The sequence below is a fragment of the Furipterus horrens genome, unplaced genomic scaffold (assembly GCF_987537825.1).
Source record: "Furipterus horrens unplaced genomic scaffold, mFurHor1.1.pri manual_scaffold_6, whole genome shotgun sequence".
Lineage (NCBI taxonomy): Eukaryota > Metazoa > Chordata > Mammalia > Chiroptera > Furipteridae > Furipterus > Furipterus horrens.
The window spans coordinates 24,013,538-24,157,716 of NW_028327176.1; the positions used below are offsets into that span (position 1 = coordinate 24,013,538).

At 36.3% G+C, this 144,179-nt stretch overlaps 1 protein-coding gene and 1 pseudogene across 3 annotated transcripts; one reads left to right on the forward strand and one right to left on the reverse strand.

Annotated features, from left to right (window-relative positions):
- Positions 1–5,848: 5,848 nt before the first annotated feature.
- Positions 5,849–109,794, reverse strand: SOS1 (SOS Ras/Rac guanine nucleotide exchange factor 1). Of its 3 annotated transcripts, XM_090281183.1 has the most exons (23): positions 109,440–109,785; positions 69,820–69,945; positions 63,876–64,007; positions 62,603–62,767; positions 60,629–60,838; positions 56,213–56,356; positions 54,382–54,492; positions 54,196–54,294; positions 45,485–45,612; positions 44,041–44,696; positions 34,517–34,598; positions 33,667–33,789; positions 33,261–33,364; positions 31,899–32,121; positions 30,679–30,798; positions 25,451–25,613; positions 24,296–24,413; positions 17,206–17,378; positions 16,898–17,014; positions 15,527–15,791; positions 10,165–10,209; positions 8,338–8,456; positions 5,849–7,409 (listed from the first exon to the last, which is right to left on the reverse strand). In XM_090281183.1, exons 1-23 carry the CDS (start codon positions 109,524–109,526, stop codon positions 6,918–6,920), a joined length of 4,002 nt encoding a protein of 1,333 aa, XP_090137309.1. In that variant the 5' UTR covers positions 109,527–109,785; the 3' UTR covers positions 5,849–6,917. The 3 variants fall into 3 exon arrangements, with proteins under 3 accessions (XP_090137309.1, XP_090137310.1, XP_090137308.1); XM_090281184.1 differs by lacking the exon at positions 10,165–10,209; XM_090281182.1 differs by lacking the exons at positions 5,849–7,409; positions 8,338–8,456; positions 10,165–10,209 and adding an exon at positions 11,824–12,004 and having other exon boundaries at positions 109,440–109,794.
- On the forward strand, positions 74,841–75,544 carry LOC150005858 (peptidyl-prolyl cis-trans isomerase H pseudogene; annotated as a pseudogene).
- Positions 109,795–144,179: the final 34,385 nt, after the last annotated feature.

Here is a 144,179-nt window from a genome sequence, read left to right on the forward strand (position 1 = left end):
CCAGACTCCAGGTCTGCATCTCCAACTGCCTGCTTGGCACCTCACATGTCTAATGTATTTTCTGAACTTACCATGCCCAAAGCTGCTTCAACTGTGAATTCTCCACCTCAGTTAATGGCAACTTTGTCCTTCCAAGGCCCCAAACCTTAACATCATCCTTGACAATTCTATTTCTTATAGCTCACAACTATTTTGCAGCAAGCTGGCTGTCTTCCAAATATGACCAGACTCCAACCTCTTCTCACTACCTCCATTGCTGTCACATTGGGCAAGCTGACTTCTTTGAGGCTAGCCTCCTTATTACCACTCTTAACCCCTAATTATTCCCACCGTGGCAGCCAGAGTGGTCTTGTTAAAATGTAAACCAGATGTCATGCCTCTGCTCAAACCCTCTAAGGGCTCTGTTTCTCTCAGACAGAAGCCGAAGTCATCACAATTGACCTGGACCCCTTTCAATCTCTAATGGCATCTCCTGTTTTCACCCACAGCCATTCCTCCAGATATAAGTAGCCTTGATATTTTTCAGATTTACCAAGTGTGCTCCTGCCTGTGAGCTTTTGAATTTAATTGCTGTTTCCTGGGACTTGGCATATTCTTCCCCCAGATACATGCATGTCTCATTCTTTCACCTCCTTCAAGTCTTTACTCATCCATCACCTTCTCCATGAGGCTGACTCTGACCATCTCATTTAAGTTTCACCTTCTTGTCCCCTACATTCCCAGCCACCTTGTTCTTGCTCATAGTAGTTACAGCATCCTACTGTATAAGATACCTATTTATTTTTATTACCTATTGTCTGCATCTTTACACGTTATTAATCCCACAATGATATAAATTTATGTTGGTTCTGTTCATTGCTTTATTCGTAACATCAAAACTATACCTGAAACAATAAATACTTCCTGAAAGTTGAATAGTCAGATGCGCCCTTATTAAATGCTTATAACTAAGGTTACTCAAAACCAATTTAAGCGGCAATAAACATCAAAGGAAGATGTAAAGACTCAAACTATGGGGACTTTCAGATGAACCATTAACCTGTTAAAATATATCTAAGAGCAGGCAAACTTTGAAAACATGTCTCTTTAACTTTAGTTACCATTTATTAAGCAGCTACTCTATAAAAGGTATTGGACTTTACAGAATTACAGCAGGTCCTTGAATAAGGGTCTTTTGTTCAGCGTTGTTTCATTATAACATTATGTCAATTAACCAGTGGCAAATTGGTTTCATTATATGTAATTTTGCTTAAAGTTGCAGAATCTATTGATTACTTTATTGAGGACTTACTGTACCTTTAAACCTCACAATAGTCCCCAGTAGTAGAGTAGATCTATTAATCTCATGTATTGATGAGGATCAGACACTAAATATTTAAATAACTTTGCCAAAGACACAGGTCTAGTAATAGAACCAGAATATGAACACAGACAAAGCACCTGCTTGTTGTATTCTTATACCACAATGATTCTTCCATTTCTTGATGAGTCATGAAGTAGAGAAACTAGCTTCTAAAAATGGCTGTAGTATTTTTTGCCTCCAGTGAGAATCAAGAGTCCTAAAATGTTAGAATGGGCACAAACTGCTCTTTTGGAATTGTACTCTACCATAAAGTCCTCCTTGCCTCTGGAGGGCACATGCATCTCTGTGCACAGAAGTGGGCTCAGTTGTTTGCTGTACTCTAGAGACTTAAGTGTCCTGAATCTGTGATGAGCTGACATTATTATAATAAATAGAAGTGCAGACCACCTGGTTAAAATTAAAAGGACATGATGTTTCAAGAGCCAATTCAGAATCAGGTTTGACTAATATCAGTATTAATGTTATTTTCCTATAGCTATTGATTACCTACAATATACTCAATAATACATAGTTGGATTGCACAATTGCCTACAAATGGAATTGAGTTTAAACCGGTGTCGGGGGTGGGGTGGGGGGGAGACACTCATAAATTTTAACTATTCCTGAAAGCAGTCCTCCAAATTCCAAGATTTAAAGTTGAGTCAGTGGTCTCAGTCATTAACTGCCACATGAGGCTGGCTGTCGTCTCACTGCTCCAGGTCTCACTTGCTTCAATTTTTAAACAAGGGTATTTGATCTCTAAGGATTCGTCAGTTTTGACATTATATAGTTCACCATGAATACCTGCACATTTGCATAATTCTTTACAGTGTGCAACTGTAAACTGTACCTCTCCATGCCTAGAAAGAATTGCTAAATGTCAGGCCGCCACATTCCAGCAAGTCTCAGCAAAACTTGCCTGTCAAGGCACTGTGATAGCATAAAACTTCTTTACTGGAATACAAATGCCTCAGCACTCTGAAACTTCATCCAGGTGACACCCAAGGTCACTAAAGTATTAATTTTCATCCCAAGTGCCTCCCACTAACTACAGTCATAGGGCCTGATACAGAAGGAAATACTGAACTTCTTTTATAATATTATGATACAGGAATAAGCATCTCCAAAGTAAGGCCATGATAAAGAGCAAACTATTTCTATGTGGAAAGTATGAGCTAAAATGAAAATCACTAATGACATTAAAAATATTGTCCTCAAAATAAATACATGCAAAAATAATACACTTGTGGGCTATGTAAGGCATTTTTATTTATTATTTTTCAGTTTATCTTAGTAATGCCAGAAAAATAACAGCCATTATTTTCACTTTAAATGCAAACCAAATACTGCTGCATATAGAGTACAAAGACTACCTATGAACATGGTCAGGTACAAAGGCCATATTAGATGTATAGACCACACTTTGTTTTTACATCAAAGTAAGACTAACAGAGCAATTTTTTTGACAATTATTCTAGCAAATACCGTGCTACTCAACAAAGGCAAATACACACATATATACACAAACATGTTTCAACTAAAGTTAAACATGTCACTTTGACAAACAAAGGCTTCTTCTCTGGTGGGTTTCACCAGATATTTGCACCCCAAAGTCCCCTGCCCTGATCCCACCCCCAAATGCTGACTTGATCTGAAGAAAAGAATTAGAGATGTTCTTAATTAAAGGCACGTTTGGCAGCTACTGAAAGTGGCATGCATCTGGCACAGGTGCGCTCTCCCTAAAGCCACACATGTGACTTCCATCCATTAAGCATCTTGTTTCTTTGAGTGGTAGGTAGTCCAATATGATCCACCTTTAGCTAACTTGCTTTGTAGTTTTGCAGCAATTAGCTACTTAATGCACTATTTTCATTAAAGGCAAAAGGGAAATTTACTCACAGTCGACAGAAAATGCACTTTATGGTGTCAAAAATGGAAAATAAGGCATGAAATTTACAAAACAAGTTACAAGTGCTTTCGTTGTTTAGATTTATATAGACTTCATGCTTAACTAGAGCTCAAAACATTTTATTGGCTCATGTATAAGAGATTGTGAAATGATTTTAAGTTAGTAATGAGATGTTTCAAAAGAAAAATATTGAATAAACTAAGTCATCACTTTCCCTTATAATTTTACTGCATATTTTTTAAGCCAAACTGATATTAACAGGACCTGCACTTGTATAACAGTCAAACAATATAGGTTAAAAGAATAAGTGAACCTACCCATAGCAGCAGAATACCAAGAAATAAGTGGTTAAATTTGTTTCTTTCTAAATCTGGAGGGGAAAAAAAAGGTTTTCTGCAATATGTACAACACTAATAAATTGGGACACACTTCCTTCCATGTCCATTGTTTTGCTGAGCCACTTAAAACTGAATTTAAGCTGTCATTAAAAGACAAGTACATAAGGAAAGTAAGCTAAACTTGAGAATTAAGAGCATGATCATTGATACCAACTTTTAATTCTTGATTTATGAAAAAACCTATTAAGAATTTAGAACCATAACATAGTATCCAACGGAAATAGTACTTGTTCACGCGACTGTTCTGTTCATTGTAGAGGAGTTATTGTGGCATGCTCTTTGCTAAATTCAGATCCAGTAAAATATTCTTGTTAGAGCACAACTTAATAAATACATAATTTGATACCCAACAAACTTTAATTAAGCAAACTTTTAATGTTTGCATATTTCCTGATAATTTATACTTTTAAATTCATTGAAGACTGGGAAGAGTAAAGAACCTTTGAATGAATTTAGAAATATATACTTATCTGTTCCTGCTTTGAAAAGTGCTTAGATATGTGAAAAGGCTCCCTTTTTATTATATTAGTTATCAGCCCACTTAAGTAAATTCAACCTGGAAATATTTTCATTGTGTGATCCAGATAACAAAACATCTAAGAACATTTCCATTTCTAAATGTTCCATATTTTGAAATTTGGTTTAGAAAAAGGCATGCTGCACTGACTGTCTTACAATGTCTTGGGTTCAAAAGCAGAATTTTGTGGTGATGCATTCATCTTCTCAACCACTTCTTGTCCCTGATTAAGTAATTTTAGTTACTACAAAGAATACATTTGTCAGCTAGTTAGTGTTCCACAAGTGAACGCAAGGATAGTTTTCTCACCTCCAATTAAGGGCATCCAATTGGAATTCTTCTAATTAGTTACCACTGCAGAAAATATTTTTACCCAGATGTTACACTTCAAAGTAAAAGTGTCCTCTAGCCATAATGCATACAAAGCTGATGCGCAGCGAAGTGGTCTCCTAGAACCACCGGCTGCAGAATGGTGCCCTTTGTAAAGTATGATTAGAGCTCCAAATCTTGAATTTTTCCTCTTTATACGATGAGACAGATTGAAAACCCTTACTGAAGGTGAACACACTGGCCAGAGATATTGAATGGGCTTTAATGTGACTTTTCTCAGGTTCTCATTTGGAGTGGGGATGCGGTAATGAATATGAGAGATGATCAATAAGACATTTAAAGGGAAATCCTAGGGACAACAAGGCTAGTCTAATAAAATGTCATGGGAGATTCTGGAAATGTGTATTGTTATTAATTGTAGCAGCACTAGTAAGTAGGCTTAGATACTTATTGAATGAATGGTCTTATGGACACTTTGCATATAAGAGTGGATTTGAAATTATTTTTTGGGAGACCTTTAAAAGGAGACGTTTTACAGAGAGAAAAATGGCTGTCTATAATAATAGGAATGGTACAGATATTAAACAAAGATTTAACTCAAATAAATAAGGATATGCTAGGATGGACTGCTTAATGATGATGCAATCAACATTCTGGTCTTAAAGGTGTATATACTGTACTATTGTGATATACATTTAATGCTCTAATAAATGTCACAGGAAATTATTAAAGTATTAGGTTTCAACCATGATGCAGCACTTCTAAAAATGTCTCTAATGGCATGGTTAACAGAATCCTGAAATGTTGCTTCATTATTCAGAGGACACATGCAGATACTGAGGCACTGATGACTCTCTAAGGATGGAATACTGCACATTTCAGACATTACAGTGGAGGTAATAAAAGTTTTTCTCTTCAACATGTTGCATGCATTTCAGTCACAGAATTTGTTAGACTCAGAAGATCAATACATAGGCTGAATGAATAATCCATATTATGATTTTAATGATGTAGGTAGATGTTCTCTTATGAATAGTTCTGACAGAGCAAAGACCTCAAGCAAGGTAGAATGATTAATATAAACTTTAACAAACTGTATACATGTTGCCTAGGAAATTAAAAAACGCACAAAGTTCTGCTTAAAAGATACCCATCCTATTCTAACCAAATATTATCCTACATGCCAAACTGCAACTTTATATCATTCTTTAAGATGAATACATACATCCAGAACTAGAAACCAAGGCGTACCACAATACGTGCTTTTATGCTTAGTGTTTGTGTGTGTTTCAACTGAAAGAAATAAGAACCAACCATTTTCTCCACATAATAATTTAATATATGCCAGTCAACAAGGTATTTGTATCTTTATTCAATTAAATTAAAACAGACCTGCCAGGTTTATTATATAACATTCACTATATATACATGATTTCGGCAATGCAAGGTAATTCCAGCTGTGCCGATTACTCAACTATTAGTAAAACGTGAACGGTGTCAGTGACGCCCAGCAAACGCTAAGTGCTCCTTTCATACTGGTGACTGCACTTCCACAGCATGGTCAGCCGTGCTATGGCAGTGGCATGGACGGCCAGTAAACTTTTGTGGGAGGAGGGGGAAGTGACAATCTAGCATAGATAACAGTCTCCTAAATGTAAATTGATACTTGACAGTTACAGTTTTAAAAAAAGTTTTCTGTCATGTAATGACACAAAATTCTCAACTGAAGGCAACACCGCCACGTTTTGTTTGTATAGGGAGGGTGGGTGGATGTGCTCTTAAAATTGGTATAATCTTTTTAAAAAAGTACCTCTTTGGTGAAGCCTTGGTACCCATTCAATTCATTCAATTCACTGTAATGATCTGTAAACAGGACTGTGGTACAGTGCTGGGCCTTGAGTCCGACAAGGGCAGGTACCACAGCCTTTCCTCACAGTCCTTTGAATGACTTTTAAGAAAATATTCTAAAGTCAGACGAGTAAAAGCAAAGGAAAACAAAGGAGGATGTGAAGATCCCTGTTTAAGATTTCTTTTTAAAAAGTGCATAATATTTTGAATTACAAAAACTGTCATCATGTGGGCCTGCTGGACACTAGACTGTGTTTTCCATCCCTTTAATGATAAAGATCAATTCACAAAAAGAGGCTCTGGCCCATTGGCTGGAAAAAGTCCCTTTAATTGAGTTTCAGATGAATCAGTTGTCCAATTTCTCTAGATCAGTCTTATCATATTCTAAATGAATACCATTATCATTATATAATTATACCTAGGTTAAAATTCATTGTCTTATACTGCATCTTGAAGTAGAGTCGTTAGTGTTTGGAGTTCTCATTTTAACTCCTCAGTGCTGGCACATTCAGTGCATCCATTGCCAGCAATGGATTTGGGGACAGGAAAATGTACATCTTGGTACAGAGGAACTCAGGAAGAGTGGGCATTCTGCAACAGTGGTGGTCCATCTCTGTGCATGGATGGATGTGTATGCTCCCTTTTGTAAGTTTTTGGAGGGAGTTTAGGGATATGCTGAGAAGTGCTTTGTCGTGGGGGAACAGGTGGCCCAGCCATGGAATGAAGGTCCACTTCTTGTGTTAATGGTGGTGATGGCAGATGCCTTCTTGTGCCATGAGGAGAAGGTGTTTGAGGAGCAGGTGGTGTAAAGGGGGAAGGGCTGTTTGGAAAGAAGGTATTGCCGTGATCACTTTTTTTGCCCAAAGGGGGAGGTTGGAGATGTAGTGGTGAGCTTGAGAAAACATCAGGCGTCCTCACAGGTTCTCGTGGTGGTAATAAGGGAGGGCTTTCAGGAGCGTCTGATACGGAGGTCCGGTCCGATATTGAGTATCGTGGTGAATAGGCTTTTGATGTGGGCTGCCTAGGAGGAATTGCTGGGGGGCTGTCCAAATGCTTAGACATAATCTAAGACAAATGAAAAAAAAAAAACATTTATTAATCATTTAATTTACGTATTCCCATGAATATATTAAGAATTAAGGTGGGGATTTCAAATATGCTATTGGAAGAACCCTAGGTGTGGATCAGAGAGATTTGCCATATGTTTTAAATGGGAGGTTATGCTAATCCATTAAAAAAAATTTTTTTTTCAATGTTAAGTTTTTACTTTATTTTTCTCAAAACTTTGTAGTTTGCTACTGCTTACCTATCAGTCAATCTAATATAAGAACTTTTCTCATTTAACATGTTACCTATTATTTTTACAATATTAAACTTAATAATATTTCACATTCTGCAAAGAATGTCTTGATTTATCCAGATGCTCTGCCATCTGGGTGCTTTGAGAACCATTGAATCACAATAACAGTTGGCAAAGAAAGAGGTTTAACTAGGTGGAAATAATAGTTATAAGAGCCTTTTGGACTCTTCTAACCTGGAATCTCCTTGAAAATCCCATTTAAAAGCACGTCAGATTCACTATTGAGAGGGCTCAGATAGATAACTTTTAGCATATGCTAAAATAAAGTCTCACTTAAAATGTGCTTCCATATAAAGTTTTGGTCCTCTTCCCTTCTTTCTTTCTCTCTGTGTTTTTGAAGAATGGCTTGAGATATTATTTTTATTTTATAGATTAACTTTGTTTTTTCCTTGATAGTAACCATGATTTAGATTTACAAGGGTTTTGAAAATATACAAAAGAACTACTTTTAGAAGAAGAGAAATAAACATTACCACTGCCTGGTAAATCTGTATTTAATCCTTGTTTAAACTCCATTAAGCCTAACTCAGTAAGTGTTAACCTAACCCAGTAAGGACTAATCTAGTCACAGCAATTGAGTATAATGTAACTGTAATGATTCCAGTTTCCAGGTAACAGGATTTCCTACTTTACCTTAGATGGTGAAGATTCTGTTGGGGCTGATTCTGGCCGTCTTCGTGGAGGAACAGGAGGGGGGACAGGCACTTCATCAGTGCCTTTGGTTAAACTCATAGATGATACTGAAGCAGATCCTATAGGATGTTGAAATTTTTAAAAGGTCACAGGAATTTTATTTCATACATTAATCCTGTAAAGGCTTAGCTGGAAACTGCTTATATTTATTAAAAGAAATGTACAGAAGTATCAAAGCAGTTCAATAAATCAATAACTAATAATATTCCTTTATTAAAGCGAACTGCTATAAAAAGCATGCAGAAATTTTTTAGCAGAATTTTCAGGAAAAAAAAAAAAGGTGCCTAACGTATTCTGTTATTTTGCTTCTTGAACAAAATAACATTTCCGCTGTTAATTTATAATTGGGCCTGACTGTCACATTTCTAGGAAAGACAGCCAACTATTAAAAACCTTTGGAATGATAATATTTGTTAAGTTTTTGTGATGGGCTCATTTTTTTCACCTCTGACCTTATTAGTATAGAATTTTCCTGCCCTTCCTGGATAGTCCTTGGAATTAGTTTCTTATCTTAACCACTCTCCCCCACATCTCTACCCATCAATTCTCTCCAAGGATGCCAGGGAGAGAGAGAATCTAATGCCTGCGGGAGGGGTCTCTGCTCATTTTGCTTTGATATAGGCTTTCCTTGGTGGGTAAACAAAATCAGGTTCATCATATTTTAATCCAAAAAATTTAATTGTGATGGAGCTATTCAAGATGAATGAAGCAGCCCTGATAATAAAAACAGATATTACACTAGAGCCTACTGAACTTGATTTAAGAATAAGTTGATGAACTGGCACACAAAAAAGTGAAGCTTCTGATTGGAACCTGTCTTACAGACATTTATGATGACAAGGGCATAATATAGGCATGTAAATAATTACACTTTGAAAGGCATCATTTATTAAGTTGTTAGCTCATTTATGAGCACTATAAAAAAAGATATGAAAAAATACTTAATCATTCAAAATCATACAGGCAGTTTCTTTTTTTCTTTAAGCATTTCGACAGCTTTTATTTTGTCAATTAAATATTATAACAATATAGAAATTAGAGTACTTTGTGTATTGACATTATTCAAACAAGCAACATTTTGATCACCTACCTTTTTTTCCCTTGGACTATGTTAATTTAGTTTATACTTAATATTTTTGTACATATTTTGAAATCATTTGTATGAAGAACAGCAAAAAACAGTAACCTGATAGCTTAAAATTTATGAAATAATTTGCTGATTGTTAGTTAACTTAAAAAGAAAGTAAATATCTACAATAGAACTTCATTTTGCTTGACGGTGATGAATATTTAGGACATATAAGCATATAAGTAGTCGCAATTATAAGATAGTTCTTCTGAAGTCAAATAACAGTTATTTGCCTACAATCTGTGCTGTCGCCAGGCTGAAGTGTATTTTGTGGTTTAGACACTGCATGTAGCTGCCAGCATTCCCATATGCGCATGCATGCTTCTGGCTTTATAAAAAATTGAGCATTAAATATACTTAACCTCTATAGTTGGAAAAGAGAAATGGTTAAATGTGGAAGCCACTTGTATAATACTGCTCTTTTAAGAGAGAAAAAGGTTTTATGAAAGCATGAAAAGTATATGTTTAAGCAAATCATTTATGATCAAAAGATAGCACAAGTGAAGGCCTCGCTTCTAAGATGCTGCAAGCAAGGTACCAGTACTGTCAGACTCAAAAGAGTTTCAGCAGGAAAGGTTACACTTGGTTTAATTTTTAAAGCCAAAGCGAGAATCGAGTCTTAAACCAAATATACTAACTTGGGCCATGGGACAGTGTAACTTGAATAAAGACGGTATCGCTGCCTGTGAAAGGAAACAAGAAAAAGTAGATTTTTTTTCTTTCACTGATATATTCAAGTCATTTGTAAAAAGTTAGTTAAGATAACAATGTTAATTTTGTCATCTAGTTTAAAGAATGGTATAATGGTCTTTAGTAAAAGCTCATTACTACTTACTTTTAAGAAAAATAAAGAATTAAATTGAGTTAATGTCATATTGGGAATTTTGAATATTCCTTTTAGATTCACTACTTTACGTCAATGATTAAATTAAAAGCATTCATGAGAAAATTAAAATATGCCATATTAGTGGTAGACTTAAAAAATGTAGAAATCCAATTTGAACAAAGAATTCAGCTGGACATACAGAAATATGTTATATACTAAGATTCTGAAAACTCAAGTCTGTGAAATAAGTAGTAAATAATGAATTTGTTATATAAATTATAAAATAAAAGGGATTTTCTTACTACTATTATTATTATATACCTTTGAAAATGTTCTTGGGGCATATATTCTCATCATAAAATAACTATAGTTTTAGATATTACCAAAGAAATTTGAAAGTGATATAGCCTTTTCCCTTTTATATTCTTGAACATTTTAAAAAAATCAAACATTTGGTGCTTAGACATTTTATAGAGGCAACTCACTGATAAATTTAGAATGTCTAATTTCAACAATGTTAATTCATTTAACAACAACAAAAAAGAAAATTATAAAAGCCAAAGCCCCACGGGCAGTAAAGTAGCAAAGCTGAGAGAAAAGGCTAATCAACACTGGTTTTAAATCAATATCGTCGTTTTATGTTACGCTGCCTCATATTATCAATAGATAATATCCAAGAGACTAAAATAATTCCTGTAACACTAGATGGAGCTTATTTTTTAAAATTCAAGTTTCTCTCTCGTTTATGTATATTAGGCAGTCACTCATAATTTGGACCACTTTTTTTTCCAGCTTTGGTCAGAAAAAGGATAATTTTACATTCCAGGTTCAGTTGGCAACACTATTAATTTGATTCCATCTGTAGTGGTATTTATTTGGAGGCCATGGTTACTAAAGGATAGCAATCCAACTAATTCTAATAAGTTCTCTCTCAGAAGATTAAAATTCATTTTTATGCTTTGATATTAAATGAAGCTGTTGCTCTGTCAAGGATTCTCTTCACTACTTATTAGGCACCTATGACATAACATTCCAGCTCTAGTGTTTACCTACTTCTGTATTTTCCACTGAGGAAATAAATTATGCCTCCTGGAGATAAGCCTCAAGAGCATGGTAGTACACTTAGTATAATATAGGAGTAAAATCAAAACACAAAGCTCCTGTCAGCTACAAACTGCAGGCTTTTAGAAAGAATGATTATACCTATGCATGCACACTTGAACACACAGACGAAGACTTGGCTTTGATCATACTGATATATATCACAGGCTTAGATTCATGCATTTGTTAAATTTGAGGCACTTTTTTCATTTGTCACTTTAATTGCTTGGTTTCATTGCCTGGAAAATGCTATTTAAAAAACAACTCTTAGAATTATACATGATCTAATCAAGAAATATATACTGGAAATTCTTGTTAGTTGGGTACTGACACATTTATTGATAAGGACTTAGGAATGAAAGACAATTAATTTAAAAATGTAGTATCAATTTATTCAGCACAAATCTTAAATAATAGATCAGTGGTTCTCAATCTTGGCTGCACGTTAGCTTCTCCAGAGGATTATAATATACAGCCATGGTTGAAACCACTGTTGAAGATCCTCTCCAATTTCTAAGTGAGTCATTCTTGAAATAGGAACAAGCATTTTCCTACAGAAAAAACATATATAAATCATGGATAACTTCTTAAATTCACAAAAGCCAGTTAAGTGCAATGTATTTCAGATTAGAAACTGATCACCTACTACAATGTCCTAGAAAGAAAATCAAGTATTCCATGAAATGCTTGGAATACATCTTTTCTTGTCAAAGCTTCCCCTAGAGGGATGGAGCTAAAGTTTATCTGTAGCACACAGATCAGGTCAGACCTTCCGCTCCCTTTTATGTCCAGGCAGTCTTCAGACAGGAAGGTACCAAGAGCACTCTATCCGCCTCTCCTCCTTGCTATAGCAGCAGAAACAAAGCAGTGAGCTGGGTGGCCTTTCCCTTTTTCCCAGCCACTGTCATCATCACCTCAGAGGTGGAGCTGGCCAGGGATCTGAATGTAACACACTCAACACGCGGCCAGCTTCCTTCCCTTCTGTGACCGTTCCTTGCCCATTCTGTTATCATCTTTGTGTAAACTTCTACAACATTTATGTCTTCACCACTCATTAGCATTTTGTTAAGCACTTAACACATCTTCTCTCGTAAAGCTTGCACTCTTACTGAAAGATGAAAAAATAAATCATAGTGCAAAGAGAACTATAGCATTTAACAATGGTTAAGCATTTAACCATTTCTTTGTACTAGGATTATTTTTTATCTCTCAGTAAGACTGTTAGCTTTACGAGAGAAACATGTAAGTGCTTGGCAGGAGTGAATTATAAATCAGATACTGGCCGAATAAGTTAATTACGGGGTTTAAAGTAAATTATTTTGGGAAAAAAAAAAAACTATAAGAAGCAAAAAGTATTATTATGACTAATCAAAATTCTAGTCAAACTTTGCCTTTTGAAAAACTTAAGCAGTGGTACTTTCTGCCACTTCGCACTGAGTGAGTGGAATATATTCAGATGACAGAATGTAGGTGCAGCAGCTCTTGGCTGCCGGGCCCTAGGAAACAAGGAAGTAGGTATTCACTCTGGTGGCAGCACAGTGGGTAGCAAGTTGGGTACTCTGGCGAATCCTGCCCCACCCAGTACCAGCAGACCTGTCAGGCAGAAGTGGGGTCTAAAGTGGATGAGGACCTCTAATGCACATATGCCACTGGTAAGTTTTAAGTAAGGGATTAACTGAACATACAGATGGTTTTACATTATGCTGGTTTATTTGATTTCAAAATCAGTTATTTTCAATTTTTACTAAGAGCAAAGGGAATAGTAATAGGGTTTTATCACAAAGAAAGAAATTGAGAAAACCCTCAAGGCTAAGATTACAAAGCTTAATTACTGGAACAAGGGTTTCTCCACTTGTCCAGCTATTTAAGTGAACATTGTCCCACTGCCACGTATGACAAAGCACTGATCCAGAGCACTGCATCCCGAAATGGTTCCATCTTCCATGCCTGACGGTCATTTACTGCCTTAGTACTAACAGGGAATATAATGTGCTCATCTATCTTTCCACCTTTTCCATTTTTAGCTACTTCTTAAACTAAGAGATGTGGATTTGCAATTGATGGCTTTCACGTGATTTCAATAATTTACCTATGTGGGAATCTTTATAATATAGACCTTAGCCATCTACCCTAGGGGAAAAACCCTGCGAACAGTTAAAATGGGTGAGAATAAATAATGATTTTAGGTCAGGTGTACTGCAAATAGAGCATATTTTATTTTATTACTTAATTTAGGGGGCTGGTGAATTGGGGGAAATTAATGGGATTTTTTAACCTGGTGTTTATTTGAACTTATCATCAAAAATATCTGACAGCTTACTATGTGAATAACATGACTCCACAATCCTCAGTAACCAAATAAAGCCAAGGTGTAGTAATTTTAAAAACAAATGCACTTGAGGTGGTATAAAGGCAAGACAAACTGTCTGGAAACTCAAATGTGTGTATAATTCAGGAATAAATAAATAGGATTCTGGACCAAGTCTCAAAATAATATACCTCCAAAGAATAATTTTAAGTCAATTTTTGTTAAAAACTTAGATCCTCTGAGGTGCAAGAAATCTTAAATCTAGTTTGAACCCCAGAAGGCTCAGAAAAAGCATTTTACCTAATATCAGAAAGCACACTAGCAGACTGGAATGGCAAGCCAGGATTCGTAACTCCCAGGCCAGCGCTTCTCAACCTTCTCCCCATAAAAATGTCATGCTGCTTCTGAGTACTGCATTCTGTTCTGTCAAATACGAGGGTGGTACTTAATCTGCACTTTGAGCTAAAAGAGCCAATGGGAAGAACATATGAAAGTGGTTGTGAGAAGGTGAAAGGTGATTAGGTTCAAGTTTTGATTTAATAATAAGTGAAAAAAGGCTGTGTGTTCTTAGTAGAGCTTTAAAACGCTGTATGAAATTTAGTAGAAAATTAATAGGAGCACCCATATATAAATAAAAGGTGGCTTCTCCAAAGGACTATAGCTGAGATATACAATTTGGTAGCCACTAGCCACATGTGATTGTTAAGCAATTGATTGTTGCTAATCCAAATTGAGGTGTGCTGTAAGTGTAAAATGCATACTGGATTTTGAAGACTTAGAACAAAAAGAGAATGTAGCCCTGGCTGGTGTGGCTCAGTAGGTTGAGTGCTGGCCTGTGAGCCAAAAGGTCACTGGTTTAATTCCCAGTCAGGGCACATGCCTGGGTTGCAGACCAGGTCCCCAGCTGGTGGCATGCAAGGGGCAACCACATATTGTTTCTCTCCCTCTCTCCCCCCCTTAACCCTCTCTCAAAAATAAATACATAAAATCTTTAAAAAAAATGTAAAATATCTCATTAATAAATATTTATATTGATTTCATATTGAAATGACAATATTTTACAGATACTGGGTTAAATAAAATATATTGAAATTAATTTCACCTAATTCTTTTTCCTTTTTTGAAACATGACTATAGAACATTCAAAAATTACACATGTGACTTGCATTAAATTTTATTGGATAGTACTGATCTAGAAATAAGAAAAGGGATGAACAATAGCATGCAGTCTATGAGATTTGTATGGCTAGGCGTAAAAGTACAGGCACTATGTACCATGCGCCTGATGATATAAAGGTTAAGTAGGAGTTGAATTCGATACAATGTGAATTAAAAACTACAGAGTTTGGTGGGAAGGGAATGATGCACTGAGTAGTATTCAGATATAATAATTTTGGAGGGAGCATTTAAAACCTTGGACTGCCATTCCTTGCAGATTTTAGGAGTTAGTTTTGTTTCCTCTGGATACAACAGATGCATTTTAAATTCACCAATTGAAAACAAATGTCCAAATGAAGTTGAAATTAGCAATTTCATCACCAGGTCTTTCAATCAAATATAGTAAATTTGTTTCAACAAATTTTTAAAAAAATTATAGATTGCTGGAGTTTACAATTTGTTTTATATTTTTATAATATCTTTTGAAATGGTATTTGTCTACAAATTTACCAAAAAAATAAAATAAAAAATTATGCAGGCTCTTTTTAACCTCTATCACATATAATACTAACAATTACTTTAAAGCACTTAAAATTTTAGCACCTACTTGAGTGAAAAGGGCTTGAATGATCAGAATCAAATACGCTGCAAACATCTGTGGCACTAGAAGCACCAGAAGCAGGAGGAGGTGTTAATGGTGTTCTTGGAGAATTTGGTGCAGATGCGGTACTTTCTGTTTCACTTTCAGGGATCCTACTATAACTAATTTTCCTTGGCTCCTGCTGCAGAGGTGTGGGATGTCTCATGGTACCTGGTCTTGGGTTTGATGGACGAACACCCGGAGATTTTAGGGGATAGCTATATTTTTTTGGCTGTAAACATAAAAAAACAAACAAACAAAAAACCCATAATACTTATAATACCATAATAGAAAGGAAAGTTTTTCTATATATGTCTGGTTAAATTCAAATAATACCTAGGAAAACCATATACCACCAATAAAGAAGTTACACATTGATTCAAATTAAACTGCTTGAGCTAAAGCATTAAAATCTCATTTTTATAAAGTCTTGGCTATTTAAGTTATTAGAGAATGAATTTCTTTAAATGATTGAATCTTAATCCTATAGATACCAGAGTATTTGTTATTTTAATATTTTTGGATGGAAATCTTTCTAAGATATGTTGTATATTTCTCAGGCTTTTTAAACAGACTATGTTGAACTTATTTAACCTTCTTGGAAAAGCCAGGATCATTATTATGAACTGTGATTATCTCACTATGCTGTAATAGTAAAGACATCAGGATCACTTGATATTTACAAATGCTTTAAATTGCCTCAGTTTTCATCTGTGTACTTATTTTAGTTTTATGGAATTTTCTTACAGAGTGATCACTTCTCAGTGATATCAGTATGCCTTGTTGGAGCAGACTGTATAAATATTTCCAATTTGCTGTTTTTAATCCACCTTTAAAAAAACTATTTCAGGCCTTGAAAAATATTCTTGTGACATAACTACATAAGCTTTAATTCATAGACATTTTGAGATCCATCTTGGTTACTTAGACTCCATTTATATTTACTTCTTGATTCTTGACTTTCTTATGAATAGGAGAGATTATATGATTATATTCAGATCAGTGAGGTGATGATACTGTACATAAATTTGGTCAGGCACTGGCAAGTACTAAAAAAGCAATGGGAACTTTATAATCTGCGCCCCCCAAATTATCTTTAGTCAAATCTTGTAAGTCATTACTTTAATACTCATTTATTTGGAACCAAGTGGGATATTCCTGAGCATATTTATTAAGCACTTATTCATTACTTTGTCCATCACCTCTGTACTTCATCCTGAATGCCTTTATAGAAGACTAATCTGTATAACACATATGGCAGTGACAGCATCACCAGATATAGATGACAACTGAAAAAATATATAAATGTAAAAGTGGTAGAAACATATGAATGCTTACAAATCTTGGGAGAGGCTTAGGGTTTCGTGGTTCTATTTCTAGGGATTTGTTGAAAAGATAATCTGTAAATTCTTTTTCCATGCTATTTCCCATTGGATTCAAGTTTTCAAAGAACCTCTAAAATAAATGTAAAGAAACAATTGTTAATGTTAAATATTTGAAATTCATGAAAACAATTTAAGAAAACATTAACATAAGAAAATTTGAATTATTATTTTTTCTTTTTTCTCCTCTAAAATTAACCTGCCTTTCATCAGGCAGTTTATAAACTTAATCAGAAATATGTATCCTCAAATAATTCAACTTACTTTGATATCTGATTCTACTCGTAAACAATAAGGCTGATTTTGGTACTGCTGGATCTCTCCTGTTATTTCTGCTACCTTTCTCCTTTTGCTAAAGTTTATAAGCTCTTTTCCATGTCTTTTTAGGACCTCAGGGTTGCCTTCTTCTGTTTTCAAGATATTAGTTAGATAAATTCCTAAAAGATATAATGAAATTATTTCAAGGATAAAGAAGGAAAAAGGTAGTTTTTCTTTCTTAGTAATTGTAGTAATTTTACATTGTACCATCTTGACCATCATAACCAAAGAATCAAGGCACAGGTTTCCATTCCATGAAAAACAAGCTAAGTAAATATCAAGAGAAAGATTTTTGTAAGTATCAAATTCTTCTGCAACAAACTGAAGTTTTATAAATACGCAAGAAAAGGGAGACAAAATTTAACAAAGTTAATTAATACATTTTTCCAGAGGAATAACCAATTTTCCATACCTGCCAAACTACGTTATCTGACGTAAGTCACGGTTTTGTAAAAGAAACTTTAAGAATAACCTGTCACTAACAACACGTATTTTTGGTAAAGAGGGTAATGTTAAATTCAGAGGATATTATTTGCTGCTTAATCAGGCCTTGAGGCCCCACAAGTTTGTTAGGATTTGTAATTCAGATATAGTACTGTTTGGATAGGCTTACCCATGTTAATATGGAAGGATCCACAAGCCTGTCAAGTACAAGACTGCACATCATTTATGTATATTTTGGTCTTCAGTACTTCTAGAATTAGTGGCAACCTGATAATTGAGCTCCTGTTTCCTCATCACTGCAGGCTGTGCACTGGATGAGGAGAATGACCAAAATAATGGGCACTTCAGTTCTATACACGGCCCTTTAGTGCCAGGATCACTTTAGTTCCTTTCTGTTCTAGCACAAAGGGTTTGGAGCCAACTCTGCTGTTTTCTACTTGTGTGATCTTGTGCCAAGTTGTTTAATCCCTCTGTGCCTTGGTTTTTTCATTGATAAAATGAGGATAGCAGGGTTGTTGTGAGAAATAAATGAGTAAATTCATACATAGGCTTACAATAGGGCCAGACAAAAGTAAATGTTTAATTAGCTATGGTTATGATTTTTGATGCCTTTGTTGCTAATCTTGCCCTATTCTTTTCTGCTTCTGCCTTTTCCCCTAAAGTACTGTCTGTGGTGCTTTAGGGGAAAAAAGAGGGTGTGTGAATATCTGAATTCATTCACTCAGTACATGTGTACTGAGCCTCTGCTGTATGCCAAACACTGCATTAGGTAATGCAGATCCAAAGAAAAACAGGACACACAGTCCATGACCTCAGAGTTCAGACCTTTGAATGTGGGCTACTACAGTACAATCTGGTAAGTTCTATATCAGTACTAATGCATAAGATGCTATGATAGTACAAAAGAAGTGTGCCTAACTTAGCCTGTAGAAAAGTATCACAGATGTGATGATGCTTAAAATAAGTCTCAAAAAGTGGATAAAAATGTAATACGTAGATTAAGATGGAAGGGCATGCTAAGCAAAGCAGTAGTGTGCACAGAGGCACTGGTTTGTAATGAAGCTTGGAAGGCATACTCAGAGATAGCATGCTGTTTCACGTGGCTAGACCATAAGAGCCTGATATGTGGGAAGGAGGAGGAGTGGCAGGGTAAGAGGATAGACATAGTAAGGGAGTAGGAATTCTAATCCCTTCTCCATCACTTCAGGTTGTGCACTGGATGAGGAGGAGAACAAACAAAATAACAGGCACTTTAGTTCCAGTCATATATTAGCGATTCTAAATGCTTTTGTGGTATGGCATCATTTTCAATACTAAAATTTTTAGCCACATTCTTTAAAAGATTAAATGACTCAAAATCAATAGTGAACAAGTCAGCAATAACGAATATGATAGACATCAATGCCCGTTTGATTCTAAAAAGTATCCCGTTATTAAGTGTACTGGTTACTTAGTCATTTCTAAGCACTCAGGCCACTCTTGATTTTACATTCATGACAAATATCCCATGTGTCCTAGTAAGCACAGGCTCTTTCATTTTCCATATCTGCGAGTTATATTCTCCTCTATATTAAACTGCATGATCGACTTAGCACAATGCTCAGTCAGACAAATATGTCCATGATAGTACATATTTAATGGCAGACAAAATCAACTTTCCATATTGGTCACAAATTGATGGCCTAAATGTGAAGAATTTGTGGGTTGTAACACCTAGCCTGGGTCATGAAGAACTTTTTTTACAAGAGCTTAACTTTTATCTAATAGGTAATAAGGAAACTGTTAGCATCTTTGCATTCTAGAAGGATTACTTAGCTGTACTTTGAAGCCAGATGGGTTAGAAGGAGTTAAGCCTAAAAGCAGGAAGATCAGTTAGCAGAATAGAAGTAGTCCTGGGGAGAAAATGAGGGCTATATTAGGGTCTACAGGGATAGAATGGAGTGCATCAATATTTAAGAAGTAGATGCCACAAGAACTGATTAAATGGTTTGGGCAGAGGGTGGGGACAGTGGGAAGGAAGACTCAGCTTTGTGCTTGAGTGACAGAATGGGTGGTAGCATAATGACTTAACCCTGAGAACGTGGGGAAATACTTTATGAGATGCTGGAAGCATTAAAAGTATACTTGAATGAAGGTGCAAAAATGGTTACAAATAGCCTTTTGGCAGAGCTCAGGATGAAATTTAGGAATAATTTTATGACAAATTAATGGCTAGTCAAAGGAGAAGAAATGATCAAAGAGGTGGTATCTAAACTTTGTTGATTGTATGCTATATTTCAGTAAAATATTTAAGCATGAATCCTCTATATAATTAAAATTTATATAATACACTGTTAAAGCTTAATTTTTAAAATGGATCATTTTATATACCCTGTGGAGACAGTTGTTTTAGGGAAAGGAAATACAGAGAACCATCACATAGATAATGGAGAAGGCTGAGGTTTCACCTTTTTGCTCATGTCTTGCCCAATCCTTCAGGAAGAAGTGGCTGCTCAGAGTTCTAGGTCCCATAGCAGTTTGTTCACACTTTGATTCATACAGCTCTACAATACAGTGTTGTATGTACTACATGGTACTGCAATTAATTTTTCTGCTCTTTCGAGGGGGCTTATCGGGGGTAAGACTATGTTTTATTTGCCTCTCTGTTCTAATGCCTAGCCTGGGGCCTGGTACATCACATGGAAGCACCTAACAAATTGTTTCTGAGGATGCAAGAGCCATACAGTCAATTCTAAAATGGCAGGGAAGCAAGAGTGGAGATGAAACAAACTGACAAGAGACAGAAGGAGGACACACAATTAGAGCTGTGTAAAAGGAAAGAACAAAGTCAATGCTACCGGCTTGGATGTTTGTGCAGAGAGGTGAGACTTGGTTGAGGGAGGAATCGACAACCTTTTACCTTAGAATAAATGTTAATTTGCATATACATGTATCTATTCTACCTATGAGTAGAATATTTTAGTGTATGGAGAAAAATTGGGAAATAGACCATAGTCTGGCAGAGCCTTGGAGAAGAAATTGCCTGTATATGGTGCAGTGCCAGTAAGACTTGAATAAAAATTCTGGTAAGGTTAAGACCAAGTAAAAGTGTTAGATACTACCCCTGGCCCTCCTACATAGGGGAAAAAAACAGCATACAGAATTAAGGATAAGAATCTCAAAGGAGTATAGTCAAGGTGGAATTAAGCAGCAGCAATAACATATGGTCTGCCTATTGGGTCAGAACCATGACAGGCTGCCTGCCTAACTCCAGGGACCGAAAACCGTTAGCTTTGAAATAGCAAAAATCTTCCCAGAGCAGCAGAACTGAATAGGGATAGTTCAGATAAACTGCCTTGAAAGAGCAGAGGCTCAACAACCAGGAAGACAAGCAGAAATGAGTAGGAAGGTTGGCAGGTAGGCTGTCTGTACCTATCAAACTACCTACACATCTGTATTCACTTACTAAACTATACAGCTCACCTTAAAACTCAGTGAATCATACTCTAACTACAGGTCTGAAACATCCTTTGTTTACTTGACATTTATGAATAATAGTTATGTTAGTTCATCTGAGAGAGAATACTCTGCAGCGTTAAGTTTGTGTGAAGAAATGCCCACCAATCAGGGTAATGGGGTAGCAAGGGCCAAATCATTAGTCCAGTGAACAGGCCCTGAGATTTCTCTTCACCTCTGTGTGCCAGAGGCTATAGAATATCATGGGTAGTAGCATGACTGACTATAAGCCCAGTAAGTGCTATGTATTTTTCACTTTTTCTAAGCACCTGATATACTTCTTGACATCAAGATATATTTGTCGACAGGTAATCAAGAAATATTTGTCAACAGATTGAATGAAATGAACCTACCGAGGTCCTTCCCAGGCTCCCTTGTATGAATTGGCGCTACAGCCACCACACATGAAAGTACATGCATAGACTTTAATGTTTTACCAGAAAAAGAAAATAAATGAACTCAATAGTCTTATCAATAATTTAGAGAGAGAAAGTCCTCAGGAAAACAGAAAAATGATAAAAAAAAATACATGACATGAAAGACATAAAATCAGAGAGAATAATTATATTTAAGATTTTATCTTTTTGAAGGAATAAAGCAAATGAAAGTAGAACAAGTACAAAAATAAACAACAAAGATAGATTGCAAATAGGAATAATTTACAAAATAAAATTTTTGTAGATATAACCGAATGCTAGTATTTTTTAAAAATAATGAAATGAAGCACTTGTGTAGCAGATAACTGAAATTTAAAAAATTAAGGGAGAAATGAAAATGTTATTAAAGAATTATATCCTACAAAAGACTATAGGTTCAGATGGTTTTTGTTAGAATATTTCAAAATTTAAAGGCTAGATCATTTCATGATATTCCAGAATAGAATAAATAAGATGAAAAGCTGCTTAACTAATGTTCCAAAGTAAATACAACCATAATAACAAATGTAAATATAGTACAAAAAGAAAAACCACAGACCAACCTTATTAGATGGATGCGAAAATCCTAAATAAAACAATAATAAATATAATTCATTTTTATATTTAAAAATATTACTCCATCATGAACAAATGAGTTAATATTAGTAAGTAGGAAGGTTCACTGTCAGCAAATCTATAATTTAATCTGCTAAGCAAGACAAATAATTTTTCTCATGAAGATGCAAAACTATTTACAAAAGTAAATATATACTGCCAACAAAAACAAAGGAGATAATTGTGAAAAGTAAGTTTCTTAACATAATAAAAAGCATCTAATCAAGAAAATAGCAAAATCATACCTAGTTCTGCTGAAACTGAGATTAAAACAAAGCTGCTTATTTTTATCATTACTGTTAAACCTTTGTTTGGAATTTATGACCAATGCCAGAAGGCATAGCACAGAAATAAAATCAAAGGAAGAGACACTATCATTATTGGTAGACATGACTAAATACTTAGAAAATCCAAGGAAATTTAAAAGACTTGGAATTAAGGGTAATAGACTATTAAAAAAAAATACCATTCACAACCAAAAACATCTAGGAAAAAGCTAGGTACCATAAATTTTCTTTCCAAATTAATTGATAGATTGTTTCAGCTGTATTATGGGAAACTAACCCCTTGCTCCATTATAAACTTTAATTGGAAAAATAAAGAGACAAAATTGGCAAAGAAAATACTGAAGAAACATTGAAAAACCAACGTCATCATATTTGAAAGCACTATAAAGCAGAGGGTCTTAGCCTTGGCACAAAAGGCCAGTTAGACTGGGTAATTTTTTGTTGTGGGGGGGCTGTCCTGTACATTGTAGGATGTTAGCAACATTTCTGTCCTCTGCCAAGTAGATGCCTCTAGTACCTTCCAATTAGAACAATAAAAAAATATCTCCAGACTGTGTTAAATGTTCTCTGGTATGCAAAAATCGCCCCAAGTTGAGAATCGCTGATTATAAAGTGACAATCATTAAAACTGGGGCACTAGTATAAGAACTTGATGGGAAACTATTTATTAAAAGGAGTTACTTTACTCAATACACTTGAGTCAATAAAAAAACAATTTGTTGGAGAAATAAATTTGAATATTTCATATGATATCTAAAATATTTCAACTTGATTAAAGAGTTAAATATAATTAAAAAATCAGCTCATAAAGCTAAAAGGAAATATCCCTGAATATTAAATCACTAGACTGGAAGAATTTTCTAAGGTTAGAACCAATAGCAATTATAGTGGGAAAAATGGACGTTACAGAATTTAAAAATACTGTATGTTAAGGAATAAAAACTAAAGGGAATAATGGTAAATATCTAGCTTAAAAAATATTCTCAAATACAGATAAAACATATAACTATAAAGATATCCATTATAAGGTTATTTAGGAAACCCCAAGACCTGCAAACAATGTATGTGTTCAATCATGGGGTAATAATAGTTAAAGAAACTACCTACCAACTTTATGGAATATCAGGCAGCCATTACAAATGATAATTATGCAGACTAATAAAACACAACAATATATTTAGAATATGGTGAGTGAAAAAAGTAAACAATAGTATGTACATGTCATATAATTACAACTATATACAATGTGCATAGAAAAAGATTAGAAGTAAATACAAAAGGAGGTAGTTATAAAGCCTGAAAAAAAAGTGGGAAAATATATGTTGATTGAAAAAAGGATATAACAATATCATGTGCAGTATAACTTAAAGCTATATAAAAATATATAGATACAGATAAGGAAATGGCTAGGAGAAAATATACCACATGCTAAAAAGACTAAACACCTGACATATAATAGAGATCATAATTTTTGTTAAGTATTCAGAGGAAGAATCATCAGAGTACATATACAGGCAGAGAAAAGAAAGCAGTGTGAAAGAGATAGCTTTATATCAAATGGCTGCCCAAGATGGAAATAAAAAGTAGAATATATATGTTAGGTCTGATCTTAAAAAATCCTAAATGAGAAAAATTCTAAGGGGATTCAGGTGCTAAATATGTGTCAAATAAGTATTTTCTGCTAGTATATTTCACATGTATAAACTCAATTATTTAATGAAATAAGAGTCTTGTTCTACCCAGAAAAAAAACAATAAAAATTCAACAGGAAATGCTCACCAAAGAAAGGCACACATGGTGGATTAATAGACCTGAGTTTTGCCAAATATTTCTTATAGTGATCTTCACTTAATTCATGAGCTTCTTCTAAAATTTTCTTTTGGCGACTTGGTATTTGCTACAATTAAAAAAAATATTTAGGAGTTTAAGTTTATAAAAGGAATCAAAAGTTTTCCCCCAAAATTCCAGGCCAAGAGTAAAGCCCAAACACAACTGTATCAGTTTAATTCTAAGAATAATAATACTTGCTCAAAGAGACTATCTTCATGGGTCCTAGTATAAACCTAAAGGGGTGTGTGTGCGTGCATGCGTGCATGTGTGTGAAATCTAGCTCCTCTTGCCATTCCCCACATAATTGTGTGAGTATAACTGTACATTACAAATTAAGTGCTGAAAGCATTTTCTTCTTCTAACTGTGAATGCATTTTAAGGAAAATGCCTTATTTAAAAAGAGCAACCAATTCAATTTGAAATTTAGATGATACCATCTTTTAAACTATTGGGTTGGCCAAAAGTTTTTTTTTTTTTTCCACAAGATGGCTCTAGTAATGCTTAGTTATCTTTTAACATAATTTGAAACAATTTTGTTAGATTGTATTATGCCAGCTGTCATATCAGCTGCATTAAAAAAAAAAAAGACTTACCAAAATTGGTGAATTTTTGTGTAGCCATTTTAATTCGGAAGATGGAAGAAAATAAGCAACACTTTCAGTATATTATGCTTTATTATTTCAAGAAAGGTAAAAACACAACTGAAATGGAATAAAAAGATTTGTGAAGTGCATGGAGAGGTGCTGTGACTAACTGAATGTGTCAAAAGTGGTTTGCAAAGTTTCATGCTGGAGATTTCTCACTACTGGTCAGGTAGACCACTTGAAGTCGATAGCAATCAAATCAGGACATTAATTAAGAAAAATCAATGTTATACCATGCAGGAGATAGCCGACATACTCAAATATCCAAATCAATAAGGTTATTGGTGAAAATGAAAAATGTGTCTTTTATTTTATGGAAAAAACTAAATGGACTTTTTGGCCAACCCGATATTACTGATAGATAAGGCACTTAAAAATTAAAGATCATATTTGTTAAAATCCTGATTCTTAGAACAGGATTTTTTAAGTTCTTTTAAAAAAGCAAACTATACAAACCTACCTCAAATGTGTGGTCTAGCCTGTAAACAGGTGATGAGTTCATAGCACTGACAACTTCAAGGACACCATTGAAGTTGTTCAGCTCTTGAAAGACTTGCAGAATCTCAATTATTCGGCTCACCACAGCTACTCTTTCTTCTAAGTTTTCAGTTTCTACAATACATCTGGGATTCAAAGACAAAAATGAATTGAAAAATTCAGAGTTTTCTTAACAAAGATATGAGTTAAAGAATTTAGTAAATAAAATAATGTAGAGTGTGGAGAGGCTATACATGTGACTGTAGAGATTCTATAATCAGAATGACAGGTACACAGGAGGAGGCTGGAAGATCAGCTGGTGCCTTGATAGTCAGGCATGCTGCTCTTCACTGTCCTCCAGACTGAACCCATCAACCAGCCAATCATATTCCTACTATATTTGGTGCATCCTCTTCAGCATTAGAATTAACTGATGGTCTAACATCTTACTGAATGTATGCTGTTTTGGAAGATGTGGGGTTGTCCTAGGGGAATTTATTCTAGAATCCAAGAATTCTGTGCTTCCTATTCTTCATCTAATTGCAAGATTTTAGTGATTAATCCTTAATTTCTTTATTTGAAATATAGAAATAATTAGCTACATTTCTAGGAACAGTTTTTAAATAGTAAGAATTTTAAGGTAAAAATGTCAATGAAAGTATTTTACCACAATTAAGAGTAAAAATTTTTGTATATTTTTATTTTTTATTATATTTTATTGCTTATGCTATTACAGTTGTCCCAATTTTCCCCAAGAATAAATATTTTTAATTACTTAGAAAAAGTCAATGAAAATAAAAGCACCTAAATATCAATAATCCTTGGAAAGTATACATGTATATATCCTGGTAACTCTAAAAGGAAGCATATTATGCTCAAAAAAAGAAAATTCCTCAGTGAACATTTACTCTCCACTTCTAATATTTGAGAGAATTTATTTACTAATCAATTATCAGTAAAGAAAGACATATTAAACTTGGTTTTCAATAATTAATATTAAACACCTTATAATCCAAGAAAAAAATATAGAAAACAAATGAAAAAAAAATAAATATAAATCAGCATTAAACATTTTTTAAGATGTAAATTTGCAGCCCCTAGTGGCTGGCTCAGTCAGTTGGAGCATTCTCCTGTACACCGATCCTGGGTTGGGGCGCCTACGGGAGGCAACTGAGCATGTTTCTCTCTTACATCAACGTTTCTTTTCTCTCTCTCTCTCTCTCTCTCTCTCTCTCAAATCAATTTTAAAAACCTCAAAAAAATGTAAAGTTGCAGATTACATTATTCTCTAATGAGGCTGGTCTGACATAAGGGAAAAAAATTGCAAAACTATCAAAATTAACTTGCCTTAAATCTAATTACACATAACATGTTTATGTGTTTAAAGCATTAGCTAGATCTCTACAAATACATCATATTCTGTATAGCTAGTTAGTTGGGCATTTAAAAAGGCGTAATTAAGTATAATGTGTTTACATCTTTATATAAGTATTTCAGTTGATATTAACTAGGTATACAAACTGAGATCACCTGTAGAGCTTTTGTAAAAACCAGGTAACTCTAGAGTAACTTGTCCATAGCTGACTCCCATAATGGCTAAGAACCACTGTGGCAAATGAACAATAACCTTGCACATTGAAAAGGCAGATATTGGAACCCTTGTACACTGTTAATGGTGGGAATGAAAATGGTGTAGCTGCTAGGGAAAACTGTGGAGGTTCCCCAAAACATTAAAAATAGAAGTACCATATGATTCAGCATCTCACTTCTGGGAATTTATCCAGAAGTATTGAAATTGGGGCTTCAAAGATTTATTAGCACTCCTATTGCAATGCTATTCACAATAGCTAAGACGTGCAAACAACCTAACCATCCATCTGTGGATGAATGGATAAAGAAAATGTGGTGTACACATGCAGCAAAATACGATTCAGTAGGGAATCCTGCAGCATGCAACAACATGAATGAACATTGAGGACATTATGCTTAGTGAAATAAGCCAGTCACAGGAGGACAAACACTGCATGTTTTATCTAAAATAGTCAAACTCATAGAAGCAAAGAACAGAATGGTGGTGGCCTGGGACTATGGGGAGTGGAAAATGAGGCATTGCTAATCAACGTGTATAAGATTTCAGTTCTGCAAGATGAATAAACTGTAGATATCCACTGTACAACATTATGCCTACAAATAACAATGCTGTGATGTACACTGAAATAATCTGTTGATAAGGTAAATCTCATGTTAAGTATTCTTAACACAATTTTTAAAAGAAGGAAAAAGCAGGAAATGGCCTTCTTTTCAGTAATCTATTAAAAAAATAGGACAGAAATGAAATGGTCTCCATGTTCGATCAGTTATATTACCTCTTTACATATGTAAGTTTTAATTATTATAAAGGAAATAATACTGAAGTGTATTTAACTTAATGAAGAAATCAGGAAGCAACATGTGGAAGGAAAATTCTAAAGTTTTACTTTTTTAGAGGTTGAGGAGTAATAAAATAAATAGAAGGAAGTCCTGACTTTCAGATTACTTGGATGCTTATTTTTCTTTAGGAATCTCTTTCAGGTTTTTATTCACATTCTAGCTCAGGTTCCAGTCACTAGTCTTTTGTTCTCATGGTTCCAATGTGAGCTGCAGAAACCTTATATCACCCTTATAAAATATTAATCAAATAATCACATTGTTTTTGCTCAGAAAAATCATGGCCAATGCATAAAACTCCAGTCTCTGGCCCCAACTATAAAATTGCATTGAGATTCTGGATATCTGACATGATAGGGTAAGGAGCTCTGCTTGCTTACTCCTCAGTGAAACTGGTGAAGTGTATTTATAGATATATATACATATTCACATACATATACATACTTACACAGAAATATTTAAACTCTCTGGAAATGGCCCTAAAGCAAATAGCAAGTGAAGAAACATCTATTCAGGAAAATCGACAAAAATTCAGTAAGAGAGATAGAGGCAAGAGTTTGCAGTATTTGAACCAAGATTGCTCTCTCCCTTCTTCCTGCCAGAGAACCTCTTGGGGGCAGGGGGCTGAGGGGTCTACTGCAGGTTGCTGCAGCCAAGAACTCAGGACTCTGTCCACCCAGCTCCTAGCTAGAGGGCTTTCTTTCCAGGAGGAGCAGGACTTCAGCATTTCTCATTCATCCTGCCCCACACTGTTGGTTGCTTAGGCCACGTTCCAGGTGAGGGCAGTTGAGAGGTTGGGTACTACTCCTTCCTCCTGAAATAGAGGCTCTACCTTGAATGTGGCACCCTGAAACTCCTGGGAAGATAGCCATTTCCTGGTTCCTGAGGTAGTGGTTCTGTGTCAAGAGAAGCAAGCCAAGAGGACCTCAGGCTACATTGTGTGTGCTTGCACCACCACCAAGCACTCAGCTCCTGAAGCAAGAATGTTACTCCAAGAGAAACTTGACATGGTCCCCAGCTTCAGAGTGTAGGTTCAAACTGATCACTTCTAGCTCTTGTCATTTACAGCAAAATGTGAAGAAGTTTAAATCTAAGGGTGCTCTCAAGAACAGTGAGGGTTGTGGTGAAGAGTAATTGAGAGATTTGTGGATTTAATGAAGATACAGACTAGATTTTTGGCTGACTAATTCACAGTAGAGAACTAGGGAATAAGGTAGCTGGGAGGTGCCCTCCTGGGGTCAGAACAAGTATCAAAATAGAGACCTCAGAAACCACTCCTTCAAAGGAGTCACAATATGATTGGATTAGTTTGCATAGCAATGTATGCCACCAGGGAATTTCTGTAAACAGTAGAGCAATCACCTGGCAATTAGTGGAGTTTAACAGCTGAGTGTGGTCAAGGAGGGAGTGAAAGAAAGCTCTACCTACAACACTGCCTTCTTAGGCTGACAGTGGGTTTACCCTAATCTGTACCTCCCAGAAGAGGAACATCTCAGTTTACCATCTCAGTGTGTGTTGGGGGGTAAGTGGGGGGAATAGCCTTCATTAAAATAATCCACTAGTCACTAAACAAATAAGCAAGCAATAACAAGCCCTGGGGATAGGAGGGGCAGTACTCAAAAGTTGCTACAATATATTATCTGAAATGTTAAGTTTCCAACAAAAAATTGTAAGGCATGCAAAGAAACAGGAAAGCATAACACTTTCACTGGGGGGAAAAAAAAGCAGGGAACAGTAACTGTGAGAGAGACCAGATGTCCCATTTAACAGAAAAAGATTTCAAAGTAGCCATTATGAACATGTTCATAGAACTCAAGGTAAACATGATTTAAAAAGTAAAGAATGGTATGATGACAGTGTGCATCAAATAGAGGGTATCACAAGAGACACATAATTATAAAAGGGACCAAATGATAATTCTGGAATTGAAAAGTACAACAATTAAAATAAACAATGTACCAGAGGGGCTCAATAGTATATTTGAATTTGCAGAAGAAATAATTAGTTAACTTGAAGACAGAGCTATTGTTCAGAAGTGAAGGCAAAATAAAGACTTTCCCAGACAGACAAAAAGGGAGAGAATTTGTTGCTAGCAGACCCACTGTACAGAAGTTCTTCAGGCTGAATACAAGTGACCCCAGATGGTAATATGAACCCACACAAAGAAAGAGCACCAGTAAAGGTAATTATGTGGCTATAAAAGATATTAAAATGCATATTTTTTTCTGAATTGCTTCTTTTAAGTGATTTAAAAAGCTGCTGTAAAAAATAAGATTTACGTAATGTATTGTTGAGCCTAAAACAAATAGAAATGTGATTATGTGTAATATATGGACAAGAACTTCACAAAGGAGCTGGGTGAGAGTAAAGCTGTAACAGGCTAAGAAATGATGGCAAATGGTAAAGCAATAATTATAATGCATTGTTAGATTTGCATCATTATTTATATGTAATGTGTATTACAATAATACCACAAAAAAGAGGGAAAGGAAATAGAGCTACATAGGAGTAACATTTCTATGTATCATGGAAATTAAGCTAATATAAATATGAAGCTGATTCTGATAAGATGTATATGGTAAACTTTAAAGCAATCACTACAAAACCCTAAAAATATAATGAAAAAAATTAATGAAATTAAAATGCTACATTAGGAAATTATTCGCTTAGTGAAAAAAGAAAGGAGAAAGAAGAACAAAACATGAGACATATAGAAACAGAATTGCAATGAAATTTATAACATATCTGACTGTTATGAAATGTAAGAATGCCAGTAATACTTACTTTTCAAACCACAGAGTGAGATTAGTGGTGTGCCGGATCATTTTCAGAAGATTAGGAGAATTAATTTCTTTGTCTTCTTTTGTCCACACACTTCCAACTAATTCTGATGGCTGTACAGCTCTAAAATCATCAAGACATAATTCTACATGATACTTTCCCTCTAGTATACTGTTTTATTAAGTAAATGAGATAAGTAAAATGAAACTCTCATATAAACTTGTCCCTTACACTAACAGCAAGATTTATGACAAGGTATAACAAAAATTATACATATGCATCTTTTTCTATATATTAAAAATATTTTATGCATGTACCTGTGTACTTTTATTATTGCTTTACAGTAGCATTTCATTTGGGCAAGGTTGGGATTTCTTCATAATATCTTTTCCAGCACTTACAAATATTATTTAACATATTAGGGTGACAAAGTAGTTTGGGCTAGTTCTCTTAAATAATGATGTATCTGTCATAATAATCAGCTCAGTGAGGTTATAGTAATCACTGCAATTCATAACTTTTTTTTTCTCTCAAGGAAGAGGGGAAACCCAACCACAAAATGGCCCTGGGAAATAAGTAAAATAGATTCTAACACTAATTTTTGAGAATAGTGATGATCTTTGATGGGAGGAGATCTATAAATTTAATTCCTTTTTTCACTTAGTTGTTAAAAAGTTTTAATTTCTAAATAGTCCCTGATTAAAACTAGAAACATACATTCTTTGAGATAGTAGTTATTAATATGTGGAAAAACTAAAAGGGCTGTAACTGGCCATGACTTATATTCATAACTGCAATAGCAGGAGATAACTTATTGAGCTCTTACTTTGTGCTAAGCACTGTACTATTGACTATTTTAAACCTCACAACAATCCCAGGAGTAAGTAATATCATTAGCTCCATTTTACTCTTGAGGAAACCAATAAGCAGAGGCAGAAAGTTACAAAAGAAGCTTAAAGTTCCTCTGGAATACCACGCCAGCAAATGGTAAAGCCAGGATTTGAACTTAGCTTTACCAACGAGGGGTGACTGCAGACAGAGAAGCTTTAAATCCAGACAAAGCAAGGGGGATCAGAGTGAAAGAGGAGCCTTCTGTACACCAGACACTTCACATCCTATCTCATTTATGTCTTATAGCAATCTTATAAGGCAGAAACCAGTATTTCATTAAAAAAATTAACTCCTTTAAAGTGGTTTTTCAGCTTGAATGTCAAATTACATACCGATATAGATCTGATTCAAGTAAAGTGAGTTGCCGAGCAATTTCTATTGGGTGTAAGGTGAGCAGGTCAAAAGTCTCTATGTGCCCAGGTCTGCTTATATGCCACTCAACTGTGGGAGGTGAACTCTGAAATGTAATATTATGACCGGGTCCACTGTCTCTTGCCAATTTTTTCCTTTGGATTATTTTAGTGATGGACTCAACCCATTTTCTCATTGCTTTACCTGAAATACATTTTAAATAACATTCGAATAATTTTTACTCAATATCTTATTTTTTAAAATAGTATAAAATCATACAAGTGATATCTGAATATATCTTTATTATAAAAAGTTCAAATGATCTAAATTTTAAAAATTAAAGTTCCCTTTTACTATTTCCCTGCTCCCTATTCCAATCTCATTCTTCTTCACATGGGTAACCACTATTAATAATTTGGTTTACATTCTTCCATATCCTTTTAAAATAAAATTAGAAAGTAATTTATTTGTAGAAATTTTTTACCTGTATTCTGAACTTCAGTTCAAAATATTTTATAATCTTCTAAAAAATTATATCTTACACAAATGAAATTTACAAGAATAGACTATACACATCCACTGTTAATCTAATGAGCATTGCATTTTATAAACCAAACAGTGCCAGAGGATCGAGTCCTTCATTTTAGTATGAGTTTTTGATGAAGCTTTGTTTTGTACTCTGCATGAAAGTATGGGTATCGAACACTTTATTTTTTGATTCTCATTTAGCATGTATGATGGAAATGTAAATAAGTTTATCTAAGACATACTTATACCTATACCATCACAGAATCTTTAAAACTAGAAGAACTTTAGAGATCATTAAACCTAGGTCCATGTTACTAATGAAGAAACTGAAGTGTCAAGAATCAAAATAATTTTGCCCAGAGTCATGAATCTGATGATCGGCAGTGTCAGGAATAAAACTTGTTTCAGACTCTCTTTTCACTGCTCTACGGCCTCTCTGATGTATGCGTTATTCCCCTAACTGTGGCTCAGTAACTCCATCAGCGGTGTTATAATGGCACAACAAGTCCTAATTGTCCTTGGTACATGCACTGTCAGATAAGTGTAAAGACAGCAAAATTGAGCCTTTTTCTATCCAATTCCAAAATAAACAGCAAATCAATTTACTAAATGAAAATACATTGGTTCAATAGGGTGATTACGGAGCAATTTGTAGATCAAAAATGTTTAATGAAAAATTAAAAAAATTTCCAATTGTTATGCTGGTACTACTATATACATCTCTTAGCAACAATGAGCAGTAAGGACAGCAATCCATAGTCACCACATAGGTACTTTTATTACACATAAAACTAGGCACTTAAAAAAAACCATACCTCTTACTGTTCCAATGAATTCCTCCATTCGCCGCAAAAGATCTGCATCTCTTTCAAAGTCATAGAAGTGGTGCTCTACCCAGTGCCGACAGACATTTAATACTCTATAGCATTAACACAGAAGAATAACTGAATTACATGGGAGTTCGAACATAAATGCTTATCACAATGAATGCTATAAATGGAAACAGAGTGTAACTGTCACCAAATTAAATAATCTTATAAGTGGCTTACCACTTTCAAAATTCCATGTTAATTAAGACTTATACAATAATTTTTGATAATTGCTTTTCACTCATTTTACTCATTACCTCCTCCTTGCTTGGAAAAGATCATTATTTACATCAGCTCTGAAACAAAAGTTCAATAAAGACTTATTTACTTCGGTTATTTATTTAATGCTTACCGTAGTTGTACAGGCTGTATATATTCTTTTCTAAACCTTTTTAGTTCTGCACTCAAGGGTTGATCTCCATTCTCTATAGCTATGCGATCAGCTTCTGTTGGCTCAGGTTCTGGAATTTCAAACCTAACATAAAGTAGAATAAACTAATGAAAATATTAATTATGTCAAATTATATAAACAGGAAACTACAAACCTTTTCACTAGTCAGCACAATCAAGAGAGCACTGCAAAAAATTAGTAAGGACAAATACATCAGTGAAAACAAGGCTTCTATAATGTAAAGGTTAATGATCTTATAGGTAAAGCTAACTAGAAATACAATAATACAAGCAAAGTCTAAAAATAAATGTGATTATAAAGTTATTGGACTGATGCTCATTTTTGGCATGTGTAATTATTGTAAGTCAACTAAAATAATACTTTTTAAGGGTAAAGCTTGAAAAGTTGACTGCTCTTTGGGAGGATGAAACACTTTTCTTGATTATAGAATTTGTTCACTGATAAGCTCCATTTTCCTCAACTTGTAGTATATTTGAAAAATTGTTTAGAACAATCTAAATCATCAAAATTTGAATTTCCTGAGTCTAAATTATGCACTTTATACAGTTCTTTAGCTAGGTTAATTCATAAATTTGAAGTGCCATATAGTGAGTATCCATGTAAAAAAAGGTCTATTTTTGTATTTAAATAATCAAAGCTAACATAAAATAAATGATCTTCTAAGAGATTTTATTTCTTAAAAAAGGTGTTCATGAACTACAATTTAAAGCTCATTCAATACAGTTCCAAGAATACGATATCTTAGCTCAATTTCTTTAAAAAAAGAATTAAACATTTAAAATTAACAGACCTTTCAATTATAAGACTCAGTAGTTCTTGAGGTTTACAAAAGGATCTGTATGTTGTAAGAAATGTCCGAACAAAATTGGGATCTAAGGAAAAAAGAGGAAAAATCTTATTAAAATCTTTGATTCAGAATGATGAAACTAGTATTTACATTTTCAAAAGATCAAATAGTCAATTTTAAAAGTCCCAGAATGTTTTTGATCACATAGAATGCTTTGGACTTTATAATGAACAGCTAGACTTGGTGCTTCTTAAATTAGCAGCAAAACTATGGATACTAAAATTTTATATCAACTTTTTCTTGACCTCTGTATAACTCTGACTAGCTGATGTTAAGCTCATCATTGGCTACAGGAATACAAAGGGAAGAAAGGGAAAGGGAAAGGGAAAGGCAAAAGCTGAGCATGGAAGCAAGCTCCCCACCGCCTACCTGGATCTCAGAGCATCACCAATTGGTTTATCTCCTTTGTTAAGAGAAAGGTCACAACAACAATCCATTACCTTTCCTAACATCCAGACTAGTTTATCCAGGTCGGTTATCTAGATTTCTTTCAATCATATTAACAGAGCAGACAACCAGAAATTGAATCTTAAAATGTAGATTAAAACTGCTTAAGATGCTTACAAATACATATGTTATTAAAACTATTACATGTGCCAGAATATGCTGATTTGGTTCTATTCACAACTTTTACTCCCTTATATTTCAAGTAGTCACATGGGAGTTCAGTTGTAAGAGCAGGAGTCTCTAGCCACTTCCAGCAGAGGATCTACTTTTCAGTCATATCTCCATGAACAAGTTGTGTCATCAGTACAAGAGACCTGGATTGTCATCTTCTGCATAAAGAGGGGAGAAACATCTTCCCACAATGGAAAAAAAAATCAATTGTATAACTCAAATTTTATCAAGCTCCACATTTCATTTTAAGAGTTGTTAAAAAGGGGGGAAAGAATTCATTAATTTTAATTTTTTACTGGGAGAATCCTTTTCCTGTTTTACATTATGGATTGGTAGGCTCTAATTTAATGATAAATTCATTCAGAGTAGCAAGTACCTTTATTTTTGTTAGGCTAAAGATACACTGTGGACCCTTTATAAGAAATACAATGTCTTTTATTACCATAGGATTTAGCAAGAAGCAAAGTTAATTTGTTTGGAAAACTTGTATTTAGGCTGAATCTATCTGATTAAGAACCACCCTAAATTTAGCCTTACAATAAAATAATTATAATATATTAACTCCCCACCCCCAAAAAGTTAATTAATGGATTTATCATAAAATAGAAATCTATTTCCAATCGATTGGTATACCTGGTCATAAAAGTAATGAATTGATTTAAATATCAGACAACCTTGAATTCAAGATTATACTTTTTTAAGTTAAAGAAAATTTTAATAACAAAACTACACTGGTTTTAATACTCCTCTTCTTTCACTAGAGTGGGTTACTGATAAAAGTAATTTAAACACATACAACCCGTTAGTAATTTCCTATGTTCGTATTTTATTGTTTGTCTTCAGTTACAGAGTTCCTCAAACGTTAAAGACTAATGTCTCAACCAGAAGAAAAGATTTTAAAACAGAAGGCTGTACAAGATTTTAAAACTGAGATTTATATCGGTTTCATCACAGTTCTCCCTTTCAAGAATCTTCTTCCTGTTCTGCAAATCTATTTGTAAGGTGAGGCTACTCAAAACATCATGTGTTTAGGAAGCAAAAGCAGTGGCCACTGTAGAGATGCCGAGCTGTCACTGTTGGAGAGAGAGCCCAGACCTTCAGTACAAAGTGTGCCAAGTATCCCTGAGTTCTGTACCAAATTTAGGGTGACCTGTCCTTTTTTATTTTTAAAGAAAAGTTTATTTCAGTCTAAAAGTCTAAAATCAACATCGAGATCCATTTCTTCTCAAGTACCACCTAAGTCAGGCTAAGAAGTTGTGGGGTGTTAAAGGTACTTTTAAGTTGAAAAACAGAATAAAAGTTCATAATGAATTAAAAAATATTTTTTTTAAAAACTGGCTATTTTTAGAGGTATGTTATTTAAAAATGGTCTTTTCATCTTAAACCAAAATTTCTAGCCATTTTAGTACACTAGTAACTGATGACAATGCTAAGAGATCATGATGTGTCTCAGTGCCACATCAGTCAGAGGGGGATCAATCAATTCCTGATGTCTCTTCTCATCATTTATTCCATACAATTTCTGTCAAGTGAGTAGGGCCAGTGATATTTTTCCTTTCTGCATATGAGAGAAGTAACTAACACTTATCTAGAGTCAGTCACACAATGGAGTACAGAGATGGTACTATAAACTAGATTGTGCAATTCCTGATTCAGTGTTTTTCTACTGTATCACATTACCTCCCTGGATTAAAGGATCACTAAGGTTTCCACAGGTGTGACATCTAAATATAAAGAATGAATCCATGAGTTATATAATCACTATAGACATTTACATAAATTGATTAATTCAGAATATAGCTATAAATTGCTCATCTTGGGTAAAAGCACTAGAAAACCATTGAAAAATTAGCAGTCTAATTGTGATTCTGTAATTCTTGTTAAGCCTTCTTCCAGATTTTAGGAAATAGCAGCTATACCTTCCTGTACACTGTATTCAGAAGAGGAGTTTCTGAAGCTGGCGGTGAAATAAACACTCCCACAATCATCAGTTGTACAAGTTCTAAAGTGATTCAAGTTTAAGTTGTTTTTAGCTTCATTAGAAGTAAAAGCAGTCTTGCCAAAAAGAGGAAAAAAGAAACAACAGCAGAAGCTAAAAATAAACTGAGAAAATTTGGCAAAAGTTTAAGTACTTTCAAAAAATCTCTTAAAGGCTGCATATATCCCCAGGCTTATATTAGTTTAGACTCTATTTTTAGTCTAATGTAGTGGAAAACTGCTAATGAATGAAAAACTTATGAGAGGACATAACATCTGTATTTGAAATTTTATACAAAAAAGGGTCCATATTCCAGAAGCGATTTTTATTTAATAGGTTATTTAATTTTGTAAGAAAATAAAGGCCCTACTTATACTTATCAGGCAATGATAAAAGCCAAGTTTTATACTGCCTCTGTTGGTTGCGAGTGGCAGTTTTCTACTTATATTATAAAATGATATTACAGACAGATGGAAAGCAAATGCATAAAAATACAAAAGTCAGGCTGGTTTGGTTTTAAAATATAAGTACAAACAAATATTTGTAGAGAAAATGAAAATCAACTATTTCAACATTCTATAATGTTTATCACTTGCTTGTGGATGTAACTCCACAAACCTCTTGTTTCTTTTAATCCTCCCCTGAGAACATGCTTGTTGATTTAAGGGAGAGGGAAAGGGAGGGAGAAGGAGAGGTGGAGAAACATCAATGTAAGAGAGAAACATCAACTGGTTACCTTTTGTAGGTGCCCCGACTGTGACCGAACCTGCAACCTAGGCATGTGCCCTGACCAGGAACTGAACCCGCGACCGTTCGGTTTGTGGGACGACACCCAACCAACTCAGCCACACCAGCCAGGGCCACAAACCTTTTCTCAAAGTAATCCCTAATGGATTTCAATACAAGCAATGATAAAAACTTCCTCTGTGGTTTTTCTCTTCTGACTTCCTCCATGCTTACTAGCAGCTAGGCATCCATCTCTCTACATAAATACCTGCTAACTACCATCAAGTCCCTGGGCAAGGCCCAGGTTATTTCAAACATGAACTGCAGTTATACTGTTTTCTGCTGGTTTTCTAGCTGCCTGTCTCCCACACTCTAAAACTATTCTTTGATAATATTTTATTGTACATTTCTTTGAAATCTGAGGCTCAGAATATATTAATGTTCATAATATAGCATATTAGATTTGAGGTTATAATTTCAATCCTTTTTCCTTATGCATTTATTCTAATCAATACTTGACATTTTATTTGGCCAGGTCAATGATATTTATGAGATATTTATTAACTAGAGAGTTATTTTTGTAAAGAATACCCCTCCCCCAGCCACCATAGTAAAACACTGTTCATCAGGATGTCTGTTCACGTGATAATTCTCCCTTTAATACAGCCATTTAAAAAGCTACAAGAAACAATAAGCTCCTCAACAAGGATTTATAAACAATCACTCTCGAATTCCTTAAAAAAGGAAACAGACAGCTATGCTGACGCACAAACACTAAAAAAAAAAAATCAGTTTAAAAATAGAATGGCACTGCCCTACAGATCAAAAACTATTCAAAGATTTTTTTTTAAGTTAAAATACCCAGACTCAACTTATATTTGACACAAACTCAAAAGAAATCCGATGCAGGTTTTTGAGGATTTTCTGAGGGCATAAATTTTAGCAGTAAATACTTTAAAGAAAAATATCAACTGGCTTAAGTTTTTTTCGGTATCATTTTCCATAAAAGAGAAGTTCACCATGCACGGGAAACACCTTTTCCCCACACTTCAGTCTGAAAAGCCTGTATTTCCATACAATGTCAGTTCTGAATTATTACCCCTACCTACCTCAAAGTCACGTCATTTGTCTAAAATAAAACATCAAACCTTACATACCATCACCAAACATTTCTTTAAGCATGTTGTTTTAAGTCTCAATACTTATTCGTACTTTCTTTCCTATAATTGTAACCTGAGTGAAATTCCTCTTCTTTATGCATATTGCTTTGTGCCTTCTTACTGTACAGGTAAGGAAAGTGTCCTCATATCCCCGCCAGATTCAGAATGATCCGCCTAACTAGGTATTTTCCCCCCTCGCACTTTGGGATGAATTTCAAAGTTCCAATGTAGTTAGTGGATTATTACATATCCAGAAACACCAGATCTGAGAGAGAAGCTATAAATTAGATTCCCCACAAGACCCTGCTGCAGTCTTTTAAGCAAGAAAGCACTTTCTTAATCCATCTATATTTAATTCTTTCTCCCAGAGCTTTCCTTTACAGAGTAAACACCAACAGTCAAATGACTGGGTTTTGTTTAAAACTAAAATTACGATGAGTATGTAACTATAAAATAAAATATTTTCATTAAAATGAAAGTTTATAGTTAAAACTTATTAACTATTTCAATAAGAAAAAAAGTATTTTAACTGTATCTTCATAGTAGACCTGTTTTCCCAAAAACAAATCATTTATATTACTGGCAATTCAAACCAAGCAAACTCCTTATTTTTATTACTCAAAACATATAATAAAAATTATATTCTAATGAAAGAACTCACCTTGTATGAGTCAGTATAACATGGTAGAAAGTATATTCTGTTAAAAGTCAAGAAACCTAATGTCTAGTCCTCATTCTGTAATTACCTGATGATATGATTTCTGGCAAATCACACAAGCTTCAGGGACCTTGGATTTTCATCTTTAAAGTGAGGAATTAGTCACTTCACCCAACACTAGAGATCTATAGCTTTATTTCATATATTACTGTTAAAGTACTTGGTGGATCAAGTTTGCTAGAGACACAGTCAAGTCTGAATTAAGTAATGTTAAACTAGTTTCCTCCTGCTTTTTTCCCCTTAAAGATTACACTTATTTATTTTTAGAGAAAGGGGAAGGGAGAGAGAAAGAGAGAGAAACATCAGTGTGTGAGAGAAACATCGATTGGCTGACTCTCCCATGTGCCTCCCCAACTGGGAACCAGGCTGCAACCCAGGTAGTACCCTGATGGAAATCAAACCAGTGACTTTTCACTTTGTGGGATGATGCTCAACCAATTGAGCCACATGGATCAGGGCTCTTCTGCTTTTTATGACAATGTGCGACCAACCTATGATCTAAAAAATACCTGAAAGTAGTGCTTATTAGTTATTAAAATATCTCATTGTATTATAATCAATGTCTTTTATTATAATTCTATATAATGCAATAAAAAAGTACAAGTTAAATTTTAGCTTTTGTTTCAATGTAAGCCACAACTTGCACTGTATGTTCTCCAATAAATACCTACCAACTAAACAACACCAACCCCCCACAAAATAAAGAAAAAGAGCAGACCAATAGTTCTTAAAACAAATGGTAACTTGATTTGTTACATCATTGTAGCGAGGACTGAAGAGCCCATTTGAAATGGAAAAGGAATAACTGCTTTAAAAAAATGCTTTCATGTTTTACAAGTTTATAGATGGTCTTTTAAAAGCACATTCTATTGCCACTACTACATTGCGTAATATACTTTACAGAGAGCCCAACTAATCATATTAATTTGTGGGTACTGTAAACCACAACTCATAAAAGCTGCTTGAGGATGCTAGTTACACCAGTAATATGTCAGTATTTATGGTGTAAGTTAAAATATTCAATGAAGCTTCAAAAAAGAAAAGAAAAATGTCAAAAAACATAGCCACACACTTTTAAAAGCAACACTGGAATTCTGTCCCTCCAGAAATGAATGAAAAATTTTAGAAACTAACTTAAAAAAAAAAGAGACAATTTTGTCCATTTAAATTTGAATATACTTAACTTTGCAAAGTTCTGTAAATCTAGAAATTTAAATATTTCATATTACCTAGAAGTATAACCACTTAAAATATTATTTTATTCAAAGGCTAAAAATTAATATAAATGAGAACTACTATCAAAAGTCCATAATAAAACACCACGGCACAAGTACTCTGTCCAGACTTGGCTAGTGTGTACATTAAGGAGAGAAGACTGCCAAGTTTATAGAAAACCTGTCAGCTATGCTTGTTCAAATTTTGTTTGTTTTGAAGTGTCCTCATTCAAAAATAGGCACAGTTCGTCAGAAAAGAAATATTTAATTGTAGTTCTGCAACTACTTATTAATGATTATAAGTTAGGTCTGTGAAATACAGCACCTTAAAAGAAAATTTTTACCATTAATAAGCAAAAGTTCTGTGAAATACTCAGCGATCAGTTTAAAGAAAATTTTTATAATTAGCAATTGACAAGTTTTACATAAACAATGACATTACAAATTTTAGAATCTGAAAATGTCTTCCAGTTCAAATACCACTGACTTGTGATGGTAACCACCAGTAAGTCTTCTTTAACATTTGTCACTTAGATTTTTCTACAGGAAAAAAATAGTAAAACTTCTGTCTTAGAAGTTCTGCTATTAAAGAAAAGAATTAATTGTACTAAAAACAAATGTTTTTTAAAATAAAATGGACAGTTAAGAAAGCTTATATTAACTTATATGTATGACCCATGGACATGAACTAAGGAGGGTGGGATTGCTGGAGGGAAGGGGGTACTGGGCAGAGGGGAGCAAAGGGGGAAAAAATTGGAACTACTGTAACAACATAATAAAATATACTTAAAAAAAAGGAAAGGAAAAATTCTGTGAATCTTCTAAGACACTTAAAAATTAGGATGATGTGGTAAGAAGAGCAATTCGAACTTTTACAACCTTAAAAATTGCTTAGAAGTAGCAAATAAATTTTGCAACCACAAATTCTAGGTAATTTAATAAAACATTTTTGTAGTTATATTTCAGATCTTAAAGAGAAGTTAATGAAGATCAACTAAATAGGTGCATCATATGAATTACCTCCTCTCAAAAAGTTTCATATGTTAAAAAGATGATAGAAAAATCTATTTCTTTTTTTGTAAAATCCTAGGCAGCTTATTTAAATTTCCTTTACCTTGATTTATTCTTGGTCAGTAAAATGAATACACTAACTACAGAGTTTCTAGGTAAAAAATTAGTAGTAAAATTGGAATTCCAAACTAGTCTTTTTTTGCAGTATATTCATCATATTTCATTTACTACCAACTACTACCAAATGGTCGTCGTCGTCGTCGGCAGCCGTCCGTCTCGAGAGACGATGGTGTAGCTTCTTAAGAGTCTATCTGCACCGCCGAGAATGGCTGTGCAGTCCGACTCGGGAGTGACACGGTATCTGTCTCCTCCCGTGTTGAATCGACATCTTGTGATGACGCTGGAGTGTCCTCTCCAGTGAAGCTGAAGCTACAGAGCCTGGGCAGGGTGATATGGAGGGTCTGCTGTTGCCCCAAATGGTATGTGCTTAGAAAACCCAAACTGCTTTTAAAATTAACCTATGGAAAACACTATAATTTTACTATGGAAAAGGCTAGTTAGCAAAAGAAATACCAATTAAGAGACAAAAAAAACCTGCCTCATTCATCCCAGAGACAGGTGGAGATAATGAAACAAATTTATATTTACAAAGTGCTTTAATGTCATTGATAAAAATATTCTAACTTAATTTTATATTTTTGCATGGTGGCCCTGACAGTTTCCAGGCCATATAAGTAGTTTTGATTGGACATTTAATAAACTAAACAGATTAACATTATCAAATACTATTCATCTTTATTACAGTGAATTAATGGATATCCTTAAAAGCTTAATTTAACTGGTACCAGTATAGCTTTCAGAGAAGTGAGAAGCCATTTATAGGACTTTAAAACTGAAGAAAAATTTCCCCAGGAACACACATCTCCTAGAGATAAGAATATTTTTAAAGCAAGAAGTATGGAGATGTAGGTTAACATTCACAGTCAACTATTTAAGAATAGTATTTGCTATAAGAATTACATTTTGTTTTATATGTTTTTGTAATTAAAACATTCTCTGAAAATTAGTTTGCCTTTATGTTTACAAAAGCTTTCACATATAGTATTTCATTTATTCTTTCCAACAATATTATTCTAAGGTAGCTGCTATGAAGCTGATTTTTGAGATGAAAAACTAAGGATCTGTGACCTTAATAAATTATAATAGACTGAGGGTATAAATCCAAATTCAATGCACTTTCTACTATACCACGCTCTACAGTATTTTACAATTATCAAACCTCTCACTACATAGGGAAGTTGATGGTGGAAGAACATTGAATTATCATGTTAGTTTTTTAGAAGAAATAAAATTATTTAAAAATGAATCATTATATGTGTTCCTTATCCTTCTCAAACATTATATTAGATTCAGCCTATAGCAATATTCCTAGGTGTTTTGCATATGTTTGGCTTTAAAAATTGCCCTGCTAAGGTGAAACTGTTTTCTTCAGTAACATCAGTTGTAAAAAGCAAAAAATACCGAAAACTTGGAGACTTCAGGAATTGCCAAATATAGTAAGTTTTAGGACTGGAAATTAAGAAAAAGCAATGCTATGTATATTTGTGCTACCAGTATAATTTTGGTGATGGATATATATTAAAATTTTTACTGATTTTATAATCTCAATAGTAGAAAGAAAGAAAAAAAGAAGTACAGGTGTAAAAGGGTTTCAAGACTCCAGTGGTGATGATTTATCACTACTTTTATAGTCTTGTTGCTGCCACTTTCTAACTGGGTAAATTTAGCTAAGTAACTTCATTTTCTCATTTATAACTCTGGTTGTAAACTTAAAATAATATATGTAATGTTGTAGGAAAAGGTATAAAATTTCAAAGAAATATAAACGGCAGTATTTTTTTAGTCAAAGAAAAATGTACTCTGATAATGCAGAGGTCTGTGTGTGTTAGTTTGCTTTCTATTTTAGGCACAATGACTAGTGCAGCAAAGAAAATCAGCTTGAAGCAGGAAGTAAAAGTCACAGCCAACTTCTTATTTCTTACCTGCATACATATGGTATGTGAGCCTCTCTATGAGTTTAATAACAGTTCCTGCTTTGATAATCGGAATTCCAGCCTTGGGCTGCATGTTTTCTTCAAATATTATATTCTCGTCAGAGTCAGGCTCGGCAAATCTATAAATATCAGCACTAGGGAGCCTCATTTGCTCCTCCTTCTCTTCCTGTAGCATTGTCACATCAAGCATCCTTTCCAGTGTACTCCGGTACTGTAAAGATATCAACGCTGCCATCCAATTGTTTTTCTCCTCAGCTGACTTGGCAGAAAATATAACACTATTTTCATCTTTTAAAATTATTTCAAAAGCATGCTTGTACTCACTGGTGTCATCTTTGTCATTAATTTGTACCTTTCTCATAAAAAACTTTTCTTTAAGACGATATTCTGCATTGCTAGCTCCAGGAAGTCTTGGCTGCCCATGATTTGATTTACAGCAAATCATTAAGCCATCAAAGAGAAATATGTGTCTCTCATGTTTGGCTCCTACACGTGTAAGAGTTCCTTCCATTATAAACTCATTGCAACACTGTCCAATGTCTTTTCCCTCCCAACCATCAATATTTTTCTGAATTTCATTCATTTTCTTGATTGCTAGTTGTTTTCCCTTCATTTGCTGACTATAAAACCGACATGCAGATTCACTGGGATAAAGGAAAAAACATCATTAGTACACAAATGGCAGAGAACCTAGAATTCATGTAAATAAAAGACAATGTAAAAGTATATTTAAAAAAGTTACATTGAGAAGATTTTCAATAATCCTCCAAATAGATTAGTGTTACAAAACTGCACAATTTTGAAAACTGAAGCAATGCAGTAGACACAATTTTTAGTGCTCAAAAAAGAACAAAGACTATTGAGAAAATTCTACCTTATAAACTCAGCTACAGATGATTATTTCTACCTTGGCTACAAATATTTAGAATAGCAAATATTAAAAAGTAGCCCAATATAGTGAAAAAAAGTAATTTTAAGAGGTTTAAGAAATTATTTAGAAATGCTCAGTGGACAAGACCCAAAGTTAAAAAACATGCACAGATTATTATTAGGAAACTGGAAGCAATATTATCTGAATTAATGCCTCAAGTTATAGAACCCCTAAAATAAGGGATACTTTGACAGAACAACGATGTTGACTAAATCTACCCAATACATTTTGTTCTGTCTCTCCTTGAGCTTCTCTCCCTTAGCTTACCAGCTGACTCTCAGGAGGTCTTGACTGGGAGTATGCAAGGAAAACGCACAATATGAAAGGTTCTTCAAACAATAACAAATTCTCTTGGCTTTGATGTCACTTCCTCTGAAAGGCCAAGCCTGTCACTAAAACTATTTTCTTCATTGTTTACTTGAGAAGGGAACTGGGATCCCTGAATTTATACAATGATATTTAAGGTAAAAAAGAGGATATTAAAAAAGTGAAAATATTCACCTGAGTCGTCGTTTTGCAAGACTTTTAGAACATATTTTTTCCATACCACTCTGAACATTAAGCAAAGCTGTTATTGCTTGTTTCAAACATTCTTTATCTTCTTGATCTTCACTCTTTTCTTCTAATTGCTGTAAAGTCAAAAGGACAAATCTGAACCAATAGAACTGTTTTAGACAAAAAATAATAAGCCCATTTTATTAAAGATAAAGCTAACATTGATTCAACTCTTTCTACCACAATAAAAATTTTAAATGTGTCAAAATATATTGAGTTTTTTTTTCTTCTTTATATAGTACTATCCATATCAACATGCAACCGAGTGTTCCATATTAAAAAAAAGAAAAAAGTAGTAGTGTTAAAAAATGTCACACCCTTGTGACAGGCAGTAATGTGCAGTTTCTCAGATGCATATTACTGAAAAGAAATGAAGGGATAATTTAGGACTTTAGTCAAGATGGTGGTGTAGGTAAACACGGCTCACCTTCTCACACAACCACATCAAAATTATAACTAAACTGTAGAACAACCATTAGTCAGAACCATCCGAAATCAAGCTGAATGGAAGTCATACGACTACAGAATTAAAGCAGAAACCACACTGAGACTGGTGGGAGGGGTGGAGAGGCAGAACGGGCTGGTCCCCCACCCACATGTGGTGGATAAAAATCGGGAGGGATATCACAGGAGTGAGGGGTTCCAGCCCCATACCAGGTCCCCAACCCAGGGCTCCAGCACCAGGAAGATAAAGCTCCATAATGTCTGGCTGTAAAAACCAGGAGGGATTGAGGCTCTGAAAGAGAGAAACTTCTGGAATACATGCAGTTCCTCTTAAAGGCCCTGTGCACAGACTTATTCAAACTTACTTCTTTTGAGCTCCAGCATGGGCTAGCAGACTGAAAGTCATCAGAAACTTACAAGGATGGGAGGAACTGAATTGTCTGGCATCAAGGTGAGAGCTGGGGAGCAGCTTTCTCACAGGCAGAAGTGCTGGCAAAGGCCATTGTTGCTTTTCTGAGACCTCCCAACACAGAGCCACAGAGCCACTGAGCCACCAGGTAGGCACCATATCTGAGACTCCATCAACCTGGCCCACACTGTTTGCCCCACCCTGGTGATTGCGTGAGGCCCTGCCCCTCCCAACTTTTGGGCCCACCCAAGCTGTTGCCAGTGGCTTTTCTATACGAATGGCTTGTCTTGGTCCATGCTTCAGATTTTCCTAAATTCTCTCAAAAAAGCAGCATCTGATTTCAGTGAGCCCTTTGTACCCCTGGCTTAGTTGTCCCAGGCCCAGCACTAGCAGCAGTCAGCCTTGATTCACAGCTTTGCTTCGCCTGGGCGTCTCCAAGCCAACTACAAATAGCAGTCACCTGCAAATTGTTTTGTAGCTTATGCTGTGTGACCTCAGACAGAAAGCAGATGGTGGCTGACCTTAGGTTTGCCAATAGCAATCAAGGCTCAGCTACTGTATAACAGGAGGGTATACACAGCCCACACAGTGGGCATACCTTGAGTATCCAGCTAGGGTGATAGGGGAAGCTGTGCCACTGGACCTTATAGGACACCTACTACACCTACTACATTAGGCCATTCTACCAAGCCTGGAAGACATAGTAGCTCTACCTAATACACAGAAACAAACACAGGGATGTTGCCGAAATGAAGAGACAAAGAAACATGGCCCAAATGAAAGAAAATAAATATAACTAATCATAGAAAAGATAAAACACAGAGGAACATAGTTATAAAAAATAAAACGGCAATATATATGTACCTATTAATAATCACTTTAAATGTAAATAGCTTAAATGTTCCAATCAAAAAGCATAGGGTAGCAGAATGGATAGGAAACAAGACATATATATACTGTCCATAAGATACTAACACCTCAGAACAAAAGATATACACAGACTAAAAGTAAATGGATAGAAAAAGATATTTCATGCAAATGGCAATTTTTAAAAAGCTGGGGTAGCAATAATTATATCAAACAAAATATACTTCAAAAGAAAGGCCACAATGAGACAAAGAAGGACATTACATAATGTTATAGGGATCAATCCAACAGGAGGATATAACCATATAAACATTTATGCACCCAACATAGGAGTGCATAAGTATATTGAGCAAATCTTGATGAATATAGCGATCTCAACAGAAACACAGTTATAGCAGGGGATGTTAACACTCCATTGACATCAATGAATAGATCTTCCAGACAGGAAATCAATAAGAAAACTGCAGCCTTAAATAACACACTAGGTAAGATGAATTTAATTGATATCTTCAGAGTATTTCACCTCAAAGCAGCAGAATACACATTCATTTTAAGTGCACATGAAACATTTTCTGGGAGAGACCACAAGTTAGGACACAAAACAAGTCTCAATAAATTTAAGAAGACTGAAATCATATCAAGCATCTTCTCTGACCATAATGGTATAAAACTAGAAATCAACCACAAGAAAAAAAAAAGAAAGAAAGAAAGAAAAATACACAAAAGCATGTACGCTAAATAACATTTTAGCAAAGAATGAATGGGTTAACAATGAGATGAAGAAGAAATAAAAAGATACCTTAAAACAAATGAAAATGAGAACACAACCCCCCCCCCCGCCAAATCTATGGAACACAGCAAAAGTAGTCCTAAGAGGAAAATTCATAGCATTGAAGGTCTACCTGAAGAAACAAGAAAATTTTCAATTAAACAATCTACTTTACACTTAAGGGAACTAGAGAAAGAATAGCAAAGCCCAAAGTGAGTAGTAAAAAGGAATTAATAAATATCAGAGCAAAAATAAATAAAAGAGTCTAAAAAAATATAAAAGGTCAATGAAACTAAGAGCTGGTTCTTTGAAAAGATAAACAAGACTAACAAACTTTAATCCAGACTTATCACAAAAAAAAGAGGAAGGACCCAAGCAAATAAAAGCAGAAATGAGAGAGAAGTAACAACTGACACCAAGAAATACAAAGAAGTATAAGAAAATATTAAGAACTATATGTCACAACAAATTGGACAATCTGGATTAAATGGATAAATTCCTAGAAACATACAATCTTCCAAAACTGAATCAGGAAGAATCAGAGAATCTGAATAGATTACAACTAATGAAATTGAAGCAGTAATAAAAAAAACTCCCCAAAACAAAAGTCCTGGTCTGGATGGATTCACAGTGAAATTTACCAAACTTTCAAAGAAGAACTAACACCTATCCTTCTCAAACTACTCCAAAATTTTAAACAGTACGGAAGACTCTTAAGCTCATTTTACAAGGCCAGCAATATCCTAATGGCAAAACCAGCTAAAGACACTACAAAGAAAGGAAATTATAGGCCAATATCCCTGATGAATATAGATGCTAAAATCCTCAACAAAATACTAGCAAACCGGATTCAGCAATATATTAAAAAGATCATACACCATGATTAAGTGGGATTTATTCCTGGGATGCAAATCATTAAATGTGATACATCACATAAGAAAATGAAAGATAAAATCACATGATCATATCAATGGATGAAGAAATAGCATTTGATTAAACCCAGCATTTATTTATGACAAAAACTCTCAGTAATGTGGGAATAGAGGAAACATACCTCAACATAATAAAGGCCATATATGACAAACCCACCGCCAGTATCTTACTCAATGGGCAAAAACTAAATGCATTTCCCTTAAGATCAGGAACAAGACAGAGATGTCTGCTTAGTCAACTTAGTACTGGGAAGTCCTAGCCACAGCAATCAGACAAGAAGAAATAAGATATCCAAATTGGAAAGGGAGAAAAGAAACTGTCATTATTCACAGATGACATGATACTGTGTATAGAGAACCCTAAAGATACTACCAAAATACTATGATTGATAAGTGAATTTAGCAAAGTAGCAGTATACAAAATAAGTAACCAGAAATTAGTTCCACTTTTATACACCAATAATGAACTATCAGAAAGAAAAACTAAGAAAACAATCCCATTGACAATTTTTACAAAAAAAAAAAAAAAACCTAGAAATAAACTTAAACAAGGATGTAAAAGACCTGTACTTGGAAAATTATAGGACACTAAAAAAAGGAATTGACGAAGATACATGTAAGTGGACACATATAATGTGTTCATGAATAGGAAGAATTAATATCATTAAAATGTCCTTACTACCCAAAGCAATGCAATTACTATCCAGACTCCAATGGTGTATTTCACAGAACTAGGAAAAATATTGCAAAAATGCATATGAGACCATAAAAGACCCTGAACACCACAGCAATCTGAGAAAGAAGAACAAAGTTGGAGGAATTATGCTAACATCAAATTACAATACAAAGCTCCAGTATTCAAAACATGATGGTACTGGCATAAAAACAGACATATATTGGATAGATCAGTGGAACAAGAATTAAGAGCCCAGAAATAAACCCACACCTTCATGGTGAATTAAAATTTGACAAAGGAGTGAGGAACATACAATGGGGTAAAGACAGTTTATTCAATAGTGTTGGAAAATTGGACAGGTACATGCAAAAAAATCAAATTAGACCATATTCTTAACTTATACACAAGAATAAACTCAAAATGGGTTAAAGACTTAAATGTAAGCCTCAAAACCATAAAAATCCTAGAAGAAAACATAGGCAGTGAGATCTTGGACCTTTCTCCCAGAAATATTTGTTCCTGATAAATCTCCTCAGGCAAGGGAAACAAAAGAATAAACAAATGGGACTATAGCAAACTAAAAAGTCTTTTTCACAGCAAAGGAAATCAAAAACAAACAAACAAAAAGACAACCTACTGAATGGGAGAACATATTTGCCAATGATATATCTGATAAGGGGTTGGTATTCAAAAATTATAAAGAATTTATACAATTCAACACCAAAAAAGCAAACAATCCAATTAAAAAATGGGCAAAGGACCTGAATAGACTTTTCTCCAAAGAGGACATATGGATGGCCAATAGACATACAAAAAGATACCTAACATCACTAGTCATAATAGGTATGCAAATTAAAACCACAATGAGATATCACCTCACATGTGTCAAAATTGCTATCATCAATAAATTAATAGCAAGTGTTGGTGAGGACATGAAAAAAAGGGAACCCTTGTGCACTGTTGGTAGGAATGCAGACTGGTACAGCCACTATGGAAGGTGTATGGAGATATCTCAAAAAATTAAAAATAGAACTGCCTTATGACCCAGTGATTCCACTTCTGGGAATATTTCTGAAGAAGACTGAAACACAAATTTGAAAAGAATATATGCACCCCTATGTTCACTGCAGCATTATTTAAAATAGCCAAGATTTGGAAGCAGCCCAAGTGCCCATCAGTAAATGAGTGGATAAAAAAGCTGTGACATTAACACACAATCTTACTCTTTGCAACAGCATGGACCTAGAGAGCATTATGCTAAGTGAAATAAACCAGTCAGAGAAAGACAAGTACCATACGATTTCACTCATATGTGGAACCTAATGAACAAAGCAAACTCATAAAATAGAAACAGACTCATAGAGAACAGACTGACATCTGTCACAAGGGAGGGGGTTGTATAATCAAAATGTCAAAAATTAAGGCTAAAGAGAATCTTAAAAGCAGCAAGAGAGAAGAGAATTACATACAAAGGCATCCCAATAAGACTCTCAGCTGATTTCTCAAAGGAGACTCTGCAGGCAAGAAGGGACTGGCAAGAAATATTCAAAATATGAAAATAAAAAACCTACAGCCACAAATACTCTATCCAGCAAAGCTGTCATTCAGAATAGAAGAGCAGATAAAGCGCTTCCCAGACAAGGTAAAACTGAAGGAGTTCATCAGATCCAAACCACTGTTATATGAGATGTTAAAGGGACTTATTTAGGAGAAAGGATCAAAACTATGAACATTAAAATGAAAACTGTATCACAACAACCAACAACAGAAGCCAGGGAACCGAAACAAAGGCAAACTAAGTAGGCATGGAGAGTGGGAAAAGAATTATAGGTGTGGGGGACATTATGGGGGGAGGTCAGCAGGGAGGGGGAAGGGGGGAAAGGGAGGGAGATGGTGCAGGAATTAGGAAGCATAGTAGGAGGAAGTGGAGTACATAGGAAGATGTTGAGAGGAACTATATGCACAACCAATGGGCATGGACTAAGGGGGAGGCGGACAACTGGAGGGAGTGGGGATCACTGGGTGGAAGGAAACAGAGGGAAAAGAAATCGGGGCAACTGTAACAGCATAATCAATAAAGCATATTAAAAAACAACAACAACAACAAAAAAACATTTCTGTTCTTATCAGAGAGAAAATTACCAAAAACTATAAATGCCCCTCACAGCAGTTTAGCTGATTTAAAATGTAAAATTAGAGTAGTACAATAGTCAGCTGTTTATTTATAATGGCTCCTAAATTACACTATTCTATGTTTAATTTTAGATATTAAACATCTGTGGTCAGATACAATATCATTTAGCTCACTGCTTTGAGCTCGTCATTTCTGGACAATTTCTCAATTTAGAAAGCTAGTTCAAGGGAACAAAAGTGAGACAAACCTCTGGTGGGCTTATTTTTATGAGACTCAGAAGTTATGTTTTCTAAATCTCTTATTGCTGGTATTAAACATCAGCTAACGGGCAGTATAAATAATGGTCTTAAGCATATGCATATAGCAATAAAACCAGATGCATGCAGAGCATTAAAAAAAAAAAAAAGGAGAGAAAAAATGATCTAGAGTAGAAGATGTTTGATACTGTCTAGCTTCCAAAGGGGAAATGCAGGAAACCAAAGCCATTAACAAATGCATACAAGATATTTGTAAAAGGGGACTGCAGAGCATATTTCTTCACAAAGAGTTTTTGGCTCACTATGTAAAGGCCATGAGTGGGTGTTTAAAGTGAATAAGATAGCACAATTCATATTTGTCTTTTCTGGTTTGTTTATGTAGCACTGAAAAAAAAGAGGTTAATTTGGAGTGAAAAAAATCTGCTTTTACCATTTCTCAATTCTTGATCCTAAGTTTTCCACTCACTGCCCCATGCAGTTCCTAGTTTTTATCTGTAATCCTTTCCCACAATTCCATACTATAGCATTTGGGTTACATTTTTTGGTAATATTTGTAATGTTAAGGGGGAAAAAGTGAAGGACTATTTTTCAAGTTTAGTTCACAAAAATCTAGGCAGTGATATGAACTAGAGATATCCATGCTAAAACCAATAGAAATCTTTTAAATTGCTGAATGATGCACTTATAAAATAAAAACTGTTGCGATAACTAACAATTTAAAATTTTTAATTGATTGTACTTGGGGGAATAAATAATTAATTTATATTATTAAGATGATTAGGTTTTACAGCTTTCTGAAACTTCATTAAGGGTTTTTTTCTTATTTATAATTAATGAATGTTGTGAGGTTTCATATGGATTTTAATCCTTTAGAATTTCATTACATTCCTAGGTAAACATCCCATTATTAGCAATATCCCTATGAAGAAAGATTCTATATAACAAACTTGTTTGCAAATATCCCATTATGACTATTGTTTGCTGCAATGAATTGTTGGTAAAGAATGATTTTACATACAAAGTGCTTCCTCCTGATTATTCTCTTGAAATAATCATCCCATACTACCAAAGACCTTAAATGGTATTTATTTGAAGTCTAGAACAAAGAGCTAAGAGCTCTGTAATTCTGCCTGGTGATTAAATCCTTTAACTCCCTTACTACAATGTAGAGAGACCTGAGGAAATAGAAGGAGAATGTAGGGATGAGAGTTCTTCTAGTTTACTAAATTCGGAGGCATTCTATTTATTCAATAATTCATTTATAGGGAGCCCATTTCATCATGTACTCCTGCAAACTACAAACATGATTTCTAGTAATACATTCCCCATAACAAAATTATATTAAATAGAATTTTTCTTTAATAAAACATTCTTTTAAAAGCTAAAGAAATAATAATAGTATTAATGCATGTCTTATTTTGTTGTCTTTATGGGGCTAGTTCATTAAAAGGCAAACAGAATAACTTATTATCTCATCCATTATTTAAAATTTTTGTAAAAAATAGTTTTGAGGACATATTATCCAGAATCTAAAGGAGACATTAGATACATAAAATATTTAAAAGTTAATAACTTCAAGCTACACTAGTGAGTTATAATTTATATAGAGTAAGGTTCCCCATCTCTTAATTAATGTTAGTGTATAACAGAAAATAAAAGGGGAGGAACATAGCCCTTCCCTTTGGTCAGTGCTTCTTAAATTGAGTATTTTTAACTGTGATAACATGATGAATTTTTACTGGGGTTATATATAGCTCACTATTTTTAAAGTCATGATAAACAGTTTTATAGAGATAGTTGTAAACTTGAGCTATGAAAATTAGGTAATAAATATTCCGTATTTGGCCTTATCCCCATATTATCTAAGTCCCTGAATCTGCTGAGGTCCCAAAATGGAGACTTGGATGCATAAATACAAGATTGTTTCCAAATAATAGACCATGTAAACAAAATGTAAGGACACAAGATAAAAATAAATCTGAAAATATCTGACCATTGCTTTAAAATTCACTATTAAAACTGGAAAAAATAAGCCACTCTTGCAGATTCATTTACATTTGCTTCTTAACTAGAAAAAGAAAATAAGATACGGGCTAATGTCCATGGATGCTCACATAATTCACAAACAAGTTGGTAAAAAGCACCATCACACTTGGATGTTTTTCTTACCTTTAAAAGTTCAAAGTAATGTAGACAGTGGTAAACTGGGGCTAGAAGCAGCCTGGGTAAAACATATTGAACCGCTTCTTTGAAACCTTCGCCTATTGACTAGAAAACAAAATGATTTAATTATTTTTTATTTTTTATTTTTTATTTTTCAGATATCATATATCTTTGAGTTAAAAATTACTATACCTGCAAATAAAGTGCTGCTCCAGGCTTTGATAACTGACTAAGGAAATGATCATGAAAACCAGGTCGCAAAATATCTCGAGCATATGATTCATATGGATCAAATGCCAGTTCCTTAGGAAATAAAAGAAGGTAAAATATAAATAATCTTTCTCCAAGGCAGAACAGAAGAAAAACCATAAGCATAGAAAGATTAAATTATGGGCACATCCATACCAGCACAATTATATATTTCCTTTAAAGCCTCTAAACAAAATTACATGGCCATGAATTATAATTTTAATAGAATATATCTAATATTTTCAAGTAAAAGAGTAAATCAGTTTATTCTGATGAGTAATGGGATCCTTACATGTTATTACACTTCATCAAAGGATTCTAGTATAGATTATTATCAATAAACATGGGCACAAGAACAGGGAGACTTTGGGTTCTGGAAAACAAGTTTAGCCTGAACATCAAAAAATATAGATATCTACAACTAGATAAAGTATAAACATTTTGAAATTTATTTTATCATGGTCATTTCTTAGTGGTAGACTTTTACTTTCAAATTCTGTAAGCCAGAGGTTAATAGTTTATATCATCTAAAATTCATAAAACACAACATTTGTAGGTCATCAATCATTAATAAACTGAACAACTGTAATGGTTATGTCTAAAAGATTAGAATCAGCTGGTTTTGATGATTCCTGAGGAAGAAGAGGGAGGGTGTCTAGGTTTTACCAGGAGATCAAATCTCTACTCTTTTACATTCTATGCCATATTCCAGGTTAAAAAAATAATTACAAAAATGGTGCTCTTAGATTCTAACAAGAGCTCCTTTCGAAGGGTAATTCTAGAAAGAGGAAGGGGACATCTAGTGAAGGCATGCAGCAGGATGAAGTAAAAGGGAATGACACGAACAAATGCATTAACTACCCTTCATGTTGTTTCTCGAATTATTTTTTAAAGGAAACATTGAATAACAGAAGATCAGAAATGAGAAGGCCTTAGTTCTGTTCTTTGTGAGACACAATATGGCACATGAAGTTCCAAGCCACCCTGAATTCTAGAGCAGGCTCCTAGTTCATTTCCTAATTTCAATTCTTTCAGTCGTCTTTCCAACGAAAACTTTCTTTAACGAATTAGGACTAATGCACATATTTCCCCATTTGAACTATCCAAGGAGAGAAGCAACCATTTTTCTAACCCCATATCTGAATCATCTAGGCCCTGGACTTCATTTTCCCATTCATTTCACCCTTCTTCTTCTAAATAATATGTGTTTATCATATATTGAGTAGCTTACGTAGTGAAGATGATTAGCTAAATATTTCAGGTGGGTTATTTTATTTGTCACAAAAATCCAGAATCCTATTATTATCCTTTTTATTGCATTGCTTGTATTTTTAATTCCCAATATCTTTTACAAATATAGATATGGAGGTTTAGAGATATGAAATAAATTGCCAATGGTCACATAAAACTAATAAATAGCAGAGTTTAGACTGAAACACAAATAGTTTGACCTCATACCCAAGTTCTATGGCCTCTTCACTGATAGGGCATTCACCGACTTTTCTGAGCCTTGCTATGTTAAGACAGACAATTGAATGTCAGCTGTAAATGCCTCCTTTCTATGGGATCTGCTTTTTTATAATGGACGAGACTACTTTTCCTGGGTTTCATAAGAGAAACAAATGTTAAAAATGACCATCTGGAGGGGCACTAAAACAGAGTAGGCAGCAGTTAACACTATGACTGCAGCTGGAAATACGAATTAAGATTCCAATTTTAATGTGAAGCAGGGCTTTCGTGCAGATTTGTTCTGGTGTGTAATTAAAGTACTCACCTCTGCTAAGTCTTCAAAGCAGCTTCCTACTAGTGGATGGGGACTGCCTTCATCTGTCATTTCTACAGTATCTTCTATGTGGCCCAGTAATTTTACACTAAGTTCATGTATATCTGCTATACGGCTAAATATATTTTCTACATCCTGTTGGGAAGAAAAACACACTAATTCAGTTAAGCTGTATAATAAAAAACAAGTTTTGAGCCAATAAGTTGTTTTATAATCGCAAAATTTAACATGGCAGATACAGTGAAACTTTAACAACTCAGAAATTTAAGTAAAAGACAATGAAAAAATTCCTTTGCAATAACATACAATTTGCAAATACTTTTCTCTAGGTCAGTGGTTCTCAAACTTTTTGGTCTCAGGACTTATTGACACTCTTAAAAATTATTGAAGACTTTGTTTATAATTATATCTATTAATGTTTACTATATTAGACATTAAAATAAAAATAAAATGTTTATTTAAAAATAACTATCATTTTTATGAAAAGTAGCTGTATTTTTTTGAAACAAACCAAAAATGTAGTGAGAAGAATGGCACTGTTTTATGTTTTTGCAAATCTATAACATCTAGCTTAATAGACAATAACTGGATTTTCATATATATTTCCACATTCAATCTGTTGTGGTACATTGTTTTGGTCAAAGCATGTGGAGAAAATCTAGCTTTATACAGATACGTAGTGGGGAGAAAAAGGATTATTTTAAAGATTTTATTGATTTATTTTTAGAGAGAGGGGAAGGGAGGGAGAGAGGGAGAGAAACATCAATGTTTGGTTGCCTATTGCACACCCGCAACCAGGAACCTGGCTTGCAATAAAGGCATGTGCCCTGATGGGGAATTGAACCATCAACCTGTTGTTCATAGGCCAGTGCGCAATTCACTAAGCCACACCAGCCAGGGCAAAAGGATTAGTTTAATAGTCCATTCAAATAATTATGGATCTCCTTTTCCTTTTCTGTATAGTTTCTTTATTAAGATGTAAGTCATATATCATAAATTTCACCCTTTTAAAGGGTACTTCATTGGTCTTCATATATTCACAGAGCTGTTCAATCATCACCACTATCAAATTCCAGAACATCTTCATCACCCCGAAAAGAAAGCATGTGTCCATTAGCAGCACTCTCTATTCTTTTCTTCCTCCCATCCCTGGGAACCACTAATCTGGACATTTCATATCAATGGAATAAATATTCTTCTATGATATTACCTGAAAATTCAATAGTAGTTTCTTAAAGGTTAGTTGCAATGTGGAATCTGAAACCATATCAGTTCTGTACTGTTAGATCAAAATCCATTGGCCTGCCCTGGCTGGGTGGTTCAGTTGGTTGGAGCGATGTCTTATACACCAAAAGACTGCTGGTTTGATTCCCAGTCAGGGCACACACCTAGGTTGCAGGTTCAAACCCTGGTTGGGGCGGGTACAGGAGGCAACGGAATGATGTCTCTCTCTCTGTCCCTGTCTCTGTCTCTCTCTGTCTTAAAGCAATAAACATATCCTCAGGAGAGGATTAAAAAAAATCCATTGGCCTATTTTGATCTTTGAATGTCTGAATGGATCTTTCACCCATGTATGATTTTGTAGCATTATAAATTTGGTAACTTGGAAAATATTGAGTTCTATAGATCTTCCAAATGTGATCACATTTAACACGTTTTCACTATATACAATATTAAAAGACCAAATCCATTAGTATGATCACAGATCATGGGAGTGGCTACAAATTTTCCAAAACTCTAACTTTGCTTGAAAATTCAAATTTAATCACTGTCAGCAAATACTGCCAGTTATTTTCCTTGAAGTAACAGGTACACTTCATTCATCTTCCCCCTGAATTCATTAATTTTTGAAAAATGTCTGCCAGATATGCATCTGAATAACCATAGTTAGTCAGGTACTCTTTCAGGGAAACGTAGTGTTTCATGAAACAGGCAGCTAGTTCAGTTTTCAACTCAATCATGCAGTGCTTTTCATCAGGACAACCATCGTACTTTGGTATGCAGCAAAGTGCTTTATGTGAGTTTCCTATCTGCCCAAGCCCTTCTCTAACTTGAGCTTTCTCAAGGCACGCCATGCTCTTGTTCTATCAGTAATGACAAGAAGCTGTACGAATCCATGTGGTACCCCTTTGCTTCATTTATCCTTTCTATTCTCCCATTATTTTATTTTTTATTACAGATAGATATGCATACAAGAATAATCAATACAGCACTTTGTAACTTCCACTAGATTTTCGGTAGGTTAGATTCCTGGATAAAGACTTTTGTTATAAGATTTTTATTTAAAATATCTATGGATATTTTCTTTAAAAGAGTCCAGCGGTTTACCCCCCTGTTAATAGTATATAGTATATGGGAGTTACAGTTTGCCAAACCCTTATAGAACTGAATATTGTCAATCATAATTTTTAGGAAAATGAATAGATACTGAAAAACAAGTACTAATTTGCATTTATACAATTACAATTTTTAATTTTACTATCTTTATCAGTGACTACACCTTTTTTTCAAATCAGCTTTGGGACATGATCCAGTAAGAAAACACTTACTTTAAATGTACTTTTTGATGAGATTTTATGTTACTCACTTAAACTATGACCATAATCAAGAAATTTCTTTGTGCCCCATCCCTTTTCATCACCACTGCTTCCCCAGGAAACCAGTGATCTTCTTTCTGTCACTTATAGACTAGAACTGTCTTTTCTAGAATGTCAAACAAGTAGGATCTTAAGTAGTCTTTTGTGTCTAGTATTTTTTGCACTTGGTTTTGAGATGTATCCATATTGTTGCATGTGTAACAACATCCTTTTTAATGCTGAGTAGTATTCCATCGGACATATCATGATTTGTATATCCATTTATCTGCTGATGGATACTTGAGTTATTACAAATAAGCTGCTATAAATATTCATGAACAGGTTTTGTATGGACATGTTTTCATCTCTTCTGGGTAAAAATGTAGGAGTAGAATTTCTAGGTAGTGTGGCTAGTTTATATTTAATGTGATAAAAACTGCCAAACTCTTTTCCTCAGTATTTACACTGGATTACATTCTCACAAGCACTGTAGGAATTTTATATTCCCACAAGTGGTTGTTCCACATTCTTTCCAACATTTGGCACTGTCAGCTTTTTAACTTTCGCCTCTCTAATGAGTGTATAGTTGTATCTCATTATGGTCTTAATTTGCATTTCCTTATAACTACGGAGGCTGAGCATCTTTTGATGTCCTTTTTGGTCATTAGTATATCTTCTTTTATAAAATGCACAATTTTTTGCCCACTTAAAAATATTAGGCTCTTTTGTAAATTATTGAATTGTAAAAGTTTTTATATATTCTAGATACAAGTTCTTTGTTAGATATATATATTTCAAATAGGTTCTTCCAATCTGTGGCTTACCTTTTTACTTTTAGACAATGTCTTTTGAAGACAAAAGTTTTTCATTTTAATCAAGTCCAAAATTCATTAATATTTAATTTTATAGTTCTTGATTTTTGTGTCCTAAGAAATCTTTGCCTATCCTTAACTCCTTTCTTTTTAAAACAACTTTATTAAAATGTAATAAACATGCAATTCATCCATTTAAACAATTCAGTGGTTTGTACTATATATTTATAGATTTGTATAACTCATAATCTACTCCTTTGTTTTTTAATGTTAACTCATTGCCATAACCTGAGCCCCAGTCTCAGCATCTGTAGTGAGCCCTACTTCTCCATTAGTCACCGATGGCAATGTGGCTACAGTTCTAGGAATTACTAGAATGCAACTATATAGACAATCTCAACTATTCTCACTCAGCATTCCCTATGACCCTATTAGATTGGTTTGATTACTACTGTAACCCTTTCTGTAATTTTTAATGCTAGTGGCTCCCTCCTTTGTGCTCCCCAAAATACTAGTTTCATACTTCTATTATGGTAATTACTACATTGTATTACAATTTAATTTTAAGTTTACATCTCTCTCGACCAGATTAAACTTAAGGGGAGACATTTTTTTCTTATTCATCTTTGAATTCCCACCACTAAGTATCATGCCTAACAATACAGGCAGCACTGATGAAGTGCTGGTTGAAATGACTCAAATGAGTTAAATTAAACAAACAAACAAAATCTGCTTAAATAAGAGGTTTTATTCCTAGGGGTACTGTACATGGAAGATTCTGTGAATTCATTTGCACTTATATAATCAGTTTAGTTTAGATTTTGTCTTTTAATTTCTGATATTTAATTTATTGACATGGTTGTAGCAACTTTATTTGTGATCATAGTCATTCTGAATTAAATCCCACAACTTAAAAACACTGACAAATTAGCAGTCATGAACTACACAAGTTCAAATTTCATTGGTCATGTAAAATTAACAACACATGCAATGATATACGTATACACAATGATACTTACGTTAGCTGAAAACAATTTTGAGTTGGAGACAAAGGGTTCTCTAAAAACTTTTATAATTAAATTTAATTCCCTTATATATTGTCGAATTTCTGCCATAAATGCTTTTACCAAATCATAATAAGTTTGCTCTCCTGAGGTGGAAGGCTCTTCATCAGTTAAAGATAATATATTTATATCTTCCACATCTTGATGAAACATATCCATTAATACCTACATAGAGATGTTTAAAAAACATAATAAAATATGAATCTATAGTGAAATTTGAAGTTAAGGACCCTAATTTTTTCTTTGAAGATGGTTCTTGAATGACAAAAAGCAAACACAATTCTTTCTTCTTGGGTATATTCCCATCACAGCTTCTCTAAAACAATTTAACATCTGGTATCACAGACTGACTCCTCCATGTTCTCTATCAATATTATTGTTTATCTGTCTCTCTGTCTCTCTTGTTAACCTACGACTTTTAATTTGCTTCCAAATCCTGTCTTGGATTTCCCTCTAAGTTCTCTCGTTTCATACCCTTGCAATCACCACTTCATTCCAGGGCCTCATCAATTCATATTTAAATAATTCTAGCTTTCTATGCCTACATTTGTTGGATATTGATCAAAACAAGGCCTGTTTTTACTAAGAAGCCTATCATTATTTCTCTTCCTGGATCTCATCTTTCCCCTTCTGTGAATTTCTACATCATTATTCCCATAACACAATAAAATAGTATTTTATCTTGTATTGCTTTCTGCTTGTTTCACAAATATAAGTACCCCTTCATCAACTCTGAAACCTTGCTATATACCTCTCTTGCATCTCCTCCTTCTGTAAACACATAGCATATACTCAAAAACTTATAGGAGTCATCTAAAAGTATCAAATATTTTATGTTCATTGAAAAATAATTACTTTAAAAAACAAATACTTCTTCATATAAAAATATAAAAACATTTGAAAACCTTCATCAGGTCAGGTGATTTTTACTCTACACATTCACATTCTAAAAAAACAATCAGTAAAACATAATTAAATGGATTTAGTAATCAGAAAGAATGTTCCAAATAAAAAACAGTATAGTGAGAAAAAATGGAATGGTTCATTAAATATTTTCTCTTCTACAAAGTCCTTTTTATAAAATGAAAATACTGAAGCAGTATAGTGCAATGACTAAGAACTTTAGACTCGGATAGATCTGGAGTTCAAGTCTAGGCTTTGAAACTTCTTGGAATATTCTGAACCAATTTCTTTATTTCTCTTGCACTTCAGTTTCTCTTTTATGAAATGTAGTTAAGAGCTACTGTAGAGCGGTATCTTAAGAACCAAAGGAGACGAGTCACATATATGCTTAACTTTCAAAAATGTCTGTTTTAAATATTATCAGAATAAAATCATAGGTATTAAAATAAAACTCAAGGATTTAGGTTTTTTTAAAAAATATTTTCAAATATTGCTTTCAAGTAAATCCATAACATTCTAACATTTCTAATCCAGGGGTCCCCAACCCCTGGGCCACGGACTGCTCCTGGTCAGGTCCACAGCCTGTTAGGAGCCAAACAGCACAGCAGAAGGCAAGTGAGCACAGCATTTTTAGTGCCTGAGCTCCACCTCCTGCCCCTCTTCCCAATCTGTGGTAAAATTGTCTTCCACGGTCCCACGAAACCAGTCACTGGTGCGAGAAAGGTTAGGCACCGCTGTAATCTAATCCAAATAAAAATTTAAGATATCACTAATAAGAGATTATTACTGTTATTAACCCTACTTGAAGCAACATAGAAAAACTGCATGACATGTTTAAACACCTTTTAATATTATATAAAATACTCTATTTTCATAGTGATATCTTGAGTGTGTACTTGCTATTAGATTACTATAAATATAGCCTAGTGAAAGATGACAAATTTTATTCTGTTTGAATAATATGTTAGCATTCAGTAAGTCACATAAATATTTAAGAACAAAACATATAGGAGATGAGTATCCTACCTTATCAGCACACATTGCTACTTTAATATCTTGTTTTGTAATTTCATAATGCCGTATATTCCGTACATAATTACCCACCAGCTTTAAAATGTCTGCAGAAATGTATTCTAATACTGCTACTATGTAAACAGAAACCTGGTGATCAATTTTATAACCTAGGACCTCCTGAAAAATGAGAAGAAAAGCATATTTAAAAATCATATACTATAAATTTGACACTGATTAAAAAAACATGCACATAGCTTAACTTTTACTGAGGTCTACGGTTATCAACAGCATCTAATTTTAAGTGGCTCATCTATAAAAATATATTAATTACTATTTTAAAATGTTAACTAAGAAAAGGTAAGGTAAAATTACCTATCATCATGTAAAATGCTTAAGAAGTAAGGATTACCAAAAAGATAATCCTTAATCAAGGAAGGAAAGACTGAATTTGGGGAAAAAAGAACAAGCTCATTGTCACCTAATTCAGAATACGTACACTACCAGTTAGATAGAGCCCTGTGAAGTTGGACTAAAAGTTCCTTAATCACTTTCTGCCTCATTTATCTCCTCTTCAAACTGGGATAACGATAAAACTTAGTTGAGTAATAATACTTAGGTAATGCATGCAAGCATTAGGCTTTATTTCTCCTAATACCTATATTTTTGATGTGAGAGTTAATCAATAGTTTGTTCACTGCGCTAAATAAAATAGAAATAGCATTATTAGAGTTTCCAGCAGTTACTCTGTTAGTTGTGGTGAGATGCCTCTGACTGACTGATTTACATGACAAGTAGGACTGGATAATTTAAGTGATCTTTAGGGAACTTGTGTTCAAAGACGACACTTAGCCCTGTGGCAGTCTTACTGAAGTCCCTATGCAGCTTATGATACCTGAAGGATTTATAGGGGCATTCAAGTCTAACCAACAAGAAAGGAATTTTATAAATTCTCTTTGAGGTTCTACTAACTTCTGAGATTAACAAAATCCACAATTACAAGTTTCTTAGTTTTTTCAATTTGCTTAACTATTACTGTCAGTATGGAATTACTTTAAATCATGTCTCCCAACTTTAAAATATGTTGCCCGCCTTATACTTTTATATTATCATATCATCCCTCCCCGTGCCATGAATTCCTTAAAAAATTAAAATGAGAAAATTTTACTTTTCAGTTGACTCTATTATCCCTAAAATATATTATTCTTGGTGTTTGAAAACTATGGATTTTTTTTTTTTTTTTTTTTTTTTGCGTTTAAAAGGCAAAAAGGCAGTATTTCAACTTTACCTTTAATAAAGGATGAATTTTTTCTACTGGGAGAGATAAAGGGTTTCTTCGCTTCCTCTTTTCAATAGCCGACTGGGCATCAGCTATTGCCCACTTATCAATTGGATGAGGGAAACTTTTTTGAACACGTTCCTTGGAAAATAGGAAAACAACAACTGAGCAACAAACATACAAATAGTGCTCTTTACTTAAATTTGCTTTTAAAATCCAAGAATACCAAAAGTGTTTTCACATGTGGCAGAAGGGAGAGAGAGAGAGAGAGGGAGGGAAGGGGAGAAGGGAGTGGGGAGAGATGTGTTGTCCCATTAATTTTTATGCATTCATTGGTGTCTTGTATGTGCCCTGACCAGAGACTGAACCCACAACCTTGGCTTATCAGGACGACGTTGTAACCAACTAAGCTACCTGGCCATGGCTAAGAATTCTTTTCAATATCCATCATGCAAAGGTACTTGACTTCAAAACTATTTTAAAATCATAGAAATCAAGGGTTTGCATTGATAACAGCAATTTTAATACACTATAGTTCATCATTAGAGTTTGAATCCTCCATGTGTCATTAATTTTTTAAATACTTCATCTTAGTTTCCAGCACTTATTCAGTTATAATTCCCAGGGAAAGTGAAAGAACTCATGTTAATGGAAAAGCTGAATCTCCCTATTTTAATAAACTAAAGTAATTTACTTCAAACAGAAGGTACTCTCATCCTCTCAAAGTTTTTAAAATCACCTTTCAGGATACCATAATTAAAACCAGTAGAGGTCGCTATTACATAATTTTAACTCGGATTTTGAATTAGTATTTAGTAGTACTACTAGGTAAAATTAGGCACCATTCCTGATTATAAATCTAAATAAAAAGTTTTGTCAGTTATTAAAATGGAAAATAAGAAATATATTTCCATGTGATAACAGGGCAGGGGGACAAGCTGACCCTAGGACAGGTTAAGAATAAATTTAAAAATTAAGAATAGTTTACCCCTTTTAGATTTAATAAACTTCCTCACCACCTGTATCTGTATTCAGGGCTAAATCAGATGTCAAATATAAGAAGTGATTACTTTGATTCCAATTAATGAAAGAAATTATTGTAGTTAAAAATGAAGTTTATAAACTTTTCCAAATGCCTAATTGAAAAGCTTTTTGCCAGGATACTATACCCTCATATAATAAAGACAACATAAAAACCCAAAGTACTGGGGGAGCATAGCTTTTGAAAAAGGAGAAAAAAAGGGAAGGGATGAAAGGGTAGAAAGAAACATCAAAAACAAAAATTCTTTTCCTTCTTCAGGTCAACATATTATAGACTTGCTATTCCAAAGTGACAAGAGATTTAGAATTAACTTTACCATGGTTCTCAATTAAAGTTTTCACATTAATAGTTTTAATTTGTGGTTAACTGAATGGGTACAATCATGGTATGTATGAAACTTATAATGATATGGCCCTGTGGCTTGCTAACTTTATTTTTTAACCTCAACTCATAATAAGAAATAATAAATTCTTAAGACATTTTACCCATCACACACACACTAAACTGGAACAAAGTTTCATTGAAAACCTGTCCTTATTATACAATGACCTGTATTTTCTATTCATTGAAAAAAATGTTACCTGGGCAATTCACTAAAGTGATTTTATGACCTAAAGTCTAAAAAAGCACTTGTGTATAATGGTAAAAAAAAAAAAAAGCAGTAGAAGAGAAGGTGAACACAATCTGACAATTCTAATATATCTTTGGAAAAAATCATTGGTTGGAATTACAGAGGCAAATCATTGGCAGGGGTAGAGTGAAAGAAAAAGAAAACATCTCAATTTTATTTGCCTAATTCCAAATGTACCTATTGTTTTAAGAAAGAAGGGGAAACAAAATCAGAAATGACAAAAGAGAACACAAGAACGAATAAATAATAATGATGAAAAACACATTTATTTATCAATGTATTACTGGAATCAAATTATTCAATTATATACTTAGATAACGCCGAAGTTCAGAATGTATGGGAAAAGACTGGTAGGGCCAAAAAAGGTGCTTTGAGCTCTAGCTTGTGTGGCTCAGTGGACTGAGTGCTGGCCTGTGAAACAAGACAGTCCTGGCTGGTATGACTCAGTGGATTGAGTGTTCGCCTATGAACTTAAAGGTCGCTGGTTCAATTTCCAGTCATGGCACATGGCTGGGTTGCAGGCCAGGTCCCAGTTGGGGTGCATGAAAGGCAACCACACATTGATGTTTTTCTCCCTTTCTCCCTCCCTTCCCCTCTCTCAAAAAACAAAAAACAAACAAGCAAACAAAAGAAAAAAATGCCTCGAATGTGGGAAGGCCAAGTTGAAAGAATTACTTTATCTCTTGTAGTGACAGATTTAATTATAATTTAAAACAAAATAAAAGTTCTTTTTACAATTATTTTATATATTTTTTAAAAGTAAAGAAGACCAAGAGGAATTATCAATGAAAGATTCATAAGTTGGACTTCTATTACTCTGCTACTTTCAAGATTCATAATTTTGTTTGAAATTAGAAACTCCATCTTGATTAATATCTCGTGGCTTTGAGAAAAGAAATAAGGGACAGAGATATGTTTAAGATGCAGCTCTCTCTCTCTTCCCCCCTTAATCTCACCTGAGGATATGTTTATTAATTTTAGAGGGAAAGGAAGGGAGAGAGGGAAAGAGAGAGAGAAAGAGAGAAAAACATCGATCGGTTGCCTCCCATATGCGCCCTGGCCGGGAAACAAACTTGCAACCTAGGTATGTGTTCTGACTAGGGATCAAACTCACAATCTTTTTGGTGTATGGGATGATGCTCCAACTGAGCCACCCCAGCCAGGGCTCAGCTGTATCATATTAGCAGAACCTTGTCTTTTGCTTTACTTAATAAAGGGCTCTAAATAGATAATCTTAAAGATCAATTCCAAGACAAATATTCTAGGACCTATGAAAATTCCTACACATGCACTTCAATGCAAATATTCAGACCACAGGTACTTTTGAAGTCTTATTAACATAAAGGCTTAGAATGTGTGGGAAGTATTTTTTCTAGAAAGGTAGAAAATATGGAGAAATTACTTGGGAAATCTAAATGTTAATGGAAAATATTAAAAAATTACAAGGATTCTTTAGGATGCAAAGAAAAAGAGTTAAAGAAAAAAATGAATGGAGAAGGGAAGCAAACTTTAAAAACTTTAAGATATGGCTCATGGGGGCAGGGGGAGGCAAGTCTAAGATAAAGAGTCGAAGAAAGTCTGAGTTAAATGAAAAGAAAAATGTATCAGTGCCCTAAGAAATGAAAGTTGGTTAAATACAGGACACAAAGGCCAAAAAAGGAAACAGAAAAGACATTGCATATGGAAATCAGTCTAGTCAACCAGAGAGAAATAATGAACATGCACAATCATGAAAGAACAAGGCCCAAGAAATTACATAAAGAAAATCAAGTATCTACATATTGATTAAATCTGTACAAGTAAAAGATTGAGACTCATTGCTTATTTTTGAGAATTCATGATCTCCTTCAACACTAGGAAGTTATAAATTAGTTTCTATATTAATTAAAAGGAGGACATTAGATAAACATAGGTACAATACAACATATCTAGAAAGACCTCTTTGAGTATGCAATGTTACCAAACTAGCAAATTCCTAGGATGTACCAACATCGGAATAATAAGCGAGACAAGACCTGTAATTCCATTTTAAAACAATAGACATAGGGATAGATGCTGCAATTTATAAACACTGGGAGAACCCAACTAGGACCCAAAAGAGCAAATGGAATTGTTAACAAGGAGAGTCAGGTAACCAGTTCCTTTTATGATCTACTCTGAAGACGAATGTAATTAGTGCCTAAAGGAAATGATAAATAAAAGATATTTCACCTTATACAAAGGGAAAATAGGCTAACAATGTATGAAATCTACTTTAAATTACTTAAGTAATCAAAGTAAATTACTATTCCATAGTACACAATCTTTTCTACATCTACAGCCTCTGCAATTCAATGTTCCTTAGTATGTCTTTGCTCAATCGAAATCTGGAGCTCCGCTAGACACTTCTTAGAGTAGGAACTGCCCTTGTGTCAAAACTGACACGAAGGTGAATTTAGCATCTTTTCCACTCCCAAGCTGCTTCTGGAACATGTCTCTTTTCACTCTCATGTGAAGTCCTGCCATCATCCTGTGTGACTTTATTGTCTACATTAAGGATACATAAAATACTGTGACCTCTTAATTCATAACCTCTAGCCCAGCAATCACCATGTGGCCACATCCCACTTTGTAACCATGTTACCAAAGAAATCTTAAATTCCAACAACTATCTCTGATCCCAGTCTATTCTTCTATATCTCTCACTCAGGTATTCTAATATTATCAGTTCTTTGACCTTATTGGGAAATCCCATACCTTGTTCCCTCCCTATTTTTCCAATCTGCCTGTTCTCTCCTACCTGGCAGAATAGTTTAGTGGTATGTATGCCCTCAAAGCTTAGACTTTCTGGGTTAGAGACTTGGCTTCACTACTTATTAGACATGACCTTGGGCATTATATTTACCCTCTCAGTGTTTCAGTTTCCACATTTATTCCTTCAACATATATGCCTTCTCAGTGCCAGTTCTAGGTGGCAGATAACTGGCAGTGAATAAGAAAAATATCCCTGGAGTTTACATTCTAATAAGGGAAAGAACAGCACCATCTTCATGGGGTTATTAAAAACTTTAAATGAAATATGACATAAAAGAGTTTAGATCAGTGCATGATACTATAGCATGCACTCAAACATCAGCTATTACTACATCTCACTTTATTTCCTTATCCAAATAGATCCTCTGATGTCCTTTTCAGCAGTTTCTCATTGGATATGCCTCAACCTTCAGGGGAACAGAGCAGGGCCTGGGGTAGATACACAAACCTTTCTCCAGTTAAAATCGTTATTATAGTCTATGTGTGTTACATCCTGAAAAGGACTATGAAGCAGAGCTATTACCAATTTCCATAATTCCTTTGCCCTATTGTTCTTCCACTGTATATCCACGGTGAAATATCATTCAACCCAACTTTTGTGTGTGTGTGTGTGTGTGTGTGCCCACACTTGAGAACTGCAAAAGAAATGTCACAGAAACCCAAATATTTGCAGCACTATGTATTTGAGGTCATTAAAGTCAAATGATCCTTCATCATTGCCAGAAAACTACTTTTATTTTTCCAGCTGTATCTCCCATTTTCAGGACTGCAAACCTTATTTCTTTTCCTCTCAAACTTTTGACTCCTTCAGAACTCAACATAGATGCCTCTGCTTCTGAGATGCTAACCCTAAGCCCCAAAGCCTATGTTATTAGTTGCCCCCTTTAAAAGTTTCCACATCCCATTTACTCATAGTACATCACATTATGTTATTGCCCATTTAATCTATCTGTATCTCCATTAAACTATAACCCCTAAAAAGACAGGGATCATGTCATCTTTGAAAGAGATTATGGAACATCCTTCCTCCCTTCCAACTGGTAGAAAGGGGTCTACTCACTATCTAAAAGACATGTAATATCTGAAGATCAAAAAATTAACTGAAATGTTCTTGAAAGAATAGCTGGCTTTACAAAACAAAATAAATACTTGAACATATTCTACTCTTTAAGGTATGATGATATACACATACACACACACACACACACACATATATACACACATATGTATATATAATTCTAGCATCAAGAGCATTAGAGGCCAAAAAAAGTTCATTTTAGATTAAAAGCAAAACATAGAATGGTTTGACAGTTGTAATATAAACAAGCTATCATATACCCACTACAAAGTTAAAATAGTCTTCAATTTTTAAATATATAAATATATATATGAACTGAAGATCAAGCTCTTTCCCCTTTATTGACATTATAATAAACACACAGATTAGATGTATATATAAAATAAAATAGAAGGCAAATTTATCATACCTCTACATCTGAAACACTTCGGGGCTGAGCTTGGCATAGCATATTTAATAATTGTAAAATTAATTCTTCAACATACTGAAGAGCATCATCACTAGATTCAAGAGTAGGATGAACTTGCCCCTGGACCTATAAACAAAAAGCAAAGTCATTATAATGTAAATTTGTTTTATCTAATTAAACAAAACAAACAATTTTTTAAAATGTGGTTTGTACCCAAGAACATGGTCTAGCTTACAAATACAGATTTGAAATTTATGACCCAGAAGTCAGGAGTTCTCAACCTTTTTCCAAGCCACATTCACCACACATGCTTATTAACATGTTCTTGGAGATTCAGATACTTAACTGCATAATTTCAGTATTTTTTTCTTAAACCAAAGTTACCCTGAAGTGTGGGAATATAGTGAGGAAGGAAGAGACTGAGCTGGGAATAAAAGATGCAGTTTATATAGTTTTTGCCAAGAACCAGTGGTAAATGGAACATACTGCTTGGGCAAAACTAAACTCCTATGGCTTTCTGTCCCTCATTTAATTCTATCTTTCCTACTAAATGATAAAATCCAACAGGGATGTATCTTATCTAATTAACCAATGTAACTCCAGTATCTAACACTGTGCAGGGCACATAAGAACAAGCTTGTTAAATGTTTGTTGAACACTAAGTCACTCTATACCAAAGGACACAAAATGGGTACTTTTGACAATCTGCAACTATGCTTTAGGAAGGTAATCTGGTGGTCACTTATTCATAAATACTTAATAATCTTTACATTCACTTTTTCTGACCACTTCTTTGGAGGCACCTCAGGCTACTGGCCTCTGTAAAACTTAACATTTTAATAACCAGCACAATATTCTTTACTTGCATCCCTATGGGTCAAAATTTTCCCTCCTTTTAAAAAATGGCTGAAAATCAATTACAGGAGACAAAAAAATATATTTCAAAATATGCTCATCTTTCTAAAGGGAGGCAGGGCACTCATAGGATGAAAGTGCACAGTCCTCACTGGCCAAGGATACTTAGCCACACCTCCTACACCTCATTAACTGAAAGAGAATGACAGCCTCATGTATGAGGACATGTTTATAAATAGTGTGCCACATAATGAACACCCAAGGATATGTTCATTGATTTTAGAAGAGAGGAAGGGAGAGAGAGAGAAACATCAGTTGGTTGCCTCCTGCATGCACCTTGACTAGGGATCGAACCCACAATCTAGGTATGTGTCCTGACCAGGATTGAACCTGCAACCTTTTGGTTACAGGATGATACTCTAACCAACTGAGCCACACAGGCCAGGGCAACTTTTACGTCTTATTATTTAAGAAAAACATTTCGTAAGACTATAGCTGCCATAAGTAGTGATTCCTCTGATAGATCCGGGCAAAGGAAATTGAAAACTTTCTGAAACGGATTTACCATTCTAGATACCATTCAGAACATTCATGATTCATGGAAAGAGGTCAAAATATCAACATTTACAGAAGTTTAGAAGAAGTTGATTCCAACCCTCATGGATAACTTTATGAGAGGTTAGACTTCAGTGAAGACATAACTACAGATATGGTAGAAATAGCAAGAGAACTAGAACTATAAGTGAAGCCTAAAGATGTGACTGAATTACTGAAATCTCATGATAAAACTTTAATGGATAAGGAGTTCCTTCTTATGCATGAGCAAAGAAAGTAGTTTCTTGAGGTGGAATCTACGCCTGGTGAAGATGCTGTGAAGACTGTTAAATGACAACAAAGGATTTAGAATATTACAATAAACAGTATATAAAGCAGTGGCAGGGTATAAGAGAACTGACTCCAGTTTTGAAAATTATACTGTGGGTAAAATGCTATCAAATAGCATCACATGCTACAGAGAAATCGTTCATGAAAGAGCCAATCGATGCAGCAAACTTCATTGTTGTCTTATTTTAAGAAATTGTCACAGCCAGCTCAACTTTCACTAATTGCCACCCTCAATAGTCAGCGACCATCAACATCGAGACAAGACCATCCACCAGCAAAAAGATTACAACTCACTGAAGGCTCAGATGATGTAAGGTAGCATTTTTTAGCAATAGAGTATTTTTGTTAAGGTATGTACATTGATACTTAGATATCATATATTGCATAGTTAATAAACCACAGTATAGTGTAAATATAACTTTTATGTGCACTGCGAAACCAAAAAAATTTGTGTGACTCACTTTATTGTGATATTTGCTTCATTGTGGTAGCCTTCAACCAAATTCACAATGTTTCTGAGGCATGTCTCTAGCAAGATGAATCAAAAATAGTCCCTGCTCATATGGACCTAATACTCTGCTCTGGTATATAGAATCAAATGAACTGTATATAACCACAGTGGTGAAACGCAATGGTTTATAAAAACAAACACTTGATAATTTTACAATTCAGGCACATATAATTCAAATGTTAAGTTTGACACCTTGTATGATATAAAATTTTAGAAATTTCAATTCAGATAGTTTTATTCACTGATGGTTATTCATAGCCAAATAAAACCTATTAGGTAAATAATGCATGATGCCAATTGTTCTATGTTTCTGGATATTAACCTTTATTATATCTTAAACCTGTCAAATTAGGATCACAAGGTTCATTTAGACAAGAAACTAATAAATTATTTTACTTCCTAAAAACAAAAACAATACTTCACAACATCTGTGAAAAATATGGGTAATGGTAAATGTTTACACACAAGCATAGCACCAATTCCTCAAATATACAGACTTTGCTTGTCATCTTTCAAGGAAGATACTGGAAAGAGATTTCTTTAATGAACAGAGAGAATTAATGTTACATTTCTTACACAGATAAAATAAAAAAAACAGTTTTCTTCTATGTTAGAGTTACAACTAAAGTGTTCTCTTCCACCTAAATGGTATTCAAAGATGTTTAATAGATCAAATAATCCAAATTATTCAAGATAATACAGAACAGCCTGGGCCAGGTGGCTCAGTTTGTTTGAATGACATCCTGTACACCAAAAGGTTGCAGGTTTGATCCCTGGTTGGGGCGGATGTGGGAGGCAAATGATCGATGTTTCTCTCTCACATTAATTTTCTCTTTCTCTCTCTCCCCAAAATGAATGAAAACATATCCTCAGGTGAGGATTATTTTTTTAAAGAAGAGTATACACAATAGGTCATCCTGCCAAATTTTATGACAACCTCTTGAAGCCAGCTACAGCTTGTATCTCTGAGGGGTGAGTGGGTGGGTGTGGGAGGGGTGTGCACTTGCACAATTAAAATGAGCTCTTAGAATTGGGTTTAAATTAGATGTGTTTTCCCTTATTTGTATTTTTAAGAAATATATTTTATACTTACATTTATTGACACAGAAAACTTCATCTACTTCTTTAAACTAAATTACCTTAGGTAATTTAAGTAAAATAAATGGAAAAGCTTCACTAAAGAATTAATGATGGCCATGAATAAAAATTCCATATGATGATAGTAATTCTTTTAAGATATAATAATCATGTTCAATGAAAGATGTTACCCTTTGAATTTTAAACTTTCCCTAAGGACTATCTGCTTCTATTTTGACAGTTCATTTTGTCTCTAGTAATTTCTAACAGACTTAGAAGCAACATTGTTGGCTATTATTGCCAGATTTTGTGGAATCTGAAAAAGCAAAGGGATTAGGTCTAAATCATTTCTAGTTGTGTGATATGTGAGTCCTCTAAGTGTATACAGAAACCCCTGGGGTAAACTGCCAGAAAACACTATGTTGAATTCTGATGAATCTTTAATAGACTTTTCTAGCTAATGGCTCTCTATAGAATTAGAAAGGCTTCTAGATTGTATTTTGTCATATCTGGAGCCCAGATCTGCTACTTTTATTTATAAATATAACAGGAGAATTTGAAATAAAACTGGTATTCTCAAAACCTTTACAATGGTAAATAATAAAGATATGGATTGTTAAATCTTTCTCAGTGTAATGATTGTTCAGTCAATGTTCAACATTTTAGATGCTTATTTCTCATTCTGAGGTTTACTTTAAAATCAAAGCACAAATCTTTTGTTAAAATATAATTAAAGATAAAAATAAAACAAGTTAGAGAACTTAAATATTTTCCATAAATAAAATGGACTAAAATATTTCCTCATTTCCTGGGGCCTATTAACTACCTTTAGGTCCATGTATATAACTCTTCCCTGCCCATCCCCTCAGGTCTTATTTGCTAGGGACACAAAAATTAATGAGGACATGGCATCTTCCCTTAAAGATTTCAGCTCACAGAGGACCTAGACATATAAACAATGACTTCACACAATATGAAGAGGCTAAAATGAAGTTAATAGTTAAGGTACAGTGATGGTAAAAAAAAAACGTTACCTTTGCTGATGGTGTGTAAGGAGTATCAGAAGCCTTCACAAGTAAAACATACTTGAACTGGAGCGTAGAGGATAAATAAGGTGCAACAGGCAGCAGATAAGGAAGCGGGGTTTTTACTATTAGAGCTAGCATATAAAAAAGACATAGAGGCCAAGACAAAATGACGTGCTGGGTGAACTACAAGAGTTGTACTGAAGAGTACCTGTGCGGAAAGCTAAGACTGGAAAGGGCAGGCTTGTATGTCATGCTAAGAAGTTGGAAAGTGATCAGGAAAGCAGAAAATAATTGAAGAGTTGAAAACTAGACATTGACATAATTAGATCTGTATGCTGAAGAATCTCTCTCCTACCAGGATGGTTTGCTATGAACCATTTATATTAAAGCCCTGAGTGATATTTAGTCCAAGTAAGTCCCTTTCCTTATACTTACCAATGGTGGAGGGGGATAAGAACATGAAAAGAAGGGGGAAAAATTCCTCTCAATTGGGACTCATTCAATAAATATTTATTGAAGATCTACTGTGTACAGAGATCCAACAGTAAACCGGATATACAAAGTCCTGACTCTCACTGAGTTTGTATTTAATAAAAAGAAGGCTCCAGCCATTTGATTTTATTTCTAAAGATAGAATCTTATTTTTTGAACTTCAGTCTACTGAAATGAGACAAGTATTAGGTATAAGGGAGGAACCCTGTGCTCCCAACTTCTGCTTCCAGGTTGGAGTCATGGTGGTGGCAAATTCAAGCCCTGTCAACCTGTGGTGGTCAGGAAGTTGGCTGCATGAAGATCAAGTTTTTTGTAGACATTATGCCTAAGACAGCTGAGAACTTGAGGTTCCGTAATAGAGAATTCAGAAAAGATGGGGTTCTGATAGGATACAAAGGGAGCACTTTCCACAGGGTCAGAAAGGATTTCACGATTCATGGTGGAGGTTTTGTTAACAGAGCCGGTACTAGACTTGCCAGTATTTACTGGGAGCCACTTGCAGATGAAAATTTTAAACTAACGCACTCAGCTCCAGGCTTGCTTTCCATGGCAAACAGTGGTCCCAATACAAATGGCTGCTAGTTCTTCATCACCTGCTCTAAAGTGATTGGTTGGATGGGGAGCACATAGTATTTGGAAAAATCATTGATGGACTTTTCTAGTGATGAAGAAGATTGAGAGTTTTCCCACAGGCCCCAACAATAAGCCCAAGCTTCTTGTGGGGAGATGTAGTCCAGAGCCAAACAGAAGGAGACCTCTGTGTCTCTGTCATTGTAGGCCTGCCCTTACTCCAGGTGATGCTCTGTTTAATCAAGAGACCTTGGAAGTATCACAGATTCAGAACCCAAGATTTTCCATGTTTTCCAACTGTAAATAGAGTTTTTTGGGGGGTGGGAAAATGTGTAAAAGGGAAACTACAGATGTAACTAAAGTACATACAGTCATCTTATATCTAAGCTTTTCTATGAATTGAAAACACTCTATGTACACACAATTAATGTCTTGTATAAACACATTCCAGAAATATTATCTCTCCCCAAAGAGAGCCAGATTTATATCCTATCTATACTTCATTGTAACTATCATTCATCTATTCATTCCACTCCTTGCCTACTGCCCTGCATCATTTTCCGGAAGCCATAGCCCCTAGCCACATTAGAATAATTCAGAGGACGAAGAGTTCTGTTCATGGAGTACTTATAAAATGGATGAATGAATCACACTGTTAAGTTCCATATAGCATTAGCTATATCATTATGAGTTAAACATGCTTTGTAAGGTAGGTTGAAAATTTAATCACTGTTTATAAATACCACCTCTCTAGGAGAGGGCATTTTAAATACCAAGCAATTCATAAACCAACTTTTGAAACTCAACTCATTATTCATTGGAAATTGCCCTGGCTGCTGTGGCTCAGTGGATTGAGTGTCGGCCTGTGAGCCAAGTGTCGCTGGTTCGATTCCCAGTCAGGGAACATTACTAGGTTGCACGTCAGGTCCCCAGTTGGGGGCGCCAGTGAGAGGCAACCACACAGTGATGTTTCTCTCCCTCTCTTTCTCCTTTCCCCTCTCTCTAAAAAAAATAAAATAAAATAAACAATTTTTTTAAAAAAGCCATTAAAAAAAAGTTACATATTCATTGGAAATTGGCAACATATCTAGATAATAATTTGTTTTTCTCCTTAAAATAACTTTTTTACAACCTCTTTGAAGCTTGATATTTAAATTTTCCCAATATAAACATATGAAAAGATCCTCAAGTTTAACAGAATTAAGAGAAATGCAAATTAAAGGATCAATAAAATATTTTATTCTTATTAGACTAGCAAAAATTAAAATAACCAGTAACGCCTGTTTGTTGATAGCAATGCTAGGAAAAGGTTATTCTATTACCTTGCTAGTAGAAATGATAACTCATAACAGGCTTTAAAAAAAATTCCTCACATGAGGGTATGTTTATTGACTTTTCAGAGAGAGAAAGGGCGGAGGGAGGCGGGAGGAAGGGAGGGAGGAAGAAGGAAAGGGAGAAGGGGTGGGGTGGGGCGGGAGAGAAACATTAATCAGCTGTCTCCTGTACATGCCCTGGTGGGGGATCAAACCCACAACTTAGGTATCTGCCCTGACCGGGGATCAAACCTGCAAACTTTTGGTGTACTAGACAATGCTCCAACCAATTGACCCATCTGGCCAGGGAACTGGTAACAGCCTTTTAAAAAAGTAATCCAGCAACCACTATTAAAATTAAAAATAATTATACCCTATGGCCCAGCAGACATTCTTGGGAATTTATCCTATAGAAATAAAAAGAAATACATACAAAGATTTTATTGCACCAGTGTTCACAGTGGCAAAAATGAACTAGAAATAATGTAACTGGCCATCAGTAAGGAAATGTCTGAATAAATAATGGGATATTATTATTATGGGCTGAATTGTAACCCCTAAAATTTCACGTTGAAGTCCTAATTCCCAGTACTTAGGAATGTGACTATATTTGGATTGTGTCTTTAAAGAGATCATTAGTAGATCTGTAAGAGGAAATTTGGACACACAAACACAGAAGGAGGACCATGTTTAGATACAGGAAGAAGACAGCTATCTACAAGACAAGGAGAGAGGCCTCAGAAGAAATCAACCCTGCCAGCACCTCGATCTTGGACTTCTAGACTCCGTAATTGTAACAAAATAAATTTCTGTTGTTTAAGCTTCCCAGTGTGTGGCTCTTTGTTATAGCAGACCTGGCAAACTGACACAACTATGTAGCCATTAAAAATAATAAATTAGAGCTATGCCATTGGATAAATTTCCACAAGGTATTCTTGAGTAATATAGAAAAATTTAAGTACAGAGAATGATCAAAACACACACACGTGTTTGTTTATAACATATTACAGATATACATTTGTACATGGGCATGACAACATGGAGAGAAATATGGAATAATATAACCTAAGTTATTAACACACATTAGAAGGTCCTGGTGGGGGAGGGGTATGGATGGAAGGAAAGAAAAAAGGGGAATAATGAACCAACTACCCTCTCCCCATTTCCCTAAAAAGACTGTACTAAAAATAACTGTCATATTTAAGTACTTTTGTAACATTTTATATATATATATAAAATAAAAATTTAATTAAAAATTTTCTTTTCAGTTAAATAAAATGTTTCATGATCGCTTTTTTGCTATGTGTACATTAGTCATGGGAAAGATAATATTCAAAGTCCTTTCCCACAGAAAATAACTACACACATCAAATTCCAAACACATACCGAGTGCCAAGTTCGTATCATCTTTCATTTGTTTTGCTCTAGAAAACAATACATATGACCTTCCCAAATAAATTTTTATTACTTTCTGTGATAACAGAGTTTCCATCAATAACACAAAGGACTGACTCAAGAAAAAAAATCTAGATTTTAGTTCTTCTTCAAGCATTTTCTTAATCTTCACACTCAAGAGTCTTCCGAATGTGGCAGAAGTCCCTTATCAGTAATGCCCCAACACAGGTAGGAGCACTTTATAAAATTTCCATCCCCACCCCTCCCCGGTGCTCCTGTCCATCCTATTTTAAGTTCTATCCTATTTTAAGAGGCATCTTTAAAGCTGGGGTAAAAATTCATAATTCATGTGTGTCCATTGTAACTATTCTTTAACAGTTTTCTAAAAAGTTCCAGAAGGTGGCAGTTTGTGACTTGAGTATCTTTCTAGTAAGTTTCACAACATGATTCCCTATAACCTCTAAGCATTAGATTCAAAAGTCTAGTGAACCAAAGGCATAAAAGTTCAAATTCAAACTTCTGCAAGTAGATCAAGTTCCTTGATGTGTGATCACTAACAGTAAATTGATTTACTAAATGAACTAAATAGATTTTTCCATATTTACACTTTTATTTCTAGAAGGTAAAATGATCAATGTCACCTGTGAATTCCACTTATAAATTTTATCCATTTCCATACTTCGAGTAAAGAGTCTATATCCCAAATATGATATATGCACACATGCACGCATCCAACAGATATTGTGCCAGATGCTAAGAATATAAGACAGACATAGTTCCTGTCCTATCAGATGTTAGAAGTACAGTAGTCTCTCTCTATATCTTGGTTCACTTATCGTGGCCTCACTGTATCACGGGATTTTAAAAAATATTATATTTAATTATTCATCTCGGATTTTCCCCTATATCGCAGGATTTTGCGGTACTGTATACATATGTTGTTACAAGTTATGTAGATTTAAGAGTGTAAAATACGTTTAAGAACATAAGTAGTGTTTATAAAAGTGTGGAAAAGGTTAATAAGGGAGTGGGAGAGGTTAATAAGGAACTGGGAACGGTTTATAAGTGTGTGGGGAGGGTTTATAAAGCCTTAAAATATATATAAATACTAAAATAAATGTAAGGGCCCTACTTCACAAATTTTCACCTATCGCAGGGGTGTCTAGAACATAATACCTACAATAAGTGAGGGAATACTGTACGGAAGGAGAACAAGGCATTCATCATAGGAATAACTATATAATAAGAGGCAGAGTAGTAAAGAGGTTAAACGTGGTCTAAACTGTCTAAATTCAAATCTCAGCTTTTTCAATTACCAGGATGTAACCCTAAGCAAATTAATTAATCCTTCTGATAATATTATATACCAGTACACAGTCAATGTCCACTTAATGTTTTTGTAGCTGTGCTGCTGTTCTTATTAGAGGATGCAGTGAAGCTATAAAAGGGGGCCAAAGTTAACTTAGTAGTTCTGGAAAGGAAGACTAAAGTAGAAACCTGATGGGTGAGTAGAATTTAGGTGAAAAGTGGGTTGGTAAAATGAGAGGGATAATATTACAGGTAAAGGGAACAGCATACACAGACATGAGGGGGTACAGTAAGAAGGTTGGGTAGGGCCCAGATCCCTGGCCAGATGTACCACATGCAGATGTGTTTACTAAGATGAGGAATACTGTAAGAACAGATTTTTTAGTACGTAGGAAGGGGAACAAGGAGATTAAAACTTTAGTTCTGGATGGACTTCATTATGCTTGAGATGTCTTTGAGACATGAAATTAGCAAACAATGAGTTTGATATATGGGTAAACAAATCCGGAATCTTATTTTTAATAATTTGTATCACATAATGACTTATCAAAATAGCAAGAAGTGATTAGATATTAAGTCACTATAAAAAAAAGTTACAAGAAACCAAAAATCTCTCCCTCCCCCAAGACATTCATATTAGGTAGCAGAAATTAAAGACATTTTAATGCTCTGAATGCCCTTACCCCATCAATTCCATGGCGGTAGACAGTAAGGCTACAAGGGGTATAGGTGTAAAACAGGAATGTTTACAAGTGACTTTCCCCTATATTTTTCTACTATTTTGAACATTAGTGGATGTTCCTGGCAAAAACAAACAGACAAACAAACAAAAAACGGTGTTTACTGGCATCTGGGCTTACCTGTGACAAGTACATTCTTTAAAGAGAACCTCTAAAAGAATAGTCACATAATACAAAAATGGTCAAGCACAGAGATTCTTTCAATGCAAGAGAATAAAATAATGTCACAGAAGGATGGATTTGCTTCATGTTTCCTTATAACTGGTGTTAATTAGTATGTATTAAGTATCACATGTGTATATTTCATAAAAATACTACTTTATATAGAAGTGGTATATCTTAGTTTTCTTTTATCCACATATTCACTGATCTGACAGAGAGAGAGAGAGAGAGAGAGAGAGAGAGACAGAGAGACAGAGAGAGAAAAAGAGAGAGAGAGAGAGAGACATTGATGTGACAGAGAAACATTGATTGGTTGCCTCTCTCACACACCCCAGCTGGGGACCAAACAGCAATCTAGACAGTGCCCTGACTGTGAATCAAACCTGTGACCTTTTGGTGTACTGGATGATGCTCCAGTCGAGCCACACCGGCAAGGACAGTATATCTTAATTATGTAAATATTAAATACTGCTTACATGGCAGGAACAGTAGAGCTGTCAAATTATAAAGTCTTGTCTGTAAAATAAAATATTGAGTCTTAGGATTCATTTAATAACCTCGTATTTTTCAGTTCACAAAACAATTAAATCCATGCACTCATTATTAACTTAAACAAGACCTGTTATTTTCTTGGAGAGTGCCAACGAAGTAAATAATAGGAGTTGTATTCAAAAGACCTATCTTGGAGGTCTGACTTGACCTGTATCATCTTAGTTAGGCAAATCATTAAGTCTTCTAAATCTTAAGTTTCTCACCTAAAGATTGCAATATCATTACCCATCTGCAGAGAATGTTGTGATGATCAAGTGAAATCATATACATAAAAGGACTTCAAACGGTAGAATGCTAAATAATTATGAGTAGTCATTATCCACATTACCGCACGCAGTGAGATACAAATTGCAACAGCTGAACATCAAAAACATGAAGACTGTTCTTGGACTCATCAATTTTTAAAGACATACAAACAAAATCCAGTTTATCTTACTTTATATTATGTAATCTCATATGTCAGTGGCTCTTTGTCTAACCTATACATAACAGTTAAATGAAAATCTTTTTTTAAAAAAAATATTGCCACTGAGACCCATCCCTAGAGATTGCGATTAGGTATTTTTGGGGTGGATCCAAGAAACATGCTTCTTTTTTTAAATTATGGTAGAATACACAGAATTTACCATTTAACCATTGTATACAATTTAGTGGCATCAAGACATTCATATTGTTGTACAACATCACCAATATCCATCTCCAGAATTTCATCATCCCAGAGTGAAATTCTGTATGCATTAATCAGAAACTCCCCATTTCTATCTCTCTCCAGCCCCTAGTAACTACTATTTTACTACTTTCAGTCTCTATGAATTTGACTTTTCTAGGTACTTCATAAGAGTAGAATCTTACAACATTTGTCCTTTTGTGTCTGGCTCCTTTATTTTAACAAAATATCTTCAAGGTTCATCCATGTGCAGGATATATCAGATTTCATTTCTTTTTTTATTGTTGACACTATTACAATTGTCTCCCATTTTCCCTCATTAAAAAAAAAACAAACAAAACCTGATAATTCCCCCTAATCTTTTTAAAAAGATAAGTTTTTTAAATATATCTTATTGATTATGCTATCATAGTTGTCTCAATTTTCCCCCTTTGTCATCCTCAACCTGGTACCCCCATTCCCTCCAGCAATCCCCCACATTAGTTCATGTCCATAGGTTGTACGTATAAATTCTTTGACTACCCCATTTCCTATACTATTCTTAACATCCTATTTTGTACCTACCAATTATATTTCTTAATCTCTGTACCTTTTCCCCCATTCTCCCTCTTCCCTCTCCCAGCTGATAACCCTCCAAATGATCCCCATCTTATGATTCTGTTCCTGTTCTGGTTGTTTGCTTACTTTGTTTTTCTTTTTTGTTTTTTAGATTCAGTTGTTGATAGTTGTGAGTTTGTTGTCATTTTAATGTTCACAGTTTTTATCTTCTTTTACTTAAATAAGTCCCTTTAACATTTTATATAAGGGCTTGGTGATGATGAACTCCTTTAGCTTTGCCTTGTCTGGGAAGCACTTTATCTGCCCTTCCATTCTAAATGACAGCTTTGCTGGGTAGAGTAATCTAGGTTGTAGGTCCTTACTTTTCACCACTTTGAATATTTCTTGCCAATCCCTTCCTCCTTGCAAAGTTTCTTTTGAGAAATCACCTGAAAGACTTAAGGGAACACCTTCATAGGTAAGTCTCTGCTTTTCTCCTGCTGCTTTTAAGATGTTCTCTTTATCCTTAACCTTTAGTATTTTAATTATCATGTATCTTGGTATGGTAGTCTTCAGGTCCAACTTGTTTGGGGTTCTCTGTACTTCCTGAACTTACATGTCTATTTCCTTCACCAAATTAGGGAAGTTTTCTTTCATTATTTTTTCAAATAAGTTTTCAAATTCTTGCTCTTCCTCTTCTTTTTCTGGCATCCCTATGATTTGGATGTTGGTACGTTTGGAGATGTCCCAGACGCACCTTATACGATACTCATTTTTTTAAATTCATTTTTCTTCTTGCTGTTCTGGTTGAATGCTTATTTCTTCCTTATATTCCAAATCATTGATTTGAATCCCACCTTCATCCCCTCCACTGTTGGTTCCCTGTATATTTTTCTTTACTTCACTTCGTGTAACTTTCATTTCTTCCTGGGTCTTTTTTATTTTGTTGCTATACTGCATGAGTTCTTTGAGCATCCTAATAACCAGTGTTTTGAACTCTGCATCTGTTAGGTTGGTTATCTCCATTTTGTTTGTTGTTTTTCTGGGGTTTTGTTCTGTTCTTTCATTTGGGCCATATTTCTTTGCCTCCTCAATTTGGCAGCCTCCCTGTGTTTGTTTCTGTGTATAGGGAGAGCTGTTTTGACTCTGTCTTAGCAGTAGTGGTCTATTTTAGAAATGGTGCCTGTAAATTGAGTGGTGTGGAGCCTTAGGCAATCACCAGGGTGGAACAACCCACTTTACCACTTTGTGGCTCTGTATGTGGGAAGGCTTGGAGAGGAGACAATGCTGCTACATGGCTTCTGGAGGTTTGCCCAGCACTTGCCCTGTTTCCAGTCACTTCATTTACTCCCCGTATGGGAATGGCACTCTCTCAGCTGTTGCCCTGTTGCTGAACCCCAGGGGGGATGGGTCTGCATATGTTTTAAGTCAGTGTGGGCTTTTTAAGAGGAGTCTCTTAAAAATGTGGCAGTTTCTTCTGCCATCCCAACCCTGACTGGTTTCCACAGATAGAGGTTATGGGGATTTATCTTCTTGGTGCTGGAACCCTGGGATGTGCAGTCTGGCCTGAGGCTGGGATTGCTCGCTTCCAAGGTATCTCCCAATTTTTATCCACCACATGTGAATGTGAGATTGCCTGTTCCGCCGCTGCCACCTCTCTGCACCACAAGGCATCTCCACGCCTCTCCGCTCATCTCCATGTCCCTGCCCCTCCTACCCGTCTGGATGAATGTGGCTTCTTTAAATCCTTAGTTGTCGGACTTCCATACAGCTTGATTTCCTGACAGTTCTAGGTGTTATTTGTTTTGAGGTCTAGTTGTAATTCCTTCTGTGGTTGCGCAAGGAGGCAAAGCGTGTTTACCTCCGCCTCCATCTTGACCAGAATTCCTATTTTTAGATCAGTTTTAGGTCCATAGCAAAACTGAGCATAAGGTACAGAGGTTTTCTCATATTCCCCCTGCCCCCACGCAGGCATAGCTTCCCCTCATTATCAACATACCTCCCCCCCCCAAAGTGGTACATTAGTTACAACTGACGAATCTACATTGACATACCATTACTCCAAACCTTCATTTACATTAGAGTTCACTCTTGATGTTGTATATTCTGTAAGTTTTGAAAAATGTATAGACATGTATATATCATTATAGTATCATACAGAGTACTTTCACTGCCCTAAAAATCTTCTATATTCTATTCATCCCTCACTCTCTCCCATCCCCTAATATTTTTGCCATCTCCATAGATTTGCCTTTTCCAGAATGTCCTACAGGTGGAATAATATAGTATGTAGCCTTCATACTGGCTTCTTCCACTGAGTAACAGGCATTTAAGATTCCTCCAAGCCTTTTCATGGCCTGATAGCCAATTTCATTTTAGTGAGGAATAATATTCCAGTGTTTGGATGTACCACAGTCTATTTATAAATTCACTTGCAGAAGGAAGAGTTGGTGGCTTCCAGGTTTTTCCAAGTATGAATAACGTTGCCATAAAATCCATGTGCAGGTTTTTGTGTAGATGTAAGTTTTCAGTTTTTTGGGGTGGTGGTGGTGGTAAATATCAAGGACTGCAATTGCTGGATCATATGGTAAGAGTCTGTTTGGTTTTGTAAGAAATCACCAGACTGTCTTCCAAAGTGGCTGTACCTTTTGCATTTCCACTAACGTGAATGAGAGTTCCTGTTGTTCCACATGCTTACCAGCACTTGTTGTTGTCAGTGTTCCAGGTTTTGGACATTCTTATAAGTATAGTGGTAACTCATTATTGTTTTGCTTTACATTTCCCTGATGACATTGTATGTGGAATATCTTTTTATATGCTTATTTGTCATCTGTTCATCTCCTTTGCTGAGAAGTGTTAAAGTCTTTGGCCTATTTCTTAATTGGTTTGTTTTATTATTGTTGACTTTTAAGAGTTCTTTGTATATTTTAGATAACAGTCCTTAATCAGAAATGTCTTTTGCAAATATTTTCACCCAGTCTGTGTCTTTTCATTCTCTTGACAGTATTCTTTGCCAGGCAGAATTTTAAAATTGTAAGAAAAATCGAGCTTTTCAGTGATTTCTTTCATTGATTGTGTGTTTGGTGTTGTATCTAAAAAGGTATTGTCAAATCACCTAGATATTCTCCTATGTTATCTCCTAGGAGTTTTGAATTTTACATTTTGATCTGTGATTCCTTTTGAGTTAATTTTTGAGGATGGTGTAAGGTTTATGTCTGGATACATTTGTTGTTTACATGTAGAAGTACAGTTGTTCCAGCATCATTTGTTGAAGGAACTCTCTATGCTCTATTGTATTGTCTTTGCTCCTCTATCAAAATCAGTTGACTGTATTTATGTAGGCCTATTCTGTTCCATTGATCATTTTGTCTATTCTTTCACCAATACCACACTGTTCTGATTACTGTAGCTTTATAGTAAGTCTGAAAAATAGGTAGTGCCAGTCTCCCAACTTTGTTCTTCTTTGTTATTGTGTTGGATACCTGGGTTTTTTGCCTCTTCATATAAATTTTCAAAGCATTTTATCAATAGCCACAAAATAACTTGCTGGGATTTTGATTGAGACTGTACTGAATGAATAGATCAAATTGAGAAGAACCAACACCTTGATAGTATTGAGTCTTCCTGTCTAATAACATGGAATATCTTTTCATTTATTTAGTTTCTTTCATCACAGTTTTGAATTTTCCTCATGTAGATCTTACATTTTGTTAAGATTGATGCCTAAGTATTTCAATTTTGGGGTACTAATTTAAATGGTACTGTTTATAATTTCAAATTCCCCTTGTTTAATACTGATACATAAGAAAGTGATTTTTTTGTATTTTAACCTTGTATCTTGCAACCGTGCTATAATTGCTTCCTAGTTCCATGAGTTTTTTGATCCATTCTTTCCAATTTTCTACATAGACAATCATGTCATCTGCAAACAATGCCAGTTTTATTTCTTTTCTCCTAATCTTGTTTACTTTCTTTTACCTATAACTTCCAGTATAATGTTAAAAAGCAGTGGTAAGAGGACACATTCTTACCATGTTCCAAATCTTGTGGGAATGCTTTGAGTTTCTCACTTTTAAATGTGATGTTAGCTGTAGGTTTCTTGTACATAATCTTTACCAAGTTGAGGAAGTTCTCTGTTCCTAGTTTACTGAGTTTTTATCATGAACGAGGGTTGACTTTTATCAAATACTTTTTTGCATTTATTAATATGACCATGTGGTTCTTTCTCCTTTAACCTGTTGATGTTTTAGGCTACATTAAAGTGATTTTTGTTTATCCATTCATCTAGTGATATATATTTAGGTTGTTTCTACCTCTTTACTATTGTGAATAGTGCTGATATGAAAGTTAGTGTACAAATTATCTATTCAAGTCCCTGCTTTCAATTCTTTTGGGTGTATACTTAGAATTATTGGAACATATGGTAATCTTATATTTAGTTTTTTGAGAACACCATACTGGTTTCCACAGCAGCTGTACTAGTTTACATTCCCACCAGGAATGCACAAGGGTTCCAATTTCTACACATCCTGCCAACACTTGCTGTTTTCTGTGTGTGTGTGTTTTAAGTCATCCTAATGGGTGTGAAGTGGTATCTCATTATAGTACTGATTTGCATTTCCCTAATCATCAGTGATGTTAAGTGTGGGGTTTTGTTTGCTTTTTTAAACCAAACACCCTAGGTGATTCTGATATAAGTGGCTGGTCAGAAGACCCCACTTTTCACAAAACACTGATCCTATATTAGCTATGCATTTCTCAAAATAGGGAAGAAGTGAGCACAAAGTTGGCTCAAAAAGTAGTTTTCAACAGGAGCCAACTTGAAAGAGCCCCTAGTGACCAAAGCTGGAACACTGAGCAATAAGTAAAATAAGTAACAACAGTATTATATTAAATATTTCTGTGTCCATTGAACTCTTAACACATAACAAGGATGAAAGAAACCTAATGTCCATCTTTAACCTGTTAAACAGATATAGGCCTTTTCCTAAAGACTTTGTAAGAATTTGCCTTTATTTACTTGGAGCTCCTAATCATGCGATATATTACCATAACAATTCTGTAACCTCCTTAGGAGCAGGAGATGCATCTTTTTAACCTCTGTATCCTTAACCTACCACTCAATAAACAGGGTGTACAGGGTAGGGCAAAAGTTACAGTTGTGAGTATGTGAAAGTTTATTTTTGTATTATTAATTAATTATTGTATTATTTTCCACATGAATAACTGTAAAGCTACTTTTGCCCCACCCTGTATTCAGTGAAAAATCAAATATCATCTGAAAATTTAACTTCCTGAAAATCTGTAGTTCATAATACCTTTTAAAAAAAATTTATTTATTATTTTTAGAGAGAGGGAAAGGGAGGGAGAAAGAGAGGGAGAGAAACATCAATGTACGGTTGCCTCCTGCATGTCCCCAGCTAGGGACCTTGCTGGAGACCTGGCCTGCAACCGAGGCATGTGCCCTGACTGGGAATCAAACCAGCAACCCTTTGGTTCGCAGGCCGGCACTCAATCCACTGAGCCACACCAGCCAGGGCTTCATAATACCTTTTAAAGGAAGAATATTATATACATCAAACAATAAAAATGTACTTTTGAAGAAAAATGTTTAATGTTCCTGACTAGTAACTTAATTGTTTCAATCACTTAGATATAAACAAAAATCTGCCCTAACATATAAAAATTATATTCTACTTCTATTATATTTTCCTGTGTAGTTAGGTCTTAGAAAACTATAGTAGTAAAGACCATTTTTAGTGTTTTCTCAACAAGGAGGCACATTTACATACTCTATAGCAAAGTCTTAGCAATCCAAATAACTTGGTGTCACTTTCATTTCCACAAACACAGGGCAGGTCAGAGTCTGACATAAAGGTGATAAGTAGATGTTTCTGATTGCAATGACAGATATAAGCAACTCTACTTAGGTATTCCTATTTTCACATTCAAAAACAGAGATATGTTCTTCCAGTAGGTTTTTACTAAATTAAGATAATTTAACACAATATCTAATTTACTTGTTAAGAATTCAGAAGGAACTGCAAGCACAAAAGCACAACACAGGAGACTGTTTAGAGGAACAACAGAAAGGAATTCAGTGTGACTAGACCAGAGTTGGCAGTTTAGAAGTGTGATCAAAGAGATAATAGGAGGCTAAATCACTTACGGACTTGGAGTGAGAGGGAGTGGCAATGATGGAAGCCCATGAAAGCTTTTAGAGACTTTTTACAAGACTACATGGCTACTTTTAATTCCGGAGAAAAAAAGTTTATTGCTATAGTTTCCACATTGCAAATAAAAATGACTACTTGTGAGGTATGATGTCAAAGAAAATTATTCACAATATTTTAAAAAGCTGTTCAATATATCTTTTCCCTTTCCAACTATATATATGCATGATGCTATATTTTCCTTCTCGGCCCTGGCTGGTTTAGCTCAGTGGATTGAGCGTCGGCCTGCGAGCTAAGTGTCGCTGGTTCGATCTTCCAGTCAGGGTACATCAGAGAAGGAAAACTCTGACTCCAAAAAACCTCCGCTGCCTTGCGGCATACCTCTTCAGGGGAAAGGCTAAGGGAGTAAACCCCGACAGAAAATCCGGAGCCGGAGTCCCTAAGGCGGTTTGACGTTGTAGTCAACACCGGCAACTCCTGCGGCGCACCTGAAGCCAAGCTGTATCGACTCCGTCTTTCCCTTGGACCCTTCAGCTGCGAAGAGAGGGGGGGTCTGCTGCATGGGCGACAGCAGACCCTCCATATCACCCTGCCCAGGCTCTGTAGCTTCAGCGTCATCGCAAGATGTCGATTCAACACGGGAGGAGACAGATACCGTGTCACTCCCGAGTCGGACTGCACAGCCATTCTCGGCGGTGGAGATAGACTCTTAAGAAGCTACACCATCGTCTCTCGAGACGGACGGCTGCCGACGAGATATTTTCCTTCTACAGTTCAACTAAAACAGCATATTATAACCAATTGACTGCAAAAGGTCATAGAATCAAGGTTTATTCAATTAAGCGAGACATTAAAGAGATTTGCAAAAATGTGAAACAATGACACTAGCTAATTGTTTTTTGTTTTGAAAAATATAGTTATTTTAATTAAAGTGGTATTGTTAACATGTGATGTTTATTATTTTAAATATATTAAGTTCTTTTGTTTTATTTTTTTCAAATTTCAATTCATGGGTATAACCCATACAAACAACCCTCTTTGGGAGTCTCAATAATTTTTTAGGAGTGTGAACAGGTCCTGAGATCTGAAACTTAAACTACTGATCCACCAATCTAAAACATCCTGGAGCAGCATTCCCCAATCACCATTAATAATTTTGGAGTACTCCTTATCAAGTTAACTGAAAATCTATTTACAGATAATTTAGCCACATGCATTGTCCCTGTTCCCACACTGAAACTCCAAACCAAAAACCTTTGAGTCCAGTGACTTTTAAAACTTTTAGGGGGGACAGGGAAGATCCAAAGAGAAATGTCCACTGAACTACAATATATAACACATAAAAAGTGAAGCTACCTTGATTAAAGTGAGCATGGTGACTCCTGCCTCAAGTTCGTCCATCCCCTCAGTTACCAAGAAGAACCTCTAAGGCACTTCTTAGAATTACACAGACTACAGTTTTAAAATCTTTAAACTGCTGCTCAAATTTGCTGCTTACAAGACTCTCAGAAAGCTTCTGTCATTGTTTCAAAATATCATTTTCAACTTCACCCTCTAGCAGATACCAGATGCTTAGTATTTGCATCTATATAGAGAATCACAAAATTGTTAAATCTCATATAGAACTCTAGGACCCATAAAATGTCTAAAGATTCTTGAGAAAGAATCTGAATAGATTGAATTAATCTGAAAAAGTTTCCTGGAGAAAGAGACACTATGATAAGGCAAGCAGAAAAGTCTTAGCTCAGATATGACATGTTCAGTTAGGAAGGGCTATGATGAGGTGTTTCCCAGGTTAATAAGGAAAACCAGTTGCCAGGCAGTATGTGACTCTCAAGCACCAGAGTTCTTCAGGTTACACTCAAAAGTTTGTATTTAAGCCCTGACTGGTGTGGTTCAGTTGGAATGTCATCCTACAAAACTAAAGGTCCCTGGTTCAATTCCTGGTCAGGGCACATGCCTGGTTTACAGGCCCAGTCCCTGTTTGGGGTGTGTGCAAGAGGCAACCAATTGATGTTCAAAGGCACATTGATGTTTCTCTCCCTCTTTTTCTCCCTCCCTTCCTGTCTCTCTAAGAATAAATAAGTAAAATCTTTTAAAAATAAGGTTTGTATTTAAGACATCGAAGTAACTCCCCATTCCTGAATCTCGGGTATAAGTACATTTATGACTTCAGTAGTTCCCTAATGGTAGGCAAAATTTAAAAGGTGAAAACTCACCAAGCCTGAATCCTAAATAAGAAAACTTGCTTCCAAAGAAACATTATTCTAGTTCCACATAATCTGAGATTGACATAGGATTGGGCTGTGTCACTGTTCAAAGACAATAGAGAGGAATCATTAACTTTTTAACAGTGAAGCAGAAAAATTATTTTAGCAATATTATAGAATGGTTGGAATAGGCTATAGGCTGTAGAGAAGTTTATGCATGAGCTGATCAAGGACAATTAGGAAATAATTTCATGAATAAATCAGCAGTGCTTTCACAATATATTTTTAGTATTTAGTAGTATTTTAAAATATTTTTTAATCCTCACCCAAAGATATTTTTATTGACTTTAGATGGAGAAACATCAATGTGAGAAAGAAACATCGATCAGTTGCTTTCTGTATGTGCCCCAACTGGGGATCAAATCCACAACCTAGGTATGTGCCTTGACCAGGAATTGAACCCACAATCTTCTGATGTACACGATTACGCTCCAACCAACTGAGTCATCCAGAGGGGCTGTTTAATAGTATTTTCTATGCTTTTTAGAGTTGGTACTTGAGGAGCTAGATACTTATGTGGAGTTACCTATCTGGCTACCCAAACTCCTAAGAAAGAAACAATGCAGATCAATTAACTTAAGGGGAAAAGTTGCCTATTAAGGTAAAGGGCTAAATGACAAAGATATTTTAATATTCTGTAATTATTAAAATGAACATCTAGTAGCCTATAACCTAGACTAGGGAAAGCAAGACTGTCTTTCCCCTTAAGCACACGTGGCCAGGGAGATTTTTAAAAGGGGAGCAAGAGGGGCAAGGAAAGCAGCTTTATATTTTTTCTGTAACATGTCCATTTTTTATCACTCCTTCTGAATTTTCTAATAGGTGTAAGATGTCTCTGAGGAACTATTAACCTGTTCACTGTATTCCATTTGACATGAGTTTATTCATGGAAATCTATCCCACGTCTCACGAGTACACATTTCTAACATTTATCATCTTCATCACATACTTTCTTTAAGAACAGAAGAGACATCTATAAGGGGAACTGTTGGTCAAAGGGTATGAAGGGTCCCATCACAGAGCCAATCTCTAAAGCTTGGGAGGGGGTTTCAGCTGCTGTTCGTTTGGTTGGTTTTTTAGCTACTGGAGCTCAAGGAAATCTATGTCAAAACACTAGCAGAAAACTAACGAAGGAACAGAGACTTCAGTGACTCTATACTCACCAAGGAATACAACCTTTGAAAATATAGCTTGGTAAAGTCACTAAATAAACACTAATACAGCCTTAAAAAATCAAGCAAAGAACATAGCAAGCCCTGGGGAACAGAAAGAATATGATTTCAAGAGATACCACATTATAATATTCAAAGGTCCAGTTAAAAAAAAAAAATGAAGCATACAAAAGAAGTGAAATAATGTATGGTGCATTCAAACAAACAAAATTGACAGAAACTGTCCTTGAGGAAGTCCAGACATCAAACTAAGTAGATAAAAACTTTATAACAACTGACTAGAATATGGTCCAAGAGTTTTTTTAAAAAGTGAACAGACTAAGGCACCTAAGGAATAACATTATGCATTATGGGAGTTCCAGAAGAAGAAGAGAAAGGAACAGAAATAATATTTGAAAAAATAATGGCTGAAAACACCCCAAATTTGATGAAATACATGAATCTACAAATCAAAAAAGTTCAATGAAATTCAAGTAGGATAAATTTCAAAAGAGGTCACTGAGACACATTATAATCAAACTATCCAAAAACAAAGAGAGAACCTTAAAAGCAGTAAGAGAAGGAACTCTTCAAGTACAAGGGAACCTCAATAAGATTAGCAGCTCATTTCTCATCAGATACAATGGAGGCCAGACCACAGTAGAATGACATTATTTTTAGTGTTGAGAGAAATGTGTCAACCAAGAAATCTGTATCTGGCAAAACTGTCCTTCAAAATGAGGTACAAATTAAGATGTTCCAAGATAAACAAAAGCCAAGGGAGTTCACTACCATTAGAACTGCCCAACAATAAATATTAAAAATTGTCCTTTGGGTTGAAATGAGAGGACACAAAACAACTCAAAGCCACCTAAACAAAGGTCTCCAATAAAGGTCAACACATTGACAAATATAAAAAGCTAGTATTATTCTATGCTTGGTTTGTAACTCCACTTTGCATTTCTCCTGGATTTAAATGACAAGTGCATAAAAAATAATTACAAATTCATGTTATTGGACACACAATGATGTATAAAGATGTAATTTATGATAACAGTAACATAAAAGAGGGAGGACTGAGCTGCATAGGAGCAAAACTTTTGTATGTCATCTAAGTTAAGTTGGTATCAATTCAAACTACATTACTATGAGTTTGGCCGTTAAATTTAATCCCCATGGTAACCACAAAGAAAACATTTAAAAAATACACACAAAAGAAAATGAGAAAGGATTCAAAATGGCTCACTACAATAAACCAACTAGGAAAAAAAAAAAGGCAGTAGGAAATGAGAGACAAAAAAAAAAAAAAAAAAGGAATAAAACGTTAAGGCAAAATGTCAGAAATCCTTCCTTATCTGTATATTACTTTAAATTTAATTGGCTTAAACTCTCCAAACAAAGGCAGAGATTGGCAGGATAGGTTAAAAATCATGATCCAGCTATATTCTGCCTACAAAAGACTCATTTTATACCCAAAGATACAAATAAACTTAAAATGAAAGAACAGAAAAAAACATATTCCATGAAAATAGTAAGCAAAAGAGAGCTAAATGGCTATTTTAATATGAGGTAAAATAGGCTTTAAATCAAGAACTGTTACAAGAGACAAAGGAGGACATTTTATGTTAATAAAAGTATCAATTTACCAAGAATATAAAACAATTATAAGCATATAAGCACAAGCAACAGAGCCCCCAAATATATGAAGCCAACATCGACCGAATTAAAGGGACAAATAAACAGTTCTAACAATAGTTATTTATTCAAAACACAAATTTCAATAATGGATAGGGCATCTAGACTTAAGGTAAATAAAGACATAGAAGACTAAAACACTATAAACCACTACAGCCTAAAAGACATATATAGAACATTTCTCCCAATAATAGCAGAATACACATTATCCTCAGGTGTACACGGAACATTCTTCAGGATACACCATATGTTAGGCCATGAAATAAAGTCTCAATGAAATCATACAAGATATTTTTTCTTACCATAACAGAATAAAGTTAGAAATCAACAACAGCAGCAAAACTGGAAAATTCATAAACATGTAGAAATTAAAAAACACATTCTTAAACATCAAAGAGTCAAAGAAGAAATCAGAAGGTCAATTAAAAACAGTTAGAGAAAACAATGCACCAAAAATTATAGAATATAGCAAAAGCAGTGCTGAGAGAAATTTATGGATTTAAATACCTCCATTGAAAAAGGAAAAAGATCTTAAATCAACAGCTTACCTTTACACATTGGAGTAATAGAAGAATAAATTAAACTCAAATCTAGTAAATAATAAAAGATTAGAAGTAAATAAAATAGACACTACGAAAAACAAAGGGAATCAATGAAACCAAAATTTGCTTCCTTGAAAAAAAGTCAATAAAATTTATAAAACTTTAATAGACTGTCTAAAAAAAGTGAAGACACAAATAACTAAATTCAGAAATGAAAGCAGGGATATTATTACTGACCGAAAAGAAATCAAAAGAGAATACTATGAACAATTATATACCAGCAAACTAGGTAATCTCAAGTAAATGAACAAATTCCTAGAAACACACAAATTACCTAAACTGACTCAAGAAATTAAAAATCTCAACATATGTATGACAGTTAACTGAGTTAGTAAGCAAAACCTCCCAACAAAGAGAAGTCCAAGACCAAATGACTACACAGGTAAATTCTACCAAACAAGTAAACAATTAACCCCAATCCTCTCTCCCAAAAAACAAAAGAGGAAGAAACATTACCCTGATACCAAAGGCAGGTAAAGACATCACAAGAAAAGAAAATTACAGACTAATACACTTTACGAGTATAGACATAAAAATCCTTACCAAAATACTAGCAAACTGAATTCAACAACATATTAAAAGGATTAGTACACCTTGACTAAGTGAGATTTATCCCAAGAATAAAAAAGTGGTTAAACATAAAAATAAATAGATAAATGTAATTATACCATATGAATAGAATAAAGAGGAAAAAACACACATGACCACTCAGTTAACTCAGAAAAGACATTTGACAGAACCCAACATTCTTTCATGATAAAAATACTCATAAAAGTAGGATAGAAGGCAACTTCCTCAATATAATATACAGCATTTATGAAAAACCCACAGCTAACATTATACTTAATACTGAAAAACTAAAAGTTTTAACCCTAAAGTCAGAAATAATACAAAAATGCCCACTTTCACCACTGCTATTCAAAACTGTACTAGAAGTTCTAGTCACTGCAATCAGACAAAAAAAAGAAAAAGGTAGAAGAAGAAAAAGAAGGAAGAGAGGGAGGAAGGAAAGAAAGAGAGGAAGAAAGAAACAGAAAAGAAAGAAAGAGAAAAAAAAGAAAGTCATCTATCCATAGTGTAAAGGAAAAGTAAAACTATTTTTGCTACTTGCAGATGACATAATCCTGTATACAGAAAAATAAGTACCAAAAAATCCCAAGAAAGTTACCAATACTAGTAAATTAATTCAGCAAAGTTGCAAGACAAAACCAACACATAAAAAAGAATTGTATTTCTATGCACCTACAATGTACAATCTGAAAATTATGAATGTAATTCCATTAGCAGCTAAAAGAATTATGTATATCATCTAAAAGAACAAAATACCTAGGAAAAGATTAAATCAAGGAGGTGAAAAACTTATCTGGAATATAAAACATTGTTGAAGAAAATTAAAGACAACCTAAATAAATGGAAAGACATCCCATGTTTCATCAGTAGGAAGACAATATTGTCAATACTATACCAAAACAATCTACAGATTCAACGTAATCCCTATCAAAATTGCAATAATCATTTTTTTTTTTTTTTTTTGGCAGAGGTGAAAATGTCAGTCCTCAAATTTATAAAATTGCAAGGGGCCCTAAATAGCAAAAATAAAAATAAATAAAAAATACAGAAGACATTTTCTGATTTCAAAACTTAATACACAATGCTACAGGAATCAGTATGGTGGTATCATAAAGACAGATACATAGACCAATGGGATAGAATTATGACTCCAGAAGTAAATCTGTACATTATGGTCAACTGATTTTTGACAAAAGTGCCAAATCTATCCAATGGATAAAGATCAATCCATTCAACAAATGGTGCTGGAACAACGGGATTTCCACATGCAAAAAAAAAAAAAAAAGTGAAATTGGACACCTAACTCACACCAAATACAAAACTTAACCTAAAATGGATCAATGACTTAACATATAAAAGCTAAAACCATAAACTTCTTAGAAGAAAATTCAAGGGTTAATCTTCATGACTGTGGATTTGGCAATGGATTCTTATATATGACACCAAAAGCACAAGCAATGAAAGAAAAAATAAAAGTTAAATTGAACTTTATCAAAATTAAAAACTTTTGTGCACAGGACATTATCCATACACAGAACAACAACTTTTTGGTTGGATTTGAATGGGAGAAAATAGTTATGTCATATATCCAATAAGGATAAATATATATCAAGAATATATAATTATCTCCAAAAATTCAACAACAAAAATACAAGCTAATTTAAACATGGGCAATAAACCTGAATAGACATTTCTCCAGAGAAGATAAATAAATGGCCAACAAGCATGTGTAAAGATGCTCAAATCATTAGTCATTAGGAAAATAAAAATTCATACTAAAAGCACAGTGAGATAATTTCACACCAACTAAGCTGGCAATTAAAATATATATAACAAATTAGGAGAGGATGTAGAGAAATTGAAACCTTTGTGCATTGCTGATAGGAATGTAAAATGGTGTGGCTGCCATGGAAAACAGTATGGAAATTCCTCTAAAAGCTAAACAGAGCATTACCAAATAAGCCAGCAATTCTACTTCTCGCTATATATCCAAAAGAATGGAAAATGGGGTCTCAGACAGATACCTATATATCAATGTTCATTGTAGCATTATTTATAATAGCCAAAAGGTAGAAACAACTCAAAAGGTAAGTGAATAAACAAACATAGTAAATATGTATAGTGAAATACTAGGCTTAAAAAAGAATGAAATTCTGATACATGTCACACGAATGAACCTTGAAGATATCATGCTAAGTGAAACAAGTCAGACACAAAATGACAAATATTGTAGTATTCCACTTATATTAAATATATAGAACAGGGTAATTCATAGAGTTGGAAAGTAGATTAGAGGTTACCAGGAGCAAGGGGAGGGGGAAGTTGGGAATTGTTGCTTAATGTGTACAGAGTTTCTGTTTGGGATGATGAAAAACTTTTAGTGGTGATGGTTGCACAACATTCTGAATATAGTTATTGGCACTGAATTAATACACATAAAAATGGCTAATTTTATGTAAAATATATATATTTACAATAAAAAAATAAAAGAAAAAGTTATTCAATATATGTACAGAAATCAGAATCCTACCCAAGTTTTTACACAAAGTATCTGCATGTAAGGGCAATCCATTACAAATTATTGTATTGGCCCATACAGAGAAATCAACTTATGTGCAAATGGTTTAGATTATAAGTAAAATAGAAAATGGGCCCTGTCTATATAGAAAAGGAAAACTTTGTTTAACTAACTATAAAACAACTAGAATTCAAGTTAGCTTATTACAAAATCTCTGTTAATTAAAATACCAAAACTTTAAATTACTTCTTTTCTCTAATGTATACTTGCATCTTCAACTCCAATGGAAGGTTTCCAGAATTTGACTTTATGAGAAAGTTCTTTTACTGATTTGTTTTCACCTGCCTCTGCAGTAGCCCAGCCTAAAAAGGAAAGTCAACAAGCAGTCATCTTTATGGCTGCATGGCTGCACTACTCCAGGGTACTACTTAAGTGCCTAAAGTGTTCCTGATTCACTAGTTCATACAGTAATAATATGGGTAGCATTTGCATTGTTTTCTTTTGCCTTTGTTTGTGGTTTTGTACAAAGGTTTAATTATGAAATAAAATTCAATATGAAATGCAAATTTTATTTGATAACTACTAAAGCAAACTGTGTACTCTTAATATCAATAATTAACCTTTGACTTTTAGAACTTAACCTAAGATATATATATTTTTGAGCATAAGGGGTTTAGGGGAAACAAATTAACCACTTTAAGTAGAGAAAGACTATAATTCAATTATCCTGCATCAGGCAATTTATAGACAGAAATGACCCTGGCTGGCTATGAGAATGAGCCTCTGCGACCTCTATCTACTATGAGGAATATAATTGACTGAGGGCCCCAGCTGGTGCACTCTGCACTCCATCAATGTGTTTGGGTGGAGCCCACATTTCACACCAGCTGTTCCTAGTCAATGACTGATCATAGCTGGCATACACACTAAGGAAGACATACATACATATGTACTGAGGCAAACCTATCCTGGGATTAAAGAATTCCTGTGATAGGCAACTTTCACTCAAGGAGTTCCTGAGGCCTTGGTGAACATCAGTTTAAGACACTTTCACCCAAAGTTCCTTCCTTCCTCATCTCTCTCTTTCACTTAGAGTCAGACTTGCACCACGGTCTGACAATTCTCCTGACCTCCATCCTCACTTTCTCTCACAATGTATGTCTAATAAATGTCTTCCTTATTTGATCCATCATGGCATCTGCTTCTCCCTTGAAACATGTCTGTTTTCTTTTAAAGCTAGCCATTTTAAAGGAATCATTGCTAAAATATATAGCAATTGCTTCCCTATTTGCTAAAATACATTGAATGTGATAATTCCAATACCTTTTGACTGGTGAGGACTTCAACTAAGACCCACCTAACTCCATACATTAGTAGTATATATCTGACAGGACAGACTCAGTGCCACAGGTAACTTAACAAATATGCATTGAGCACCTGCTGTGCATGAGAGATATGCTAAGCATTATAGGGAATACAAAGTTATGTAAGAACCTATTCTTGCCATTGACTAATTCCCAATACAGAGGAGAAGAGAAGCCACGGATACAAACTTTAAAGAGCTGACTGTCATTAAGTGCTAAAATTAAGGTATAAAGTCCTAAAGAAATGAAAATGTTCATTTTACTTAGGGGATGGAGTTGTAGTAGAAAGCCTTTGTAGAGGAGATGGCATTTGAACTATGCTTTGAAAGACATCATCAGAGCCTTCAGCGTAATACCTGCCTGTAATTAATGAGGACAGTCCAACAAAGATGCCTCCTATGCTTGCCATACTTGGCTACCTGCAAGTGTTAAGTCTGTCCTATTACAATTCTCTCACAACCTATCTTTTCCAGAGTACTGAAGGTTCTTAGTTTCCTTCCAAGTGTACTCCTGTCCCAGTATGCCCTGTCATCACCATTACCACTTAGACTTCTAAGCCAGAAACCTGGGAATCAGCTTTGACTCCTCTCTCTCACTACTGTGTCATTTAATCACTAATCTACCTCTAATTCTAAAATCTGTCCACTTTTCTCTATCCCCACAGCCATTGCTCTAGTCAAGACCACTATTATCCCTTCTGTGAATTGCTGCAAAATCTCTCAACTGGCCTTCTTGCCTACATACAGTTCTGCTGCCATTTAATCCATGCTCTACAGAGCAGACAGTGACCTTTCAAAATGCATATGTAATTGCCAATACCCTGCTTAAAACCCTTGGGTGGTTCCCCACTGCTCACAAGTTAAAATGCAGTAATTTGGTTCACAAAACCTGGTTCCAAACTCTTGACACCAGCCACAAAGCACTCCTTAAATGCTGAGCTCTTCTTGGACTCCAAGCTACCACAAATCCTTGGAACACAACTTCCTCCTCATCCTCACATAGCTAAGTCTCACTTCTACTTAAAAATGTCACTTCCATCACTCCCTAATATAAACACACAAGGACAGTCTTCTGGCTGCTTATTGCCACCCAAGACCATTACTTCTCAGCCCTTTCCTTTAGGATCCCTTGTTCCATTAACTCCTGCCTTTAAAATTTTTACTTTTTTATGCAGCAAAACCTTTTTTTCAAATGTAATCCTATGCAGAGCATCAATATGTAAAAGGGATGAGCTTCTCAGCTTAAAGCAAGGGGTTTCAAAGCCCTCTCCATTCAGCTGCCTTCTCTCCTAGAGCACTTCTTTACTAAAATCTAAGGTGCAAGACAATTCGAACACCTTTTTACTGTATTATAATGCCTATTCAAAGGAAGCAACGCAGTGTAAAGAGCTGTCTTTAAAGCTAGACAGACTTAGGTTCAAATCCTAATTCTCCTTATAAGATCTTCAGCAGTTTACCTCTCAGGACCCATTTCATCAGCTGTAAAACTCAGCAGTAAAAATTAACCACCTTGCAAAGTCAATGGGTGGAACAGAGATAAGTATGTAAAGTACCAAGCAAAGTGCCTACAACACTGCCACACAGCAGGAACTCAATAAAATTCTATCTGGCTATGGTTTATCCAGTAAATATAAGATTGCTTTAATATTCAAAATTCAATCAATGCAATTTACTGTATTGATAGAATAAAGGAGAAAAAACCTTATGATCATTTTAACAGACAGAAAAATCATTTGACAAAATTAAAATCCATTTATGATTTTTAAAAACTCCAACTCCCAGAAAAGTAAAAATGAGAGGAGAAATCCTCAATATGACAAAGGGCACTAAAGAAGCTAACAACTAACATCACACTTAATGGTGAAATAAGACATGTTTTTTCCCTTAAGAATGGGAACAAGGCAAAGATGATCACTTGTAATGGAGGTCTTGGCCAGTAAAATAAGTCAAGAAAAATACATACATACATACATACATACATGTATATATAATCAGGCCATCTCTATATGCAGATGACATAATTATGTAAAATAATAATTCTATGGAACCTACAAAATAACTACCAGCAAGGTCAAAGAATACAAACTCAATATTTTAAAAATTGGCTATATACTTATGTACTCATATCAAACAATTAAGACAATAAAATTTTTAAACAATTGCTGATAACATCAAAAAATAAAATATTTAGGATTAAAATTAACCAAAGATATGTAAAACTTCTACACTGAAAACCACAAAATGTTGCTGAGAGAAATTTAAAAGTCTAAATAAATGTAGAGATATACCATATTCATGGATTTAATATTATTAAAATGTTAAGTCCCCCTAGTGATCTATAGATTCAATGCCATCACAATCAAAATCTCACAAAGATTTTTTTGGTACACATTGACAGACTGGTTCAAAATTTATATTGAAATGCAAAATCCAGAAACACTAAGACAATATTTTAAAAGAAGAACAGTAATTAATAGTGTGGTACTGGAGTAAAGATAAACAAATAGATCGGTGAAATAGAATGGAGAGCCTAGAAATACATATATATTATATATAACACATTTAAATATATATTTACATAAACATCATGTATTCATTTAATTTTCACAAAAACATCAATACCATCCTTCCAATAGGGAAAGGAAAGTCTTCAACAAATAGTTCTAAAATAACTACATATCAGCATTAAGAAATTATTCTCAAGCCCTGAGAGGTGTGGCTCAGTTGGTTGGGCATTATCTGCAGGGCGAAGGGACACCAGTGTGATTTTCTGTCAGGGCACATGCCTAGGTTGTAGGTTTGGTCCCCTGGTCAGGGCACATACGAGAGACAACTGATTGATGTTTCTCTCTCACTTTAGACATTCCTATCCCTCTTTCTCCTTTCTTTCCCCTCTCTCTAAAAATAATTTTTTAAATAATTTTAAATAAAATAATTTTAAAAATTAATCTCATTTCTTATCTCATATTATACAAAACAATTAATTTGAAATGGACCATAGATTATGTAAGATACAACTATAAAGCTTTTAGAATACAATGTTAGGCGAATATCTTCATGATTTGGTGGTAGGCAAGAGTTTCTTGGATACAGAGAGCAATAACCTTAAAAGAAAAAAGAAAAAACTGATAAATTTGACTATCAGTCCTGGTGGGTGTGGCTCAGTTGGTTGGAGCATCATCCAAGGTAACCAAAAGGTTGTGGGTTCTATTCCCTACTGGGCACATGACTGAGCTGCAGGTTCAGTCCCACACCCCTGACCACCCAGACATGTAGATCCCAGGCAAGAGCACAAAGGGGAGGCAACCAATTGATGCTACTCTTTCTCTTGCAGTCATGATTCTATCTCTCCCTTCCTCTCTCTAAAAAGCAATGAAAAAAAAATGTCCTTGGGTGAGGATTTAAAAGAAAAAAAAAAAAAAAAAGGACTGTATCAATATTAAAAACTTCTACTCATCAAAAAACACCATTAGAAAAATGAACAGACAAGCCACAGGCTAGAAGAAAATATTCATAAAATATATTCCTGATAAAGGACAGTTATCCAGGATATATAAGTCCATACTAAATACTCTTACAACTGAATACAAAAAAGAAAAACCCTATTTTTTAAATGAGCAACAGATTTATACAGGCATTGCCCAAAGGAAGATATACAAATGGTCAATAAGAGCATAAGTGCTCAATGTCATTAGTAATCAGGATAATACAAATTAAAACCACAATAAGATACCACTACACACCCATCACAAGTACTAAAATTAAAGACTAATAACAAAAATATTGGCAAGGATGTCAAGCAACTGGAACTCTCATACATTATTAGTAGAAACACAAAACAGTACAACCACTTGGAGAAAAGGTCTAGCAGTTTCTTCTGGTATTTACTCAAGAGAAATGAAAACATCTGTCTACAAAAAGAAAAAGACTTGCATACAAATACTGAAGGCAGTTTTATTCATTATAGCCCCAAGCTGGAAACCTCCCAGTTACCATCTACTTGATAAATGAACTGATGTATTCAATATGATAGAAAAAAGAACTGAATTCTTGATCAACACAACCTCAAAAGCTTTACCAAAAATATATACTGTATGATTCTACATATGATGTTCTAGAATAGATAAATCTATGGAAGGATGATAAAAGATCAGAAGAGCATTTGCTTCTGGAAGGTGAGGGCAAGGAACGACTAACAAGGCACATGAAGGAAATTTCTCAAGTGAGAGCAATGTTTGATATCTTGGTAGAGGTTTAGGTTGTGTTAATTTTTTTAAAAAGTCATTAAATGGCAAAATTAATATTTGTACATTCCATTGTGTATAAATTTTATCTAATAAACAAAAAGAACCATAAACAAATACTAAACTCTAGTTAATGACATGCATGCTGAAATGTTTGTGGGTAAAGTATTCTGATGTCTGCAACTTACTTTGAAATGCATCTCACTGTACTGTTGGTGGGAATGCAGACTGGTGCAGCCACTGTGGAAAACAGTACGGAATTTCCTCAAAAAAATTAAAAATAGAACTGCTTTTTGACCCAGCAATTCCACTGCTGGGAATATACCTTAAGAATCCCGAAACACCAATTTAAAACAACCTATGCACCCCAATGTTTATACAGCACTATTTACAATAGCTAAGTGCTGGAAACAGCCTAAGTGCCCATCAGTAAATGAGTGGATCCAAAAACTGTAGTACATTTACACAATGGAATGCTACACAGTAGAAAGAGAGAAGGAACCCCTACCTTTCCCAACAGCATGGATGGAACTGGAGAAGATTATGCTAAGTGAAATAAGCCAGTTGGTGAAAGACAAATACCATATGATCTCACAAATGAACAAAATAAACAGATGAGCAAAACAGAACCAGAGACATGGAAACATGGAACAGACTGACAGTGGCTAGAGAGGAGGGGTGAGGGGGATAATGGTGGAAAGAAAAGGAAGGGACTAGTCAAAGAACATGTATGCATGATCCCATGGACATGGACAACAGTGTGGGGATTGACTGTGGGAGAGAGGCTGGGCTGGGTGGAGGAGGGCAAAGGGGGAAAAACTGAGACAACTATAATAGAATAACAATAAAAAATTTAAAAAAGAGAAATGCATCAAAACATAAGATTGACTGGTGAATGGATGGAGGGATGATTAAGTGTGTGATGGGTATACGGGTGTTTACAATTCTTTTAACTTCTGCATATTAAAATTTTTTCATAATAAAATGTTGGGTAAGAAAACTATCACAACACAAAAACATTTTTAAATGAAGTACAGTTTTTTTCTATTCCATCTATAGCTATAATAAAAAATAATTATGGGGAGTGGGAAGTAGCTGCCACCTTCATTATTGTTTGGTTAAAGCATCCTCACTGCTGTGATTTCTGGACCTCTCTGCCACTGCTGGAACAGTCTTTCTCCCCACTGCAATACATTACATAATCCCTGTGGGCTTCATCATCATCCATGTATGTAACTCATCATTCCATACACCAACTTCAGAGCTTCTAATTACCTAATCTCCTTCACCTCTGGAATCTTAAATCTCTAAAATATAATCATCATCATCTCTAGCCATAGTCCCCTAACTGCTCCCAATACCCTCCTCTTCCAATTTATCAAGGTTTTTAATCCATGGAGCCCTCATTTACACCTCCATTACTTCTCTTGTAGTTTTACTTCCACTCTATCACCTGAAATATCCCTATGTTCTTACTCCCTACTGCAGCCACCTGCAACCAACTAGCCCTCTCTGCCCATGTACCTGAACTAATGAGTACCGCTGGAAGGAAGTCTCACAACCATCAGACCGATAAATGCTACTCCAAATTTATGGTCTCCACACACAGCACTGCTCAGCAATTCCTTTCTAATTCACTGGTTGGCTCCTTCTGCACACTCCAGAGCAGCAATTCCAAAATTTAATCACGCTTCTTAAACTCCTTACTCATTTCTCTTTCCTCACTATGTAAAGGATCTTGTCTTTCATTTCATCACAAAAGTAGAGGCCACCTAGCATGAACTCCCTGCTCTTCAACCTACAAACTCATCTTTATCTCTTTCCCACCCATTTCAGAAGAATTGATGTTATCACCCTTGCCAGAGGTAGCATAACACAGTGTTTAAAAATGCAGACTCTGGAACCAAATTACCCTTTCCAAACCTCAGTTTCCTCTTACAAAATGGAGGCAATACAGAATACATGCGAGGCACTTAAAATACTATGGCAAATACCCCAAGGCAAATTCCGTGCTTGCATTCCTGAGCTCATCTCCTTCTTGTTCAGTATTTCACCACCATTCTCTATCAGCTCCTTCCCCAAAGGCTCCTAACATATACCAGTTTCTCTCACCTTCAAATAAAAATGAAAGTGTCTTCCCCAATCTTGAATCCCCTTCATGCCACAGAAGTATATCTTTTCCTTTATTTCCAAGCTTCTAGAAAAAATAATCTCAAGAAAAGCCTCCTGTCCTTATTATTCTTTTCCCATGCTCTTCCATCTTCCACCCTCACATTGAAACTGCTAGAACATAAGTGACCTTTTAGCTGTCAAATCTAATACTTTTCAGGTACCTTATTTGACTTCTCTGTAGCCTGATACATTAATGACCCTCATTGAAACTCCTTCCTTTCTCAGTTTTTCAGACACTAGGGTGTCATTCTTTCTACCTGACTCCATCGTTCTTAATCTGCTTCACTCACCCCTTTCCCTCTGCTCTCCCCCTACACACTATTGTCCACTTTCTTCCCCAGTTCTAATGCCAACCCTATTTCAGTCTTATTTCTAATCATTTTCAATGGGTGGCCTCATCTACTTTTTATTTTTTTGAACACCTTCTTTGAGGTACAACTGTCATACAATGAATTGCATATATCTGGGCTGTACAATCTGTTAAATTTTAACATATGTATATAACCCTGAAACAACAGACACAATCAAGACAAATGAATGCCCTGGATGGCGTGGCTCTGTGGATTGAGAGCCTTCCTGCGAACAGAAAGGTTCCTGGTTCGATTCCCAATCAGGGCACATGCCTGGGTTGCAGGCCAGGTCCCCAGTTGGGGGCGTGCAAGAGGCAACCAATTGATGTATCTCTCACCCATTGATGTTTCTGTCCCTCTCTGTCTCCCCTACCCCCAAAAATAAATAAATAAATAAACCTTTAAAAGACAAATGAACATAAAAAGTCTCCCCCCACAAACAACTACTGACTTGTTTTTTGTCACTGTAGATTAGTTTACATTTTCTAGAATTTTATATACATAGGATTATACAGTATATATATATATATTTTTTTTTTTTTGATAAGTCTGGCTTCTTTCATTCTGCTTAATTATTTTGACATTCAGCCATGTTGTCATGTACATTAACACTTCATTCTTTTCTATTTCTATTCCAAAATATGGCAATACCACATTTGTTTATTCATGCACCTGTTGAATATTTGGGTTGTTTCTAATTTTTTTTTTGCTGAACAAAGCTGCCATGAACATTCATGTGTAAGCCTTTGTATGGATACAGGCTTAATCTATTCTTATGGCTTTACCTAGAAGTCCCAAATCTGCTTCACCAGATACCAACAACCAATCGCCCATTCAACAAGTCCACCTGTATAACCCAAAAGGGCTTTTAAATCAACATGTCCACGACTCATCTTGTTATGCCACTCTCTCCACCACCACAACAACATTTCCTCCTACATTCTCTATCCTGACTGAAGGCACTCAAATAAAAAGCGTAAGACTCTTTCTGTTCACCTATCACTTCCCCCAATCACTCACTGAGTCTCTCAATTCTGCCTTTTAAACATCTCAAATAAAATTCATCCATTCTAGTTTAAATGCATTCTTAGTTCAAATGTATATCATTTCTTAGGTGGACTTACTAAACTAGCCTTCTAACTCTTCTCCTTACCTAGAGTCTCATCTTCTTCAATCCATTTTCTATATCATGGCCAAAGTGAATTTTCTAAAATTCAAATCTGATGTTAAGCCCCTATTTAAAATTCCTCAATGACTTCTATAACCTCAAGGTATAATTCAAACTCCATAGCTTAACATACTAAATATTCTCTATAAACCAGTTTCCTCTCCACATTCATTCTCTGCCACTTCCCATCATGTTCTAACTTTGTCACCTCTGAATGATGTCATTTACCTTTTTATCCTTAACGCTGAGAGCAATACTTAGTCTGTAGTAGACATCATGATGTATTTGTGCAATAAATAAGACAGAACTTAGACTGGTAGATGTGGCAAGACGTCCTGGGCATATTTGGGAAATGTCCAGACTGGCTGAAGCATAAAGAATATAAAAGATTATGATAGACAATCCAGTCAGAAAAGCAAGATGAAGCCATACCATCTATCACCTTCAATTTCATGCTAAAGACCACGCAGTTCTTCCTATGCCCTCAAAAGACATCAATAGTTCTGAACAAAAGGGTGACATGTTCCAAGTGTATTATAACTTCTGAAATTTAAAAAATAGATAAAGGCGAGGTGAAGGGCAGTGTCCCGGTAGTCTGAGAAAGGGAACTCAGAGCATTTAGAATAAGAGGGAATAGATTAAATAACACATTAAGGGGAGTGAATCTACAGACTCTGCCGGGGTGGGCGGTAATGCAAAGAAAAACTCAGAGATGACTCCAAAGTTTTGAACTACTCAAATGAAATAATAAAATCATTAATCAAGAGGAAATTTTTAAATGATAGGTGGAGGGGATGGAGGTGATGACTTTAGTTTGGGTATTTGCTCACCCATTTATTTAAATTTAAGTGCCTACTAAGTGTCAGGCACTGCATCGCTGGAGGATAAAATGAAGGTTAAAATACCACTCCTGTTCTCAAGGACCCACCAATCTAGGGGCAGTGGGGACAATTAATAGAAACTTAAGACTCATTGTTAAGTGTTGGACTAAGGTGCTAACAGAAAATAAAGACTTTCCAACTCAGCACTGAAGATTTGAGAAAAGATAGAGGTTGGATTATTCCAGAAGGATGAGTGGTGTTAGGCCAGGCAAAGGGCAGTCCTGGTGAAGAGAAAAACATTTCCAAAGAGCCTCAGGTAAAATAACACAGGTTAGGTACAGCTGCAAACAATGCAATAAGACTAAAGGAACAGTTCAAGATACGGAGATAGCCACTTGAAACGTCTATCAGGTTGGTGAAAATGCAGGTGTTGAGCTACCATGAACAGAGCCAGATGTGAAATGTATTTTCAACCTTGTCTTTGGTGGCTTAGAATTATCGTTAGTGGGGAGAGCTTCCTATTCTTTAAGAAAAACTCCAAATTCATATTTTATATAATATGTCCCGTTTTTAAATATTGGCAACTAATTACATTAAAATTAAAATAACACGGTACCAGCCAAACAAAATCCTTCTCTGGACAGAGTTCAGCAATAGTCACCAGTGTGGAGGAGTTAGACCTTGTCTGTAACTCCTATAATGCTCTTTTCGCGGCTTCTGAGGCTCCTCAACTGACTGGGTAACTTGGTGGTTCCTCTGGGACAGGCGTTGCTTGCTTCTAAATAAAATAGCCCCAAATTGATATATTTTATGTGTTCTTTTGTATATAACAATTTTTCTGTTTCCTCCGTACTTTGGTCAGGCTACCAATGAGGTCTAGCATCACTGAGACCTTAGTCACCTTTTATTACCAGCTATGATGTCAAGCTTGCAGGGAAAACAAAAGTAAATAAGAGTGAGAGCCTAATGGGATTTCTAATGAATCAAGTATATAAGGCATATAGCTCTTCTTTGGTTTTCTTTGAAAACAGTATCACAAAGATGTCGTGACTACTTAGACACCTAGCGGGAAAAGTCAGTAACTTGTATGTGAAATACATGAGTAAATTCGGCTAACAAACCAAATCGTTTCCACTGTAAGACACTAAGAGGGGGAGAGGGAAATGAGGGCAAAAGGGAAAGTAAAAATTGCTGGTCTTTGAGAAATATCAGACACCTTTTAAGACACAATTTTTAAGGCGGTAAGAGATGAAAAGGTACGCCCTCTAATCTCACCTTTTGGTAAGAATAAAAATATTTTTTTTTACCAGAAAACATGAAACATTGTTTGAGCAACAAGAAACTGGGATTTAGCCCTTGCTGGTATGGCTCAGTGGATTGAGTGCCAGCCTGAGAACCAAAGAGTCCTGGTTCAATTCCCAGTCAGGGGACCTGCCTGGACTGCAGGCCAGGTCCCCAGCTGGGGGCGCACGAGAGGCAACCACAAAGTGATGTTTCTCTCCCTCTCTTTCTCCTCCCTTTCCCTCTCTCTAAAAATAACTAAAATCTTTTTTTTTTTTTAAAGAAAGAAATCGGGATTTAGAAACACGATCAAACAAATAAAGCAACAGAAAAGGGAAAAGGCAAACAAAAAACACTCTGGTCGTTTTTAAATATTCATTCAGACAGTTTCTGGTGTTTGAATGTATTTAAGTCACAATGTTGCTTTAGAAGCTTTTAAAATGTATCAACATTTCCTAAATCATTAAAAAAGTACAGATCCTGTTATAACTTTAGGCAACAATGTGGCAAACTGGAAGAAACACAGACAGGTTAAAATCTCTAATCCGCAAACCCAATGATAGTACCAAGAGCCTCAGACTTCAGAAAAAAGAAGGGCATGTGCACGCGTCCCTGTTAGTCGGAGTAGGGGAATTCGCGGCAATGAAGAGTGATTACAGAGGGTGTGCAAAGCAGGCCATCTTTCTGCTGGCAGGCGAGCTCTGCAATTACTTAGAGCATGCATTATGGCCAGAGCCCTCTCAAGTCTCCTAAAGCGAACAGACTGGACACCTAAAACCGGAGGCTGACAGCAGCGTCAGGGTAAGACCGAGAAGGCGGAAAAGTGGCCTGCTTTGACCTCCGCTGAAAACTAAGGCTCCTCCAACTCTGGTCTGCGAACCCGGCGGAGGGCATTAACCTGTCAGTGACTGTATTATTCGGACAAACTCTCCCTGGCCTCCTGCGGCCTTCCCACACACCAGGTGAATGTCAACACCGAGGGCCAGGGAACGTGGGGGAACCGCTCACTGTGCGCCGTCCTTTCTGGGAGGCGGTAAGACCGGGAAGAAAGACGGCCCGCGCGCGCCCCGCCTCCCCAGCCCGTCCCCAGCCCCGACCGGGTGCCCTCACAGGGGTTGCAGCGGGAAAGAGGGGTCCCGCGAGCTCTCACCTTTTTCAGCGCAGGCACCAGCAGACCCCGCCACTTGGTCACGTTCTCCTCGCTGAAAAACTCGTACGGCAGCTGCTGCGCCTGCATGGTGCCCCTCGGGCGCCTCTGGGCAGGGAGGGGGCGGCGGCGGCCGGGCCGGGAGCCCCGAGAGGGCGAGCTCGCAGCTCCGAACAGGGCCGCGGCCCCACCACACGGCCCGGCCCCCTCGGGGTGCTGCGCTGCCGGGCTAGCCCCGGAGAGGGGGCTGGGGGGCGAGTCCCGCGCCCGGCCACCCACCCGAAACAGGTACCAGCCTCGGAGAGTGAACGCAGCCCACAGGCGGCGGCGGCGGCATCCCGCACCACCGCCCCGGGGCCGGGCCCCCCACCCCTTCCTGGCCCACCGGCGCCTCCCCGGGCTGCCCTCCTCCGCGGCCGCCGCCCGCCTGCTCGCTGGCTGGCCCGCCGGGGCTGCGTTCCGGGCCGGGCCTGGCCCCGCGGTGGAGCCGGCGGCTGGGGGAGGGCGTGTGGAGAGACGCTCCGGCCGCGGCGCACGCTCAGCGCAGCAGGGACCGCCAAACGCGAGCGACCCCGAGCCGCGCTGAGTTGGGGCCGGGGTCTGGGGGGCCGGGGGGCAGGCCCGAAGTCGCTGCTGGGGAATCCGGCTGCCCTGAGGTGCCGCCGCGGCCGCCTCCGACACCGGTGTAGCGCTGGAGCTTCCTACTAGCGAACTGAACCTGCTCGCTATTGAGCATGCGCCACCGGGCTGGGCTGGTTCGCTCCGGGTTTTCCGGCTCCCCAGAGAAGGAGGGGAGAAGCGCGAGCGAGGCCGGGTGCGCGGGGTGAGGTTGGGGTGCTCCCGCAAGGGCTCCGAGGGAGGAGCGAGAGGGCTGGGAGAACTCGAACCCTGGGCTGAGTGGGACCTGCGGGGAAGAAGTGAAGAGGGAAGCAGTTTGGTGGACGAGGTCCCCATGGTGTGTTTGGACCGCAAATGATCCCACCCCTCTCTTGGAGTCCCAGTGTCTTTCTTTTCGGAAAGGGGTGTGTACTGTGTACGTGTGTACTTTGCTCGGAACAGGGAGATAAGGACTGCCCAGAGCATGCAGTGTATAGTAAACAGACTGGACAAAAGATAGGTAGCTTTCTCACGAAGCCTGCTCGGTATTTGTGGGATAATAGTAGTGATTGCGATGTTTCCGGTCGGCCTTTGCACATCATCAAGAATAAAACGTGTATGTGTAATATTGATGTGATGTGTGCGTTTAACATTCAATATGTTCATCTTTCAACCCCACTTAAGATACGAACTCCAATAACCGCTTACCCCCAGGGGAAATGGAGACCTTGTGTGCAGCTTCCAAATCCCCCAACACTTCGCTTGTGGGCATTTCGTTTAATCGCTCCTCTCTCAACAAGGTAACGGACTCCTGGAAGACACATCTTTTTCACCAGGAGCCCTATACAGAATAGGCACTTAGTCGAAGTCTGTGGAAATCTAAAGGAGCAGCACTATAAATTGTTCCTCCATCCTCAGGATACAAGTGTTCGTTTATAATAATGGCACTGTGTGGCTGGCTTGTTACGGTTTGCCATTAAGCTCGTTTTGAGCATAATCTCGTTTAATCTTCACGCAATCCTATCGTTTTCATTTCATAGATGAGAAGACAATTTGGACAACTAGCCTGGGCTGAAGTTGATATTGTACCCTGCCATCGAAGAGAACAATAACCAGGATCCCAGAGATGAGAAACGTTGAAGTGGTGCTTTTAATCTCTACAAGACCGCTTTGAAAATCTCATAAAAGTTTTAGGTCCTTTCTTTTTAAAATGTACACGTGTGATTTACATTTAAAGTTCTCCACACTGTCAAAGTGTTCAGAATGACATTTTGGAAGTCGTACATAAGTTCTCTGTGGATCCACAGCTTAGACAGGAGTTGGGGGCAGGAGAAGGGGTCTCAGAAGGAAACATGCCAGTCATCTTCAAATATATAAAGGAGTGATGAGGAAAAACCATATGGTATGTTTGTGTGGTTCTAAACAATTGAACTAAAATCAAGCTTCTACCTCAAATTACTCCTTGGTGTCCCATTTTCTTTTCAAAGGCCTTCCCATGGCCCACAAAGCCCGTGTTTGGCTCTGTATAAATTCTCAAACTTTTTTTCGCCGGTCTCGACCTTGGCTCACCACATTCCAGTCACATTGGCTTTCTGTTCCCAGCAAAGACCAGGCTCCTTCCTGCCTCAAGGGCTTTGCTCTTCCCGCATCCTGGAACTCACTCCGCTCCTAAGGGTTTACGTGGCTGGTTATAAAGGTCACCACTTCCAATAAGTCTTCTCTGACGTCTCTTAGTCGTTTCCACGTATGTTTTCACCATAAACATTGGGTTATTTCCTTGCTAGCACATATCACGGCCTCTCGTTATTTTTAGTTGTTGGTCAATCCCAACTAGAATGCAAACTTGAAGAGATCAATGATCTTTTGTGTTCACTCGAGTTCATCATTGTGTCCCCAGAACCTCCAGTACTGGACTCACAGTGGGTGCTCAGTAAATAATTCCGAAGGAATGAAAACTGAATGTAGGAAACTTCCAGGAAGACTACCTAATCAGAGATGCTTCAGGAAACAAACAATCTTTGGAGGCGCACAACTTAAAAAAGAAAAAGTATATTCACTCACTCGGGACATCGGGGAGGATTAGGTGGGACATGACCTACAAGATCCCCTCAATTCGAGGCTCTGACATGACTGCAGAGGTAAATCCGCCCTAGAAATACAACCTGGGCTGGGCATCTTTAGTGGCTGGGGCAGGTTTTCACCAGTATGGCCGTTTTGGCCGCAGGCGGAGAGCAAGAACCTGAAGGGATATTGCGGAGACCTAAGGGGAGTGGTGCTGGGCTCGGCGCTGCTAAAGGTCAGGGAGCAATCGAACCCCTTAGCACCGTTTGCCTGTATTTCTTGGCACGAATCAAAACACCTAGGGGTGTGCAGCGAGAGAAGATCACCCTGACAGACTCGAAAATGGTAGAGACTCGAAAGCCCCCGGGGCTCCTCAGCATGACCCGCCGACTGCTGCCCAGCTACGCAGGCGCAGAGCGCTTGCTCGCGTCCCTCCTCTGCTCTAACCAGCCTTGAGCCACAGCGGACGTGACGCAAGGGCACGGGCCCCAGGCGGCGCAGCCGAGGCCCGAAGTGGGGCGTGTCCAGGAGGGCTAGACGAATTCCGAGTGTCGCCTTGGAACCCCAGCAGCAGGGTAGAGGGTGAGGAGGGCGTTTCACTAGGGGGCATGGCCCCCCACCCCCGCAGGTGGGAGTGCAGTTACCCCCCACAGCCGGACGCAGCCGTAGGGTGCCCTGCCTAGCTGCAGCCACAATGATCTTTCTGAAGTAAACTTCAGACCTGTTCAAGAGCCCCCACTGCCATCCCAGGATGAAGTCCCAAGTCCTTGGCTTGGCATTCATGGCCTTGCACTATCGGGCCACTACTTATCTTTCCAGCCAAATCTCTCACTCAGAATGAACTACTGCCTCTCTTTCCTGCCTGTGCCGTTCCGTCTGCCTGGAATGCCCATATTAAGTTTTTTTTTTCTTCCTTTTTTCTTCATTCCCACCTGCTACAGCTTCACCCCACCACCCATGTACATGTTCTTCGTGAAAATGTTTTCCGCGCTGTCTTCTCAGCTCAAATGCCACGTTCTCTCCGAAGTCTTTCCCAGCTCCCAATTTAGGATTCTACCCCATAAACTTCAGAGCCCAACAGGCTGTAGTGTCAGCTATCAACTCACATAATAAAGGGTTACTATCCAGGCCCTGGCTGGTGTGGCTCAGTGGGTTGAGCGCCGGCCTGGCCTTCAAACCGAGGGGTCCAGTTGGATTCCCAGTCAGGGCACATACCTGGGTTGCTGGCTGGTCTTCAGTAGGGGGCCTGCGAGAGGCAATGGATTGATGACCTATCTCTTGCACATTGATGGTTCTCTCCATCTCTTTCTCCCTTCCTCCTCTCTAAAATAAATAAAATCTTAAAAAAAAAAAAAAAAAAAAAGAAGAAGAGGAAGAAAGAATTACCATCCAGGACAGGTAGTTTACCTTAGAGGAAATAATGATGGTTGGCTGCTCACCTCATTAGTAATTAGGGAAAAGCAACTTAAAACCACATTAAAATACTATTTCATGACCACTGAATTGGCAAAAATTTAGAAGTTGAACAATACTAAGCTTTGGAAATGATATAAAGCAATTGAAATTCTCATCCATTGCTATGGGAAAATAAATAAATACAACCACTTTAGATAACAATGTATTACTTTAAAGGATGAACATGGACATGTCCTGTATAAACTAGCTATAATGGGCTACTATATATAGAAAAAAGTGGATTCATAGACAATTCTGAACAGCACTTGACAGTCTCAGAAATGAACTTAAGAAATAGAATCTACCTGCTTTTAGTTACAAGTCAAAGTTGGAAGGGACTAGAAGTAAACACAAGTAGACAAACCATATGAAGTATGGTTCCCTTTTCACCTCCTCTCTCCAGCATCTAAAGACTAAAGGTTCCAAAGTTTCTCAGTCTCAGATACTAAGGGTTAGCGAAGCAACTCAGTTTAGCAAACTCAAGTCCTTTATTGCTCCTTGTTGCCTTAAGAAAATTACTTAATATTTATTATACCAACTTGTATCATTTGTGTCCAAAGAAAGTAACCTCATTAGTCAAGCACCTATTGTATAAGGAATTTAATATCTGTATGTGAGAAACCATAATATGTAATTCAAAGATACTCAAAGGTTAACTTAAAAAATAACTTGGCATTTAAATTTTCAAATGAGTAATATATTCACATGACTCAAAAATGTCTTTTTTTACTCTTCCCACCAGCTGTAGCGCTTATACCCTACTCCCTAATGCAGTAATTTTCAACTGATGTGCCACAAGAATTTTTAGAACATGCAATACCTGAATATTTAGGCAGGAGCACTGACCTCTTTTCCCTTAGATTGACAAATAAAAAAATGATAACAGCCAATACATCAATAGCCATCCAGTGTAACTGAATCAGAGTTATACCTATTTTCTGTCAGACTGGCAAAAAAATGCAATATATATTTTGGTGTGCCGCAGAATTTTAGTACTTAGTTTATATGTGCCGTGAGATGAAAAAGGTTGAAAATCGCTGTTCTAATGTAATAACTTTTATTAGTTTTTAATATATTCCTCCAAAGTTTCTCAATGCAAACACAAACATAATTTTTAACAGAAAAGTTTCAAAGCATACAGATTATCATTTATCTTTCATGCAGAGTCACCAATTTTTAACATTTTGCCACATTTGCTGTATAATTTTCTCTCTGTCTCTGTCCTTGTCTCTACATACATACATACATGTTTGTGTGTATTTCTTCAGAATTACATGAGAGCGACTTGCACATATCCCCCTTCACCCCACACATTTCAATGAACCCATGTTCATTTCCTAAGAATGAGGGCTTTTGTTTACATAACCATAGTAAAATTATTAAATTCAGAAAGCTAACATTGATACAATACTATAATCTAACCTACAGACCTTATTCAGATTTCATCAATTCTCTCAACAATGGTCTTTATACAGATTGTTTTTCCTGGTATAGAATCCAAAGCAGGATCATATACTGTGTTTAGTTTTCATGTCTCTTTAATCTCCTTTAATCTAAAACAGTTCCTCAGCCTATCTTTGTCTTTCATGGTGTTGACATTTCTTAAAATGATAGGCCATTCTGCTTTATAATGTCCCTCAATTTGGGTTTGTCTAAAGTTCTCCCATGCTAAGATTCAGGGTTTTGCTTTTTTTTTTAGGTTTTGCACTTTTTGCAGAAACAGCATGTAAGTGATGCGTTCCTTGGAGTATATCATATCGGGGGACACAAGGACAGTTTGTCCCATCATTAGTGATAATAATTTTAACTTCCAAATCTCTACAATGTAAAATGATTTTTACCCTTTGTAATTAATTAGTAACTTGTACAAATATATGTTATTTTAGAGAAGAGCTTATTGATATAAAATTCACATACTATACAATTCACCTATTTAAAGTGTCAGATCAATTGGTTTGAGTGTATTCACAGAGTTGTGCAACCATCATAATCAATTTTGGAATACTTTCATCCTCCAAAAAAACCTTCATATCCACTAACAGTCATGTTTTTATAGTTACATAGAATTCTATTACATAAATGTACAATAATTTACCAGTTCTCTTTTGAAGGAATTTTTTTTTCTAATTTCTAATTACAAACAGTGCTGAAATGAGTGAAATTATTTTGCTTATATTCAAGTATGTCTGACGATAATTTCCCTCAAGAGGATTCTTGGGTCAAAGACAAAGTACATTTGCAATTCTGATAATTATTGACAAACTAGAGGGCTAATTACTTAACGTTTATAATGTATTTTAGGGTGCTCTTTTGGAGTGATATAGTAATAATAGGCCAAAGGAGAAAATTTTATTTACCTAACAGTGACTATTCTTATTATTATTTGCTATTATATTACTATCCATAAGGACTCTAAAACAGTATTTTGAGTTCTTCTAAAGTCATACCTCATGCCTTGAAGTGATAATATTTTCTGAATTATATAAAACTAGTTATCTTTTTTTATACAGTTGCTTTATTCCGTGTTCATTCTTTAAAGCATATAGTTCAATCACAACAGGCAAATTTATTCCCCAATATATATAATCTATCAATTTTTTAGATATCAGGGCTATTACCCCATTGAGAGCTCATATGACCTTCCAGACTAGTGGAGTTACTCTAGATTTTATTAGATAAACACGCATGACCTACAAAGTACTTGCTCTCTTCCAAGTACATACAATAAATGATAGAGCCAGTCAGGCCAACTGGTCAGTTGCCATTTTTGGAAAACTTATGTTATTTATAAGTTTTACATCTATATCATTGTTTTTTGTTTCAAGATTTTATTTACTTAGAGAGAGGAGAAAGGAAGGTGACAGAGGGGGAGAAACATTAATGTGCAAGAGGACCACCATCAGTTGCCTCTCACAAGCCCCCAGCCGGGGGTCTGGCCTACGAGCCAGGCATGTGCCCTGACCAGGAATCAAACCAGTGACCTTTCAGTTTGCAGAAGGATGCCTGACCCACTGAGCCACACCAGGCAGACCTAAATCCTTACTATTTTAAAAAAATAGGAAATTGTAAGAAAGCAACACAAAATTTGTTTTGCATATAACATCAATGCTAACTTGTTGCAGCAGACATGGAGATGCTGTGGAGCTCAGATGCCTTCTCAGAAAAGGACTTGTTGCCCAATGCAGGGACTGTACTGTTAGCCGATAGCCTTCAACTGCTAACTCCTTCAAGTTTCCTTCGGTTTTTGAGTCAAGGTCCTACTGTTTTTGAACTGGCTCTAATCAATGATGCAACAAGATGGTGGAATAAAAGCCATCTCCACCCAATGCAGGACTCCTCTAACAGACAATCTTTGATCCTGAGCTCCTCATTGGGATGGCTGAGTCACTGGCAAATCTGCCATGTGGTCTGATGGCTGGCTCCTCTGCCCAGTCCTGCTTCCTCCTTTTCCCTTCACAGATGTTACTATTCAACAAGCCTTTTGCACTCTTCATTTCAGTTTCTGCTTCCCCACAAACCCAAATCAATATTTTGAAATGAATATTGATTCATAGGATATCAACAGATATTTTTAAATCATAATGCTTCCCTGTAAATCCCTCAAATTCCTTGATTATAGAAATACATCTATAATTTTCCAAACTGAATCCTTTCTCATAATATATGCAGAAATTGATATAGCTCTGAAGCTCTATAAGTAGAGCTTGCAGTTTAGCCTAATTTTGGTTATGTTCCTTAAATAGTTTACTTATGATAAATATAGCTAAAGTATCCAAAGTTTATCAGATTTACTCTTCTTATTTTACTCCTTCTGACAGAGGCAATCTCTTCTTCTCCTTCTTCTTCTCCTTCTCCGTCTCCTCCTCCTGCCCCTACTCCTCCTTTTCCTCCTTTCCCTCCTCTTCCTCCTCCTTCTTTTGGTGGGTAGTGGGGGTCAATAAACTACCAACAGCTCCAAAAACAAAAACAAAAACATAAGTCCTTGGCTGGTAGCTCAGTTGTTTAGTGTGTTTTCTCTATACACCAAGGTTGTGGGTTAGATCACTGGTCAGGACACATGTAAGAATGCATAAATAAGTGGAACAAAAAATCCATGTCTCTCTCTCTCCCTTCTTCTCTCTAAAATTAATCAATAAAAAATTAATTAGGACTTCTGGCAAAGATGGAGGCATGGGTAGACATGCTTTGCCTCCTTTCACAACCATAAGAAAGATTACATCTACCTCAAAACAAAAAACAAACAGAACTACCAGAAAATCAAATTGCATGGAAGTCTGACAAACAAAGATATAAAGAAGTAATACTCATCCGGACAGCTAAGATGAACAGAGCTAGGGAGCCAGGCAGAAGGACAAGGTGTGGTGGCAGTGACAGCAAGACAGTGGCTGCAGTCAGGTGGCAAAAAGAGCAGTCGCCCATTAGAAAAGCTGGGAGGGACACCTGGAGAGTGATCCCAGCCCCAGACCATACTGCACAGCTCATGGTTCCAGCTCTGGGGAGAAAAGCCTCATTGCTTCTAGCTGTGAAAACCAGTAGGGATTGGGGCAATGGAAGAAACTGCCAGTCTCTCAAGAGAATCCATTTAGAGGGTTTCCATGGTCCTAGAACATATGCAAACCCACCCACTCTGGGAACCATCACCAGGACAACAGCTAGAGGGGCACCAATCCCATACAGGAAGTGAGTGAAGTGGCTGGAAAAGGGGCGAGTGCTGAGCAAATGGCATTGTTCCATCTCTGACCCCTCCTCCAAATACAGCACCACAAGGCAGTAAAACTGGTCACCCAGCACTGGTGAATACCTAACGCTCTGCCCCTTACAATGTTATCAAGTGTGACAGCTTTACCTAATAAACAGAGGCAAACACAGGAGGCTGTCAAGTTGAGGAGACAGAGAAATATGACCTAAAAGAGGGAGTAGATCAAGGGTCCAGAGGGAGAACTAAGTGAGGAGGAGATAGCTAACCTAACAGACGTAGAGTTCAAAACACTGGTAATAACAATGTTCACAAAAATGACTGAGTATGGCAAATGCATAAGGGAAGACGTGAAGGCTATACTAAGTGAAATGAAAAATCCACATGAAAACAATGGTGAAGGGAAGAAATCCAGGGTTCAAATCTATGACTTGGAACATAAGAAATAAACAGTCAACCAGTATAGAATGAAGAAACAAGAATTGAAAAAAAATAATGAGGAGAGGCTTAGGAACTTCTGGGACGACTTTAAACACACAAACGTCTGAATCATAGGGGTGACAGAAGGAGAAGAGGAAGAGCAAGAAATTGAAAACTTAGTTGAAAAAAATATTGAAGGAAAACTTCCCTAAGTTGGCAAAGGAAATAGATATACAAGTCCAGGAAACACAGAGTCCCAAACAAGCTAGACCCAAAAAGGACCACATCAAGACACATCATAATTAAAATGCCAAAGGTAAAGATAAAGAGAGAATCTTAAAAGCAGCAAGAGAAAAGAAGAGACTTACCTACAAAGGAATTCCCATAAGACTATCAGCTGATTTCTCAAAAGAAACTTTGCAGGCAAGAAATGTTCAAAGTGATGAAAAGCAAGGACCTACAACCATGATTACTCTATGCAGCAGAGCTAGCACTTAGAATGGAAGGGCAGATAAAGCGCTTCCCAGAAAAGCAAAAGGAGTTTATTATCACCAAGCCATTATTACATGAAATGTTAAAGGGTCTTATTTAAGAAAAAGAAGATCAAAACCATGAGCAATAAAAAGGCAACAAACTCACAACTATCAACAAGTGAGTCTAAAAGACAAACAAACAAACAAACAAAAAGTAACTAAGCAAACAGCCAGAACAGGAACAGAATCATAGATATGGGAATCATTTGGAGAGTTATCAGATGGGAGGCGGAAGTGGGAGAATGGGGCAAATGGCACAGGAATTAACACGCATAATTTGGAACAAAATAGACAGGGAGATGCTAATAATAGTATAGGAAATGGAGAAGCCAAAGAACTTACACTCACAACCCATGGACGTGAACTGAGGGGGAGGATCGCCGGAGGAAGTGGGGTACCAGGCAGGGGGAGCAAAGGGGGGAAATTGGGACAACTGTAATAGCATAATCAATAAAATTACACTCAAAAAAGGTAAATGGTACATTTCTTGTGTATTTTATCACATTTTTTTAAATAAGAGGAGATTTTCTAGATATGCTAAATCATACTATGGCCGATATTGCTTATTGGCATGTTCTAGAATGAAGGCACAGAGGAAAACTAAAAAACTATTTCTCAGGTTCTTTTGCGGCTAGGGCTCAGGATGTGATTTGGGTCCCACCAAACAGAAACACTCTTGTGAGTTTGATTTGGAACTGAGTAATCTGGGGAGAAAGGCAGTGAGCAGAGCATCTGCTGTGTTGGGTAGACTGTGCACAGGTGGCATGAATCTGTAGCCAGTCACTGTTGCAGCAGCTTATGAATTTGGCAGATGATTTCTTGATTCAGCAACTCTCAACATCAGTGGTGGCAGCATTCCCAATTTTGGTCAAGGCAGAGTGATTATGGGGTCCAGCAATTCCGTAAGTCCCCCTCCTCCCACCTCAGTGAAAAGGTTGGAGGCAAAAATCATGCTTTGCATGTAGATTGTAAATGCAGAGAATCAAAGACATTATTTTTAAAAGAAAACTATTGGAACTATGAAAACAATTAAGTGGCCAAACTTAGGACAATTATAAATAAAAGATGTTTATTCTTTAACTCGACAATAATCAAATAGAAATTAATTTTAAAATTCCAATTCCTAACAACAAAAGAAGTTAACAAGAGCCAGGAATAAACTTACAAGAAATGTGCGGGACCTATTCGGCATGCAGATTCCATTTCAATCTTTATTTTTTTCTGTTTCACCTACAAAATATGTTCCACATTCTCCTAACTAAAATGAATAAACAACTGAAAGGCATATTATGACAAAATACTTCATGAGGCCCTGGCCAGTGTGGCTCGATGGTTGGAGTGTGGTCCCATAACTGAAAGGTTGCGGGTTCCATTCCGGGTCAGGGAACATGGTTAGGTTGTGGGTTCATCCCCTGTCTGGGTACAACTTGTTGAACTCCACCCCTCCTTGTCAGGACACATATAACCCCAGGTTCTGGTGTGGATCACAGTCTGGGTGCTACTGGAGGCAACTGATCACTTCCTCTCTTGAATCAGTGCTTCTCTCTCTCTTTCTAAAAAAGCAAATGAAAATGTCCTTGGGTGAGGAGGAAAAAAAATTACCTCATGAGAACTATTCCCACTGAAGTCTCAGTAATAAGAAAACCTATTTTTGTCCATTCAGCAGGGCAAATTAAAATTCAGTTCTTCTTTAGCAGTTACTGTTGTTTTTCATTCTAAGTTTTTGTTGTTTTTGCTTTAATTTCTATGTTTGATTTAAGAAAACAAAAAACAAACAAACAAAAGCTACACACCCATAAATCAAAGCAAACTTCTTCATTTTTAGACAAAGAAGGTTAAGAGGAAAACAATTCCAAACCAGCAATGCTCTGCCTCAGGGAGAGAAACTTTTAATGTAATCCTTATGAAATTGTGTTCCTGGCACTCTGTTCGTAAATTGTGCATGTATAAGTAATTTTCAAAGACTTAAGGAAATGAACTGTTGCACAAGGGATTATGGGATACGTCACTTTTTCTTTGTATTTGTGTTCTTTCTCTTTCCTTTTTAATTAATTTTTAAGTATACTTTATTATGTTATTGCAGTTGTCCCAATTTTTTTTACCTTTGCCCCTCTCCACCCGGTACCCCCATTCCCTCCAGCAATCTCTCCCCTCTTAGTTCATGTCCATGGGATGTGCATATAAGTTATTTGGCTCGATTTTCTGATGGTTCTGGGTGTTACTTGTTTTGAGATCTGGTCATAGTTCTTTCTATGGTTGTGTGAGGAGTTGAAGCGTGTCTTCCTACGCCTCAATCTTGACTAAGTTCTCCTTGGAGATTCATGGAGTTTCTCTCTAAAACTGCCGATGTGGTGTTTTATTAAGATTGTGGGGAAGTGCATCTCATGAAGAGACCTCCAGCTTCATGGTTGAGTCAGCCCTTTCCATTGTGTCTCTTTTCTGTGCATTCTGCTTTCTTCTACCGTTTACCATTTTTAAGTGTGCACACCAGTAGTGGAAATATATTCACATTACTGTGCAACCAATCTCAATACTCTTTTCATTTTGCTAAAACTCTGTACCTATTCAATAATTATTCCCCATTTCTCTCATACCCTCAGCTCCTGGTAATCATCATTCTACTTTCTGTTTCTGTAATTTGACTTCTCTCAGTAAGTCATATAAATGGAATTACATAGTATTTATCTTTTTGTGACTGACTTGTTTTACTTAGAATAATGTTCCCAAGGTTCATCCACATCGTGTCATATGTTAGAATTTCAGGTTTAATTTTTGGCACATTATGCTGTATTATTTCAAGAAAGGTAAAAATGTAACTGAAAGGCAAAAAAAAAAAAAAAAAGAAGATTTGTGCAGTGTATGCAGAAGGTACTGTGACTGATTGAACGTGTCAAAGGTGGTTTGCGAAGTTTCTTGGTACTATTGACATTTTGGCTAAATAATATTTCACTATGGAGCTGTCTTATGCATTGGAAGATGTTTAGGAGCATCCCTGGGTTCTACCCACTAGAAGCCAATAGGGGGAGATAGCCAACATAATCAAAATATCCAAATCAATAAAGTCATTGGTGAAAATGAAAAAAAGAAAAAATTTTTTTTTACAGAAAAAACTAAATGGACTTTTTAGCCAACCCAGTAATTCTCTTTCATTAATATTCAAATTTAGAATTCAGCCAGAATCCTAAAGAGCTGAATGATGACAATGCCAGCTCAGTGGCATCACCCTGATGAATGTGGCAGTCTGCTGTCACCTTGTCATACACATTCTTCTCTCTTTGTGTTGACATATCATTTCACAGGTGACAGCCAGCCATAAAGATAAGGCATTATTTTCTTCTAAAATACCAAGCAGACAAGTTGTGGGTTTTATGCAAAGATGTATTATCTTCTACAGAACACTAATAAAAAAAAGTTACCAATTGGAAAAAAAAAAGAAAAAGAATTTCAGGTTGAATAATATTACATTGTATGTATATGGCACATTTTGTTTATTTATCTGGCAGTGACACTTGGGTTCCTTCCACTTCTTGGCTATTTATTGTGCATAATGCTACCATGTACATGAGAACACAAATATGTCTAAGCCCAACACAAATTACTTTATAGCTTAGGCAGGGTGCCCTGGGCAAAACACAGGTGAAGGCTGACTTTGGCACCCATGGTATACAGGGAGAAACTGAAGTGTCTGTCATCAGGCAAGCATAGACCATTGTCCTTTTTCTAAACCCTCCTGCAATAGGGCCAGAAAACTGGTGCCATATCTTCAATTCCATCAGTCAGGCTAACACTGTTTGATCCATCTTGGAGATTCCCAGAGACTCTGCACCACCCAACCTACAAGCCCAGCCAGGCTGCTTTTCCATGTGAATGGCTGATCTTAGTTCATGTGTCACAACTTCCTAAATCCTATCAAACAAGCAACAGCTGCCCGCAATGAGTCCCAGGCCCAGCACTAGCATCAGCCAGCCTATATTCACAGCTTGGCTTTGCCTTGGAATCTCTAGCAGCCATCTTGAATTACCTTACAGCTCAGGCAGGGGAACCCTGGGCAAAACACAGGTGGCGGCTAACTTTGGCCTGGACCACCCAGGAAACCCCAGGGCCAGCTCACCCAGTGGACAACTACAGACCATGTCAGAGCACCACCACCCTGCCCCTGCACAGTTGATCCTTCATGTAGAGCAGAGGTTGGTAGTCAGTGGTCACAGCCAGCCCTTGCAGCTGACTGGCCTGGGTAAATCCCTCCCATTGTTCTACCAACAGCAACCAAGGCTCAACTACAAGAGGAGGGGGTACTCAGCCCACATGAAGGGTGTACCTTGAGTACCCAGCTTAGGTGATAGGGGAGGCTGTGCCACTGGACCTGATGGGCCATACTACCAAGACACAGAGTCAAAGAAGCTCTACCCAATACACAGAAACAAATGCAGGGAGGTGGCCCAATTGAGGAAGCAAAGAAATATGGCCCAAATGAAAGAAGAGAACAAAATTCTAGAAAAAGAACTAAATGAAACAGATATACAACTTATCAGATGCAGAATTCAATACACTGGTTATCAGAATGCTCAAAGTACATTGAGCACAGCAAAAACATAAAGGAAGAAATGAAGATTACACTAAGAGAAATAAAGAAAATATACAGGGAACCAAAAGTGATGGGAAGGAAGCTGGGATTCAAATCAACCATTTGGAACAAAAGGAAGAAATAAACATTCACCTGGAACAGAAAGAAGTGACAAAAATTGCAAAAAAAATGAGGAGAGAATTAGGAACCTCTGGGACTACTTTAAATGTATCAACATCCAAACCACAGGTGTGCTAGTAGGAGAAGAGGAAGAGCAGGAAATTAAAAACTTATTTGAAAAAAATGATGACAGAAAATTTCCCTAATTTGGTGAAGGAAATAGACATACAAGTCCAGGAAGCTCAGAGAGTCTCAAACAAGCTTCACTGAAAGTGGACCACTTCAAGGCACATCATAATGAAAATGCCAAAGGTTAAAGATAAAGGGAGAACTTTAAAAGCAGCATGAGAAAATCAGAGAGTTACCTACAAAGGAGTTCCTGTAAGACTATCAGCTGATTTCTCAAAAGAAATTTTGCGGGCAAGAAGGGACTGGCAAGAAGTATTCAAAATGATGAAATGCAAGGACCTACAACCTGGATTACTCTGTCCAGCAAAGCTATCATTTAGATTGGAAGGGCAGATAAAGTGCTTCCCAGACAAGGTAAAGCCAAAGGAATTCGTCATCACCAAGCCCTTATTATATGAAATGTTAAAGGGTGACATTTAAGACAAAGAAGATCAAAACTATGAATGTTAAAGGGACAACAAACTCCCAACTGTCAACAACTGAATCTAGAAAATAAAAGCAAAAACAAACTAAGCAAACAAACAGAACAGAAAGAGAATCATAGGTATCGGGATTCTTGGAGGGTTATGAACAGGGAAGGGGAAGAGGGAGAATGGGGGAAAAGGTATAGGGATCAGGAACAGGGATCAGGAGACATAATTAGTAGGAATAAAATAGTCAGGGGGCTGTTAAGAATAACATAGGAAAGGGTGAAGCCAAAAAACTTACCTGTATGACCCATGGCATGAAATAAGTGGGGGTGATTGCTGGAGGGAAGAGTGGTACTGGGTGGAGGGGGGCAAAGGGAAGAAATTGGGACAGCTGTAATGGCATAATCAATAAAATATACTTGAAAGAAAGGCAAAACCATCAAATTGGAGGTTCCTTGTCCTACCATCACTTTCTCCTTCATTCTTAATGTGAAGACCAACGTCTAGCCTTTCCTGCTGCCACTGCAGAAGAACTGGCTTGGCTGTGGACAAAGGGTTCTCACATATTTTGAACATCCCCATCATTCCAGGTACCATACTTACATCTTAGCTTATGAAGCAGGGGTTAGTATTCCCACTTTTCTGAGGAGAAAACTGAGGCTCAGCTAGTTTAAACACTCTGCTCTACATCACCCAGGGCAAAGCTAACTCCAAGGTCAGTGCTTGCTTCCCTCCACCCAGTGGCTCCTTAAACCAAGGACTGTCTGTACACTGCTGTTTCAGATGTATCTCTTTGAAAAATGAGGCTGTTCAAGAAAAGAATGTTCCAACAGCTTTGTTCTGTAATCATTCGAAGGACAGCAGTGCGTAAGGTTATTGTGAAGTCCAGCTGGAGCTGATGGCAGGCTGACTTGGAGAGGTCCCCTTGCTCAGTCCCAGTGTTATTCTTTAGCATTTTGTAATAAGGAGGTAAACAGAATCATTGGGTGCTATTCAACTCCTACCTTTAAAATGTAGTACTAGGAAAATGGATCCCTGGCCTAAGTTTGTGAAACCAAAAACATAGTTCTATGTTTGTGATATTATGCATGTGCCAGTCTATATTTGGCACCCTCTATACTCCAAAAAGTGAGACCAGCTCAGAGTGTCACACAAATGAGACCTAAAATAAGTAAATTGAGCATGATATAACACTATCAGAAGAAGGAAAGGGCAATATTCTGCAATTTTTAAAATTCTGAAATATTGGGACATTTTTAAAGACCAAATAAATAGGTGCACTTTGATATATCTTTAATTATGTGCTTCTATTGTCTATAATTATTATGGAATGCAGGTGAACCAGAGGCTGGACAACTTACCCCCTGGGTTCTCAATCTGGCTTTGGCTTTTACTGTAAGGACAATGTCTCAGCTACATTCTGGGCATTCCAAGGCCCCTTGGAGATTACAGCTAAGGAGCTGGACAGTGTAGTCCAAGAAGAAAAGTCACAGCCCTTGAGGGCTTTGCTCTTCTCTCCTTTCCTAGTCCCACACCCTATTTCTGTGACAGAGACAAAAGGGTACGGGGCTGGGGTAGAAGAGAGTGAGGTAGGAGGAGGGGAGGCAGCACTGCCCGAGGCATGGGGTAACAATATATGAAAATATTTAGCCCAGAACTGCATGATTTCGGCCTGATCAGCTTTGCTGAACATGGTATTATAATTCACTCGCAACATAAGAAAAAAATGAAAGCAAGCTCGGTTTCTCCGGGTCATCGTCTCCTCCATCCGACAAACAGGCTCAGTTTTCAAGCTACCCTGAGCTTCACTCCACCCATCCTGCCCTTCTGGCTGCCTCTGTGATCTATGTTCCTATTCCTCCTTACCCAGGTCCCCCTTCCCAAGCCTCTCACTTTTAACTTCAGCCTCCTAATTCCTCGGAGATTCTAATTTCACCCAAGCAAACCCTGATGTTTAATCTTATCTTTGCCTGTCCAGTCTCCTTTCCCCTGCTCCCACTGAGAACTGTCTTTGGGGGAGCCACCTTTTGCCACGTATGTCCATCAAGATGACCTGCCCTCTCTTGCACCTTTGTTGAGGAAATTCATATACAAAGGCAAAACTAGAGAAGTGGCCTTCGAGGTATTCCTCAAGATATGCCCGTTGTAACTCCAACTCCATTTATTACTCAGAATGGCCTCAAGCATGGACAAGAAACTGTAGAAGAGATAAGCCTGGGACCTGTCTAAGCTGCACTGAGTAAAAACTAGCTGCCTTTCGCAGATAATACAAAGAAACCTATCTTCTGATGTCTCCTTTGATCTACCTCATTATCACACAAAATTTTATGAGGATGGTTTATGATTTCACACCTAGCAAGAAAGTAATACTCCGTTCAAAAGAACTGAGTTTAAATTTATTTTTGCAGGGTGAGGCGATTCCTAGCTCCCTATATGAGGCAGAGTGGCATTGCTTCTTGGCTGTTTGGCTGAGATCAAGTGTAGCAGAGTGGCTGCGACAACATTGATTTTTTTTTAACTTGCCTTAAAACATTTCTTTTATATTCCTTTAAAATCTATATTGCTAAAATGCTAAGACAAGCATCTTTCTAAGAAAAAAGTTCCTGATGCAATGTTATAAAAATAATTTTCCACTAGAGGTGGTGTCTCTGTACTGCCGTTTTCTCATTTCAAAGCTGCAGGATGCAGTCATTTCTTCCAGCCTATAAATGTATTCAAGCTAGGTCAGTTTAACCATTATTTTGAAAAGAACAAAGAGCTATTCAAAATTAAATTGACGTCCCCATGATTCTTAAACTAGGTTGGTTCAGAGTAGGTGTAAATCACGATATTTTGTTGTGACTTTAGGTTAATTAATTTGACTCTGAGCTTGAAGCCTTGATCAGATAAAGGAGATACTTATTCATAATTGGCAAGCGCATGCTAGAGATGATAAAATGAGATATGTGGTTTCAGTCTTTAATTTATATAGGTTTTAGGGTCTATTTAATACAACACATACACAGCTACTGAAAACATCTCAATGCTTATTAGAGTTACCTAAACATAAAATTAATTTACAAATTTAATACAGCTATTAAAATAATTAATATTTCAGTGCTTACTAAAGTAAGCTAAACATAAAAATTAATTACAAAAAATAATTGCAAGAAAATAATACCTCACACTTTTATTTTATTATTTTTCTTTTTATTGAATTTATTGGGGTGACACTGGTTAACAAAATTGTGCAGGTTTCAGGTGCAGAGTTCCACAACACAACATCTGTACACTGTAGTGTGTGTTCACCACCGCAAGTCAAGTCTCCTTCCAACACCATTTATTCCCCCATACCCTCCTCCCCCGCCCCTCATCCGACCTGCCCCTGGCAATCCCCACACTGTTGTTCATGCCGTAAGTTTCTTCTCTCTTTTTTCTTTTTCTCTCAATCCCTCCACCACCCTCAACACCCCAATTCCCTCCCACAGCTGTCAGCCTGCTCTCTGTTTATGGGTCTGTCTCTAAATTGCTTGTTAGTTCATTTTGTTCATTAGATTCCATAATGACCGAAATCATATAATACCTCACCCTTTTAAAATGATTATTGCCCTCACCAGGTACCTTGGTTGGTTAGAGCATCATCCCTATATGCCAAGGTTGTGAGTTGGATTCCTGGTACATGCAAGAAGCAACCAATGAATGCATAAATAAGTGGAACAGCAATTTGATGTTTCTCTCTCTAAGACATCAATCAATTAAAAAAATTTAAAAATTATTACTGTGAGCCAGGCACTGTACTAGATGCTTAAGATATACTAACTGATTTATTGTTTTCAAAGCCCCTATGAGGTAGGTGCTTTTATTATTTCTGTCTTACAGATGAGTCAACTAACACAGAGAAAATTTTAGTACCTTACCCCAGGTAACACAGCTAAGCAGTGATACCATAGCCCATGCTCTTAACCACCAAACTATACGACCATCCTAAATTTGTACTAGTAAACATAGTAAACTAAGGAGCTTGCTTTGTGATTAACTTATTATTTAGTTTCACAATATTTTCAGGAACAAAACAGAAGCAGTGTGATACTTTAGCAAGAACCCAGGAATTTTGAATGTCAAGACCTGTGCGTGGGGGTTCCAACTGAAGCTCATGTATGTATGACCTTGGGCAAAAGTGTTCTGAGTTTCAGTTTCTTCATCTATAAAATAAGTCTAATAATAACTTCTCTCCCTACCTCATAATTATGAGTATTAGATAGTATAATGGGTGTGAAAGTTCTTTGTAAGTTGGGTCAGACATGTAATCTTAACAGTATGTTTCTTAAATCTTGAGTTTTTCTATTTATAAAACAAATTCACACCCTATTCTTTAACTAAAATCAGTTCATGGCAGGTAGTCACATCCTAGACCAGTATTTTTCCTTAACAAAGGTCAGTCTTTACTTTAAAAGAGCCGGTCTGTTGTCTTTTTGCCACTAAGATAACATACCTTTGAAATGTCAAGATAATTCCGTCTTTTTTATGGAGCTCCCAGGGTACAGCCTCCCACCCAAACTCAGATCTCTGGAGCCCCTCATTATGATCATGTTCTCCCACATACCATCTCTATGTGCTATAAAGGTTCATTTTACAGTGGGGTACCCACCAATGTAAAAGAAGTATGTGTGTCTTCATTGTACTTTTTATCCAGTCCCAGAGATTTCTCTGTTTTGCTTTCTCTCAACTCCATAATCTATCACTGATGGATTTCATGTAACCCCCTTACGTCTCTTCCTTTGGTTGTGAATATATATATATTCTAGGTTTTTAAAAACTATTTCTCTCAAGTTTATTCATGCCTCATTTTTTAAAACTGGAACCCCCCCCAATAATTATTTGATTTCCCATCCTGGACTTATTAAAAATTTTATAATATCATTATGCAAATAAATTGTCTATTACATGCTCCTCCCAAGGGTAAATTTTAACTTCTTGTCATGTTTCAGTTTTTATCTGCAATATGCAGATGACATAATCTGCTGTTCTGGTGGCTCATGTATTTGTGTTTTGCATATTTCATACAAGAAAATGGAGAAAAAAGAGAAGTCTGCCAGATGGGAGTCTCTTTCCAACCAGAAAAAAACTAGAAAAAAATTTGCATGACCACGACCTCTTCTGTAGACAAAGGATGCTTGTTTGCAGGACTGAAAATTGGTCACAGGATGACAACCCATCCCTGAATTCCTAAGGCAGCCCTATGTTTACAATCTGAGGTTCTTAAATAGTTCCCAAGATGCAATTATTTCCAAATTTAATCAACTCCCAGAAAATAGCTAATTAAAAATAATCAGATAAAACAGCAGGCCCATTCTCCAAAATTAAACACACACTTTCTTTTACTGACTGTTTAGACAAGTCTTGCAAAAAGCCCAGCCACCTGTTCTGAGGGGTGTGGGGAAAGAGGGGGTATGAGGTGTTGAGTTCCTAGGAGGTGACTGTTCTTGGTGGCCACTCCATCCAGTCCTTCTTGGAATGTCATTGTCAGCTTCTGTTAAAATATATGACTTTGTACTTGGTGGGTAAAGATAGGCAAAGAATTTTGTTTTTTACTTTTCTTCTAATCCCTTTTCCACACTCATTTATATTCTGTAAATGATGTAATTACAGTAAAGCTCCAAAAATAGTGTATCACATGGAGAAGGGGTTCACAAATGTGATCCTTCCTCCCTTCTGTTCCCTTACCTCTCTGAAGCCCTGGCTGCCCCGTTTTCCCGAGGCTCTGCCTTTCTACACAGGAAGTTGGGTGTGGTTTCCAGATGGTTCAGTTGGGATTTACATTTTAGTTTGCATTGATGATTTAATCCATCCTTTGGGCCTTTTTCAGTAGAAAACTAAGCAGGATACTATTCTGACCAAATTTGTTTTTCTTGAAGTTAAAACTTCACTGAATATTTGCCACAGAGTAAAACTAGTATGTAGGGGAGCATTTCTCTAAATTCAGGACAGTCTCAAGAATTCACAGACTATAAGGGAGATACTTGGGAAGGCAATAGTTTGGGGTTGAGATTAATGTCCTTTCAGTTCAGGTTTCTTTTTCTAGGTGAATGTCACCTTATCTCAATAGCTAAAACAAAGAAACAAAAACCAAGGAACAATGAGAAGAATATTTTCAGTTCTCCTTGAGAGTTGTGAATTTTTCATGGTGACATCTGAGAGAAGGGGTTTCCATGACATGGACTGTTTGACAGTGGAGCTTACACTCACTCTTTGTCTTCTAGCATATTGAGTATTTGTGGAATACTGTATACAGGCTAGGTAAGCCTACTTAAGGGGACTTAGTGGGATATTTATATAATACTTCGTAATAAAATGGGAAGTACCTGGAACATCTAATTATATTGTTATCATTAATAATATTCTCAGTAAGAGCAAAATTTTTGTACTTACAATAACCAAAATAAATATTTTCTAATGCACATGATTTACCTTAGTGTGCATATTATTTATGTTAGTAAATATAAGTATATATTAGGAGTTCATGCTTGAAACTTTTTAAACCCAATATATCCAACATAGTATTTTACCACGTGATTGACAAAAGTGATTAATGAAATATTCACATTCTCTTTTCTCATACTAAGTGTCAGGACCAGAGACCCCGTTTTGCCCGCCCTGTGACCTGCTACCTGGTCACTGTGTTCTCGGAAACTGTTGCCTGAGGTCTCGCCAGGTGGCCTGTGTTCTCAAAACTGATTCCCTGTTGTGTAGCCTGCAGTCACATCTGATAGCCTGTGTCCCCTGAGACCCACTCCCCTCTCCCGGTTTTGCAAGAATCAAGTGTTTTTGCTTTCGGCCAGGTCATTAGGCTTGCCGGGACTCTGACAGTGCTGTTTCCCAGGACTAGAGTCCTTAAAAATCCCCACTTCGCTGCTGCTTGGCTCGGGGCTGCAGTGACTCCAGACTCAACCTGCCTGCTTGAACTGGTTTTCACGTCTCCTCCTTTCTTCCTCATACGAATCTAACACTAAGTGTTTGGAATTCACTGTATATTTTACACTTAAGCACATTTCCATTAGAACCAGCTATATCTCAAGAGCTCACATTGTGGCTACGATAGTGGACCACACAGCTCTGGAATCTCGCTTTAATTATAATTTAGCTTCCTTATTTTCAATATCATTCCTAACTGGTTGTTTCATTCTGGACTAAATTGCTGCAAACAGGCAAGTGTAATATATATTGTCTAGAAATCTTTCAAGATAAACAACAATCTGTCAAAAATAGCATGCCTAGCTCTGTGTGAGCTTATTAGAAGTAGTCTAGAGTTTTTGAAACTTTACATGTAGAATTCCTTATCTACTTATTTACTAGATAGACTCCATACCAGGGAAATTTGAATGTAAGTGCAGTAACTCCTATCTATCCTTCTCCAAAATGGGATTTTAGGTAATTAGGTTTTTAACCAGGATTGTGATATTTTAACCTCCACTTCTATTGATGTGTCTGGATTTTATTAGGTAATGGCAGGTATTTGTTTTAACAGTTCAACATTCAAACCACCTGCTTAAGGTTGTATACAGTATTTAAACAATGCAGATACAATCTAATGTAGCCTTATTCTCACACTCATGGAAAATATAGTAGAGAATGTCTAAGAAGGGCAATTATTAAATGAATTTCTTTAAATATAATTCATGCGAATAAAGGCCTCAGGTAAGAACTCACCTTGAAATAGCCAAAAGAGGAATAGGCCTGTAGATGTTGGTGAAATCGCCTTGGTTGATGCAAATGCAGGATGCAGATGAGTTATTCCTATTTGTCTATTAAACTTGCAAGAAAGCAGAAGTTTTGATTCCTGGTTTTACTTTTGTGGATGAGATTGATTATCTTTAAGTAAAAAAATTATAGAAAACTGATTATTGTGTTGTCAGTTACACATTTTAGAGCTCTTAGAGTATACCGTGGTCCCCTGAAGCAGTCTCCCTCATTTTATTGGTAAAGAAACTGAGGCCTGAGATACATGGGCTGGGCTGATTCCCAGACCTTTTGACTTCCTGCCCAGTGATCTTTCTACTAAGCTATCAAAGGATATGAATAAGCAACATTCAAAAGAAAACATACACATGGCAAAAACACATATGAAAAGCCTACGATTAAAGGAATGCACATTACGACCAGAAGGTACCATTTTTCATTTAATAAATTGGCAAAGATACAGAATTATAATAGATCTTTTATGTGCGACTTTTCGTAAATGGTCTCTTAAGCACTCAGCTGATTGATACCTGAAATTTCAGAGAGATCTATTCCTTTGGCCTAAAGTTTTGCCTCTTTTTAAACATGAAAAAAGAAGTAAAATGCCTAATCATTTACACCTGAAGAAGAAGGAAGACTTAGGCTCCTTTCCTGAGAACAGGGTTCCATTAGGGTAAAGGGAAAAGTAAAATGGCTGCAAGTTTGCTGCCTTATGAGTATGAATGTGCTTGTGTGCCATTCCGAAGACAGAGTCAAATGGCCCTTCTCACAGTTTACTGATGGCTGGCTCTGATCACTCGAGTCCATGGCGGGGCAGGTTCAGGATGTTAGAGTTACTTGAAGTAAAACTCTCCACTGCTCAAGTATTTTTTTTACCTCTTTTTCTTTCTTCACAGTCAGCATTTTGGTTTGGGGGTTTATTTGATGAGTAGTCTTTCTTTTTCCTTTTTTAATTGAGTTTACAGGGAGGCTCTGTTTCTTAGAGGTAGTCGCCTGAAGCTAGAGATGAATGTTGAGGTCATCACTTCTTAAGTTCCTTGTTTACCTAAGACCTGCAAAAGAAAGGCTCCGAGGGCCTAAATATTGTTATCTTCCGTCCACATGTCCAAATGGTGAAAATGGAAAGCAAAAAGGCTCATATTGCAATTCCTTCAGGTTTATGACCCATGATTACTGTTTTGCCTCATTCCAAAATGGGTCTGGATATTCTGCCCAGAGCTCTTATTTGCAGAGGAAAGGACCAGAGGTTTTGTAGATTTTTGTTTGTGCAGATTCTCGCATTACATTATTTCATAGCAAGGTAAATCAACTAATCTTATTGTTTTCAGGAGGAATTTTATATTTGCTCAAAATTTTATAATTTACAGATGATGTAAAAATCCTATTCACTCTCCCAATAATCTTACAAACTAAGGAGGAAGGGTCTTATTAGTCTGCAGATCAGGAAAATAAAAAACATGAGACATCTAATCTCAAAGTTACTAAAGAACAAGTTGAACTAAGATTGAAACCCAGGCCTCCTTGTTCCTAGCCCCTTGCTTCTTCTACTCTACCACACTGCCTCTCAGTAAAAGCTAAGGAAAAAATTTCATCATTCTAATTAGGATAATGAATCCCCATTAACTTTATTTCCTGAAATGAACCCTCTTTAAAGTGTTCCCCAGCTCTTTCTGAGATTCCCCTGCTGCCTCAGGCTAGCCCTGAATAGGTTTCTCTTACAATCTTCAGCTCACGCAGCCACACTGTCTCCTTTCCTACCACCGCCCCTTGCTGAGCTCACCACTCCACCAGCATCAGCGGATCTCTGCTCTTACCACAGGAGCAGAGAAAGCTGTCTGTCCATTATGAGCTAAACACCCACTTTTCCACAGAAGAAAGATGTAGCTGGGACATGCCTGCCCAGCCTCCCTTCTCCTAGGTGTGTTAAGCTGAATCAATGAAAGGTGAGAAAGGGTGAAGTTCCATCTCTGTTCCTTAACAGAAATTTCCTGGCCCTTGGCTTTCCCTCTTCTCCCTTCCTTTTGGCTTGAATATTGATGAAGATTGATCTTGGAAGCTACAGACCAAGGGTGACAGAACACCCATGAAATACGGTCCCGAGTGTCTGTGTGGAGCAGAGATGTCTGCTAATCTGGAGCGCTCACTTTGGACTGTTAGGAAAAAGAGAAGTCAACTTCTATGTAGTTTGAACCACTGGATTTTGGGGTCTCCTTATTACAAATGTTTAGTTTTTTACTCCAATATTATCACTTTAGCTATTATCCCTTGACTGTTCTTTTCATGGCTGCTCTATGACATGTATATAAAAGCACTTTAATTTCTCACTATACATCAATACCTGGCTATAATTTTAAATGAAGCATTGCTGAAAATTGGGGAACAAAGGAAGAAAAACACTCTGACGCAGCAGCTTGGCAGATAAATCTTCCATGTCCACACCAGCCCCACCTCGCTTGCTTTATTGCTGACCTGCTTTACCCCATCTGTGGCTCTACCCTGCAATGAAAGCACTTTAGGCCTTTCTTTATCTGATGTAAAGATGGTCAATAGTGGGAATATCAATTTCTCTTACGGGAAATCCTATTTCTCCTCAGAGAGGGCCAAAACCAGTGGCAAAGAGTGATGTCAGTATATCTCTCCATGTCTGAGTTAGTCAGTCATAAATAACATCACATATGAGACACCCAGAGCCCATGTTTGTCTAAACCAAGTTCAGTCTAGTTCTTTTTCAGGCGCTCTCCACTGAGAGTTCAAAACATCCTGAGGCCCAGTCTCACATCAAGTTACCTTATTACACATTGCCTGGGCATTGTCCTTTTTCTGAATTCTGAAAATATTTATTTCCATTTTTTGGATAATAAAATATACCCAGAAAGACTTAAAGATAACTATGCATAACCCCTGTGTTCTGTTTTGGGGGGGGTTATCACACTTCTTTTGGCTCAAGTTGCACCCCAAACCAAGAAATCCACCCATCATTCTAATATACCCCTTGTAAGCACTCTGCACTTAAGTTCTCAATGGAGAAAACAATTTAATATTTTGATACATGTTTAACCAAATTGAAGGGTAATCAGAAACAGACGATACTCTCACTTTGCTCTCTAGATGGAATTCACCTCAGGAGACAACCCCCAAGGCTATTCCACTGTCCTCTGCTAAACTGAACCCATTACATCATCTGCTACAGAGAGAGAATTCAGCTCTGCTGAGGACAGGCTAGAAAGAGAAGAGGGTCCTAGAAGGAGAAGAAGGGACGTGGCCACCCATCAGACCCTTTTGCTGACCTCAGCCATCACATGATTTACTGTTCACAGAGTGGGTGAGCTAGGTGGGGAAAAGGGTGGAGGCTTTGTCCTAACACTCAAAAGATTATAGGTGTTACCATACGGGTCAAGAAAGAGACACAGGGAGAGAGAGGGATGGTTTCTTGAATACTGGATATTTCCCCCTTTTCTCTTGTGTATGAGGTTGTACTTTCTAAGCAGAGATATTGATAGACTCCAGGCTTTCTGCTTGAGTGACTTCAGAGAAACCTGACATGACAAAGAGAACTGGAGGAAAGCCACCATAGATGACCTGTTTCAGCAGGTCATCTGAAAAGGATGAGGAGAGGTTAAATAATGATGAAATGTGGAAAGAGCTACAGCTCAGAGTATGGACGAGGGGGATGCAGACCTGGAGAAAGCTGATACGCCACGAAGAACCTAGGAGAAAGGGCTCGGAAATGCTAGTTCACTGATAGGGAGCTGAAAAGAGTGTTTCCATTCCCATCTGCACTTGGACCGATCAGCCAGGCCCGCCTGCTTTCCCCCACACCCCACCACACAACACCTGGCCGCAAGTGTTTCTTTTCTCCACCCAACCCCTGACACAAAACGGAGGTTCTCTTTAATGGAATGATAGAACAAAGCCCCACATATGGGCCTTTAGGAACACCAGCTCTGAGCAGGCCTCCTGTTATTCACGCTTCTGTGTAGTCCGCTGCCACACTAAATCTGGGCTGGCCCTGGGACTCAGGGGAAGGTGGCAGAAGAGGTACCCTGCCTGTCCTGGACCTAGGCTTTAAGAAGGCCTGGCAGTTTGGAGCCCTGTGCTAACAGGTAAGAAGTCCCTCTGGAAGGCATTTTGTGGAGAGGTCACCTGGGAAGGGAAAGGCCCTGAGGCTACAAGGGTAGAGACAGACACCCAGCTGCCGCGCGTCCCACCTCGGCCAGCCTTCTAGCCAGACATGTGCGTGACGCCTTCCGGGATGTTTCAGCCTAGCCACTATCTGACGGCAGCAGCGTGAGCTGCCCCAGACGAGGCCAGCAGGAATAATCACCCTGCTGAGTTCCTGCGTGCCCACAGAATTGGGGGAGATAATAAGATGGCTGTTGTTCGCCGCCACGGAGTTATGAGGTGGTTTTTATGCAGCACAAGATAACTGAAACAGGCACGTGTAATCTTCTTCTGTCAGTCTGCCGCTTCCTGCCCAAGCACCAGCACGTTCATCCCAAAATTCCAAGAACTGAGGGGACCCGGGCGGGAAGGAGGACAGATAGGAGACAGAGAGGCAGGAGGGGACAAGTGTGTATGGCTGCTACATGGGGTAAAGTGGGAGTGAAGAGACCCTACTGGTGAGGGAGTCAAAGGACGTTTACACTCACGAGTGTCAAACTTAACATTTGAAGTTTTTTGTGCCCCTGCTATAAATGCCCCACCTCTGTCTTATGTTCTTCCGATGCTTAGTAAAGGCTACAATCCACACATTGCCTTATGTGAGGAGAATTTTTCTAAAAATTAAGGAGCTAAATTCATGGCTGGACACTTTCTAGGAAAAAATTCAGAGCTCCAAGGAGAAGGCTTCCTTCCACGTAGGTGGACTGAACATGATTTGCCTTGGGCGTCAGACTGGGAGCAGATGTGACCTGCACCGCTCCCGAACGGAAGATTCCAGAGGCATTGCAAGTTTCCACCAGACCTTTTGTTTCTGTGCCCTCTGTGTAAGAAGAACGCATCCCTCATAGGAGCTACTCCTTTATCGCAGGTCCCTAATTGAGAAGACACATGAACCTCTTCTCAAACCACAGCCTGGAGCATGGCTTTGGTAGCCAAACCAAGCCACGGACCTGTAACTTGAGCAGGAAGTAAATATTTGTTGTTGTAAGTTATTAGGATTTTGAGGTTGTTACACACCTTGATCTAGCAAGAGCCAACTAATATGAAACCCAAACTCTTAACAGCTTCCAGAGGGAAGAAAGGAATCTGGCAACCTGTGAAGGATACAAGTCAGTGTCAGACTTAAGATCAGGAATGTCAGAGAGTCCTGTCCTCAAAGTTGTGAGAGAAAATTATTACTGACTCTAAAATCCATAATTGATAAAACTATAAAGATATAATAATGTATGAAAGGATTTCAAAAGCCTACCATCCACGTACTCCTCATAAAACTAAAATAACTCTCTCTCTCTGTGTGTGTGTGTGTATTCCATTATTTTTATCCTACCAAAGTGAAAAGAAAAAAATACTTTTTCTTTTGTTGTTAGTGAGGGTATAGGGAAATATGTAAGTTCAGTAGTTTCTGCAAAACATATCAAAAATCCTAAAAATGTTCCCACATTTTGATCCATCAGTTTCATGTGCAGTAACTTATTTAAAAGAATCAGCATCAATGTAGGCAAAGATTTAGCTACTAAAACTGGCATGAAGCGTTCTGTGTAATAGAAATAATTGAAAACAGCCTAATGTACATACTAGACAGGCATTAACTATAATGTTATATTTAAATTTTTTTCCTTTAAAGTAGACAATTCATGAGTGTCTTACAAAATTAAAAAAGAGATACACAAGGCTAGTCAGTAAAAATAAAACTTTTTCTACCCCTAGTCTTTAGCCACTGAGTTTCCTCCTTGAAGGCAACAGATACCAGTTTCCTTTTTAATCCTTTCAGAGAGATTCTTCCCTGTCTGTGTGTGCATGTGTGTGTGTGTGTGGTATTTGTATAATAGCATATTGTTCACACTACTCTGCCCTTGGCTTTTTACTCTGTTCTTCTTAGAGATTGTTCAATGTGAGCATGTCATTTTTAAAAATAAGCACAGAGTGTTCCTTTGATGTGTGTCCTTAATTTATATAGCCATTTTGAGATGATCACATTTGTGGAAGATTTATAGAAGAACATTTAATAACATGGATAGATGTTCATGATTTTTTAAGTGAAAAAAAAAAACATAATAAAGCAGCAGATTACAAAGTGGTTGAGAGCTATAGTAACCTATAAGTCTACAAATAGTCTATTTCAAATGTTTAGGACACAAACACACATATTCACATGAAAGCGTGGCATTTGCCATTACAAATTCCTGGAACGACACATCTACTGTGCCCTTTGTCCTAGTGAGTTGGCTTTTGTAACCAGGGAAACAGCCCTGGTTCATCAGCTAAGGAAATATTGGGGAGATAGTCCAACTAAAGATAACAAAAAAGGTTATACTGTTTTCTGAGTTTTTGATTCTCCTTTCTCTCTCTCTCTCTCTCTCTCTCTCTCTCTCTCTCTCTCTCTCTTGCTCTCTCTCTCTCTCTCTCTCAGAGGTTTTATGACTTTAACATTCAGCAATTGGTTCTCATCCACTTTGTAGATTCTTATTTTCTTATTTGTTGATTTGACAGGGAGAAGGAGAGGGAGAGAGGAAGAGAGAGAAACATCTGTTTGTCCCACTTCTTGATGCATCTATTCATTGTTTCTTGCATGTGCTCTGACTGGAGATTGAACCTGTAACCTTGGCAAATCCAGATGATGCTCTAACCAATAAAGAAACCTGGCCAGGGCCTGTCTGTAGGTGTTTGAAAGTAGTGACAGGTACACAGGTAATCAACATATAGAACTTGCTTGGTGAATCTTCATCCTTATTGCATTTTTTGGACAACCACACATGGATACTCCGTGGGACATTTCTTATTCCTTTGACCCACACCGCTTTGCTGAGCCTGCTGTCAATGTGCACACCTGGCCTTCCCACCTCCTTCAAGGCAAATTTCCAGATCTCTTTGAGTGCCTGAGGGGCCTGCAGCATTGCTTCTGCAAGCCCACTGCCTGATGTACCTGTGAATGTTGATGGTGTATTGTCTGCTCAATACCTTGTTGGCGGCAGAACAACACTTCTCTGCACCCTTCTTTGTGGGAGTCATTCTGCTGCACCCATGTTGGAAAGGCTTGGTGATCTTAACACGTTTTTCTTTTCCATGCCCACTTATGATGCCCGCCAGCACTGAAGTACGAGTATCCAACCCCAGGCATCCCTGCTGCCGGAGGTCAAGCCAGGAGTGGACTTCACCACTACCTCCTTGGCTTGCTAATGATCGAGTTAGACTTTATCAGAGGAATGGACTAATCAATAAGGGTGACCAGAGGCCTTTCAGTCCTATAGAAACTATAAAACCAACCCCAATAGGAAAACCAGTTGGAGTCCTTGGGATCAGTTTGCCCTGCCCCATCTGAGTTTTTCTTTTTGGCCTCACTCTATCTGGATGCTGGACCCTCACTGGGGAGCAAGGACAAGAAGGGAGGAAACTGTTCAGACCCTGGTAGTTTGAAAAGCTTGCCTTTGCTGGAACCTTATCTCTGCTATCTGCAAGTAGTGCTTGTATTAATGAAAACACACAAAAAAATTTATTTTGGAGTAATTCTAGCTTTGTAGAAGAGTTGCAAAGACACTGTTGATAGTTCCTGTGTGCCGTGCCCTGGTTTTCCCTAATCTTACATCACCATGGTACATTTGGGTATGTTACTATTAACTACATTCCAGATTTTATTTCACTAGTTTGTATTTATTTCATTCTTTTCCCCACAAATGTCCTTCTGTTCTATTCCAGTATCCAGTCTAGGATCCAACACTGCATTTTGTTGTCATGTCTCCTTAGTCTCCTCTGCTCTGCAACAGCTTCTTAGTTTTTGTCTTTTTCAACTGATAGCTTTGAGGAGTATCGGTTAGATATTTTGTAGACTGTCCCTCAGTTTGGGTTTGTTTGATGTTGATTTCTCATGATTACACTGAGATTACAAGTTGTCGGAAGAATGCCAGAGGTAAGTACCCTTCTCCTCACACTAGTGCACGGGACACATGACGTCAACATAACTGATCACTGTTGATGCTAACTTGGAGCACAGTGGCAGGGAGGTCTGCCAGGTCTCTGCACTCTAACGTCACTATTTTTTTTTTCCGCTTCAAACTTTATTCTTGGAAGAGAGTCACTAAGGTGAGAGGAACGGAGTTCTACCTCTTGGAAGGAATAGTATCTACATATATTATTTGGATTTGTTCTGTAAGGAAGACTTGTCCCTCCCTCCCTTATTTACATTTTTTCCAGTCACTTATAAGCATCTTTTTAATTAAAAACAATAAATAGTTTTGCTTAAGTGAAGGGGTTGGTTCAGTACTTATGCTTTTAGCAAAGTTGATTATCCTCCTAAAGGGTATAAGAACAAGGATTCTAAAACAAGATGGTTTCATCTTAGCTCTGCCACATATTAGCTATATTACCGAGGACAAGTTTCTTAATCTCTTCACTCAGTTTTCCTTCTTTGAAAATTGACATATTAGTACTAAAAATACTATTTTATAGAGGTGTAAAGATTCAATAAGATAACTTAACTTAAACACATAGCATAGGGTCTAACAAATAGTGCTCAATGAATATTAGCTGTTATTACATAACTTAATTTTATTAAATTAATAAGTATCTATGTACATAAGCATAAGAGCATGTGCATACACACACAGAATCAGTAGTTGGTGATGTCCTTAGTAATTTTTATTTCCTTATTTTGAATATTTGTACATTCTCAGTTTTCTATAATAAACACTTATTGTTTTCCAGTAAGAGAAAAATAATAAAATTATTTTCCAGATTAATAATACCTGGCACTGCTAAGAGTGTGGAAAATGACCACTTTCTCTTACCACTGCTGGGAAGAAAACTTGCTAAATCTTTTCTAAAGAATGTCTTGGCAATAAGTGTTAGGAATATTTAAATTTTTCAAACCATCTTACTAAGCAATCCCATTTCTACATATTTATCCAGATGAAACTATTGCACAGTATATATGCACAAAGATTTATCCATACAAGTGTTCAGCACATCAGTTATAAAAGCAAAACCTGGTAACAACTGAATCCTATATATGAATTAACTGTCCTGTGTAGTCAAAAATCATTTTGTAGAAGAGTGTTAAATGAAATTTTAAAAAAATTTTCAATATGTTTAAGGGAAAAAGGGCAGTTACAAGAATTATGGCCAGCATAAATTTATTTTTGTAACACACACATACACACACACACATGCAAGCAAAGAATAAAAGTTGTTTAAACATATATCTAAATGGCAACAATTATTATCTCTGGGTAACTGAATCATGAGTGACTTCCTATTTTCTTATTTTGTTTTATCTGTATTTTTCAGATTGCCTATGAGAAACCTAAACTATTTTTGAATGTTGAAAAAAATCAATGCTATTTTTAACATGCTCATCATAAAGAATTTGAAAAATAGAAAGTATTCTATAGAAGAAAATAAAGTTATTCATAATTCTATCATTTAGTACTAACCATTATTAACAATTTGTTGAATTTATTTCAGTGTTTGATATGAATTTGTGTATAATTCCTTCTACTCCCCTCTCCTATCCAACTTAGGATCATACCATATGTAATGTTTGTATTCTGCTTTCTTTTTTTTTTTTTCATTTAACAGACAATGAATATCTCCCTAAGCCTTGAACACTTTTTAAAACAATGTGAAAAACAAACAGACAAACTAGTGGGGCAGATGTGCAGAAACTGGTGTAAAAAGATTCATTAGAAAGTGAACAAAGCAAGTTGCCAAGTAGTGGTATAGGGTGAGCATAGAAAATACTCCCCAAGCACTTAATTTTGGTTATTTCTGAAGAGGAGGAATTGTGGGGAAATGTTTGGAGGCTTAAATTTTTAAAATAATGTACATATTGTTATTATCGCTAGAATCAGAAAAATATTATCAATTTTAAAATAAATAAAACTCCCATTGTTAAAGGGCTGTACAATATTTCCTTATACCTTAAAACTCTCCTGTTGATGGACATTAGATTTGTTTCTGTCTTTTTACTACTATAAATAATGATAATGCTAGGATGAGTATCTTTGTTTTCAAGCTTTTTTCTGAGTTCATGATACCCTCCGACAAATTTTAAGGGGAATTCCTAGATCAATTTGTGTGTATTAATCTTAGAGGATTTTGCTTGAAATGCATGCTTGCATGTAAAAGTATGTCTGTATATACAGAGCAACAGATTTAACTTTCTACTTCTTAATAGAAATCAATAAGACCCCTTAGTTTATGGCTTCTAATTTACTCAGAGAATTTCTCAATGGAAAAAATTGTATGCTTTTTGGAAATATACTCCAGAGTCTTCTTTGGAAACAAATTTCTCAACCCCAAAAGAAACTTTAAAACCTGGCCTAATATGCTACAATAGAAAAATGGAGGCAATAGGTCAATGTTATTGGTTCATTAAGCCAATATGATGAGGGCTAATTGGCTGGTGGCATTCTAATATGGAATTGAGAAAAGAGATTATAAATAAGAAAAGATAAATTAAAGTAAAAATGTCATCAATCCTTCGTTTTATCCTCTATCTTGTTTTTCTAAATTTTTAAAAATTATTGAGTTTAAAGAGAAAGGAGGGAGAGAGAGAGAGAGAGAGAGAAACATTGGTTTGTTGTTCCACTTATTTATGCATTCATTGGTTGATTCTTATATGTGTCCTGCCTGGGAACCAACTCCCAGTCTTGGTATATTGAGATGGCACTCTAACCAACTGAGCTACCAGGCCAGGGCTCCTCCATCCTATTTAAAAAATAAATAAATACAGTCTTGATCTTTTTAAAAAGTAAGTTTGAGATATAATTTATACACCATAGAATTCACTCTTTTAAAGTATACAATTTGATAGTTTTCAGTATATTCACAGACTGTACAACCATCACTAATTTTAGAATATTTTCATTATTTTTACTTGTGGAAATTATTTTCCATTTTACTGTAAAATCATTTTATATAGAGGCTGCCTCAAATCCTTTATCAAACAAGGCAATAAAATAGTTAAATAAAGAAATACAGTTTTGACCACCTACTTAATCTGTGTTTAACATTTCTTTAGGTCTTTTAACTTTTCAAGGCCTTGGTTTCCTTATCTGTAAAATCAGAAGTTTGGTGTGGAATCACAAAGGACTCTCTGATTTAAATTCCATATTTTTATGTAGCGTTCACATGGCTGTTCACAATTAATGATCATTTCAGGACCATCACTTAGGTTACAGCCAGGCTTTTCACACACAGAAGAGAGAGACGCAGAGGCCTTCACTTACAAATGTGATGAGCTCGACCTAAAAAGAGAACAAGCACCTTGGTATAGTTTGGAGCTAGCCATTTATTTAAGGAGACAATGTTTTTACATAGTTATTTTAGCTAAGATTGGCCTTACAGAAATTGCAAATATCTGGATGTAAGAATTTAGTGAAAATTAAAAATGCCCCAAAGCAAGGGAATTGGCTTCAGACAATTAATGTTTATCACCATTAAATGAAAAAATAGGTGAGGGACTTCCGGCCAAAATGGAGGTATAGATAGGTATGTGTTGCTTCCTTCCAGAACCATAAGAAGGATTACATTTACCTCAAAACAAAAAACAACCAGAACTACCAGGAAATTGAACTGCATGGAAGTCTAATGAACAAAGATAAAAGAGGTAATAATCATCAAGACAAGTAGGAGAGGCAGAGCTGGGGAGCTGGGCAAGGAGGATGTAGTGTGGCAGCAGTGGCAGAAGCAAGACAGTGGCTGCAGCCAGCTGGTGGAAAGAACAGTCACACATTATAAAAGTTGGGAGGGACACCTGGGGAGCAATCCCAGTCCCATGCCAGACCACATAGCTCATGGTTCCAGCTCTGGGAAAATAAATCCTCG

Bases quoted from the DNA above. Each gene is read 5' to 3' on its own strand.
- SOS1 (XM_090281183.1), bottom strand. From the start codon at position 109,526: ATGCAGGCGCAGCAGCTGCCGTACGAGTTTTTCAGCGAGGAGAACGTG. The intron at 34,599-44,040 runs GTAAGAAATAAG...TTTTTTCCTTAG, and splicing joins CACATACCATATGTATGCAG to ATCCCAATTTTGTTCGGACA. The intron at 25,614-30,678 runs GTAAGTATTACT...TTTGAATCCCAG, and splicing joins CTCACTCTGTGGTTTGAAAA to ATGTATTGTAGAAACTGAAA.